General features: G+C 55.3%; 1 protein-coding gene across 3 annotated transcripts; it reads right to left on the bottom strand.

Annotated features, from left to right (window-relative positions):
- Window positions 1-40,367: 40,367 nt before the first annotated feature.
- On the bottom strand, window positions 40,368-132,253 carry MID2 (midline 2). Of its 3 annotated transcripts, XM_075720822.1 has the most exons (12): window positions 131,588-132,253; window positions 127,819-127,825; window positions 105,087-105,101; window positions 79,378-79,439; window positions 77,083-77,178; window positions 67,179-67,286; window positions 60,070-60,218; window positions 59,436-59,563; window positions 58,246-58,389; window positions 52,823-52,984; window positions 43,542-43,749; window positions 40,368-40,770 (listed from the first exon to the last, which is right to left on the bottom strand). In XM_075720822.1, exons 1-12 carry the CDS (start codon window positions 132,251-132,253, stop codon window positions 40,368-40,370), a joined length of 2,148 nt encoding a protein of 715 aa, XP_075576937.1. The 3 variants fall into 3 exon arrangements, with proteins under 3 accessions (XP_075576937.1, XP_075576938.1, XP_075576939.1); XM_075720823.1 differs by lacking the exons at window positions 79,378-79,439; window positions 105,087-105,101; window positions 127,819-127,825; XM_075720824.1 differs by lacking the exons at window positions 79,378-79,439; window positions 105,087-105,101; window positions 127,819-127,825 and having other exon boundaries at window positions 131,702-132,253.
- Window positions 132,254-140,950: the final 8,697 nt, after the last annotated feature.

Raw genomic sequence — 140,950 nt, 5'->3', positions numbered from 1 at the left:
AGCAGGGAGTGTCTCCGTGGGTGATGCTCCAGTCCCAGTCACCAGGTCCAGTGGGTCCTCTGAGGCTTTTCCTCGCCGCTGCCGGGCCAGCAGCACGTGTTGGGGTGTTCAGCAGCAAAGCCGCAGTACAGCGATTCCACGTGATCTTGCACGGCTGCGCTGGCCCTGCCTCGGGCACGGTCTGTCGGTGTCATGGGGTGGAGATGCGCGTGGCTTACAGCCCCCCCGAGACCTCCCTAGCAGACAGCAGCCCCCAGCCCCTCCGGGCGTGACAGTGGATGGGCTGGCTGCTCCTCCGCTGCTTTTAAACAGCGGTTTGGTGAGGGTCTGTGAAGCTGCAGCTAGTAACTGTGAAAACAATATAAACCCAGGAAGGTAAATATTATTTCAGAGGTTGCAGCTGCATGGAGATGTGGCAGCGTCCTTCCTTGATGGAAAGGAGGAAAAAACACCCACAAAAACGAACCCCAAACCCAAAGAGGACCCAGAATTCATTCAGAGCAAGACATGCTGAAGCAGAGTGAAGCGAAGGAGCTGGGGGCATGGCGAGGGATGAAAAGCTGTGCTAAACTGCAGGGTGAACGGAAATCTGAGAGAGCAGGCGCTCCAGGGCAGCTGCTCCGGCAAGAAGCGATGGCCCTGGCCGTGGGGAGCGGAGCATTACGGGGGTGCTGGCAGGAGCCGCGGCACAGCGGCGAGCGTGTCCGATGTCCGTGAGAGCTGCAGAGCCATGGGGTGGGCGGTAATGATGCTCGGCAGAGCTGTGTGGGAATTCAGGGCTGGAATAGCAAAGCTGGAGATCTGGGAGCAGAGATGTAACTGAAGAGATCTTGCTGTGATTTATTGTCCACTAGAAGCGTGATCGTGCTGTCCAAAGAGCCTCTTAAACCAGCAGGAGGGGGGCAGAAGAATAAGAAATATCTAGCAATGGTACTTAAAGGAAAGTCCAGGGCAAAGCAGCGCTGACAGCCTGAAACATCAGGAATTTTGATCCTGCTGGTGAAGGAGAGGAAAGTGCCGCTGGCTGTCTGGCACAGGTGAAGCTATGTTGGTGGAGCCTTGCCCAGCAATGGGGAGATGAAGCTGTAGCAGCACAAGCACCTCCCTGCCAGCCCTGCGGATGAGCCGGCACCTCTGGGGCGGATCTGGTGCTGGAAATGTGTCTGCGTTTGTTCTGCTTGGAGCAATTGCAGCTGGCCCTGAATTTTCCCCATCCTGCCCTGGGCTGGAGAAGGACAACCTGAGCCTCTCCGGTGTATGCATCTGGGACATACCACGCCAGCCCCCTTGTTCTCTGCCCCGGAGACGTGCGCCTGAGCCAGGATGCCCCACAAGCCTGGATTTTCAGGTCAATCTAATGTTGGTGCCTGGGGCATCTTGAACACCGGCGAGGAGCCAGCCCACGCTGGCCAAGTGCGGCTGGGAGTATTTTGAGCTGCCTCCGCTGCAAAAAGCGTGGAGGGATGCTGTATCCCTGAGGCACAGCGGGAAGGGCTGCCAGGCTCGCGGATGCTCTGCTTGCAGGGGCAGTGGGGGCCGTTCCCCGGTGCAGGACCACGGGGCACGGGGGCAGTGGGGGCCGTGCCCCGGTGCAGGACCACGGGGTGCAGGGGCAGTGGGGGCCGTTCCCCGGTGCAGGACCCACGGGGTGCAGGGGCAGTGGGGGCCGTTCCCCGGTGCAGGACCACGGGGTGCAGGGGCAGTGGGGGCCGTTCCCCGGTGCAGGACCACGGGGTGCAGGGGCAGTGGGGGCCGTTCCCCGGTGCAGGACCACGGGGCGCGGGGGCAGTGGGGGCCGTGCCCGGTGCAGGACCACGGGGCGCAGGGGCAGTGGGGGCCGTTCCCCGGTGCAGGACCACGGGATGCTCCTCCCTGTGCCGCTATTGCTGGCTGCTGCTCTGTGCCGAATGAGACCTGGTGGGGAGCAGCTGGGCTGACCTGCACGTCCCACCCCATGGGTGCCTGTGAAGAGAAAATGAAGGTGGGGGGAAGTAGGAGAGACCAACCTGGCTCCACATTGCCTCGCCGGGGACAAGGAGCATACCCCCGAGGAAAGCCATTCCCGGGGAAAAGCTTCCCTGGCTTTTCTGTCTATTGCTGGGAGACCAAGAGTCTGTCTCCAGCCTGCCTGAGCAAGGCAGTTTCCTGGGGAGACCTAAGCATGCTCACCCCATCGAGGGGAGCGTGCAAAGGATGGGCACTTGCTGCCGGGAAATGCTTTTCTCTCGCAGTGCCCTGCCGTGAGGGGCCAAGCGGGCTGGAAAAAAGCAGTGGGCAGGTTTTTATGGAAAGGGTAAAAGTCTCCAGCGCAGGTGGGAACTCTTTATGGAGCAAATAAAGGGACCAGACTCGCTCTTTGTGGTGTGCATAAATATTGTCGAGGCTGGGCGTGAGCTGTGCCTGGCTGCGTGCAGCTTAAATGGCTCAAAGAGCCGTGGCGGCTCTGCCGTGGCACGGAGCCGGGCTGCGGGAGGGCAGGGGGCAGCTGCAACGCTCTTGCGCTGCGTCCCAGCGTAGGCTGCGGTGAGTCAGATCCGCCCCGGGGGGCCGTCGGAGCCCCCTTCGCGGGATGCTGATCTGGGGGATCCGTCCCGACATCTTAAATAAACCCGCTTTGCATTCGCTCATCTGCCTCCCCTGCACGGCGTGTGGCTGGGGCTGCAGCCTTGGGTCAGCAGCGAGAGCGGAGGAAAAGGCTGGTGTCCACAATCCTTATAAACCAGATAATATTTGGAAAAAGGCAGGCAGTTAAAGAGATTTTTTTTTCCATTTCCTCCCCCAGCAGTAAAAATTACATGGTAACAAAAAAAAGAAAAAGAAAGAAATGAAAGGAGAAAAGCTGGTGGGAGGAAAATAGATCTGGAAATCGGGTATCTCGGTGTCAGGGAGAAATCATTTTCAGAGCAAAAATTATTGCAAAATACTGCATGAATAGGATTTTACCCTGTCAGACAGAAAATAAAGCTAAGGGAAAGGCTGGACTGGTTGCAATTGTAATTGATTTTGACTGTAATTTTGTAAAGGCAGGAACTGTTGGAGCAGGGCCTAGCAAAGACTGAATTCTCTTGCTTGTAAGAAGAGCTGGGTGGCATGCTGCTAGAAAATGACTTGAAAAATTCCTTGAAAAATAGTTTGAGTAAAGCGTTTCAAATAGCTGAGGTAAATTGAAAAGTGTAACTGTTTAGGGGAAAGCTGAAATGCTTAATTTTGAGATTTTTAAAGAAAATAATCGTATTTTTCTTTCCAAATTAATGTTCTGAAATGTAGTGTGGGGTTTTATTCAGATTAAAATGAAACAAAACCCCTCCAGATGAAATAAAAAAGGTTTTCAGTTCAATAAGAAAATTGTAACATTTTCATTTTGAGGCAATCCAGAATAGTTTTTATTTTTTTTTGGTTTAATGCCAGATTGAAAAATAAATACTTTGCAATGCTCTGGTGCGTGTACGCTCTCAAAGCACGCGGGGGGAGCGGGTCAGTTGGGGCTTGCTGCAGAGCACGCGAGACCTTTTTGTACTGAAGGGGAGAAAATGTTGAAAACAGATGTGTCAAGAAATTTATGAGGGGTTATTTGTCACCGGGTGTTGCAGGCGCTGGCCTTACTGTCAAGCTTTTCATTGGAAAATCAATAATAATTGTGTCCCCTACGCATTAGCTGCAGCCGGTCGGTCCCTTGCAGACTGGTGGAGATGAGCTGGTCTCCTTAAGTCATCTTGATTTAAACACTTGGAAGGCTTGGGGAAAAGGAAAAACTCATTTAAAAACACCACAAATCATTTTTAGAATGTGGTTATTTCTGCAAAGCTTTTCCCAGAGAGCTGCGTTGCGCCTGCCGTGCTCGGGCTGGGCGGCTGCGGATTAGCCTCTCCCGACTTCCTAGCCCGACGGGCTCGTGAAACGAGGTGTGCGCAGCGAGGTCGGCTGCCGGCCGCTTGCGCTGGCACGTGGCGGGTGGAAAGAGCGTGTGAGTGTCTTGTCCTCGGCCACGCAGCCACGTCCTAGAAAAGCCTGGCTCACCCGGGTGGGCTCCGACTGCTCGATGAGCTGCAAAATCAGCAGGGAGGAAGCGGTGTCCAGGCGAGGTGTTTGCACGGACGGAGCAAGCTGGGAACGCAGGAGATGGGGAAGTTTCCAACCATCAGAGCACGTGGGAGCAGGAAGGCAGAACTTCTGCTACCTCAGAGAAGGCCTGCGGTAACTCCCTGGGTTAGAAGGTGTTTGCAGCGGCAAGGCTCCGGAGTCGGTCTTGCTCAGGGTGCTGCCGATTCGCTTTGCTTTTTGGATGTTTGTTTCTGTTCTTTTTCCACGTTTTGCCTCGAACCTGCATTGACATTGAAATGAGCGGTACTTCTTGACAGCTACTGACTTTTACTGTTGTTGGGTTTGCTATTGTCTCTATCTGCATGGCAACGGGGACAATTTTCCTTGCATTTAATTTCAAATGATTGTGCATCTCCACTTATCCCCCTTTCTTAAAATTAAAAAAAAAAGGCATACAGATGGTTAGCTGGTCTCCAGGGGAGGGTCTTTCAATTTCGTTTTGATCTTTGTGCACCCACTCACAGCTTCACAGACATCTTGGATGTGACATTTCAAAAGCTGTCGCTGGGGCGCAGTGAGAGCGCACCATTCTGTGCAGAAGTGCATTGGTTTTTGCATGCCTACGTGGATGGTATCTTTTTTTAAAGATTAGCAAAACACACAGCTTAAATAACAATGGTGGATTTGGAGAACATGCAAACTTTCACAGAAAACGCCATGTGGCTGGCTGGCTCTCCGTCAGGTTTCAGTGTGTTGGAGTTTGCCTTGACCGTGCAATGATGCCTGCAAATGGGCGTCTTGGAAATGATCCTTCCAGAGCCCATTGCCCTCTGCAGACAGCCAGGGTGAGAGCTGGGGGCCAGAACATACAGATTTGATACTGTTTGATGTGATCTGGAGTGCACAGTGGCTTCCTTAGGCTGACTTTTTATATTACCGTATAAATGTAAAAGCCAATATATGCTGTTACCCAGCTGTGCTCAGCCAGTCGCACCATCTGTCCCTGGCCCTGGTGATTTAACCAAGGCCAACTGGGTTCATCAGATTTCCTGAAGTTTTTTTGAGTGCTGGGAGCTGAGTAGAAAGTCCATCTCTGCCCAGCTGCAAGAAAGTCCACCCTGGGAGCTAGCCGTCTGTCTAGTCTGGTGGCCAGTGGGTCAACATGTGCAAAGCAGAGACCAGCTCGGCATGACCAGCTCGGGCAGAGTGGCTCGGTTAGCGCAGCATCAGCATGTTCTGTATTAATCCTACTCTGGTAGAGAGTGAAGAGCTAATGCAGATCAACACTTCCAGGGTTAATTTATGGAGGCAAAATGTAATTAGCTGGGTTGGAAACACTGAGCCAAGACCTTGGGATGTGGCAAAGGTGCTGCAGGACTGTTACAGTCCATAGGGAGGCCCTTGGAGATGAGTTACGGGGACGGCGCCGTGTAACGCTGGGTCAGCACTGCAGTGCTCTTGCTGCAGCAGCGTGCTCTGCCTTGGGGACGGGCTGTGCAGACGCGGCCCCGAGTTCCTGCTGCTGCCTTTTGTAACAGGGTCACGGCGCAGGAGGGGAGAGGTTTTGGAGGAGACACTTGACTGTCTCCTACTGTACTTGAACACCTTGAAATTCTGCATATTTGAATGCAAAGCATCATAATTATCACACAAACTCTTTGCATAAAATATTTTGATGTTCAGCCCTTGCCAAGTTTCCCCCTGCCGTGAGGCTGTTGCACGGCACAACAGTGACGGTCTTGCTGAGCACCAGCATTGCCGTTCCTTTCAGACTGCGCCATTCCTTTCTCGCTGGTTTTGGGGTCAGATCTGCTGAGTTTGCAGGTGAGAGGATGATCCCTGTAGCTGCTGCTACAGGACCTTTTTCCTGGGACCTGGAAAACACACCAGGCCCTCCTCTGGGTCTGTATTAAGACACTTGTGTGAATTTGGCTGTGGGTGCACATCTAGTTGGGGAAGGTGATGAGGCTGGGTTGATGCCTTTGCCAAAGACCTTTAATCTTTATGTGGTTTACGGATTCCAGCAGGAGCTGGAGGTTTTGCACCCTGAGCTGGACCTACAGTCCTGCTGAAGGCACGCAGGCCAGAAAAGGCTCTGCTCCCTGCCCTACGGGTGGGCATCGATATGGCTGGCAGCGATAAAAAGAAGGCACGGTCTCACTCGGTGAGGACACTCTTGTGCAGTCTCCATCCTTCACAGACCTGTCCCTTAGGGGATGGTGCGAGCCCTGGCTTTCCACTGCCAGTGGTTACATGCTGGAGAAGTAAACATCTAAACTTTTTAATAATGGATGGTAACAGACAGACAAATTTCCCAGGGCTGGGCTGCCTTTGGGTGTCTTCACTGGACCTGAGCTTCTGCCAGGAATGAGGCCATTTCTGTAGCAAAGTGTTACACGATGCAGGTATTTTTAGCATTTCTAATTCTGCTCGTCACCACTGGTTGCCAAGGATGTAGCAGAAGAGAATCAGCTATGCCAAGTGACCCATAATCCCTGGATCTCACTGGAGGAGGGATGGAGGACCAGGAGGAGCAAGGACAGCACTGCATTCTCCTGATGCTGTTGAGCTGCAAAGAGCGCATGCTGGGCACTGGCACTGTCTCTTAGACTTCCTATGCAGTTTTTCCACTTGGCAATCCTGACACAAGTGCTGGCTTAATGATGTCATTTTCATGTCTTGCCCTATTAGTCTATCCATCATGGCATAATTTGCCGAACGTACTGTTCTGGGTGACTTTTAAAAGGTGCTGCCTTGCTTCATATTATGGATGTGGAGTGTCATCGGTTGCACTGTAATTCTTCAAGATCTGATGGTTTGAAAAAGATATTGTATTTATGCTAGAAAATGTGTGATAAGACATTGTTATTGACCTAGAAGATGATGGTAATGCTTCACCCTGCCGGTAAATACAGCACACAGCACGCTCTGAAATGTAAGGCGTTACTGCACTGATGAGATGGCTGTGCACTCACAGAAGGATTTCACAGGTTTCACCAAAGTGATGGTCCTCTCTGCACACCATAATGAACAAGCAGTGTTGCAAGGGCATGGATATGGCCCTAACTGAATCATACAACTAAGCTGATGTGTTGCAAAAAGTAACAAAAAAAAAAAATTGCAGTAATACTGGCCTGTGGAAGGGCATAGAATCGTTGAGGTTGGAAAAGCCCTTTAAGATCATCCAGTCCAACCATTAACCTAACGCTACCACATCCACCACTAAACCAATTAGGGGGAGAGTAGCAATTTCATGTTTCCTGACCTGCAGACCGGAGGCGCCTGCATGAGTGTCAGTGAAACATTCCCAGCAATGCGGCTGAAATGGAGTTATCAGGGAACTGAAGCTTTCCCAGTTGGCAATCACTGTGTTGTTTGTGCCTGACAAACTGGCAACATGTGAGTAATTATCTAATTAACCTCAACCCAGCAGAGGCAGCACAGGGGAAGTGACATGTCCCTCCCACTTTATTAAGATTTGCTTTGTTTCCCAGTGGATTTTGGCAAATGAGAAGAGGAGAAACACCCTCCCACTAAAAGTGGTAGTGACAGCTGGTGCTTCCTGATGCTGGCGACGCTCGCTGATACAGCTCCCAGCCCTCTTCCAGGACCAAGCCCGAGCCCACGCTGAGAGCCATCCGTTTGGATTGCAACACCGTACCCAGGCCCTATGGAAAGAGGCTGGTGCAAAGACTCGGGAGACTTTGTAATCTGAGGGGATAATAATGGCACCGTAAGGATGTGAATGGCACTGCAGCCAGAGTGCTGGCTGGCCGAGCACCGAGAACTCTTACCAGGGATGGCACAGAAGAGCACCTGAAGCAGTGCATGTGCTTGCAGGGGCTGCCTCCCCTTGCTAGCAGAAGCCACCCCGGGGTTTCTTTGAAGACTTTCCAGCTGGTCAGTGCGCGTGGTAGTGATGTGTCACTGGAAGATAAGGGGGTGCCTGGCCCCGGGCATGAAAACAGCTCTGATGGAGGAGATGCTAATGGTGACCTGGAGAGCAATGGTTAGGAAAACCATCTGGCATGGCAAGCAGCAGCCAACCTCAGGCTTGCCAGAGCCAGGGGCACTGTAAGGAGGGAAGTCCCAGGCACGTGGAAGAATAGGACAAACTGTATCTCAGGCACACGAGGCAAAGAGAATCCACCAGATTCAGAGATATGCTGGGTGCGAGGACTACAGGAAGATGACGCTGATGTGAGAGACAGGGGTAACTTGGGAGGGCTCACAGAGACCAGGGTGGGTGTTGATGGTAGAGTCAGGGGAGACTGAGACGCTGCTGCAGTAAAGTGTCACTGGAGGCGAGAGATGGGGGACACATCTGAGAAAAGGCCAAGGCTTCAGCTGAGATGAGGAGGAGACGGTCAGGGCCTGGGGGAGGTTGCAGAGCCATCAGCAGAGATGTATTTTCTACTGGGGCTGCCAGGCACAGGCAGAGATGAGAACAAGAACAGACCTTGCGGGACCTGCTGCAAAGTCAGTGGCTGGACAGGGACACATGGAGGAGAGGACAGAGGTGGGGACACCAGACAAGGTGGTCACAGCAGCCAGCAAAGGATGAGATGAAAGCAGGGCAGCACAGCTGGGGGTTTCAGTGGCGCCAAAGGCAGGAGAAGGGCTGGAAGAGGGACTGTGGGCAGGGAGGTGGATGCGTGCTCAGGAGGCTCAGTGGAATGATGGCAGCTGTGGAAGAGAGCTGGGCCAGAGGCCGGTGAAGCTGGACGTGATCCTGGAACGAGTGCGGAGAAGCAAAGGTGGCAACAAGTGGGGAAGGAGCTGGGAGCTGCAGTCCGGGCGGCCAAGGGTGAACCGTGATGCGGGAGGTGGCTTTGCTTTGCGTTCAGGCCAGGGTGAGAGAACGAAGAGCTGGTTTAGGAACAATATACTGAATGAAATTTTTCATTTTGATGTCTTAAGAAGTCTTTAATTTACACAAACATATGCACACACAAAAGGGTTTACATGAAAGTCTTTGGGATTTTCCTTTGCCTTCCTTTTCTTTTCTCTCTGAAGTGGAAGAGGGGTTTTTTCCCTTCTTTTTTTATCCCTGGAGAGAAACATTAGACATGGAAAGCAGAAGGAAAAAGGAGACCCAGAAGCTTTTTAGGCATAAAGATGAAACCAGACAGTGTTGTTTTAGCAGAATCATGGAAAAAAAATCGGGTTGAAGCAGACCGTGTTTGTAGAAGCATAGGAAGTTCTGGGTGGAAAGAGGTCTCTGGGGGTTTCAAGTCCAATCCCTTGCTCAAAGCAAGGCAAATCTTAGAGCCAGGGCAGGTTGTTCAGGGCTTTGTCCAGATAAGCTTTGAAAATGTGTCTGTAGGTGAATGTGGTGTTGGAGATTGCACAGTGAGGACTTAATAACCTTGTGTTTAGCCTATACATCAAGTTTCCTGGCCAGTGGCTGCAGCTAATCCACTTTTCTCCTAGACCTGAGGTTTTCCATTGCTTTTCAGTTCCCCTGTGACAAGTTAGAATCTGCTGGGGGTACCGTAAGCCTGCAACATGCGGCAGGAACCTCGTTCAGCCCATGCCAGGGTGAAGCAGTTGATGTGCCCAGCTTTGTCCTTGAGCAGCCAGCGACATGATGGACCCGGGGACCTCTCTGTCCAGCACTGTTTCACCACAAAAGCAAGTGATCTGTGACCAGACCTGCCTTTGGTTTGGGCTGGGGAGAGAAAACCAGTTCGGGAGTATCACCCACAAACTTTGCATTCATTTTGCAGATGTGCAAGCGAGGCGGGGTTGGGGAAAAATTGGTTCTGAACCCAGCATTTAGAACTCTGAAGCATGTGGCTAGAGCCTGAGGTTTTGTCTGCTCATAGTCGTGCCACGGGGACGCTGACGCACAGCGATACACGGCTGCAGGCTTCTAGACCCCGCGCAGAGGGGACGCAGTGCATCAGCATGAAGCACCTTCGCACCGCTGTAGCAGCAGAAGGGCTTGTATCGGCAATTCCCAGTGAAAAAGCCCTTTTTGTTGGCCTAGCCTGTCTAAGCATTAAAGACTGTGTGAAAAGCTGGTTCTCAGAAGGGTGATATTCCCTGCCAGGGGCAGAGAGATCCCCAGAGCACCTCCACAGGTCTGTGTGCATCAAAGCCTCACTTCTAGAAATGAGGAGCCCCACATTAACCCCGGGTAGGCAAATCATTGCAGAGCAGCAATTGATTTAAGCAGACCTATCGGTTGTGCCAGGTAGGCATGAACATGCTTGAAGGAGTGCGGTGAGAGACTGACCTTAATGAGATTACAAACACCAGCCAGTGCTTACCAGCTCTGGTGACGCTCATTATTGCACAGCGCAGGGTCTTGCAATAATTAAAGCATGCCTCCCAAGTTGTGATTAATTTATTTTCTAGTTAAGTGAGTTATGTGGTTACAGCTTGTTATTTGTGGGTAATTAGCAACTTTTCCTTCCTTTGGGTATTTAATATGTTCTGTTTATGTTTGTGCTATATTTCAATGGCACCATGGCCCTACAAGTGCTCTTCTCTCCATGAACTACATGCAGGATTTTGGGGGCACATGGGGTCCCTTCCTGCTTCTTGACTCTGGAGGGCTGGAAGAGCTGGAGCGAGGCAGGTTCACAGGATGCTTCACCAGGCAGATAAACCATTGCAGAACTTTCCCCAGCCCTCATCTGATCAGATTTGAGGTCTGCTGTGACTGTGTGAGAGCTGCTCCCTTTTCTTGCATTGCCTGTGCTCCCCAGACAACCCAGCACTGCCTTGGCTCTCTCCTGCCTTCCCCCTGGACATGCGCTGCTGTTCCAGTGATACTGACCCTCAGTCCCTGGGCTCTACCGCCGTGACCCAGAGCAGATGACACTGCTGAAAAACCAGGGTCCTGCTCTGAATAAATGCAGGGTCCATTCACCTTCCTCAAGCCTGTCTGCATCCGGCAAGTGTCCCGAAAGAGAAGTTCATGGGTGATTTGTGGAGACAAGGGAACTCTATTGCTGGGTTCCTCCTGAACTGCCACTGTTTTGGGGTTAGCAACCCATGAGACCATGCTGTGGGCATCTCAAACACAGCAGCAGCAAGAAGAGCTGCAATGTGTTCCTGCTCTCTGACAGTCTTTTTGTTCTTGCAAGTGAAACCCAGCTTCTCCCCTTGCTATGGGACCACATGCAGATGAGTGCATCCAGGCTAGCCCCCGAGAGCCACTTCGCAGCCCCAGCCTCGCTGCTGGCTCCCAGCTCCCTTTCTGGTAGCTGCTGTTTCTCTTTGGAAACCATCCTTGGAATATGTTTGTCTCAGCTGAGTGTACATAGGCCAAGGGATGTCTGTCTGTGCCTAAAGAAGAACTGGTCATGGTCCAGACCCATTGGAAAAGCCCAGTGCTTGGCTACGAAGCCCCTGTTGGGTCTAGTCTTGGTGGTTGCCTCTGTCCTCCCATGTTGGTGGGGCTTGGGCATAAGCTATTCAAGGAAATATGTGTACGGACCTGGGCTTACTCCCACACAAGCTTCCAACCCAGGGGCAGGGAGGGTGCTCTACCAGCTTGCAAATGGGGAGAGTTAGTGCTGTCCTGCCAGCGCAAGACCCTTCGCCAGGTTGTCCTAAATATACTGCCCTAAATACGCAGGCAGTGTTGATACCAGCTCTCCCTTTTCCCAGTTCTGTGTATTTTCTGTTTTCTCTCCTGGATACAGCTTGGAGGAAATGATGCAGCCTCTTTTTCTCAATAGCCAGCTCCAGATCATTATCTGACAGTCTCCACTGGTCTCTTGCCTGTTTATCTCTGAACGTGAGTGTGTGTCTAGGGAGAGCAGCAATGGGCAGCAAGCTTCAGAGCACGTGCCAAGGGGCCAGGGGTGACCATGCCCTGAGATGGGGTCTGTGCGGTGGGAGAGCTGGGGATAAAGCATGTCGGAGGGACCAAGGTTGGCCAGCTGTAAAGGCAGCAAGGGGATGGTGATGGAGCACCAGGAGTACAGCATGGGCAATGCTCCTGCCTGTCTCTTTGAAGGCTCTTTGGAGTTTTCTTGGTCTGCATTTGGTTTCAGAGCTACTGTGACCCACTGATCTTTTTCTGCAGAGTGGCTCCCAACCTGCCTCTGTGCAGCCAGGTTTTCCCTTCCCCCCCTGTAAAACTTTGCGTCCTTCTCCATACAGTCACACCCCGCTCATTTCTGAGCTTTCCTGTGTGGCGGCGTTAGTTTTTTTCCTGCCCTTCATTGTGGTTGCACCTCCTGTCAGCCCACGTGGTCTGCCACGTTAATACGCGTGCCCCTTAGCCTGTTGTCCAAGTTGCTGATGAAATTGTTGACTCCTGCAGAAGAGCAGATCTTGATAAAGGTGTGAGCCCAGGTCAGAGATGTCTCAGTGCTGCCCCATTAGGACATGTTTATCTAGGAGCTTGACCTTCTGCCATGCAAGATCCGAACACAGGATTTAACATGAATTTGCTAAACGTGTCTCCAGATGTAGCTCTGAGAAGCGTCTGGAGGACTCTGCTGTTGACAGAAGGGTGGTGGCCTGGCTGTCCAGGGACATGGGCAGCATTGTTTTTTTTTTTCCCCACTGATCAAAAATCCCTTTCATTACCTCATGATTTATTTAATTACAAACTGGTGCTGGGGGAAAAAAAAAAAACAAACTACATAATAACAAATGCAGCTCATTTAGCCTGAGGGGCTGAACACAAACTATATGTTTCATGAAGGAACAATGCTGTTGTGTTGCTGTTAAACAAACCAACCAACCAACTTTGAAGACTTATCCTTTTGGGTGAATAAACACTACAGCCAAGCGACCTGTCCCAAGAGCAGGACACGCTCCAGGGAGGAGTCCTAAGGGTTGATCCATCTTCCCCAGGCACATGATAGTCATGGAGGGAAGGGGCACAGGGAAGTCTGCTCCATCCCCTTGCTCGGAGCAAGGCCAATTTTGAAGTTGCAGTCAGCTTTGAAGTGGGATCCTGATGCCTGTTTAAAGTCTGGTCCCAGGATCCTTCAGTGCATCAAGACCCACCCACATCAGAGACTCATCTGAGTCTGTGGTTGATCACACAGCCTAGGGCAAAGCTTATGACAGCTGAGACTGAACTGGTTTAGCTGGGAGCATTGCCTGTGGAACGACTGGCCAGGGAAGGCTGAGCAGAACTGGGCTCGGGCAGCAGCTAGAAATCCCTCCTGGTGAGACTGCTCCCTCTCTGCTTCTCCTTAACCTTAGAATCATAGAATCACAGAATCGTTGAGGTTGGAAAAGCCCTTTAAGATCATCCACTCCAACCGTTAACCTAACATTACCGAGTCCACACTAAACCAATCAAGGGTAGACGAGACTGAACCATGTCCCCAAGTGCCACCTCTGCCCGTTTTTTGAACACTTCCAGGGATGGGGACTCCCCCACCTCTCTGGGCAGCCTGTTCCAATGCTTGACCACCCTTTCCGTGAAGAAATTTTTCCCAATATCCAACCTAAACCTCCCCTGGCGCAGCTTGAGGCCATTTCGTCTCATCCTATCGCTAACTACTTGCCTAAACCAGCAAGAAAACCACAGCCCCAACTCGAGCAGGCTTCCCTAGCAGAAGTCCTATTGCACGCTCCATTGCGTGCAGCAGGACTCTTGTGGGTTTCCTGGGCATAGTCACCGCAGCACTGGGTGGCCGTCAGCATAATAAAAAAGTAGGAACCCCTGCCCATTTTGGCCACATGTGACTCAGCCTGGCCTCAAGCACAGCAGCTAAAATCGTGTCCAACGGGCATGTTTCTGCCCATGACCGCAGGCTGGGAACTTGGACGCTGGACACGAGCATCCTCTCCCGCTCGGCACTGCCGCCGCACATTTTTGAGCTGGACGGGAGGTGACTGTGTCTTAGTACTTTGGGATTTCTTGCAGCAAGCAGCTTTTTGTCCTTGTGTCAGAGAATATAAAGTCCTAATCTTTCTTTGCCAGATGATGCATGGGTTCATAGGCTCTTCTCCAGCCCTCTCTCATCTGTCTCCCCTCTGAAGGAAACAATCGGTCCTTTCAGACTCTCTTCGTGGCAGAATGTTTCTGGACGTTTATTGGTTTTTTGCTCAGAGCCACTTTTCACCCAGAGACATCCCCTCTGGGAAGGAGCCACCTGTGCCATGCACAGCATTTTTCCAAGGCTGCCTCCTTGGCTGGGGTTTTTGCTTTCTCGAGGGTTCTGCTGTGCAACATCACAGAAAGGCTCTCACCTGCTTATATCCTCTCAGACTTCACCTGTTAGGGCCTCTGGAGTATTTATATCAGATAATTTTTAGCTACTTTTGCACCCTTCAGCGTCACGGTAACTGCTTTTCCCGTGGTGTATTATTATTCCATTATTTTCAATAATAGATCAGTAATGGAGCCATTACTCAACACAGCTGCCATCTAATTGCTGTGCCGCCAGGCTGGTCCCTCTCCGGCTGAACTCTCCCTCTCCTCGGTGGGTTACTGCGATGCTCCAGCACAGCACCCTTTGTGGTGGGCAGCCTTCTTCATGGGGCTTCACGGGGGTTTGGGAACCCAAGCGATCGTGGGATCAGCCGCGCCGAGCAGAAGCATGAGCAGAGGACGATCCGCCTGAGCTTTCATGCGTGCAACCTGCTGCAAAGGGGTGCGCAGGGGGTTTGAAGTGCCTCTCTTTAAAGAGAGGAAGGACTCTGCTTCCCGGCCAAAATAAGGATGGATGTGGGACCTTATTTAATGCCAACCGATCAGCCGTGGCTGATTGAAACGCAGCTCTGTGTGAGTGCTGGTGGGGATGCTGACTCTTCTGGGGTAGCGCTGGGGCACCGTTGGCTCCCTGCTGAGGGACCCCCGCCCCTCCGATGCATTCCCGTCCACTCCATCCCTGTCCCCGCCTTCGACCAGAGCTCCCAGCTGGGATCCAGCAGACAGATGGAGCTCACGACAGATGTGCCCAAGCCCAAGCACCCTGCCCAGAGTCAAACCCTTGCTCTGGGCTGGGAGCGTCAGAGCACTGTCCCTGTTTCGGACCAGACTGGAGCGCGTGGGCGCAGCCAGCCTCGGGGGGTGGGAAGGAGGGAGTGAGTGCTGCTCAGGTTTGCAAATCCACGGATCTGTCTGTGCAAGGCAGCCGAGGCTGTCACAAGCCTGGGAACAAAAGCAAGAAAATTTTTCTTAAACGCAAACCCTTGCCATAAAAGATGAAAATATTAACTGAATGTTCCCAGAACTCTGTGAATATCTGCATATTTTAATGAGGAAGGTTACAGCTATGGCTCATACAGAAAAAATGTCTCCTAATTATTTCTGGGCAGAAACAGTACTTCCCGATCTGTGCTTTTTTGGTTTAAATATGATGCCCCAATGCAATGTCATCAGAAGAAGCCAGAGTGGTTAAAATAAGTCCAAGTCGTGCTTGCCAGCGCAATGGAATCGCCCAGTAATAGCTCCCTGATTTCCTTTCTCTACCCGTGCCAGTTTTATTCATTGTGTTTGTGGGGAGTTTACAGCAGAGGGGGCAGCCGTGCCCGCGACAGGCCCGCACACAGCATCCGCTCCAGCGCTGCCTCTCTTACAAGTAAATAAACCCCACTATTCTTCTTTTTTATTCCTTTTTTGGTAAGGATGAAATAAACATCCGAGTAATGGCCGCCTATTAAAACAAAAGTTTGCTGAGCTGAAAAGCTTTCTTTTTTCTTCCTTTTTTGGTAAGGATGAAATAAACATCCGCGTAATATCCTTCTATTAAATCAAATGTTTGTCGAGCTGAAAGGCTTGGCTCGGTGGTGAAGGGCAGCCGGGGAACCGGCGCTGGGCTAGCTTGAACGTGTCGCTCACGTTGTTGCAGGCGGGAGGTGCGGGAGAGGTCACTGGTCGCGGGAGCAGGTTTTCAGCAAGTCCCGTGGGCATTCAGCAGGGCATCAACAGGAATTAGGGCGCTCTGCAGGGATCCCAAAGGGATCTGTGCAAGGCTCATCGCTGTGTCCATCAGGGATCCCTGAGGTAATGTAGAATCCCTCTTTGTAAAGCAAGCGGCCGGCACAGCCCCTCTTGGCAATGCGCAAAGGCCAGCTCAGGACAGGCGCAGGGGCCCGTTTGGATTCCTCGCCGCGCACGTTGTTTCGAGGGGCGGCGCAGACCTGTCGCGCAGCCGGGGCTCGCTGGAAAACAGAGGATCTGGAAAGGCTTGAGGCACGCGGCGCAAGCGAGTTGCTGAGGGTGCACGGTGCAGTGCTGCAAAAAGCAGCACCGTGCAGAGGGGCTGGGAAGCCGGGACTGAAGGGGCAATTTCCCTCTATCCAAAGGGATTAAATCAGGACGACGGGACAGGGGTGTCAGAGCCGCAGATCAGACGGGCTGGAGGCTCCAGGGTTGATTCTCGGGGAAGTTAGGGGCCTGGGAAGGACGCAGCAGACGAGGGAGCTGCCCCGTCGGAGCCCACCGCCCCAGCCTGGCCCTTCCCCGGGCGTGAGGCTGCGCCCCGGCAAGCCCCGGATTAAGCTTTGCCCCTTCTTTTACTTTAAAAATACAGATGCCTGAAAATGCCCGTGCAGCTTCAGTGCATCCTCTGTTCGAAAAGCTGCTGAGTGGATAAATGGCTTGAAAGAGTTGATACAAAAACTGGGTCTTGGCATGTTCAGGAGGAGGAGTTCCAATGTCTTTTCATTTTAAAAACTGCTTAAAAATGAATTAAACGATCAGCTGAAACTGAAGGAAAATTGTTTGAAGTTCTCTTTCTGTGTATATATATACACCATATAGGAAAAAAGGGAGAAAGAGAATTCTGATTTAAATTTTCTTATTTTTGCCTTGGGTACATTAATTTTATTTCAGCTTTTCATCTGGTTTTGTAATAAGGCTTTTACTTTTTTTTTTTTTTTTTTTTAAATATGTTTCTGGGATCAGGGTACAGCTTTGTCCACTTTTCAGCAGCCTGGGGAGTGGGGAAGGAGACTGGCACAAAATCTTGAAGTGCCCTAAAGTTGGCAATGATAGAAAGCACTTGTGCTAATATTTATGTGTTATGGAAGAAAACAAAATCTTTGTGCAACATGAGCGTATCCAAAATAAAGGGTTACACAGCACTGGTGTGAATATGTGGCTCACGTGCAATTACGACTGTCAGGGAGGTGTTTTACAGCACAGGGCTGAGGAATTTTAGCTACGATGTTATTTCCTTCCTGGCTAATTCTTCAAGTCATTAATCTTAACAGACTTTTATCATCACCTGATCTGACCTCCTGTGTAAGGCAGGATGATAAATCATTCATGGGCAAACTCTGGTTTAGTTATGTTGTTATTTACTGAACAGCTTCCATTCCTGGGGCTCAGCTCGGGTTTTTCATGCTGTTCACTGCGAGCATCCGCCGGTCCCGATTTGTGCTGTTTGACTGAGCCTTGCAGGGCAGAAAATCATTAACGAAGACTGCATTTGGGGGACTGGAGCGGGGAATTAATTTTTGGCCAGATAGCAGTTTCTGCTTAATTTTCAAGACTTGGGCTCTCTGCAAGCATCTTCTGAAGTACCCAGGCAGCTTCCTTGTAGCCATCGCCAACCCAGAACTGGAGGTGCTAAGCTTGGGATTTTGTGTAAGGAAAGAGGCAGCTACTCACGCCCATCCTCTCCGCGACTCCTCTGCGGCACCGACACAACGATTTCTCTCCCCGTGCTCTGCAGTGCCTGGCTCGTGCGTCCCCACGCTCGGTGATGCCTCTGCTGCCCTGTGACCCATGGCTCCCGAATCGCACCGTCACTTACGTGGGCTGAGCAGCTTTGGCGGGTGGCAGGCATTTAAGTCCCATATTTTATGGTGAGCTGAAAGTGGGAATATGCTTTTTTTTTTTTTTTTTTTTTTTAAATGAACAGCAGTGTGATGGTTCGTATCTATTTAAAAAACATTCCTTCCTAGGAAGCCAGCATGGCATGCTGTTAAAAACCTCATATTGGGTTTTTAAATGGGGAAGGAGATAATAATGTAATATGGACGTTTCCCTGGCTGCCTCCATTTGTACAGTCCTGCTCTATTTACTGTCCTAATGGTGTGCTAAACTATTTTACCGTCATCTGTTTTCTTCTGCATAATTTCATTTAAATTCTCAGCCACCGGGTGCTGTAGGTGTATCAAACGTGCTTCAAACTCTCTCTGCCTTTGAGAGCTCTTTTGTCACTCGCTGCAGCGAGTGCCTCTGGCTGCCTCTGCTCCTGGGTTCAGCCAGGGGCATGGCTGCACGGCGCTGAAGGCAGAGTTACGGTGAGAAGAGGCAAGGTCTGCAAGAGCAGAGCAGCGGTAAGAAGCTGACAAGGTGGAAGGAGCCATCTCTGAGGTGCACAGACCCTGCTGAGCGCTCTCGGCTCGGCGGCATGAGGGTGCCCTGCTCTCCTCCAAAGGCGGGTCTCTGCAGGACCCGTCCGTGCCAGCCCCGGGGGGCTCAGTGGGACGATGTGCAGCCCAGCACTCCTGCTCCCCTGTGCAGTGGCGACGACGGCTGATCGCATATTCCAAATGCCTCGTTCCCCTTCAGCGCTCATTTTCTTGCACAGGAACATAGACTCTTCTGCATCTATGCTGCATACCAAACACGCCGTTCCTGCCTCCAACGTATTCAGTTCAAGGTCTTTTTGCTAATAGCCTCAGTTTTACCCTTTCAGAATAGTTCCAAAGAGATCGCGCTGATGACTTGGGAGGTACGAGGGACGGTGCACGGCAGTGTCATCATGGGTATGAATCTTAATGGCAAACCTGCAAGCCTTCAGTCGGCTCTGAGAAAGGAGGAGATAAAGGTGTCCCGGAATACACCCCTCTGTTACGTTCCCGTTTGCCATTAGCCCTGCGCACACTTGGAGATTAAAAAGAGACCAGTCTAATTAAAGCCAATATAAATTTGGATCTCCTAAAATATGACTGATTAATAATGTATTATGCTCTAGCAACAAAGAGCTGCAAATTACTCAGGCAGTGGCACAGCCGCCAGCTTGCTGTGTGCCACACTAAGAGCTGCCAGTAACGCCCGGATTCTAAATCATGTCTGCTTGGGTTCATCTCCAATAGACTAGAAAGACTTAATTCTCTGAGTTCAATAAATAATGCGTCTGTCTTAAACACAGCAAGTAATTCATTGCCTCCTGTGTAACTAGTAGCTCAAAGATGTCATTTAAGGCTCTTTATGGGGGAATGACTCTCTCATGTGTTAGGGATGGTTATGGAGCTTCTCATTTTCAAATTACTGGGTAAAACCTAGCCCCGTTTAAATCTGGCCATTAATTAGAGGAAGTAATTGCCACTCCATGTCTCTTCAGTCACGCTAATGTGAAGGGCAACAGTCATTTTGGTTGGGTTGGCGGTGGACAGATGCCCACGGCACTTAGCTCTGACTGGGTCCCAGCAGAAACGGAGGCTTTCAGGCTGCTTTGCACGTCCGCCCAGTTGTGATGAATTCAGTGCCTAGCTGACACCAGCGAGCCTCGGCACACCCCGCGGGCTGGGGGGTGATGCCATCCACATTAATGAAAGCCGGGGTTTCGGCTGGCGTAAATTAGCACTGCTGCCGAGCAAGAGGGGTGGGCTGGGTGGCAATGCCCTGCCTCTGCTACCCCAGGAGCCAGCCCTGAAGAGCCCCCGTCCCCACGGCAAATGGGGAAATGTGCGAGCACACGCCAGGGAAGTGTCTGACGTGCATCCGCAAAGGTTTGGAATGGTTTAATGAATCCCTCCGTGCCACCGGCTATGTGCTGGGGGAAACGGCGCGTGGTGTCTGCCTGCAAAGGACCGTAACACACAGGCAAAATTCTTCCTCATCTTCACAGGAGACTGTGTCACTGACCCCTCGGGGTTCGGGCTGCTGGCTGCCCTCCCCACGCTGCGAGGTCCCTGTTACCAACTCCCCATCTGCGCCACGAGCTGCAGGCTCCCAGCCCGGAGAAGCAGCGTGGCCGGAGCTGCCGCCAGCAGGAACCCACTTGCCCAGACAGAAGAGCCGCCTCCTCCGCCTGCTCTTGCGCAGGTTTAGCGGCAGTGCTAAGCCCCTGATTTGGAGGGCTCCCATCCTGCTTTCGCCAAAGCGCCGAGGAGACAGCTGCTCTCTGATCAGCCACAGTCTGGTTGGGGGTCAGGTCTCACTGCCTACAAGGTCTTGCCCAGTCTGCTTTTAATTCCTGCGTCCGTGAAAGCCACCTGGATGCTATTTTGACACCTTGCTGCTGAGGAAGGGTGAAAACATCCCGCTCACCAAGAGGATTTACACCCTTTACTATTAGTGCCTGGAGAGACAAGGATGAATGCTGCTTCCCACAACATGTGCACAGCAAACTTGGCTGGCTGTGGATCTGATGCTCTATTTAAGGAAGATGCACGCTCCAGCTGCAGGCTAACAGCTCTTGGCTTGGTGATATCCAGAGACCAAGTATTATAAATAATAGGAGATCAGCCACACTGTGTTAATGCTTCAGACTCCTCTGATGTGTCTGTTAATGTCTGCAAATGAGCTGTACTCGAGTGTTTAGCAACATCAAGTTGCAAATGGCACCAACAGAGAAATCTAAATCTTTAACCAGTTTTAAAAGCCTTTAAAATTGCAGCGCTCCTGTTCACACGCAATTCAGAGGAGCATAAATAACACACAACTTACTGTTATGCTTCACCCTTCATTTGGAGCATGACAAAGGTCTGCGCAGCTTAGTGCAGAAACTGCAAGGGGAAGGAATATTTAGAGAGAGATTCAGCAGAGGGAGACGTGGCAGCTCCTGGGAAAAGGACGCCTGGGCTGCGTGGAGGAGGGAGAGGTACAAGGAGCGGGGAGCAGAGGGAGGATATGAGGGGTGACGGAGAGCAGCCAGTCCCATAGAGCAAGCGGATCAAGGAGGCACCTAAAGCGCCATTTGCCTTTTCCTGACCTGTATCCTGGCGGTGATTTGTCAGAGCAAGGGCTCCCCGGGCTCTCTGTCGAGTTCGGCAATAAAAGAGGAGCAAAAGGACAGTGTCCAAAGTCTGGTATCCAAGTCCGGTTAAGCTTCTCCCAAAGAAGACATCCAAGATGAGGCGGACAAGCCCCATACCGTATGTTCCCATCTCCCTCCCCCCTTATGTTTCTTTCGGTGATTCTGGTGCCTCTTGTCCCGTGCTGGGAGGCTGTGGTGTGCCAAGGGGGAGCGGCTCCGCCGAAACCCTCTGGGAAGGCTCCTGGCTCCCAGACAGGCTCTGGAGGGACTTGGTAGGAGCCCAGGAGGCTGCTTGGTCACTGGGGGAGCACACACCACCCTCCCAAAGTCTCTGCTCCCCACGGGAGAGTGCTCCTAACAGCCGTCATGTCCTGCTGGCATTGCCCTGCTCCTTGGGGCCGGGCACCTCCAGGAGTGGGGGTCCTCTCCTTGCCTCTCTTATTCCAAACATCCTGAGACCGCGGCTGGAAAAGGCACGTCCAGGCAGGTTTTAGCGTGTGCTCCCTCCCCCTCCGGCAGTAGCCAATTCTGGGCTGTGCCATGGCTAACTACTTTCCTGACCCATGTCCCTCCCCAGGATCTGAGCTGGGGTGCTTTCCTCCCCCTGGGAGGACATGAGAATTCCACACACACAGGGTGTGGAGAGCTCCCGTAAAGAGCTCCCACTAAAATCTGATTTAGGGAACAGTATATTACTCTGCTGAGTTCAACAGATCAAGCTGCCAGGATTCACTTGCTCTTGGGGGGAAAGGGGAAGGAGCTCTAAAAGACAATCGGAAGAGGCAACTTGATGTGTTTTTCTTCAGCAGCCGAGGTTTCAAATTCCTGCAGTAGCAGAGCTGTGGATTTTGGCACCCACATCCTCCCGGCACAGGGGAATGGACAGGAAGGGTGCTGAGTGTGCAAAGCTCTGCCACATCCATCACTTTGGGAAATCAGAACAGTCAAACTTAGCTGGCAGGCTGATGATTCATTAATGGAGAGCATATTCAGCACGCAGGCAGCAGGGAGATGAAGGAGGTCTTTGTTATGGGCAATGACTTTGTCAGTTGAGGTGGGGGAGATACATATTGAATCAATTTTCACCAGTGGTTATAAAAATGTGTTTCATCATGACCAGGCTGCTGTCTTGTCTTCCTCTCCTGCCACTAAGACGTGCTAGTGCTGCCACTCACCCTGCTAATCACCCCGCTGCTTTTTAGCCTGGGAGCGGCTCTCTGCAGCCTTTTCATCTCCTGCGGTCGCATGGTCCCACCAGCCCTCCGAAATGCCGGTGCTGCGCAGGCTCATGAGGGGCTGCCTCTGCTCAGAGGTACGGCCAGGAGCTGCGTTCAGGGTGTGCAACGGCTGCAAATGTTGAAAGGATCGCGGGATCACAGGATAATCCAGGTGGGGAGGGACTTCTGAAAGGCTCTATTTCTGCCTCCCGCTCAGGGCAGGGTCGGCTATGGGGTCGGACCGTGTTGCTGGTGAAAGTCTTGGGAAGCAGACAGATGTAGGACTGTCTTCGTGAAGATAGCTCTGGGTCAGCAGTAGCCTGGAGAAGCGTTTTCTTGGGGGACCCAAATTTCCGTGGGTACCTTTGGTAGAGATGGATGTGGTCTGTTGCACGATGGGCAACTTGCTGGGATTTGGGGCTGCAGCAGCTAAAGGGAATGGTTTGGGCAGAAACCAGCAATCCCCTTCCAGCACTTTCACTCCAGAATATGGCTTAGAGTGAAATGGAGTTTGGCCAAATGGTGCTTTGCCAGTGGAGGGGAGAGGACACTGCTTGGGGATCTGCTGCAGGCTTGCAGGGGGAGAAGCAGGTTTGGCATTCAGCATAACCTCCACATGCTGAAAAAAAAAAAGCCCAAAATCGATGACAGAAAATTCAATAATAACAAGTGCAAAGCTCTGCACTCAGGCAGGGGAAAAAAAAAAAAAAACAAACCCAGCGCAACAAGATGAAAGGAGGAATAATTAGCTCTGCAGTAGAACTGCAGGGCTAGCCAGAGAGGGCCTGACCTGCCTTAGAGGATGCCTGGGAGCAGCAAGCTTCACCCAAGGCTTTCTTATCATGGACTGGGTGGTCCGGTGTGGCAACAGCTCCTTGTTAATGAGACACTGGTGGCTGCGGCATCCAGCTGGGGAAAGGCCATCTGGGCAAGGCTGCTCCCTCGCACTGCTGGTGCCCGGGACCGTGCAGGGCGAGCCCTGGAAAAACGGTGGGAGCCAGAAGGTTTGCAGGAAGGCTGAGAGAGCAAAGCTGGTTCAGTCTGGGAAAGCAGATGGGGAGATCCATGGTAACAAAATTCTACCCTGTCAGTGATTGCTGGGGCAGTGATGAATTAGTTCCTTTAGGTCAATGGGAGCTGGACAAGAGTAAGGGGCATCTTTCTTTCTCATCAGGGGACACTTTGACTAGCCGTGGCAGGGGGAAATCTCTCTTCTGCCACGGGCTGGGTCTGGCTACCTGCGGGCAGAGGGCTGTGGATACCAGCGATGGTCAGAGCTGTCTCCAGGGAGGGCTGCGGCTCGTCCCACCTGGGAACAGCCAGGGACCAAAGGTCTCGTCACTGTGTGCTGGTAGGATGTACGAAAACGAGCCCTATCACTTCATCGAGTGTTGGTCTCTTCTCCCCAGTAGTTAGTGATAGGATGAGAGGAAATGGTTTCAAGCTGTGTCAGGGGAGGTTTAGATTGGATATTAGGAAAAATTTCTTCATGGAAAGAGTGGTCAAGCATTGGAACAGGCTGCCCAGAGAGGTGGGGGAGGCCCCATCCCTGGAAGCGTTCAAAAAACGGGCAGAGGTGGCACTTTGGGACATGGTTTAGTGGGCATGGGGGTGTTGGGTTGATGGTTGGACTGATGATCTTAGAGAGCCTTTCCAACCTTAATGATTCCTAGTTTCTACTTTCATTAAAAAATAATGCAGCCACCAAGCCAGGAAACATGAAATTACTACTCTACCCTTAATTGGTTTAGTGGTGGCCTTGGCAGTGTCAGGTTAATGGTTGGACTGGATGATCTTAAAGGGCTTTTCTGACCTAAATGATTCTATGATTCCATGATCAACGCTTCTGTAGAAGTTGCACCCCTCCGATTCCCTATATACTAATTGACTGACTGTTTTTTATTAAACCAGCTTTGCAGGACCGGGGCAGCAGTGCCAGAGGCAGGTTTGAACACCCGTGGGGAACCCACTGCAGGCTGGGAGGACGCGGAGGGGCTGGGGCATCCCCCGTGTGTCCCCTCCTCCTTGCTGTCAGCCTCCTGCAGTGCATGTCGGGCATCGGGATCTGTTCTCCCTCTGCACCAGGTGAGGCTGCTCAGCAGATCCTGTGGACCCTTCTTTGGGAGCAGGTGCTGGATGGAGCCGGAGGGACCTTTTCTGGGAGCTGTCTTTAAAGCTGGAGGACAGTGTGACCAGTATGACCAAGAAAGGGAGGCTTGACACAGTGAAGGCTTTGCAGATCTCCCTAGCCCATCTGGTCTGGGCTGCCTGTCCTCGGAGGGTGGTATCGAGATATTTTGAGCTGTCGTTCCCGCAACTCACATTTTCATTCATCCTGCCCCTGCTTGGGTCTCTTTCTTGAGAGCTGACTCAGCAGCGTTGGAAGTGAAATTGGAAAACAAAAGGAGTTGATTCTGTCCTTTGAGTGTAGAGAGAGTGGACATTTTTCCTCTTTCCCCAGTAAGGAGAATGAGCCACATCCCGGATCATGTCCCTGTAAGCCAAGAGCTAATGGCACAGGAACAATTTCAGAGACCGAGCATATCATGACAGATGACTACAGGCATCCCCACGCCCTTCATACTCAAGCTTGGATGTCGTGGCTAAAATTATCTCCAGGCTGAGCGCCTGGTGTCAGCCCAAATAAACAACTGGCACAGCAGAGCCCAGACAGGAGCCACAACGCCTCCTCATCCGTCACGCAGTGCAGTGACTGTGCAAGGCTGATAAATCTCAGCTGCAGCAATGCAAGCTCTGACGCCGAGGCATCCTCTGAAGTGGAGGCTGGAGTTAATGAATGGGAAGCAGGTTTCAATGTGCTTTAGTGTCTGTTTGAAGAGTCAGGAAACACTGGGACTATTTAATTGAAAGTAACTGTACAAAACCCAGAATTAATTCTTATTAAGCATCCACAGTGACATTTTCTTAAGTGGAAATTAAACAGGGATTAAGGTGAAGCTTCCTAAGACTTTCCCTGTTGTGACCAAGAATATTTTAAGGCACCAGACTATGTTAAATTTGAAGAAATGAGCTCATCTGGGTGCAACCTTATGTTTTTCCCTCTCTGTCTCGCTGCTTAGGCAAGCAGAGGGAGCTGGAAGTACTGGGGTGCTGAACAGAGATGCTCTTAAATCGTGTGCCTCCTCCAAGCCCTGCTGCCCCACCCATGTTTGCAAGCAGTGCCTGAAATGGGAGGGAAACAGAAATGCTTTGTAAAGGAAAGCCTAGATGAAATGAGAAAGGCCATTTCCCCTGCGGTTCCCCAGCGCTCTTGCCCGTAACTCAGGAGCCCACGCTCCCCAATCACCCTCTGGGAGCCCAGCAAGAGGTGTTCATCACAGATCCAGAGACGGGGGGGGTGGAGACGGCGCTTGTTCAACCCCTCATACCTGCAATGCCAAGGCAGAAAGGCATCCATGCAGACACGGGTGTCCAAAAACAGAAGGTAAATTGGAAGGGAAACCTTAATTTCGGACCTGTAGTACTGCCTTCTGCTTCCCTGGGGCGTGTTTACAGAGCAGAAGCTCTGTCGGTGCGGTTCCATTGGCAGCTGGCTAAAGATGCTAGTGCACCGCACCCGTTAGCGTGGGCAAGGAGCAGGTAGTTTAATCGGGATCGGCTCAAGGAGCCATGTGGCTACAGGACGGGGTGGGAGCTGTCGACAAGTGGAGCCCCTCCACCACGCCTGTAGATATGTGTAACGGTCTGAAGGGTTCCCCACTGCTGGTATATTTTGTGTAGTAAAGGCAGCTGAGTAATGCAGGAAAAAAACATCTCCGTGACAGGCTGGGAGCAACGTTCACGTGTGCAGCACTGCAGCCGAATCCTCCTGACAGCAGGCAGACCTGCTCATCCTCCGCTGCCTCTTCCCCAGGGCAATTCCTGCCGGCAGCGGTGACAGGGCACAACGAGCTCCCGTCTGGGTATTTTTATCACACGCATTTCAGCCACCAGCAAAATGGCAGGCAGCTGAATCTTCTCCAGAAGCCTCCTGCTCTCTGCTTGGAGGCGGTCTGCAGGAAGGACTCTGTCCATATGGGCCAGGCCACTTTGGAGGGTTTCCCACCTCTGCCAGCACGTTCAGAAGGGCCGTTTCCTCCTGAGCCGTGGAGAAAACCTCCCAGGTTTGCAAGAGCCACGCAGTGCCCAGCAGATTCCGCAGGACTGACTGCTCTAGGTGGACTTTTAGAGCTTTGCAGTCAGCCTGGTCTCTAGTGCATTGTGAAGCGGAGCCATTGGGCAGTCTTTTTCAAGCCCTTCTTGTTCCAGGTTCTAGAATGAAAGATGTGGTTCCTCCTTCTACCTCTGCCACCGCCTCTGCCTCCTTGGAAAACAATTTCCTGGCAAACTCCTCTGGAAGCTATCTTTACTATCATAATCCTCCAGCTAGTTGTTTCCACACAGTGCCACACGACACAGCTTGCCCGGATGAGCCAACGCATCCCGGGTGCTCACAGCCCGCTCCCCGCCAGCAAAGCGCTGCTCATCAGCCAGGTGCGGTTCCTCGCAGGCGGACATGCGAGGGCTGCCTGCTCTCGCTGCCTGCACGTGCAAGTGCTCCTGCCTCCACCCTGGAGACTCGGAGCTCCAGCAGCCCTTGCAAGGAGTCAATGGCTTTGCAGCTCGTGTAAACCTGGTTAGCCGGTAACCACAGCCTTTTCCTGCCTCCATGTCCTGGAGGATCTGCGCTCCTTTGCCTGACTGCACGAGCTGTAACCAGCCTCGCCATCTCCCACGTCAGACCCCCCCCAACAGCGTCTAAAGCTCAGCACGGAACCCGTGGTCTGGATTTGTCCACCCCGCGGTTTCCCTTGAAGTCGGGTCAGTTTGGGACTGCAGTGCCGAGCCTCACCCGACGCTAACCATGTGGAAGCACCGCACCGGGAGGCTTTGAAGGGCCAGCAGCCCCCCTGCCCGTCTCAGCTGAGGTCGGACCCCACCTGAGCTGTCAGCATGTTTGAGAAAGAAGAAAAGAGGGTGGAAGGGGGATGCAGTGTCACGGGAAAGAAGCTGAGTAGGGCACCCTGAAGCCTCCAGCCTTCTCCAAGTGCGAGCTGGGGGAGCTCTGGTCACTGTCAACGCGCTGCGGGAGGAGCCAGGATGGAGCAAAGGCTGCCTTGGAAACAGAATTGAGACAGAGAGCACTGTCCTATTGACAAAGAGCATGACCTGCTAGAAGATAAAAATTTGCCTGGAAATTAGAAGTTAGTTCTTGCCCATTAGGGCAGGAGAGCTCCTGTGGGAGTAATATGGACAGAAACCTGATTTTTTTATGACGGTGCTTATTAAGTTTCTGAAAGAGGTTGTATGACGCAGTGCCCAGAGCTGGAAGAAGATGACTGCCACCCACTAGCTCCTTTCAGTGCAAGGCCCCTCTGCTCCTCACTCAGCTTCCAGGTTTGTCCATCTCCTCTTCTCATCCAGTGCGCTATTCAATTAATTAAATATTCTCTCCTACAGATTGTTGGCTGAGGGTGACACACGTTTAATGAACAGCTGCAGGTCCCTAATCACATTGGCAATTAGGAAGGTAATTAGAGCACTTGCAAATGGTTTTCATGCTGATAAAACATGACAGAATAGAGCATTTTCACTCACTGTCAGCTGCCAGACAATCTGTTACCCATCTAACGGCGATTTAATTACAAATTCCTTCACTACCTGTGTTTCTGATGGCTCAAGCCCGTGGCTTGACTGGGCAGCTCTTGGGTTCAAGTGCAATGCTACCTGACATCGTTGATCTAGAGCTGTGGCTGGAGAAGCCCAGGTTAGGAGGAGGGGGTTCAGGAAAGGAGGTCCAAGAAGCCGTTCCTCCTGCCTGGCTGCCTCTGAGCCAGGCAAGAGCCTGTCCAGAGCGGCAGAGACTCGTCACAATAATGCTTCTCAAAGGGCAGAGCTAAAAAATACCCCATGGGAACCACTTTTGCAGGAGGTCCTGGCTGGCATGGCAGCGAGCAAAGCGAGTTCAAGACCCCTTCTCAAAGGGCTGGAGCGCAGGGCAGCCCCCTGCCACCTGAAACGATGCCGATTTACCCCGGGTGAAAAAACGTGATGCTGAGAAACATCACGCTGGAGGCCTTCCAGAGAAGCAGTGAAAGACTTGCTTGTGGGGATGTCACAAACAGGCGCGAGATCGGGGTCTAAAAGCTTTTTCTTTTGGTAAAGGCTCTTTTCATGTCTTCATTTCAAAGAGTTATCTGGTCTCTTTTGTGCAGTACCGAAACCTGACCCTCGAACTCGCCAGTCCCTCACACTGTGCTCAGGTCCCAGGGCTGGTCAAGCCCTCCCTCCTGCCAGCCTCCAGGGATTCACGCCTGCTGATCAAACCTGGCTTTTTTCCTATGACCCCATTTTTAGCTCCTGAACGCCCTTTACTCTCCTGGGCTTTACTCTGAAGCGCAAACCCTGCTTGCTGTGAGCTAGCATAGCCACAGGACAGCCTTTTCCTCCCCAGACAAACCCTGGGCTGAGCTGAGATGGTATTTGGAAGTCACAAGGCTCCCGAGCCAGCACATGGCACCCCCAACCTGTCCGACGGCGGCTCTCGATCCCTTTGTGTGCCATGCAGCGCGATGTGACAGCCCTGTGCGAGGGGCCGCGGGGAGACAAAGCCTCAGCTGCAAAGACCTTCAGCCGGGTCTGCTCTGGGTTGTGCTCAACCCCGGGGCTACAGCTATAAAACTTGAAAAGCTGACCCTGCCCCGGTGGCATCTTGGCTTCATCTTCAGAAGAAAACAAGCATCTTTTGTTCCTTAAAGCCTTTCTTGAAGCAGCAGCTCCCATTTAACTGGCAGTGAGTGGTCATGAAAGAGGAAGCAGGACAGTGTGGAGGGAAGGGGCTCCCGGTTTAAGGGGCTTAAGGTGACCCCCAGGCTAAACGCAGCACTGCAGCCCGTGCTGAGCGAGCTGGGGGCTCTTTCAGGGAGCTGCAGACGTGCTGGGAGGGGTGTGCAGAGGGCATGTGGGGAAGCGGATCCCATCTCCCATGGGACTGCATGCATGGAAGGATTTGCTTACCTTGTCTTCACTGAACCACAGCCCCGGGGAGAGTCCCACCTGGCTGAGGAGCCCTTGCGAATATAGGTATTCCCCGCAATGATATAAAAGGCATCTGCTGTGCCCCTGTCATCAGGGATGCTTGGCAAAAAGGCTCCCATCCCATTAACCAACCCCAAATCGCTCCAATGCTGCCTCTCCTGGGCAGGCACAGGGATGCAGTAAAACAGCAGGCAGCATCCCAACCTTGCCCACCTCCCCAGGCCAAGCGAATGCTTGTGGCCATTTCCACTCCTGCCGCCTTGCACCTTTGCGGCGGTGACTTAACTGGGACGCGCGTGGGGCTGTGAGCAGCGGTGCTGGGGCTCGGCCATGCCACGGGGCCGCCGGGCCAGCCTGGCTGGGCGTGAAGAGCAGGGGCCAGGGCTGCAGAGCGCAGCCGGAGGGGCAGAGCCGATTAGGGTTATAAAATATCACAAATCCTGGAAAGGAACAGGCTTGCAGGAACAGAGACCTTCCTCCGGGGATTTGCTGCTGCGAGGGCAGTTGTGTTTTCATGTGGGTGCGGAGGGGAAGGGGGCTCAGGCTGCATCGCGGCGCGAGGGTGAAGGCGCCTCGACCGTCTCGGGATGCTGCTGTGTGTTTGTGCAGCCGCCATGCGCTGCGGAGCTGAAATAACACTGTAATTTTGTCATCAGCAGCACTTCCTCTCCATTCTCAAGGTGCTGTGTAAATGTTGAGAGTGTGTTTAATTCATTAGCAAGTCGAGCAGGATTAAGAAGCCCATTTTGCAATGAAGACACTACTCGAAAGAAGTAATTCACATCAAGGTCACATATCGAGACGGCTGGGAACAGAACGGAGGGCTTTTCGTGACACGTGAAGGGCAAAGATCTGACAAATGACTGCCACATTTTTGGTACATAAAGTATCAGAGCCCAAGTGTCATCTCAAACATTGATTTGGCCGAAAGGGGTGATGCTTCCTCATAACCGCTGGTAAACACAGCGGCTGAATTCACAGCTCTGACGGGGCCTTGTAGACAGTCTGCAGGTAATCCTTTCACCGTTCCCAAAACTTGCAGCTGATGTTTGATTTGGCTGCGTACACATTAAAAACGTACCAAAGCTGCACAGCACGCTGGCGTCAGCTGCGCAAGCACAGCCGGCGCTCCCAGCCCGCAGCGTGGCCCTGTGCAGCACGGCGCGACCTGATGCTCTGCTCTGTGGTCCCACCAGCCGAGGGCTTTTTCCCTTCAAATCGCCTCTCCAATCTCTTCTGCCCTGACAGCTCAGTGCTGGCCCTGCAGTTGCAGGTAATTAATGAAGGATTGCCACGGCAAAGGCACCTCTATGTTAAAAGCAGGATAACGACGAAGCCTCCGCCACAAGGTTCCCGAGTACACATGCAAAGGTGGGGGCTGCATCGCTTGGCTCCAGGCGTGACACCGCTGCATGCAGCTGATCAAAGGCAGAGAGCTGAGGCGGTACAGTCCCTGGCAACGAGCAAGCCGTAATGAGGATTTGCACATGGACGGCCTCGGTCTCCTTACCTTTGTGAATAAAAAGGGGCCAAGCTCAATCCAGGAGAGACAGGAAAGCAGGGGCCATGCGAAGAGAAAGCACCTGGCTCAGTGTGGGTGGCAAATAGAGGGAAGGATGCGTTTCTGGGCACAGCTGCTGAGAAGGCAAGCAAAGGACCGTGGCCACGGAGGGATGTCTGTGGTCACAGGCTGTGCCGTGGGGACTACGCAGAGCCTCCGCTCAGTGCAGCCGTGGGCGTGCTCTTGCACGCAGAAGCACCCGCAGGAGCTGGCACTGAAGTCTCCCAGCTTCCCCATGACTCCTCTCCCCGCGCCCCGGGGCACTGCCGTCCCCCTGAGCTTGGGCAGGGCTGGGGGACCCCGCTGCGCTGCACGACACTTGGTGGGAGCCGTGATTCGGCTCTGGGGGTCCTAGGTACCCAGGGCTCAGGGTGCCCTTGTTCCCCGCCCCGTCCCCATGGCTCTGTGTCTCTTCTGGCTGGGTATTTACTTTTAAAACTCCTGGGACTGCTTGCTTCCTCGCATCCTGCAGCTGACCCAGTTCTTGCTCGTTGCCATGGAGAACTGGACTCGTTTCCATTTAGGAGTCTTTGTGCTGCTCCCGCTTTGACCACGCGGACCAGCTCTGGAGCAGAGAGGATGTTGCGACGAGCCTTGATGTGGTATTCCCAGGAGACGGGGCCAGGTTAGCTTTGCAAATACCACCGAATGGCTGGAAAACAGATCCTGGCCGCCTTTCTCCAGGTGGGTCAGCCGTGTTTCCGCAGCTAACTGTCACGGCGGTAATTGCTTCCAGCGCTCTCTCATAACGCAGCTGCTGCCACCTGCGCGTCCTGCTGTGCGGTTGCCGCTGACCCGCGCGGCTGATGTCTGCTGGCTTTTGAGCTGGTACTTCTGAGTGAGACGTGACATTTTGTTTGCACTCCCCAAAAGGAAAATAAACATCTAGCGGCTCCTTCCATTGGATCAGCTGCTGCACTGCTTAGTGGCTCAGCTGTGGATTGTGAGCTCCTTCGCAAGCAAGGACCCGTAGCATCGTCTGCGCAGAGGCGTCACCACCAGTCCTGCGCCAGCCTCACCCCAGGCACTGGTGCCCAGCGTGGTGGCTGAGACATGCCAGTCTGTAGAAACAGGAATGCCGTTGCCCAAACGCTCCTCTGCATCCCCTCCCCTTGGCCATTTTTAGCCTGAGACACAAAGTGCTGACGCCGTCCTCACCCCCTGCACCTCGCAGCACGCTGAGCTGGATGGGATGGAGCATCTCTGCTGCTCTCGCGCTGTGCAGCGCTGCCCGGAGAGGATCGTGCACCCCAGGAGCACGGGGCGGAGAGCTTCGTGCCCCACGCCACGCCGGGCACTCTCACAGCCTGGCCACCCCTGCTTCCCTGTCCCCACTTGGGCCCAAATGCCAATAGACTTCAGGTGACAATCTCTGTAAGTCCCTGTTTCAACACGCCCTTTAAAATTCAGTAATACCTCAATAAAGGCTTTCTGGTCTCATTTCAGGTATTGTCCATCATTCCGTAGCCAGACCAAGAGAATATTTCTGCAGCGTGTTAAGTGATGCTTTGACGTGTCTAATGATCAAGAAGAGTCAATTTTAGGGGCTGATACTTCAGATGAGTATTTAAAATCTCAATTAGAGTTCTATTAAGGAGGACTAATTTGGGGCCAGTTCAGACAATGTAGCACAGACACCATAAATCATTTACCCCCATGCAGTCTATGAACAGCTCAGGGGTGTAATTTTCTGTTCTATCCATTTATTAAACTGCTGTGTTTTTTTTTTTTTTTTTTCAACCTGGAGTGAATTCACAGCTAAAGAAATTTTCATTCATGGATGGAGGGACTGCAGCTTTGTATTCCTGGCTAGGATTATCACACCTCAGTGCAAGCCACTGTAGATGGCAGACCATTGTCATTAGTAGACAGGAACAGATGAGGCAGTCTCTTGATGGCACTTGCTAGATAAAAATAGTAATTTGTCCTCTCTCTTTGCTTTGCAGCTTCCCAGAGAAGGGGTGAAGCCCCAGGGCTCCCATGAAGGCAGTGGGATTTTTGAGCTTCAGCAAGGGAGGATTTTTTAATTTCTTGTTTCATGAACTCCAGAGGAAATAAAAAGCCAACATCAACCTTCCCCTCAGCCCACCCCAAAATGTGCCGCTAGCCCTCCTGAACCATTGCAACAGCTCAGAAACCATCCTTCCCCTGCATCCCCCAAGTCTCAGAGCTCGGGGTGTCGAGATGAGAGCCCCCGGCCCAGAGCCCGGAGCATCCGTGCCGTGAGAGCGACCTGCCCCGGGGCTCGCGCCTCCTGCCCTGTGCCCGCAGGAGGAGCAGCTCGCCGGGAGCCGTCCTTGCAGACCCAGGCTCTTGGCACTCGGACCCCTCTGCGCTGTGTGCACGCACTCGGCCGGGCAACGTCCCTCAAAGACACGACTGCAGCTGCCTTCATTACGCTTGCAGTTTGCAGGCTCGTTTCTCCCCTCCTGGCTGACTCGAGGAAGCAATTTCTAGTTTGATTTGTGGCATTTGTGACATCGAAACCTCATGTGTTTAAAAGTGCATTCCTGGAAAGCAGTGGCAAAGCTCATTTCATTTTCTCAGCCAAGTCTTTTTCTTTCTGTGAAGCAACCTGCCATGTCAGTAATGGTTTTCAATTGACTTCCACATGTGCCTATCAACAAGAGACACTGTTTCCTAGAAACTAGAGGTTAATGGAGAAAGGCACCAAATAAAGCAAGAAGGAAGAGGAAAAAGCTCCTTCCTGCTATCTGGCAAGTACCCGCTGCTTCGTAAAAATAAAGACAAGCAGCAATTACAGCCTTTTTATGGGGTAAAGCTTCCTTTGGCTTCCAGGAAATGTGGATAGAGAGCGCTGGACCATACCCAGCTTGCCGAGGAGGCTGGAAGGAGCATCCCCGTGCCGGGGCTGGCTGCACTCATCCAGGGGTTGCCCTGGGACGCTGGCTGAAGGGTAAAGCAGGAGAGAGGAGGGTCCCACGATGACGATTGCCTTCCAGAGGCTCTGGGCACAGCCAGAGGACACGAGAGGAGACACTGCCACGTTTCTGTCCAGGGCAGCCAGCTCAGTATAGGCTGACATCTTACCATCTGCTCTTCCTTTGCCCCGCATCCTCCCCAGCCTTCCCCGTTACCCCGTCTGGCACCAAGCAGGCTGCGTGCGCACAACGCAACTCAGCAAGAACAAACCTCCTGCTCCGCTGTCCCTCTCGCCCCGGTGCTCCTCATCCCACCAGGACCATGCGTTGGTCTTGTGGCTTATTCTGGAGGTGCGGGTTCAGGGTCGGGCTAATGAAGCTCAGCTATGAAAGGGCTCAGAGGATAACAGGTACCTCCCGCCCACCTCTCAGCCGCGTCTCATTTCCCTGATTAACGCAGTCATTACATGGACAATAAAGCAATCTCCGGAGTGATGGTGTGGAGTTTCCCTTCATTCGCTTACAGTGGCAGGATGGGGAGGGTGTGATTCACAGCCCCCCTGAGACCGTCGCCTTCCGAAGGCTTGCATTTCCCACCAGCTCCTAGCCCTGCCAGCTCTTTAGACATCTGGATTAACATTCACCCTCTGCAGTGCTGAGGCTCATTCAGTGAAAGGGCAAGTGCCCTGTTTATTCACAGCAACCCCCAATCTGATCCACCAAAGCTGTGATCCCTATCAGCAGTTAATCTGCTCCGCGGCGTGGAAGGAGCCGCCTGTCTTAGACCACATCCATGCACAAAGCATCCCTGGCTTTCCTCCGCTGCAGGTTCCCTCTGGAAGCTCTTGGCCTCCGTGTTGCCTCATGCACTGAAGTCCACAAATTGGTGACGACTTGAAGAACTCCTCCGTTCCAACATTTTGAAGTTGTTAATGTCCCTGGAAAAGGAGGCAAACCAGGAGGTCTTTGCCTAAACCCTGGAATTACCAGGAGGCAGGTTTTGAAACAAGTACGAAAAATTATTTTTTTCCGATGCTGCTTCATAATTCATGGACCCCACTGCTGCGGGATGAATGCAGGAAGAGGAGTTATTTATGGGTGGAAATTGCCACGCAGAGTTAGCCTAAAGCAATGCGAACATGGCTTCCCGTTCAAAAACGTCTCTGAGCTGCTGGCTGCCAGAGCCTGGGAGGACACAGTACATGGAAAACAAATCCCAAAATGCTGCTGCAGAATCCATCCTGGAGAAGGCTGTTAGGCTTGCGGGAGCTGGGGGCAGATGGCTGCTCCTCTTTCCTGGCAGGCTGTGGCTGGGGATGGCAGACAGTAGCTGCAGGCACCCCAGCGCGGTTCAGCCGCTTGCGGAGCGCAGGCTGTGCTTCGCAGCTTGCTTCTGGGGAGGGGAGAATGGGCTCAAGGCTGCCCACGACCGCTGGGATGGGAGCCACAGGTGGCTGTCACAGGTGACAGTGGATTTCACCGGCTCTTCTGAATGTCTGTGAGGCTGCTACGTCTGCGCGCACTTGGGTGCTCGTTTGATGGCAGAGGAGCTGCGGTGGCTCATTAGCGAGTGGTTCATCAGCCACTGCCTGTGGCTCGCTGTGCTCATCCGTAACGAGGACCCACAGCCAAGGGCTGGCCGGTGCCTCTGGCTCATTCCGTGCATCAAGGGGGTGTCTGGCTTGGGGCTGCTAGGTCTGGGCGAACCTCTGCGTTCCCTGAGACTAGCGATGCTGTCGTGTGAAGAAAACCTGCCGGATGCTCAGAAGAAATGGGAACTGTGCATGTGTTGGTGGTTAATGTTTAATGGGAAAAAGCGTAGAGCAAAGGAATAAAGTAAGAAATATTTAATTCTACAGTGTTGGTTTGCACCGTATGTTTTCCACTTAATAAATATTTTAGGTGCTTATGCTCCACAAAGAAGGGCTCTGTCTTCCGTGGGTTTGTGTGTCTTTGCTTCCCCTTCGCGAGACAGGTCCTGGGCTCCCCAGCCTGCGCCGCTGCCTCTTCTCCAGGCAGTCGGGGCGAGACCCCTGCCCCGCGGCCCCACCTCGGCCTGCAGAGCCCTGCACAAGGTCCAGCTTTGTGTCGGCCAGGAGCGGATGGGGAGCACAGGGGTCCCAGCCCACCCGGGGGGTCCCAGCCCACCCGGGGGCTGGGGCTGTTTGCTGGGGTCCAGGGGAGACCCTGGGTGCTCCTGGCTGGCCAGCCCAGCCCTGCCTTCTCCCAGGGACCTGAGCCAAAGCGGGTTGGGGTGGGGGCTCAGTGCCCTGCGGGGCCGGTGAAGTCGGGAGCCCGGTGCCGGGGGCCGAGCGAAGGGTCCCGCTCATGTTCCTCCTTGCTGGGGCCGGCTGGATTCCTGCCTCTTGAAGCAGCTCCCTGGGGCAGATCCAGCAGGATCAGCCCCTGGGGCACACGGCCACAGCTTGTTTTACCCAAATACAGCCCGACCCGCTTGTTTTACCCAAATGCAGCCCGACGCACCAGCAGAGCCCCACCTCCAGCCACGGCAGCAGACACAGGGGACAGGGAGGATGGGCTTGCAGCCAGGGCCAAGCTCCGGGGCTCGGGCAGGCGGCTTGAGGGGCTGCGCTGGGGCAGGGGGACGCAGGGAGTGCTGGCACGGCCCTCCCGCGACAGAGGCACAGGCAGCAGGAAGGGAAACGGGCGCGCAAGGAGGGAGATGAGCTGGCTGTCAGTCACGCGGTGTGGGGCAGGAGCTCCACCGCGGAGGGGGGAGACGTGACGGCCGGCACCATGAGCTCAGCGAAGGATGGGGCCAGCCTCCACCCCTGCCCTCCCACGGCTCTCGAGGCTCGGGGCGGGTGTGAGCGGGAGCTGGGCTCAAGGGCAGCTCAAAAGGGCTCCAGCAGTGTCTGGCTGGCACTCGGAGATTTCCAGCAGTCCCTGCGGCCGCTGCAGGCTCGGGAAAGGGAAGGCTGGAGCCCTTGGTGTCCCGACGACCTGGACAGCGTGCCTTCGCATGACATCCTCTGGGGGCTGGCAAGCAGGGCGCAGAATATTTATGTGTACAGACTTTTTTGGATGGGCTGTAGCATCCCGTGTGACCTGCCACCCCGCAGCCTCTTAAGTCTGAGTCGCAGTCCGGGACAAGAAACGCTGCCATGGGATGGTACCATGCATCCCCCCGCTCCCGTGGCTGCTCAGCCGCAGGTTTGGCCGGTCCCCCTGAGTGAACGTGACATGTAGCGTCATTCCCGGGGAGAGCAACCCCCCCCATCTCCTGCTGAGCTGCCCCAAGGCGCCTGCTGTGCTCTCAGGGGCTTTGCCAGCCTGGACTCGGCTGGGCTGGCTTCTCAGCCCCATCCTGGGTTACCTTAGGTAAAGGCCTTTTCTCTTTTGTGGTGCTGATTTACTGCTACACCCGCCAGTCAGCAACCCTGAGGTCCACGCTCTGCGTTCTGTCAGAGGTTTGGAGAACGCCAACTGTGATGGCCAAAGAGAGCATCCCAGGACCAGGGATGCCACAGACTGCACAATCTCCGCCACACACAGACATATCCAGTAACGTATATATATTATATTATATTTTTTTATATATATATATATATATACACATTAACAAAGAAGTTGCAAAAAAAACCCCAACAAAAAAGGGAAAAAATGTAACAGGAAGAACAGCCCTCCCCCAAAACAAAACCAAGACAAGTATGTTACATATGGAAGAGGAGAGTCTGACGGGTCGGGGGGGTAACCAGGACTCCACCGCACCCCAAGCCTGTACAGCGAGTCGCCGGGAGCGCAGGGGCTGGCAGCAGCGCCCGGCCCCGCGGCAGCCCCGACCCTCGTCCTGCCGCCCCGCAGGGGCCGCGGGAAACGCGTTCATCCATAACCCAGGGCTGCGGGGCGCGCGGGTCGGCTGAGGCTGCTGCTGCGCCGTCATACGCCGGGCGGCTTGGATCAACGGGCTCGCCGCCTCGTGGGCTGGGGGCAAACGCTGCAAAGCAGCAGGGCAGCGCCATTTGCAGAGCCCGGCCCAGGGACGGGCTGCTCCCACCCTCCTGGTCACGCTCGGGCGGGTTTTGCTTTCCCAAAAGCAGGAGAGGAAAACGTGGGTGGCTGGGAAAGGGCTCCCATCCCCAGAACTGCCCGCTCGGGGTGCGGGGGCTGCCCCGGGCACGCGGCCGCGCGAGCTCCCCGCTGCGTCCTCCCGCCTGGCCCGGGTACGAGATGTGTGCGGCGGGGTAGGGGGATCCCACCGCGATTAGTGCAATTTCATCAGGTGCAAATGTCACATTAATGGCTCGTGTGCTCTGAGTTAATGGATGCGCTGAGTCCTCTAGCGATAAGCTGGTCAAAGCGGTGCCGGTGCCGGCGGAAAGCTCGGCACCTGGATTGCAAACACTCAAATCCATCTCCAGTGCTTGGGTATTTGTTTGAGGTTGACACATTATGAGCAGCCCCAGACGGGACCGGCACACAGGGAAAAAGACTTTAACGGCAGCCCCATGCGGCTTTGAAAAAACATCCTACTGAAAACGGCAACTTATCCTCTTGAAATTAATTGTGTTTGTTAGCTGTGGGGAATGGCAGACGCGACCCTGCTGCATCCCCACCCGGCGCTCTCGCACGCTGGGGCCAGCAGCAGCAAATAAAACTGCTCTGTCTGCTCGGGAGGGATGCGGCGCCTGCCGCAAGCCCCTGCCAAGCACCGCGGGAAAGCAGCCCGGAGCAGAGGCAAAATCACCCTCGGCTTGGCAGCGCAGGCGGCAGATCCCTTCCCCGCAGGTGACACCCACCTCCCTTCCCTCCCAGACACCACCAACGCCAGCCAGCTAAAGCTGTCCCTGGGCAAAGCTATCGCCTGGCAGCTGCCCCCGCCAGACTTAATGACGTGCCCCCCAGGCTGGGCCGCTGGCGGGGGGCACCCGCTTTGGGAAAGGGCCGACTGGCACCAGCCGAGTTCAACCAGCCCCTCCTGCAGCCCTTGCGGGACAAGCCTCGAAGTGCTGTCACCCTGGCTGACCCGGCCCCCTGCCCCTCCGAGGCTGGGCTTTGAGGTAGCTCCCTATCATCAGCAAGGTCCAAATTAAGAAAGGAAAAGGCTGGCAGAGCTAGGAGGTCTCAGCCTGCCGGTCCCCGTGCAATGCCACCGAGGCATCCGACAGCACCACAGCCAGAGGAGAAAAAGGAGTTTTCAAACACCACGGGCCAAAGCTTGAGCACCAGCCCATCCTGGGCTACCGTGCTGCCTGACCTCCTCGCTTCCCCCGGCATTCCTGCCACACCGTGCTGCCTGCCATGGGCACGACATGGACACCTGCGTGCCCACCCGCCCCGAATCGCGCCACGGACCCTGGCTGCGGGTGCCCGTGCTGGGTCTTTGCTCCCTGCGACACAGGGACCGGTGTGCCCGGCCCAGCTCCTCCTGGCTTTCAAGCAAACGTGGAAATTGAAGCTTGACCAGCGGACTTGGCGCTTGTGGTTACTGGGAGCACTGGTGGCAGCCGAAGAGCTCCCAGTAACCAGGGGCTGGAGCCCCTGGGACGGATTCAGTCCTTTGCCACAGAGCAAACAGGACGGCTCCATCATCACTTCTTGATGCATTATAGTTGCCTGAAGAGAGGAGAGGGGATAGGGAAGATGTCCCTGCCCCTGGCAGGGGAGTTGGACTAGATGATCTTTAAAGGTCCCTTCCAACCCAGACCATTCTATGATTCTATGCTCACACCACCACGGTGGAGAAGCAACCAAGAGCCGAGATTTGCAGTCATAAATTGAGATTTTTGGGTCATAAAGCACTGAGATGGTCTTTGGGCAGGACTCGACCATCCGCTCAGCACGGGGAGATGTGTTTTTTCTGCAGGGACACCAGACGTGAAACTAATGGAGGTCTACGCAGAGCCGCACGTGGCGGGGCACAGCCGGCCGGAGCCTGCATTGGGAAGGAGCATCTGCCAGACCTCTGTGCCGGGGGCGAGACGCTCCTCGGCTTGCTCCTTCAGGGTGGGGGCCTCCCTGACTGACTCCTGGTGAGCTCCCGAAGGAGGAGAGACGGTGGGGTGGGGGTCCGCGGCCGGCTGCCCTCCACTGTGGGACCGCAAACCCAGCCACGCACAGGGACCGCGGCCGGGAGAGCCAGCGGGACCGTCCTTCTCCGCGCTGCCTTCGCTCCCGCAGACCACCCGCGCAGCCCCCACCCACCACATCACCAACGCCAGCGCTCACCACGTGCGAGGGCTCCGCGCAATTATCTCCCACAGCAGGGAAGCTGCCGAACTTCAGCCAAACAGAAAGTCCTCCCCAGAAAACGATGCTCGGGTCCCACGCCTGGCTCTCGAGACAAGCCACCCAGGGGCTCCAGAAAGCCAAACCCTCCTGTTCCAACCTGCGCCTTGCGGGGACGCACGAGGCGTCCCCCTGACCACAGCAGTGCCTCAGAAGGTCACCCAAAAACCCACCCCAGCCTTTCCAGCCCCCAAGGGAACACAAAACCATCCAGGTGACAATCCGCTTCGGGAGAGATCGGAGCACACCACCAAGGAGTTGCACAAGCCGCACTCGCACGCAAGCCGAGCTCGCCGACAGGAGTTTATTTTCAGCCGCAGTTAGAGGTTCTTCCTCTTTCCCCTTAAAAAAAACCCCAAAACTCGAGCTGCGTGCGGGAAGGCGCTCGCTTGCTGGAGTGTTACGGCGGCGCGGCGGCTCTCCGGCACGGCTGCCGGCAGGCTCCCGGCAGCTGACTCCGGCCGCCGGCATGGCTGGTGCCAGCGCGGGGCACGGGCAGAGCTGGGGCAGCCTAGTGACAGGCTTTCATCCCTGATACGTACGGGGACTCCTGGGGCCTGCAGTTACACTCCTGCTGCTCTGGGTAATCTATGAAGTCCGGGGCGGGCAGACCCGAGAGGATCATCAAGGATTTGTTCCAGATGGTGAAGGTCGGACACACTGGTAGGATGAAGGAGACTTCGAACGTGTGGAGGTGGAGGGAGTTGGCCGGGTCGTAGAAGGAGAGCGCGTTGTTGTCGTAATCCAGGAGGACGCCGAGGCGCTTCATCTGCGGGTGGACCTCCACCAGCATCTCCTTGTTGTTGTGCCTCACCACGAAGTTGTTGTTGCAGCGGGAGAAGACCCAAGATGAGGAGTTCTTCCCGATCCACTCGTTCTTGGGGGCCGACTTGTAAGCCACGCCGATGGCGTACCTGGAAGAGAGGAGAAGCTTTGCTTAGCGACAAAGCCCAGCCCCGCCGGCTGCCGGCACCCCGCGCCTTAGCAGTCCGCCTGACTGCGGAAGCAGCACGGCAGCAGCTGTAGGTGACTGAAAAGCCGCTTGCGGAGGCTTGGCCGGGGAAAAGCATCACTCCCTCCCCGTCCAGGCTCCTGCTGCCGGGCGGGGCGAGGGGCAGAGGTGACACAGCTGGGCGCTCTCAGCAGGAACCGGCCATTTTAGCCCCGCTGTGCTGCACAAGCAGCTTGGACGACGCAGCGCCTTGACGACGCTGCTGCAATGCCTCCCGGCTCGGCTCGGTAGCAGAGGCTTTCTGGGGATCTGCCTGGTAGGGGCTTTCTCGTGATAACCCCCCATCGTTCCACTCCTGAGCATGCTTTGTGGGAAGGCGTTCTTCATCCCGGCGGTGGATGGGAGGCTGAGCCCGTGGGAGCGAGCACTGGGAGCGGTTTCTGAGTGGGGGCTGCTGCTGCGCTTGCTCCTTGAGCCCCCCGTCCCCAACAGAGAGGGGAGGCAGGCACAGCCAGAACCCAGAGCCAGCGCTCTGGGTCAGGGAGAGGGGTTTGCTCTGCTAATGTCCCCCAGGCATCAGCTCTGGTGGTGTGCCTCAGGCAGCAGCTGCGAGCACAGGGTTCAGGGAAAGGCAAGAAGTAGCAACCCCCTCCTCCAAACCCCCAGGGCAAGAAGCTCCTGATCCACTGCCCCCGCCACTGCAGAGCAGAGCTGCCAGCCCACCGCGAGACCTTCCCTCCCGCCTGCGCCTGAAGCCCTGGGAGAAGAGCATCATTTCCCTGAAGCTTGTGGTGGGGAGTTAGGGGGCATGAAGACAGTGTGTGCCACGTCTCTTTGGGTTTCGACTGCTGCCACTCTCTGTTCTCAAAATCCCTCTGGCCGGCTGGAAGAACCAGCAAGCTTTGGTCAAGAGCGACCGGCTGGGGAGAGCAGGGTCGGGGAGAAGGGCAAAACCAGGTGACGACGCGTTCCCCAAACCAGGCTGGTGTGCTCTGTGTCCCTTGCGGATCTCTCCGAGGCAGAGGAGCCCTGTTTCGCAGCAGCACTCAAATACCAGTTCCTCCTCAGCTCTAGCTCTGAGCTGCAGGTCCCACTCCGCCTTTGATCAAAGCATCCTTGCTATGAGCCTCACCAGGGCACAGGGCTCCGGGCTGGCTCCGAGTCACAGCCGACTCAACTAGCTGCCTTCCAGCAAGCGGCCGTGCCCGTTCTGCACCTGAGCGCACCCCTCCGCAGACCCAAGGAGCTGCTCTATAACTGAAAGCTATTTCCTCCTCTGAAGGTCTTGCAGTATTCGGTCATCAGCAAAACAACACCTGGAACGGATCCATTTCTAGGAAACAGCTCCAGGTATAATCATTGCTTGAGCAACTGACAGGTCAAGCAGCTGAAGTCAGAAACTGCTTTTTAACGAAGGGCGCATCCCTGACTCGCCCCTTCTGCTGCTGCCTGCATGCGTTTTTGCAGGCAGGGGCTTGGGTTTGAGGGCATGTCTGGGCTGGGTGCGCCTGCTGAGACACAGTAAGGAGGTGCTGCGGGGTCAAGGATGCTCCTTGCCACTCCTGGGAGCGAGAAGCTGTACTTGGGGCAGTGCTTCTGTGCAAGGATCTCTGCCAAGGGCGCTGGGGAGAAGGCAGTGGGCTGCTCGGGAGGAGTGGGACTAAAGCAATCCTCATCCTTCTAGCCCCTGGGAACGCTGCCTTCATCTCCCACGGAGCACAGGGAGCCTTGGCTCTCGCCCGCCCACTCTCGCAGCATCCACCTGTGGAGCCTGGACCAGAGAACAGCCAGGAAACCTCAGCTGGGAGCAACCACTGCGGAGGAGGTGCTGCACCCTGGGCTGCCACTGCTCCTCGTGCTCCACCAAGCCTGGTGGCCTTCAGCAGATGCCAGGGTGGCCCGAGGTGGGGACAAAGCTCTGCGTTCCTGCCGATGGGAGGGAGACACGGACTCGTCCTCCCTCAGGAGAAGCAGCTCACGGCAACGAAGGCAGCCTCTCCCGAGGCAGAGCCATGCGGCAGCAGCGCAGGGTGATGGAGAGCAAATGGCGAGCGAAGCATCACCCTCTGCTTTGCCCCTCTGGCCCCCCTGCCATCGCAGGGCAGAGATGTGCACCCCTACGAGCAGGGGGACCCGCTGCTTGGGATGGTTTCTCCTGCCAGCCTGTATGAACATAGGGCGAAACAGAGCGAAGCAGGCGTGGGACAGGCTCCCCCTGAGCTGCCTGCCCTCACAGGGATATTTCAGTGGCTCGCCAGGCCTTTGCAAACCTCCCCTGGGGACATCCCCGTCTCCTCTGCTTAGCCATGGTCCACCTCTGCTTAGCCTTGCACCTCAGACTTCATGACCACGTCTGGCCCAGCTAAGCGGGACCTCACATGAGACAGCCCAGGGGAGGGCACTGCCAGCCGATATAAAGCTCCGTGGCACCTCTGCCCTGCTGTCGGGGTGATTTGAGCCCTGGCAGGCATTAGCAGGTTCAGCAGGTGAGGGAAATGAAGACAGAAGCTTCACCTTGCAGCGTGACTGGATCAGACCCAAAAGCTCCTGCCACAGAGGAGAAACTCATAAACCTCTTGAAAGCCACAGCCACACAGATTTAAGGTCCCAACCACTCCCTGCCCATGAGCAGCTCTGCCAAAAACCTGGCCTTTAACCCTAGCGTGTCCCACAACATCTCTGGGGAAATCTGAGGGTCTCTAGGAGAGGAGGGAAGACAAGGGTGCTGCCTACCAGGTCGAGGATCCCACCACCACCTCCCAGTAGTGGCAGCCGCTGTCAATGAAGACGTTGCCTGCTGCACCATAGCACCCTGTCCCACTGAACCTCTCGGGCGTGTGGCTCTTCTTCAAGGAGCTCTCGTCCTTCTCCATCTGCAGCCCGTCATTGGAGATCTTCAATTTCTTGTGAGCCATCTTGGGGTCCAGCTTAAAAGGCTGACCTGTTGGAAGAAGACACAGGGATTAGGATTTACGTTTGTTACCACCACCGTGCAGGCAGAATACGGCAGGAAGCATCTGCCCCGGGCTCTTTGGACATCCTCTGTGAGCCAAAGGTTCCCCCGCCAGCCAAGGACACTGGATTACAGGACGCCGAGGCACATCCACGTGCCTTGTGCAGCTACTGTCATGGACTCGTCCGTAAGCCATCGGTCCCTGGGCTGCTCCCGTGCCCCCAGTGCCTGCAGCGGCTTCCCCAGCCCTGCTGGAAGGAGGAAGCGCGACTGCTGCCCACGCCTGCACGCAACCACCACCCCAGGCACCGCCAGCGAGACGGAGGGGAGCACGGCCGCGAGCAGCGCCGGCAACTTGGGCTTATTCCCCAGCCTGGGAATCACTCACCTTCCCGGACCAAACAGAGGGAAAGGAGGTGCAACGCCAAAATGCAGAGCTAAATGAGCTTTAGACCGTGAGCTCTCTGCCCCCAGGGAGGGTCCGGGCTTGAGAGCAGGCAGGCTGGGCAGCACGGCGTGTCGGGCAGGGCTGTGTCGTCCCGGCACGGATCCTTAAGTGAGGGGCTGGAGAGCGTCCGGGGTATCCTTATTGCGCATTACCCCTTTCAAATGCCTCATTCCCCGTCACAGCAACTCCCTTTTGCCCTCTGTTTATGCTGTAAAATGGCGTGGCAGAAACAGGGGGGCGTTTCCAGGCAATGGAAATGCCAGACAGATGCACTGCGAACCAAACCTAGGCAGGGCATGTGGGCTGGATTCCTGAGCGGATCCATACTCTGTTAGCAGTAATGGGAGTTATATGAGCGCAGGGAAGGGAGAACAGACCCTTACGTGCCGGTATCACAGTTCCCAATCACAGAGGCAGTACTGCCGCACCAAGCACACCCCCGAATCCCCACCAGCAGCCAACACAGCCTGCTCCCCGTAGCGCACAGGCTGCTGTGACACGTGATAGGAAGCACGCCCGAGGTTTTCCAGCGCTTCTCCGCCGCCAAACAAGGTCTCACCACTCGGAGAAGACAGCCGGGGCCGCGCATGTGGCGGTGGAAGCAAATCAAAGGCGTCGGGTCCAGCCCATGTTTAGCGGAGGCTGGAGGGGAGGTGGGAGCGCAGGGCCAGCCAGCGAGCGCACGCCCCGGGGCTTCCTCCGCAATTAACAGAATTGAGTCTGATGGATTTTGCAGATCTCGAATGCTGGCTTGAAACCCAACTGCGATTCCTTTGTAACATTACCAGCACGCAGAAAGCCAGACTGCTTCCTAACTGCCACGCACGGGCTGTCCTGCGCGCTTTGATAAAACCCTCCTGAAGATCCGCAAGGCCGGGGGCACATCTGCCCTCCCTCGCCTCGATAAACGCCGTCGCTTTCGGGCACCGGCTGTGCAACGCGTTCAACAGCGAGCGCTAAGCATTGCTCTGGAAGGCGCCAATTTTTGGTGCCACGCGGCCTCGCCGCAAAACGAACCCTCGCTGGCTCCCGAGTCCAGGTCTGGTGCATGCGGATGGGGTCAGCAAAATACTTGCAAACACAGACTTCTTCAAGCGTGGAGGGTCGGGGGATTTGGCGCCTCTTCTGCTCAGGCTGCTCGGGAGCAGCCCTGCCAGCGATGCCCAGGCTGATGCCCGGCCCCTGGACCCCCCAGTGCCAGAACGGCTCCTCTGAGCCACGTTTAGCTGCTTCTAGGGGGGTGGAATTCACAGTCCCCTTTGCTTCAATGTGGGTTTTTTTTTTTTCTCCTTTAATCAATTACAGTCAGTTTAAGACCAGATGTGGAAAGGAGAAGCCAGAAGGTTGCATTTTGAGAAGCCCGAAATGAAGCCCTCCATCTCGGGGGGGCAAGGGGAGAGAGCCGGTGTGTTTGGGGAGCCCCTCTGCTCCCTGCTCCAGCATTTTCCCGTCACTCTCTTCGCTCTCAGTTCAGGACAAGCTTCTCTATGCAGCACCGTGGTTTTTTGTACGGCTAAATGAGTTTGCCCAGCTCTGAGGATCTGCTGGTCCATCCCTACACGATCACAGGCTTCAGGCACAGACCGTGCCTCGATTTACCCCTCTGTACAACACGGGAGCATCCCCGGGGGTGCCGAGGGCTGGTGACTGACCCTTGCTGGCTTCTGCTGCAAAGGAAAAGCTACTCTGGGAAACTGCTGCTCCCTCCCCGCACCCTCCTACGGGGAGCACAGCACCCATCCCCAGGGCAGCGGCAGCAGGGAGCCCCGCAAGCCTGCGGGCACCGCGCTGTCGGGAAGGGGCTGAGTGTGGGGCAGTGGGGTCCCACGAGAGCGGTGGGGTTTCCTATGGAGACTACCAGCAGGGGTGGAAATTCTGCACCAAACATTTCTGCAGTCGTCTGGCTTAGTAGCGCGGATGACGAAGTGCGACGGATGAAGGCACTGGATGGCCGTGGCAGGAGCCAGCTCTTCCGAGCCACCGAGCCCGGCCGGGGACCCCGGCGAGCAGACGCTCTGCTGCGCCACAGCCCCTCACCGCTGGCACCGGCGGGGAGCCCGATGGGGCAAGGGGCGTGGGACTGCGCATTGGAGACTGCTGCATAATGCAGGAATAGCAGGCATAAAATTAAATTGCACACGCAACTTAATTCTGGTGCTTTTTCAAATCCTGTGCTCTTGGCTTTGCAAATTTAACGGTGGTTTGGTTGTTTGGTTTTTTTTTTTCCCCAGAAGTTTTTCCATCTGTAATTCCCTATTTTTTTATTTAAAGGGAACTGAGAAGCGGAGTCCTGATACGTTATCAGCTGCACGTGAAACCACATCAGCAGCACAGCTGAGCTAAAGCAGCTGCTGAGCAGCAGCGACAGCGATCTCCTTTCCACGGGACAGAAAAATTTCCTCCACGCTCTGCCCTAGCCCACATCACCCCGGGAGAGATGTGTAAAATGACGGGGCCGCATTCGGCTCTGGCTCACAGGTAACCCCGCGCGGCGCACGCGTTGGCCGCGTGCCTTCTGCAGAGCCCTCGGCACAGCTCTGGTTATAGATCTGCCGCCACGATGGTGCCCTCCTGCAGCGGGGGCTCGCTGGCGGGGCCGGGCACGCGTCCCACGCTCACAGCGTTTCTCACAGCCGCCTGTGCATGCCCTGGCCAGGGCTGGGAGGGCAGCGCTGCCCGTGCTCCTGCTCTGGGCTGGCAGCGGCGTGACAGCACTGGCACAGGGGCTATGCAGAAGCTCAACCAAACCTGCGCGATCTCCCCAGCACTCCCCCATCACCTGCTTCCAAAGCACAGACTTCACCTGACCTCCTTCTTTTTCAACGATTTCCCTCTAAAAGCCCCCGGACTATCCCTGGTTTTGCAAACAAAACACCAAGATGTTGTAAAGAAGCAAACTGAATCCTAGTGGTTTTTTTTGTCGCTGTGAATTTTCATGCAAGACGCAGTAAAGAGCATACAGCTACCGGATAGGATTGCTATAGGGATGCATGTACTTTAGCACAAAGCAAACTGAACAGGGCAGCTGCAGCAAAGCACCTTAAATAACTGCAAACAACTTAAAAGCCACGCTTCGGAGCGGTCCCCGGCCCGCTGCGGTGCACCACGAGCCGTGCCCTCCTGCACGCTCCCGTTCTCGGCTACGGACACCGAGCCTTGGCGAGGAGAAACGCCCGCACCAACACTACGCAGCGAGGGGGTTTCCAAGCCAGGGCTCGGAACCGTTGCAAACAGCCGGCAGCATTAGCTACGGCAAGGCTGGAGAGCTTTCAAGTGCGACTCCGTAATGGAGCTCATCCGCGCTACTCTCTGATACCTGATGGTAGCTCGTGTTGATGTTCCTCTGGAGCCCAATTTGCTAGATAATTGAGTTGAGAGGTCTGAAAGTAAAGCTGCAAATTGGGAGTGACCTGCTCCCTCCTTTTCTCTAGCTATTTTAATATTTCTGTAGCTATCTTTTTCCAGCAGTAATGCAAAGAGACAAGCTTTCAGGAAGCGAGGTATAAAAATACTCGGCCCCATCAGGAGAGAGACAATCACGGCCCTTTTCACGAAGACGACCCCTTTTTAAGGTCAGCATGAAAACTGGAGTCCAACCCTTGTCGCTGCTTTGTGCTGGCACATCCTGGCCCAAGGGCTCGAATAATATCTGCAGAGAGTGTGCTGTGACGGCAAGACGGGAGTTAAAAAGCACACAGGCTGGGTCGCAAAATCTTGCTCGGGACAGAGGACGGACACAGCCGGGTGCCTGCTCCCATCTGACCCCCTTCCCAAAATACCACCCTGGCACTGGGAAACAACACGGGTTTCAGACTCCCAATGGTCCCAACCTCAGCCGCCCCAAAGCCCCGGCGCGCGAGCCCGGCGGGGTCCTCTGCATTTGTGGCTGCCCGCACCACGCACCCCCATCGACGCTGCGCTGGACAAGGCGGGGTTACGGGAAGATGCCGGGGGACTCAGGGCCGGAGGACAGCACGGCTGGGAGAAGCAGGGGTCCCCGCTGCGGGGTAGCGGCAGCGGGGCTCAGCCGCCACGGGAGAGCCCAGCCGGGCGAGGGGGCTGCCCCACAGCTGCGGGACGCTGCCAGCGCCCCAACCGCACCTCCGTCCTGCGGGCAGCACAAACCAGAGGTGACGGGAGAGGAGAGCGTTACGCTTTTCACAGGCAGGGCAAGACAAAGCAAGAGGAAAGAATTGCTTGGTGCTGCTGGGCTAGATGGAGATGCCAGGGTGCCGGCCAGGCTCCCGCCGCGAGACGGACGCTGCTCTGCAACGTCTCCTGGGGGCCCTTCGACTGCACAAGACGGAGCATGGGCAGAGCAGCCTCCACGTCCCCGCTCCCCGCCCAAAGCCTCCATCATCTTCCCCTTTGCTCCCGGGTTACCGCACCTCTCCAGCCCCAGCCCTGCCTGGCAGAGCACTGGGAGTTACGGCGGTTCCTCCCGGCACGTTTTCATTAACGTACACGTTCTGGGTTGGTCACTCAGATAACTTTTATCTCACAAATTCAGCTTGCTGGAATATCCCCTACAGCCTTTCGCTGGCTCATCCATCCACGGCGCCTGCATGGGGCTTGAGAGCTGTGGGAAACCGGCCAGCTCCAACGCTGGACACAGCGAGCTGCACCCTCTGCGGCGTTTTATCAGCTTAACTGTGCTTCCCTTCCCTGCAAAGTCTCGAGCGGTGCAGCGTCTGAGCGGAGAGGAGGAAATCCTGGCTGGCCTTGGGTGTGCGGGAGCAAAGAGGGAGGAGAGGGCAGCCGGCGTCGCTTCTAGGAACATGTTCAAGGTTAATTAACCAGGCCAGTGGTGTGCCGGGAACGGAGATGGGCGGAGGGGAGGCGCTGGCAGGCGGGAGCCTGCACCCCCTGCCCACAGGACTCCCCGCGCCCGCCCAGCGCCCCGGGACCTCGGAGGGCTCCTGCCGCCCATCGACGTGAGCAGATGCACCGGCTCTGGATGCTCCCGTTCGCCCCTTGCTCCCTGGAAGCGGTGCCCAGGGGAGGGCGGCGTGGAGGCGGGAGCACATGAGGCTCACTTATCCTGGGTGCAGATAAGAATATTTAGCTTTCTATCTACCTCAGCAGTAATGTGTCTGCAAGACAAGGGCTGTTAATGGGGCAGCTACGCTACCAGATTTTCTCGATGCTTCATGGAAGGAATCAATTATGGTGAAGCTCAGCAGGCCCTGCTAATCACGCCAGCTCCAGCGTGTCGAAAAAGCCACGCAGAGGGACAGCCAGGGCTGCGTGTTGGTTTACATAACATCTGCAGAAACAACTGGACCGGGATCCCCCAGAAGCAAGAGACAACGTCCAACATGCAGCCGAATGGACGAGGAGCAGCGGGCCCGCTCCGTCAGGTGGGTCGGTGCAGCGGTACCACCGGAGCAGCACCCGCCCAGCCCGTGCCCCCCGGCTCCTCCCGCTGCCAGCGCAAGGGGACGGGGCAGAGCGGAGAGGGCAGGCGCCCGGTGACCGTGCTCGACTGAAAGCACGCTGCGGAGAGAAGGGCAGGGATGGATGCGTACTCCCGCTCTCAAGAAACGATCTCTGCCCTCGTTGCAGACGTCCACCACGCTCTGCCCAGCAGAAGAGCCAGCCCAGGCACAGTAACACACCGCCAGCCCTTCTTGCTCTTCTCCTCTCCCTCTCTGCCCGCAGCAGCGATGTCCCCGCTCCGCCCAGCCGCCTAAGATGCCACCCGCGCCTCGTATTCAGAAGCACCCGCGTACGAAACCTGACGGACCCGCTCCTGCGAAAGCATCTGCGCTAGCACGATCGTGTCGTTCGCAGGGACCTCGGAGACCGTCGCTCGGGCAGCAAACTTGTGCCGCAGCAAACCCACCCCCCCGGATGAGACCAGACGGACGTGCAGATGGGATGTGGAGGTCAGCCACCCTGTACGACAGAGGAAGTCTCACCAGGAGACGCATAAATCAGGAAGAGACAGAAATGTGGGTGAGAATAAGACCAGTCTGCAATGGTCAAGGCAAGGACCATAAACCCCACCTTCCCTGCACTTTATTTACTACCAGAGCTGGGACTGTCCCTGCCTTCTGGCACTTTCATCCACTTTTGGATACTTGCTAATAAATAAAACCTGCTCAGGCCCAGACTCAGCAAAGGAAGGTTTCTCTCTGTCACTAACCCAAAACTATTCTCTCAAGCTCTTCTGTTCGGGAAACCAGATTTAGCGCCAGCACTGACAGCACTAATGCTGCGGAAATCAATACGTGTCCTGACACTGACCTTCTGGCGATGAAGGAATCTCTCCAAAAGAGGGCTGTGAAATATGCTAATTGGCCCGTCTCCTCATCGAGCTGCTACCTTTTCTGCCAAGGTTACAGCAGTGGAAAAGCACGTGCTATCTTCTAGTCGCCCATTTGAAAAGGAAAAAACCCTGTTGCCACTTAATGGCAAATACAGGCAGGAGAAGCGGCCAGCGAGGATGCGCTGGGGGTGCGGCACGAAGCGGCAGCACCTTCAGCCGGCATCACGCCCATGACGAGCAGCTAACACCCCAAAGGAGCCCTTCTATGCGAGGCTGACCACAGAAAGAAAACACATCGATATATATTATTGTCCTGGTTTCGGCTGGGATAGAGTTAATTTTCTTCCTAGCAGCAGGCACAGTGCTGTGGTTTGGATTTAGGATGAGAAGAACGCTGATAACACGCTGATGGTTTAGTTGTTGCTGAGCAGTGCTGACACTGGTCAAGGACTTTCCAGCTTCCCACGCTCTGCCAGGGGCACAAGGAGCTGGGAGGGGGCACAGCCAGGCCAGCTGACCCCAACTGCCCCAAGGGCCATTCCATACCATCCGGCGTCATGGGCAGTATGGAAACTGGGGGGGTTGGCCGGGGAGCAGCGATCGCTGCTCGGGGACGGGCTGGGCATCGGTCGGCGGGTGGGGAGCAATTGCATTGGGCAGCACTTGCTTTGGATATTGTTATTACTATTATTATTATATCGTTATTATTATTATTTTACTTTATTTTATTTCAATTATTAAACTGTTCTTATCTCAGCCCAGGAGTGTTTCTCACTCTCACTCCTCCGATTCTCTCCCCCATCCCACCGGGGCAGGGGCAGTGAGCGACAGCTGCGTGGTGCTGAGCTGGGGCTGGGGCTAAACCACGACACCTGGCGCTGGGATCGGTTCCTTGCTCATCTGGTCGTGCGAAAGGAGCTCCTGCACACACAGAACCGCGGTCGTACGCAGCCGCTTGGATAGCGCTTCGGGTGAGGCTTGCTTGAGATTTTAAATATGCAGGAATACGTGCTGCAGACACATCCCTGCAACAAGGGGAGTTCAAAACCTGATTGGGCTCTTATTTAATCTACTAAATCGAGTTCTTCTCCGAAGAGGAGCCCTCAGCAGCGCGCTGGCATCTGATGACTGACACTCTGTTAAAAAAAACCAAAAGCCCTGTCCCCCGGGAGCTGCTACCGAAGCAAACCACCCTTGCTCCCCTCCGTGCTGCTGTGTCACATCATCGCTCTCGGCTTGTCAAGCCACCCATTTCTTATTTCCAGAGCGAGCATCTTTCAAAGCACGGGGAAGCACTTAAAAACAGCAACCGCAGGAGGGATACATTTTTAATAAACAAGGCAGAATTGGATTGCAGTTTGCTTCTCAGCAGCTTCCCTCCAGCCCCACTGCTACACTGCCTTCACTTAATTTCATTTGGTTTAAAGTCGCGCAAAGAAAATGAGGAGGCAGGGGCGACAAATCACCTGGAAAGCCTAGTCAAGGCAGGAGCGATTACGGTGTCGGGAAAGGAAACACAAGGGAGGGCTGCGCTCGCGGGGGCCGGGCAGGGACAGCCCCGACGAGCACCGGCGAGATGCGGCCGCGGGGCAGGCAGCTGTGGGCAGAAGCCCGCAGAGCCGACTTATTTTCTCCCTCGACATTTCACGCTGTCTCTCCTGTGACGCCCCCCCGGCAGCGGTGCTAATGGCCCGCGGTGGGGAACGGCTTCCCTCCTCCCACTGCAAACCCGGATCCTTGCCGGGACGGGTCCGGATCCGCTGCCCTCCGATTTCTGATCGACCCTCACTCTGATTTCCCGAAACGTATTTAACCCTCCTTGGCTGTCCCCAGAGTGAAGTGCAACCTCTTTTCTGCTTTGCGCGTGGCTGCAAAGCCCCATCCACTACCACGCAGACGCTTTTCAATCTCCTTATGGCTCCCCAAAACTGCAACCCTCTGTGAGCAAAGCCACGCACAAGCACACGATTGCCCTGGCACTCCATACAACAGCCCCCAAAAGCCCAGCGATGTAAAGCGACCAGAAAGATGAGCTTTCATGATCTCCTAAAATCCCAGCTGTCCCAGGGAGCCGTAGGGCCGGGCGCTGGCAGGAGCAGAGAGCTACCGGGAGCCCCGGGCACTGCGCGGGGTAGCAGGAGACCATCCCTCGAGGCAGGGAAGGAGCCGAGACGCCGACTAAGACGGGCACGTTAAATAATTTAAATAACCCGGGGGGTCTCCATCACGCTGCCAGCAACCGTGGGCACGCAGGGAGCTCAGCCATCCCCCTTCGGACTCAGGCGCCGACGAAGCTGCTCTCCCACCACCCATCAACGCGAGGCGAGCGCCCGGGCACGTACTGTTTGTCTTGAGCCTGGCGGGTTCGCTGTTGCGGCTGCCCGCCTGGTTGATGGCCTTGACGAGGAAGATGTAGCGGGTGCCGCTCTGGAGCCCGTGGACGGTGTAGTGGTTCTGCTTGATGTTGGGGACAATCATCCAGCTGTCCATGGAGTTGTAGAGACCTGCGGTGTGGGAGAGGGGGGGAAAGATTTATTCACAGGAAAGGACAGGATACGGAGACCACGTGCTGCTCACGCAGAGCTCACCGACCACGCGTCCCTCGGGCTGATTTACCGCCTGCCTGAGAGTTAAGAGTGCCTGCAGGAAAATTTACATAGGTAATAAACCCCAGCAACTCAAAGAGCCTTTTTTATTATCACATGAAGGCAACGCTTGGGAAGGCAAAGCCAGACGTGGGGCACTGGCACCTCAAGATGCCACCGTGGAAAGCGATGGGGAAAGGGTGCAGAGAAAGAGGAATTCAACCGGTGGCACCTTCCAGCCAGGGCAGACGGCGCAGGCAGCTGCTGGTGCCCAGGAAAAGGTGATGCCCACCATCACCCTCTCATTTCTTCGCTCCTGCTGCTCCGGGGGCTGCAATATGCAATGCCAGCAGCAGGAAGGGACGTGTTTGCACCCTAACCCTCCTCCCACACAGCGCTCGGTGCTCCGGGGTGGGATGCAATAATCCATGTCCAAGGGATGCTGATGCTTTGGCTCCCTGCGTAGACTGGTCTGTGAAGTGGTTCAAAGAAAATTACAGCTCCCAGCGAAGGGAGCGGGATCTGGATGCTTGGAAAACATTCAGGAGCGTAAATTCTTTCTGGAAATGGAACAGGGAATTAAGAGCCCAAAGACTTGGAGGTGCTAAGCCCCAACGCTGCAGCGGTTTGTGCTGCCAGAGCCGCAGGGCCCGGCACGTACTGAAAACGTAGTGTTGCATCTGAGGTGGGATGCCACAGCGCTCCAGGAAAGGAGAAAAGCCCTGCGTGGTGCCACAGGCACTGTCACTGCCACCGACACGGCTGGGGTGAGAATAAGCTGCAGGCTGCACAAGCCCCTCGAGCAGCCAGCGCTGCGGGAAAAGGATGCTGCGGGTTTTGGGAGCGACCTCCAGCGCCGGCACCCACGGCCGGGCAGCGAGCGCCCAGGACCATCCGCTGCAGCACCCAGCAGCCCTGGGCTGGCAGATAACGGCTTTGGGGCAGCTATCGCAACTCAGACTGTTGCTTTAAACAGAAAGAAGAGTAAGGAGGGAGCTCAGAAGCAGTAGCTGCAGGCTCCTCGGGATCCAGCGGGTCCAGAGGAGAAAGCGAGATGATACACGAGGAGCGGGTTGTGAATTAAGGGTGACTGCAGGAGGGTTTTTAGCCTCCTATCCAGCGTACTTTATTTAGCGTATTTAGCCAGCGTACGTGTGCACGGCTGGAAGGCAGGAGCCTGGAAAATGTTCCACACCTCCTCTTTTAAGGCTTACATTGCAGTATTTATTTATCTCCGGTGGCTCGCTCAGCCGGAGGACAAGGGCAGGTCGCAGTCATTGTCAGCCTGGATTTGGTTTAAAATATACGTGGAAATGGCCTAGGGGAGCAAAGCAATGTTATTTGAAGTAGAAAATAAAACAGATGTGATACCAATTGCATCCTACATGCAGAGCTGCTTTCATCAGAGCACACAGCTTTCAGCCAAGCACTAGAAGGTGTTATCTCCCTGCAGACAAGGGCCAGCTTTGGATCCTTCATCGGAAAGGACGAGGTGGCTGAGAGATGACAGTCTGGGAATGCTTTGGCCTCCCAAGCAGGTTTCTTTCCCAAAACAAGCAAGAAGGGGTTGGCCTTGAAGACTGAGGGCTTCTATCCTTGCCAAAGCTTAAAAAAAATCCTTTTTATTGCAGCTTTCGTCATCCATAAAAACGTCCCACTCCCGCCGAGCTTTTGGCTTTAAAGAGAGCATGAAGGGATGGTTTCCACAGGCCAGCCGTGTGCTCTTTGAAAAGGCATTTCCTTTCATGGGAAGCCGCCTCGTGCTCCTGCTAGGTGAGCCCTAGCACGCTGCTCCCAGTGCCTCTTCTTGCACGAGTTCAGCCAGGACTCAAACGCTCTCCTCACCCAGACCTGACTGTGTTACTTCAAGTGACAATATATTATTCATCTTCTCCTCTGAGATGTTAACTGATGTTTTCTTTGCTCCTTCTATGAAGAGCTACCAAGGACGGCCAAGGAAGACACTCCTGACATGTGCCCCTCTGGGCTTTCTTCCCGAGCTGCCCTTGCCGTTCTTCACCCCTGCGGTTGCCATAGCCCCCACCTTCCCAACGCCTGTGCCAAACCCACACGGCCCCCAAAGGTGGGTAGGTGACGAATTCCCAAGCCCCTCGGTGGACTGGAATCCAAGCCATGCGCCCAAAGTGGCACATGGGCAGAGGTGGGAGCCGGACCCTTCCCCGAGGGGCACCGGCACAGCCCCAGGGCAAGGGCACAAGTTGCAGCGGGGGAACTCCGGGTTAGATAAGGAAAAAATTCTTCCAGCTGCGGGTTGGGAAGCACCGGAGCAGGGCCCTGAGAGCTGGGGGCTCTCCATCCCTGGAGATGGTCAATGCTCAAGAAGCAAGCCCTAGGCAGCCTGACCGTGCCGTAAGCCAGCCTGGCATAGGCAGAGTTGGTGCAACAACTTCCAGGCGTCCCTCCCCACCTAAAGAACGCGGCGATCCCAGCACGGTCCGCGTTTCTTCCTCAGCCGGCAGGTGCAGGGGAGATGGAGATGGAGGGGAGATGGAGGCCGGTGGCCATCTCAGAATGGAGAGAAAGAGGTTGCTGAGCTCTCCCAGGCGTTCAGAGAAGAACAAAACGCTGGAGACAACGTGTCGTGGCCGGGGGAGAAAAGAGCTGAGCAGAGGAAATCCAGCTGCTGTAGCACCGGGCACCCGTAACTAACCTCTGACCAAGAGGAAATAAATCATCTTGTTTTCCAAAATGAGGGCAAAGGCTGCTGGCTGAGGCCGGGGATGCAAGTGTTATCTAGCTTTGAAAGTCGCAAGCAGTAACTTTCTCTGGCAGCTTCCTGCATATTTTAAAGTGCACTTAACAGCCTTCCTGTGCCGCGACACCGTGCTTCCAGCACCGACGTCTTCCTGACCAGTGAGATAAACGGACAGTGGCCCAAAAAGTCCACTCTGAAGCATTTTGTCAGCACTTCTTACAACGCTAAGTGCTACTAAGGAAAACCAGGAATAAAACTTTCTTGCAAGAGCCATGCTGTGCTCTTCCAAAACACTACTTCAGCTATATTTTTGTTCTCCCATTACAACATCCATTTTCTTTTTCTCGTATGAAACAAGCAGTTTCCCTGGACTCTCTCCTATAACCCAGCCCACAAATTAGCTTTCCTCCAGAATGCAAACCCCCTCCCTCCAATTTTAGGAAAAAGGCAGTGGTACAAGAAATCTTAACAGGTCCGTATTTCTGACACCCCGAGGACTCACGGGGCACCCAAAGGAATAAAACACTGCTGCTGAGACTGGCAAATCGTCCTTGGCTTTACGGCAGGGACAAACAAGCCAGCTTTTTCTTTTTTTCAAATAAACCTCCCTGACAGCAAACAAGGAGCAAGACTAAATGGCTCCTGCAGATGTGATGCATCTGTCCTTGGGGGTGCGGGTCACAGTTTCCAGCCCCGGCTTTTTCAGCCTGCAGTTTACCAGCTCTCCCTAACGATAAGCCACGGTGCTAAAAAGCTCAGAGCCTCTTCTGATGAGTTTAGGTGTGGGGGGAGGAAATTAAGTAGACATTCAGCACATTCCTTTAGCTTTAATCCTCAGGCAATTTCTGGCTCATTTTACCTTCAAGCCTGCAGCTGATTCAGGATGCCCGACGAACTCTGCCTGGCTAACATTAGAGCAAAGCTCCAGCCCCGATGTCAGGCGGGGAGGTTTGCACGGGCGGGTGCAACCACCCGAAGCCTCAGCGTGGCTGCGAGCAGAGCCTGCCTGCGACAGCTCAGCTCTGCCGTGCCCGGCGCTGCTTTGTACCCTCGCGACAGCTTTGCACCCTCGCGACAGCTCAGCTCTGCCGTGCCCGGCGCTGCTTTGCACCCTCGGACCACGTTCAGCCCCGGCCGGCGCAGCGCTGCACAGGGCTCGTAGGAATCCTCCCGGGCACAGACTCCTTGACTAACGGTGATGCTGATGAGCAGCGGCGTACCGGAGCCCCCGCACATGGCCAGGATGCTCTCGGGGGACAACTCTGGTTTTTAAGGTCCTGATCTTTGGAAGAGAAGCAGGAGATTGCCGGGACAAAACGATGCTTTGCCAGAGGTGCTCTACCTCCCTCCAATTTGCAACAGGTCTCTCCCACCACCTCCTTTTCCCTTCGTTGCTTCTGCTTCTTTCATCGCCTTCACTGCTTCTGCTATCCGCCGCACTCAGGCAGCAGGACCAGGGGCGGAGCGCGTCCCTTCAAAGTCACCGTAACCACAAGCTCGCTTTCTCCTGCTCGCCCTGGTGAAGACGCACCGTGCCTCCGGGGGTGCCTCGCAAACAACCGACCGTCCATCGCGCGGAACTCTCCGCATCCTGTTACCTCCCTCCCCAAACGGTGAGGCCAGCTGTTAAATGCACTATTAAAATATTTGTAATATTAAAACCCCATAACTACCACAGTCCTCATCAAATAACAAATACGCAGGAGGGAGCTTTGCGTCTAAGAGGTTGCTGTTCCGACCTTGTGGCATGCTGGGGGACAGGTTCAGCCCTATAAAACTGTTTTAAAGCTGTCCTGTTGCACTAGAAGATATCATGGCATGGAAAATATGCTGAGCACCACACAGTCCATAAAGGCCAGGCTCTCCCAGAGGAGCTGGATGCTGCGACCTGAGCCGCAGGTTCCTCGCTGTCCCACCACATTGCTTCCTAAGTGACCAGGTACCACCACAGACCCACCAGCGAGAGCCCTCCCCAGTCCTCAAATCCCATTCCTGCCGAGCAAATTTGCAGCGGTGTGGAAAAATTATTAGGTACGGCAGTTATTTTCAGGAAAAATTACCTGGAGACGTGCCTCAGTATCGTTATGGAGGGTATATAAATCACGCTTAATTACCAGCCCACAGAGCCGCCAGCGCTGCCCTGCCCGTACGATCCCAGGGCGCGGTGCGAGATGTGCAGGTCTGGTTGCTGTCAGGGGGCTGAGACCCTCTGATGCACCAAAGGCTTCACCGAGCCGGAGGCTGCAGACACCAAGTGTAGGGCAAAACAATCCAGTTACGGACCCCCAGCATGGGGGGTCTCCATCGTTTTCATTACAGCCCCCAGCGGTGTCCTTGGAGGATCCTTCATTGCACTTTCCTCCCCTAATTCCCAGCCTTTAAACCTGCTGATTCTCCCTGAGAACTTTTTTCTTCCCAAGCTGGACCACGGTCCCCCAAACCGAGCCGGCGCGCAGCGACTTACTGATGAAGTTGGCTTGGCCGGTGAAGATGGTGTACTGCAGCTCGTAGGAGCTGACGCTGAACTCGTCCTCCGAGATCCAGTGGACGGTGATCGTGTCGTGGGAGGCCGTGCAAAGCTCCTCGCGGACGGACGGCGGGTTCGGCGCTGCGGGAGATCACAGGTAACACATCTCGGTTAGTTTGCGCTTTCTGTTCTATATACACCCAGGGCTTTTTTGCTCCCTTAAGCATAGAGATGGGCTCGTGTGGGGAGCAGAGCCTCTCGACACAAACTGCCTCATTTTATCTGTCACTGGTTCCCACTTAACTAAACTTTTTAGTGCAATAACAAAATATCCAGGGGCCGCTGTGCTTTCAGGCATGGCAGAATGAGGGGTTGTCGCTGCTGCCTCCGTCGGATCTGACACCCCAACCCTGAAACAAGCTAAGAAGCCACTTCAAAATCCAGCTATTTCTCGGCACTGATGATGGAATAAGTATTCGTCCCGTAACTGTTCCGGACACACGTTTGTTGTTAATTTTTCATCGCACGCTGATCTGCTTCACGATGAAGAAAACCAGATTTGGGTGAGTAACGACGTCCTCGCTCCTCCCGAGCTCCATCCCGCCGCGGGGCTCTCCAGCACACGGCACGGTCCGGCAGCGGCTGCGGCAGGGCTGGCCCCGGACACCCCGCGTCGCCCGGGACGAGGACGAGAGCAACATTTAGCCCGGGCTACGGGCATCAAGGCAGCACCAAGAGGCAAGGTCTCTACCCACAGGAGTTCATAATTTAGCACCAAGAGACCCACAAAAAGGGCAGCGACGGGGAAATGCTAAAGCATGCAGTACGTTAGAAGTACAATAATTGATTAATTCATTGCTCCCTCTCTGTAATCCGCCCTCTCAGATCCTTAGGGGCATCAGCCTCCTCCCTGGGTCGTGGAGACCATCGTTTTTCACCTGCTTTCTGAACGCCTCCACCTGCCCTCCGGGAGAGGCCGAGCGCAAACAGGAGGATGGGGACACGTCACTGTGCCGGTGACAGCACGGCCTCGGCTCTGCCGCAGCTGACCGGGCACTTTTTACCGGTGAGAATGAGCGGCAACCTCGTTTGCTTTAAAGCAGGGCTGCCAGCCCCCGGCGGGGCGCGGGGAGGGCTGCGGGGCAGACGCGGGGCGCAGGCGGCGCGGAGCGCGCCCGTGCACTCACCGGTTAGATAATCCAGCCCCTCCAGCAGCTTCTTCTCTCTGGAAAAATCTAAAGCAAAGTTTTCAAAGGCGTCATTAAAATTGATATCTGGTATCAGAACTTGAGAGGATGCAGTTGCCATGGCGACCCTGAAAGAAAAGAAGAGGCCATCAATACACATCAGGGTGCGCGCTGCTCCCGACAGCCAGCAGCAGCGAGACGAGGGATTAAAAAGGCGCGAGCGGCGGTGCCGTTACCTGCCGTCAGGAAACCTGCCTGCACCCACCGACCGCTGCTCCTGCCCCGGAGGGTGGCCCAGCACGGGGACAGGTCCCCAGAGAGGCAGGGGGGCTCCATTCTCGGGGGGTCCCAGCCCCGACTGCCCCCTGAGCTCCCTTTAGATTGGCATTTCCACCCCTTCCCCCCCCAGGGATGTTTGCTCGCGTAGCAGATGTTTAGCTTCGTTAGGATCTGCCGTGCATCTCCTGCCCTGCGAGGCACGGGAACCAGCAACACCCCTGCCCGGCGTTTATTTGAGGGCGGCACGCCGGAGGGCTGCGAGGGAAGGACAGGGCGTCCCCGGGCAGGGAGCAGCGACCGGGGGACAACCCCAGCGACATCCCGCCGCCGTCCCGAGCCCAGCGTGCCGGCTCACCGCTCAGCCACGTTCCTGGCTGTCTGCAGGAACCGCGCGTGGTCGTTCTCCTTCAGGATGTGCTCTGCCTGGTTGATGAGGACCGTCGAGCGCTCAAGACACTGCCGGCAGTTAGCGACCTGCTGGGCCAGCTTCCGCAGCTTCATCACCTGCGAGAGGAGCAGAGGGAAGCAAAGCGCTCGGTAAGGCAGCGCACAGCTTGAAAAGCACAGAGGAAACCCCATCCTACGCCAAGGGCTACTCAGGGGAAGCAAGGAGCGGTGAAATGGCACAGAAATATCCCCAAGGGCCCTGGGGAGGGAGAGCAGCAACGCACTTTCCATGTTTAGTTTTGCTTGCAGGTGGGCAAGCCCCAGGGAAAAGCCCACGCGTGATCGAAGCAGGAGAGCGATGCGTCCTCTCTCCACTCCTCCCATGCAAACGCAATGTCATCCCCCCGTGCCGGCTCTCGGTAGACTTGGCCGGGAGAGGAGCGCTCCTGCAAAGCAATTCAGCACAGGGCAAGGAAACTTCACACTGGCTCAGCCCCATCAGAGCTGCTGGAAAACATCGCATTTGCAGCCGCAAATCATTTTGCAATTAAAGGTGAGGTGCTGCAGTAAGACGGGACGGGAGAGTTACCCACAACACAGGGAAGCAGGAGCTGAAAAACCAGCCCAGGCACCAGCTTGCACCCAAAAATCAGGCACGTGGCTTGAACGGGCTCTGCTCCGTCCACACAAGCGTCCCGTGAGTCCTGCACAGCCCGTGCTCGGGGCCGGGGCTCAGGGCTCTGCCGCGTCCAGTGGAAGCTCAGACCTGGCCCAGCCACTGTTCAAAAGGGGACACGAAGTGGCTCCAGGGAAAAGCACCTCTGAGCTTCGGTCCTTTCCCCGCAAAGCTCTGTGGAAGATATTTACCGATGGCTTAAGACAGCACTGAACAAGCCATTAAGGAATAAACAAAGAGAACAGCTTTGATGGCACCTCTTCTCTCTCCTGCAAATTACCGGTGCTCAGCAGCAGTGAGGGGAGCGTAGAAAGCAGAAGAAACGTTATTTCTTAGGCAAAATCTCTGTGTCTCAGGGGAACGCTGTGCTGGAGCACCAGGGAAAGCCCTTTTGAAACTCCCACCTCCTCCGTGCAGCCAGGGCAAAGCTAAAGGAAAGGCAGGCACAAGCCCCAGGTCACCCCTGAAGCTGCTCATGGACTGCGACAGTCATGTTTCTGTAGGGTCTACTGAATTAAGGCCTACGGCTCCGACAACAAACTAATCACGAGATGTAACCCCCTTCTTTCCCTCCTGTCTCTGCGCGAACACACACACACACGCGTGTGCAGCCACCCCTGGCACCGGCTTCGTCTCAGACTGCACCCGGCTAAAATTCGGTGGCCCTGGGGCTCAGACCCTGCGGCTCCCCTTCGCCTTCCGAAGAGTGCGGGTGGCACCAAGCGGGAGGGAACGGGCTGGAAACCCAGCAGCGATGGGGGCTTGCCAGGGACCGGATAGCTTCACGCTGGAAATAGGAAAACTCAAATGTGAGCCGGGAGCAGAGCAGGTTGGAGGGAAAAGGGAGGTTACAGAGGAGCCAACACAGATTTTTGGGCTGGTTCTCCTGTTTAAGCTGGGAGCTCAGGAAAACCTGGAGATGGAGGTGGCTGAGGTCAATACCATGTTTTTAAAACCCGCTGCACCATTGCTCTGGCTGGCTGATGCTTCACTGGTGCCAGAGACACTATTTTGGTTCGGGAGGAGCAGTCCTGGGTCCTACATCGGCACCAGCAAAGACACAGAAGAAAGAAGGCAGATCAGCACACTGGGAATTACCCTGACAGCCAAGCTGGAAGTAATTCTGTATCTGGAAAAGCATCCCGAGACGGGCAACAAGGCACTTGCTAATGAAATATAAATTCCCACTGCCCTGTTCCCGTGTGCATCTGCAGCGAAGGACCCCGCAGACACCCCGGGGAAGGGAGAGCAAATTTCAGCAGATGGTGCTGGGCTGGAGTACCTGAAACAGCAGACTCTGAAATGACAAATCCCACCTCAGACCTCTGTCCTGCGCTCTGCAGCTGCACCCCGCACGAGGCTCTCCTGAACGGCACTGCACAGACGATTCCTAAAACGGAGCAAGTGGTCCTCCAGGAGCGCGCCTGTGGCACCAACCACAGAAACATCATTGCCTCTTGCTTATTTAGCAGACGCTTGCAACCCAGCATCGTGCTGGACTCACCCGGCGAAAATGCAACGGCAGAGATTCAGCCGTGCCCTCTCTGCTCCATACGACCGCTGCAGCTCTCCCAGCCCACCTCCGAAGGGGAGCAGCCGGTACATCGTGCTGCTCGCCTGCACGCCGCCAGATTATTTCCTTGTTTCCTTTTTTTAACGAGGAAGAGGGGCATTTTGCAAGCCTTGTGAAGCCATCGTGACAGCAGCTCCCAGAGCTCCTCGCGTGGCAGCTCCTCACTCGCCGCCCTGCAGCACGTTGTCAATCCAGCCCCCCCGCCTGCGGTTTGAAAACCTGTCGGGAAGCAGGAGCAGGAGCTCCCGGAGGTGACGGGAGGCTGCTCGAGCTGCGCTTCTGAGGTGTCAGCGCTGTCAGTGCATTTACAATTAAGTCGTGTGCTAATCCCCCGGCTGGCAGCGGGGCCCTGCTCCCCTTGCACGCCTGTGGGCATCCTTCCACAGCCCCCGGCACCTCTGCAGGAGCTCAAAATAAACAAGACCAAGGGTGAAAAGCCAACAGGTGAGCTCCGAGCACCACAAGCCAAGAAAAAGCCGTGACTTTGCATCCCCCCCGAACACCTAAGGGTTTCCACTGCACCCTGCGACACGGCTGGGTGCCAGCTGACGGAGCCCCGCGGGACCAGCGCTGCACCCACTGCTGCACCCGCTCCAGCACCGGCCACGGAGCAGCAGCGTGCAGAGCTGCAGCAGGAGGGGACCGTGGGGCGAGTGACCAGCAAGGTGAGGACACTCGGGCATCCTCTAGCCAGCACTGCGAGCTCTGCAAAGGCAGCCAGGGCGAGGCATCCCTCGGGAAGCGCCTGCTGCATTGCAGCACGGGTGAGGCCATCACCCCTCGGAGGCGAGGACGCCCTCGGTACCAGCATCCCCAGGTCCTTCTCCGCAGGGCTGCTCCCAACCCATCCATCCCCCAGCCCGTACTGATACCAGGGGTTGCCCAACCCAGGCGCAGGACCTTGCACTTGGCCTTGTTGAACTTGATGAGGTTCAGGTGGACCCACTCCTCCAGCCTGTCCCAGGTCCTCCCGATGGCATCCCGTCCCTCTAGCACAGCACATCCCCTGCCCCAGCACAGAGCCAGCTCCGAGGGCCTCCTGGCCAGCAGACAACAGAGGGGAATTTGGTTTTGTTTAAGCCTCTCCCGGTACAGTCGTCCTTTACTCAACGGCGGGTGGGCTAAGAGCCCCCGTTCTCCTCCGCGTCCCACTGAGGGTTTGCGGTCGCTGCTGCTAGACTTTTCTGTAATTAGGGCTAGCAGCCTGGTGGGCTAACAGGACAGGCACGCAGGGCACATCAGTTTTTGAGAAAAACCCAAAGCCCACAGTCTTACCGGTGGGACCAAATAGCCAACCTCTCGCTCAGGGCAGCAGAGCTGGCACCTGGCTGTACCCAAGGGCTGCACCCTTCAAACAGCCGAGGAAGCCGGGTGGTGCTTTCCCCTCCCGATACGCAATAAGCAGCAAGCACCCCTCAACCCGAACTCTCCTGGCCTCTTCCCAGCGAGGCAGGGCTGAAAGCATGGCTGCTTTGGGATCCTGCCCCTCACCAAGCCGCCCTGCTGCACTTCCCACCTCCGAGGAGAGCATCCCACGGAGACCCAGCCCATCCCAGCACGGGGGTCTGGGCAAGGCTGGGGGACGTCACGCGAAGAGCGGGGGAGTTGGCTGGCTTATGGGATAAGACACGGATGAACAAAGCCAGCGATACAGCATCGAAACGATGGCATAGGTCACTCCATAGCCACTGCCATTTGCTTCTCACATCCTTCTCGCTTCCCAGTACACTGGCAAGATTATTAGTGAGCAAGATGCTGGCTTGGATGAATGACATCCAAACAAGGGGGTCAGACAAGAGGCACAGACCCACGACAGAAAGCACAGGGACATGTCTGTCCAGAGCCTCGGGGTCTGGGAGATCCTCTCGGGCTGGTTGGGAGCTCTGCAACCCCCAATGCCCCAGCACCAAGACTCGGGGACGGGGAGAGCTGCCACCCCAGGGAGCATCCCGGGGGACGGCACGGGGGGGAGAGGGCAAGGAGCAGCACGCCGCAGCACGCTGTGCCCCGGCAGCACGTAGCGGGGAGGAGCACGGGCTCATCTTCGCTAGCAGCAGGCAGGCACAGCTCAAAATGGCTATTTGCACAAGGAAGCGATTCTCCTGCTGGGGCTTAATGGGCTGATGGATGGTTCATTTTACAACCAGACTTGTCAGAAAAAAATTACTGAAAGGAGAATAAGGAAGAGAAATAAGATGACTTTTGTTCCAAGGGAGGACTCGGCGAGCTCTGGAGTGGCTGTCAGCCTCAGGCAGGGAGAGGCAGCCCCTGCCCTTGCCACGATCGCTCCCAGGAGCTGCTGGTGCGCCCGGAGCCAGCTCTGCTCGGCCGCGTCCCTGCAGCGACCACAGCCTGCAGCGTCAATCCCAGGCAAAGCCTCCGCTGTGGCTACGGCAAGAGGAGGTGCAGATGCCCTGGCCTGAGGCCAGCCAGGCAGGGCTGTGACACCAGCACCTGCAGCGCTCCGAGCAAGCGACACGGGTGCTGGCACCCGCCGGCCGGATCTGCACCGTGGCAGAGTGCTCTTCAGGGCAGCCCAGCTGCCTGCTTCCCTCCTGCTCCTCCTCTCACATCCTCCCCTGATGATTTTTTCTCCGGCTCCTAGGTCCTTCCCACGTATCCCCGGTGCCATGTTCGCCGCGGGGTGCTGCCCAGTCTCGTGGGCGGTGGTATCCGAACCCCGGCAGAGCACGAACCCGAGCCCTGCAAAGGTGCAAGCCCAGCTTGGAGCCGCATGCGGGCTCTGCATATCTAATCTCTGGTGGGTCTCCAAAGACGTGTGTGTAATGCATCTGGGAAGAGCGCTTTTTTAGGATTACTGGAATAAAAGATACCTAAAGGCTGGGCACGGTTTCCTTATGTCAAAGGTGCGTTGTCCCGGAGCACGGCAGGCGTCATCCTCCGGGCATCCTCGCCTGGCATCCCTCGCTCCCGCCCATGACCAAGCACAAGCTTCAGGCTGCTGCTCTGGTCCTTACGTCTCTCTCGCTGCCTTGTAGAGGTGGAGGAGCTCTCACAGCCACCAGAGCTACCACTGCTTTGGGATGGAGCAGCCAGTTCCTCCCAGGACCGCACTCCGGCTGGAGACAAACAGCCGCCTCGGCATTTTTGCCTCCATAGACTTTCCTTCTTGGGCCGGGGCTGCCATCCTTTCCAACGCCGTGCAATCAGGCTGCTCCATGCATCCGTCAGGCCATTTGTCAGGAAAAGCAGCCCAGAACAAATGGAAAACCAAATGGCAATTCAGCAGGAAAGCAGTATTTCTCGCTCCGCAGTCAGAGCACTTCAAACCAGCCACAGTCTCCGGCGCTTCCTCCTTTCTTTTGTGTTTGGAGCTTTTTAAACTCTCCAATGTTTGCATCTGGGGCTCCTCGGAAAGGCTGCTTCCCATTCACACTTGGAAATCATTGCTCAGAGGTGTTGAAAGCAATGGAGGAAACCTGCCCAGCCTCCCCACAGACCAGCGCCGGCTGCGCAGGGGCTACAGAGGGGCCCCGCAGCGCTGCAAACCCACACGTTTCTATCTCCAGCCCAATTTCACCAGCAAAGAGGCCTATTCCAGTTTCCAGGTAACTTTGGTGACCAAACCCAGTCCCCTCCCCGATACTGCCCATACCACCATCCCCACATCCATCTCCCACTGGTGTGGTGCTGGGTTTGCAGCCACGTGGGCACAAGCTTGCTGCTTCTACCCTGGCAATTTCTAAGCAGCTGAGCATGTCTTCTGCTGATGGTTCTGGGCACTAATCGGGGCCTCTCTCCTCTACCCAGCTGCCTGTTCGTAGGAAAATAACATCTTTGAGCCTTCCAGCTCCCTGCCAAGTACGGCTGAAATTGGACAACATGGTCAAAAGATGTTAGGGGGAGAGGGTGGGAAGTGAGAGGCAGACAGACAGATGGACCAGCAGAAGGCACCGTTACATAAAATATGTTCCCAGAAGTGGCTGGGATAAAAGCACGCATTTTAAAGCTTCCACTTCTGCCGAGGGTGTCCGAGAGCTGTGCTGGTTGGCTCTCTCATGTACGCACGCGGCGCAACCCGCTCCCAAACCTTTGCCTGCAAAAGAAAATCCGTGTCTGGGGCGATGCTGCTCCCTGGCTTAGCTATCGGCACTGTGATGGCTGCAAAGATGGAACCCAACGCACGTTCGAGATCAGCAAGAACGGCAAAGGGCTTGTGCACGCACACGGTAAACTCCCGTGGGTGCCACTCAGAGCTGCAGCTGATCCCTCCAGCCTCTCCCCATCGCATGGAAACCACTGGGAAAAGCCAGGACACCTTGAACCGCTGGAGGAAGGGTCCAAATGCTCCCTCAAAGAAAAGGGCGCGAAACCAGCTCACCTGCAGCTACGCTGCAGCGCAGAGCGTGTAGCCTCTGCTTCATCTGCAGTGCAGGGCTCGGATGGCCCTTCCATATTAATTCTACATTATTCTATTAGCACCGCAGTGTTAGAAAAGCCCCGAGGAAGCTGTCTGGACTGATCCAAGCAACTGCACCGATTTGTCATGCTAATCAATGCGCCTTTCCTCCTCCGGGCACGTCAAGCACACGCCTTGTCCTCGGCAGAAGAGCCCTGGGGACAGCAGCAGTGAGGGACGCCCGGACGCGCACACCATTTGGGGCAGCAGGGAGGTGAAGCTGTGCGCGCCGATGGCCGCCCAAAGCAATTCCTTCCCGGGCAAGGCAACGCGCGCCACTAGCAGCCCCTCTGCGCGCGGCTGGGACATCCCAGCATCACGGGCTACCGAACTGCTGGGCTGCTCCCGGAGGGGAAGGGCACAGGAGGGGACCCTCGAACCCCGGACACACAAGCTGGCCCTCCTTACCTTCGTCTCCTTGATCTTGACTGCGATGACCTGCTTGCGCTGGCGGATGATCTCCATGAGCTCATCACACTCCTCCATCAGCTTGGCCTCGTGCATGGCTGTGTTCACCTGGCCAGGAACAGAAAAAGTACCCGGTTAGGAGGGACACGCTCGGCCCCGAGCCCGGCAGCCCCGCAGCTCTCCCAGCTCACACCGGGACAGGTGCAATAGATATTCTCCATGTTGGGTCCAGGCTCGCCCGGCTGCCAGGGGCTGAGCCGGACAGGAGATAACAGCCCTGCAACACAGACAGAAGCGGGCTGGCTCGCCTGCATCCATTGCTACTCCAGCTGGAGGAAGGAAAAAGGCCAGAGAAGGGTGTGAAGCCCTCCCTGCTGCACGTCCAAGGTCGGCACCGGGTGACGGGGCCGTGCTGGGTGGCTTGTGGGGCACACGCTCCCCCACAGGTACTGTCCCCTCCCCAGGACCTGGGGCACGTGCTGCGGGGAGGTGGCTGCCCGGGAGCAGCAAGCCCCTGCTGCTGCTGCTGCACAGCCTGGCTCAGCCCTGCCGGGTGCTGCAGCCCACCGTCACGGCTGCATCGCTTTCCAACAAAGCTTGGGTACCACCGGACAGCGCTGACACCCAGCCCTGGGCTGTGCCAGCCTCGCGCGGGGATGCTCAGGGATCTCTCCACCTCCCTTCCCTGGGCAGGCTGTACGCTTTGGGGTGCTCTGCACAGCCACAGCTGCACCACTTGGCTGCTCTCGGCGCACCCAGGGGACCCCCATCCTGCCCTCAGCTATGGGGCAGCCGGAGGTTATCCTGCCCTAGCTGCCCTGCTTTGAGTTGAGCAGCGCAGGCTTCTTGCAGAAGCAGCAAACTTCGCTGCCCTCTCCTCCCAAGCAAAACTCAGCTCTCTCACGCACCTACACCGAGGCAGTGCCCGTGTGCTAGTTAAAGCAAGAATAAGTTTAAAAGTGGACGAAAGCACCCTGTTTGGAAGAGCAAGGGTGGCTGTGACTTCAAAGCATCTGCAAAAGCGAGACCAAAAGCAACGGCTTGGTGCGGGCAGAGGGAGGGAGCACAGGCAGAGCCCCCTGGGGCCGCACGGCTGCAAAGGGCACATCGGGAAACGCTGCGTGGGCTCTTAATGAAAGGGCTGAACCAGCTCAAGGCAGCAACGACCACGGGCAAGCTGGGCTGGTGTAGCCACCCTGCTCCGCTCCGGCTGCCGGCTGTGCTGGGCTGCAGCCCTGAGCTCTGCAGCATGGTGCAGGGCCCCAGGGGAGGAAAAATATCTTCCCCCTCCTGGTGCTGCAGGATGCTCTCGGCAGGGCTCCAGCACCTCTTCAGAGGCGGCTTTCAGCCCACAGAGCAGGGAAGCCGGGCAGCCGCTGGGCACGCCACGCCGGTGCTGCCAACCCAGCAGGCAGCCCCAGGCTCCACGGACGCCTCCGTTACCCTTGCTTTCAGCCACAGCGCAGCGCGTGCAGTGCCTGCTGGTCACAGAGCACTCCTCCGGAGCCCCTCTTGGAGCAAAGCCTTTCACAAATAGCCATCTTCCCCCTAAAAAAAATAAAAGTACCAGATGCTGCTGGCAGCACCTGCTGCTCTAAAGCGCCCCATTTCTTCATAGTGCAAAGGTTTGGCAGGAATGCATGCCCAGACCACAATAAATCTTTAAGTTTTCTCCAGCTCAAGGCAAATTTCTTACTGCGCTTGCAGTTCACTTCCTAAACTGGGGCACCGTCCCCTAACGTATTTTGCTCTGGGGAGCCTGGTGGTGATCAAACCCATAATCTCCTCCCTGCGCCATCCCCTCCTAACCACAGTTCCCAAGGCGAGACACACAGCTTCGGCTGGTCCGGCCCCCAGCAGAGTAACAGAGCGAGCATCAAACAGCACTTTCATGATCACAGCCATCTTCCAGACTGCTGCTGATACTCCTCCCTCCCTAACCTCATTCATGGTATTTATGGTTCAGTGGCAAAGAAACACAACCCGCTGCCTGGCACAACCAGTTCTTCCTCCCACCCTGCCCTCCAGAACGGCTGCACCGAGCAGAGGGACTCGAGCCAGGAGATGAGGAGACCTCGTGTAGACCTGGACCTGAGTCGGTCTCACTGGGGGACCAAAGACGACGATCAGACCGGCCAGAGCTTCCCAAAAGTCACCTTCAGGTCCGATCAGCTATTGCAAACCACCTTGGCCATGATCTGGCCTCTTCTAGACCAGGTCTGGTCTCCTCGTGGCCTCTGCCATGTGGACGCTTGGCCAAGATGATAATTTTGCTCCTTAGAATCTACTAAAACATGACCATGGGGAGATCACACATGCTCTCCCTCCCTTGTTGACCAGCAAGATACCCACCAGGCAGGCAGGGCACTGCCAGCAGGCTGCGTGGCTCTCAACGTGCTTTTGGGGAAAGCAGCAAGGAGACGTTCTAGCTCCTTGGTCATGAAGGGACAGATGCTGCAAACAGGGGAGACCAGCACGTGCGGCTCCTCCGTTTGATCTGGACTCTTGAGCAACTGATTCTGAAGCTTTGCTCTGGAAGATGCTACTCAAGACGGCCTTCTCACCCTTGGAAAAGGGACCAGTAAACGCTCGTCACCCCAGGCTACAGAGCCGTGTTCCCTGGCTGAGACAAGGGCGGGGGCAGCAAGAGAAGGCAGCAGGACACGATGGAGGACTTGTCCCGTAAGACTTCAAAGAAGAGCAGAGAAGTACAAGTTGGAGACCCATTCATGATTTCCTTCTTCATCGATCTCCCAAGGCCATCGGTCCTCCTGCACAGACATCACTGCCGTGGGTGCAGGAGCCGTCTGTGCCCAGCCAGGCTCTGCCACGCGGGTGTCAGGATACTGGTGACCTTCGAGAGCCGGAGCCCTCCCCGGGGTGGTCAGGAGCCGAGATGCTGGAGAATTTGTCCCAGTTGCAGCTCCTCCGGGTAAACCCGAGCTGGTGCTGCCAGCAGGAAGGTGGAACGTGTGCCCTTCGGAGAGATGGGATGACTAGGATGCAGGTGGCGGTGGGGTCAGCAAGCTGGGGACACGGGGGGCTCCCACCCTGCCCCTCGAATGAGCGGAGATGAGCACAGTGTCAGGCCCAGGAGGCAGAACCAAACAGTGGCTTGTTTCTACAAAAAAAGCTGCATGTGTCCTGCTTAATTTAGGCTAATTAATCCCTGCTGGACCCCCTTTTCAGGCTTCAAATACACAGATTTTTTTTTATTATTATTTTAAAGCTGAAAGGAAGGCATGCAAAGAGTGCAGTGAAAGCACAGGCAGAGGTTTCAGTCCTCTGTCTCCAGGAAAGACCAGCACCCTTGGGGGGATGGACAAGAAAGGGGGAATACACTTTACAGAAGGGGAACTGAGCCCTGTCACTTAAATTAAACAGTGTACTAGAGGACATAAATAGGTTTTCTTCATTTTGCACTCTCAAAGCTATGTGAAACAGTGGAAAAGTCTGAAGGCAACCCAGAGTTAAACACATTTGATACAAGATCTTTTTTTAAACCTGGCCAGCAGATTATGCAATACTGAAGTGGGAGACAGCTGATGGTCTGTGAAGATAACTCCGCTGAGAAAAAACAGCAGATGATCTTCCAAATCTGCTGCAAGGTAGCAGAGGGGGGAAATCAGACCCAGGGTTTGGAGCCTGTGGCAACCTGCGCTGGCAGCAGCAAAGGCAACAGCATTCCTTGCAAGCCAGGCTGCTGCAGAGGATGCTGGCAGCCCACTCGCCCCTCGAGGCACGAGCGCAGACACAGATGGCCATCACTGAATTTCCCAGGAGCACAAAGTCAGGGCTGTTTGCAAGGGTTTGCAGCCCCGGTGCTTGCTATTGCCCGCAGGAGGGAGCCCAGGGTGCCAGGACTGCAAAACAACAGCAGGAGGAGATGGCGGGGGGGGTCCTTCAGCAAGTACCACGCTCCCCCTCCAGCCAAGCAGAAATCCTGGGCTCCCAGTTAAATTAATCCTAAATCTGAAAACCTACCCAGGGCAAGAAATCTGCAGCTCAGCCAGCGTTCACACTTTGGGAGACCGAAGGCAGATGAAGCCACAGAGGCCACCACAGTCCCTCTCCCCAGCTGCCTTCTGTCCAAAAAGGAGCGTTTCCAGGCCAGGGTCCCACCCCCAAAGTGCCAGCAGAGCACAGAGGTGGGATTTCAGAGCAACACAGCTCTGCTGGCAAAAGCCCTGGCTCAGGCCCAGCTAGACACTGGCCAAACCGCTTTTTATGAGGATGAACTAGTTCCCAGGTTAATGCTGCATTTGGGGGTGAAGACTCAGCAGGTGCTACAATTGTAGGAAAGCGGGGTGCGGGGGAGAGCTTTTAGACATAAGAAGGGGGGAAAAAAAAAAAAAAGACAACTTCACCTTTTTCGGGAGTGGGGAGGAAGCGCTAGGGACAACACAACCCTACGATAAAAAGCAAATGGTAAAAGTCAAACCTGGAAAAAGCTCACGCTGCAGCTCGCAGAGGGAAGAGGGGCATCATCTCAGCCTGAGGCGTGATCCATGCGCAGACAAACCTCCTCCTCCACACCCAGGCAGCAGGAACCCAGCTCCGAGATGGAGCAGAGGACCCTATCCCACCCCCCGGCGCCGTCACCCCCAAAACCATCAACAGGTTTTTGACCACGTAGCAAGGCAGCCATGCCCCAGGGGACACGCACCGGCTTGCACCGAGGCCAGCCCTGCGGCTGCCGCGGCACAGAGGGCCACCGTCCCGCCGTGCAAGAGCGGCTACACGGGCAGCACCTCCTGCTGTCCTCCCCAGCGGGGACATCGCTGCGGGTACCATCGCTGCGGGTACCATCACTGCTGCCCACCCTGGTATTTTACACACTCAGCTGCTCTGTAGGGTGGTTACCTGCTCTCTTGGGTCCACATTTCGATCGCCGTTGCAGGATTTGGTCCGTTTGCCCTCCCTCAGCGCGGGCTCAGTGGCTTGGGGACACTTGCGACGCTCTTTGGAGTGCCTCCCCCTGCACCTCAGGGTGCTGGTGGCACAGCTCCCTGGACAGAATGTGGGACTTACATTGAAGATGACTTGATAGGCAGAGTAGGCTGGGATGGTGTGTGCCCGCCTATGTGCGATGTCCGCAAATAGCTCGAAAGCAAAATCCCCTGCATTCAGACTCACAGGGAAGCACAGAGGGGCAGAGATATTTTCTGCTTCACACTTTAATGTGCTCCCTGAAAAGGTGCCTCTGCAGGGCAGAACTGCATATTTAGTAAGGCTGGGAAGTGTATTTCAACTGCTATTTTAAGCAGAAGGACTGACAAAGCTGAAAACTCCTAAACTGTGTAGAAAATGACAGCCTAGAGGTCTGAAACTTCCAGAATCGGAAAGAAATACCAAATAGCTTTCCGTTCTTCACAGGTCAGTCCATTGAGATGCTGGAGCTGGATGCAGAGGAGAAGGAGGTTTGGAAAGACATCCCATCATCCTGGCACATCCAGATGCATCCCTGCTCGGGTCTTGGCGTCAAAGCATGACCTATAAGAGCACCGAGTGCCGATGACCATCACCACAGCTCGGTAAGGACTTTCTGGCTCCTTTTCTGCCTGAAAGACGTCCATTTGCTATCTATTACCACAGTCACTCCAAACCCGCTTAGTCCTGGGGGAAGAGGCTGCCCAGGAGAGGCACCTCCGACAAAAGCCATTCCTCCTGCAGAGCCGAAAATCCCTCTCCCCACCACGACGCACCAGCAGAGAGAAGCAGGACAACGCGAGCAATGCGGGAGCATCCACTCAGCCATGCTCGGGAAGGCCAGCAGTGCTGCAAAACCCAGGTGTGATTTTTCTGCTCCTTATTTCGGCATGGAAACTCGGACCGCATCTCAGATCATCCTTCCTCCTCGCGTACCGAGCTGCGACCAACAGCGGCTCGCAGCTTTTGCGGCGCACACGGCAACGCTGGCACCCTTTTCCTCTCTCCAGATCATCAGGGCAGCAACAAGGACATTATTTAGCGAGCAAAGAACAAAACACTGATGCTGCCTGCGGGAAACGCGGCGGTCAGGAAGCACCTTGCTGGCCCGGGAGCCCCAGTCGCTCTGCGATGCGGATGGTGAAGAACAAGCTGCAGCTCCCTGTGCAAATGCATCCCCATGAGCTTTGCTATGGGCAAATGACTCCAGTCAGCACATGCAGCATCCCCCGCATGCCCAGCGGCTGCTTGGCCCACCAGGCAGCTCGGGGAAGTCGTGTGGGAAGCTGCAGGGCTGGCGTTCCCCCCAGCGAGGGCTAGAGTGGCCACGGGTGAAGCAAACAGCCATCGCGTCTGCTCAGGCACCGGCAACCCCCCCCGAATCCACGTCAGCAATCCCTGCAGCAGCCTGAGTTTTTATTCTCTGGAAAGAGAAGGTGTTGGTTCAAGGAACCGCTGCTTGATTTAGCAATGAAAAAAAAAAAAAAAATCAATAGCCCATTAAGGAGAAACTAATTGTGACAGCCTCTGTCCATGTATCACTTCAGTAAACAAAGCTGCAAATTAATTTGCTATTAATTAGTACATTCATTTTGAAAAAACAGTGCGGTATTGCCCGCCACCTTCCTCTTGAAGGGAGTGCATCGCTTATGAACTCCTGACTCCGGAGCCGCAGCCAAGAGGCAGCGGCGTCAGCCTGCTGGCACAGGCTCTCCCCGCGCACAGCTCGCGCAAACACTTCCCTTGGCGAGGCAAACAAAAGATGCCTGATTGCACGCCGGGAACACAAAGAGTTTTATAGATCAAGTGGTCAAAGCGGCAAGGTCAGCCGAGTCCCTTTCTTCAGCAGGATTAAAGGTGATCTCCTCTCTTCCTCCGATGCTTTCTGTAATCCCCTCTGCAAAGCCTTTCCCACTCGCTGCCGGCTTAAGCCTGAACGTTGCCATTCTGCTACGGAAAGCAGGGCTCAAGAAGGAGAGATTGCAATCGCTGTCTCTGACGGCAGGAAGGACACAGGGAGGTAGAGTGCACGTGTTTGGGAGGAGGAAGGAAAGCGGGGAAGACAACGAGCCACTGCAAACCGGCAGAAAGGCAGGAACCAGCCTTGCTCTGCAAGGGGAAGCTGCTGTCACGGCAAGGATGGAGGCAACGTCCCCGCCTGAACCGAGGGGCTGGGGACGAGTCACTCTGCACTGCCACAGGGTGAGCCTGGCCCTGAACGAAGAATGAATTAGAGAGATGAGGAAAACAGCTTTAATGAGCAGGGTGAGGTTCAGTGAGGACCAGCGCAGGGCACTGCGCCGTCCTGAGGAACGGCGGGCAGCAGCCTGCCGAGAGGGTCTGCGCGGGGATGGCTCAAAAACTGCACGGGAGACATGGGTGTGAAAATTGCAGCCGCTGCCCTGGGATACAGAAATAGGATTATAGCCCAGGGACAGCCAAAATAACTCTTTCCTCTCTCTTCAGAGCAGTGGAGGAAGAGCAGAGCACTGCTCCGGCTGGGGAACTGCACCAGTTCAGGGCACTGCACCTCCAAGAAAGTGTGGACAAAAAGGGGACAGTCTGGATTGTAGAGAAACCGAGAACTGTGCTGTGAAGAAACTTTAAAGAAAAAAAAACCAAACCGAATAATAAAACTTCCTGGCACGGAGGAGCACGAGACGCCAGATGCGACGGGAAGAGGCAGCCTCTCCGTCGCACGTTCAGGACGGGGTGGGACAGCCATCGTCACGATGCGCCTCGGGACAGGCGCCCGCAGGGGATGATCCCTTCCAGCCTCCCAGCCTGGGACCCTCCACTTCCACATTCACGTCACGGAGCATTTGAGCGGCTCAGGGAAGAGCTGGATGAGAGAGGCTCTCCCAGGGTTTCTGCCCCGGCTAGCAGCAAATTACACAGCAAAATGGGAATACAGCAGCTGGAGGCAATGTCTGGAAATCCTCTTTTCACAGCAAAGGTCAGAAAAACACTCTCATGCTAATAGGAAAAGTAAAGCTGTGCCAAAGTGCTTAGGAGGAAAGAGACTCAAGCGAGCCTTGATTTCACCAGCAGGCTCAGCCTCATCAGCGTTGCTCTGGGTGCCTCACCGCGCAGAGGACCTTACCCGCCGAAAGAGCTTCCCTAAACCACACCTGACCCCCCCGTTATTCCCTTGGGAAGAGAAGTCCTCCTTACCAGCCCTGCTTCACCCAAGCCCTGCGGCAGACGTAGGCGCATCCTTCTCCAGCACGGAAGACGTGCCCGCAAACGCAGCGCAGCCCCGGCTCTCCGACGGTGGATGCAGTGCCCTGGGGAGCACCGGTGCCGGGAACGACAGCCCCCGTGCCCCGGGAGGGAGGGCTGCGTCGGAAAGCACCCGCCCCAGCCCTGCAGAGCGGAGGACCGTCTCAGGCGCTGCACACCCAGACCTTCCCGGTATCGCTGCCTGCACCTCTCGCCTCCAGGCCGACTGGAGCTGCTCGGCTTCGCCCCTGGGGTGGGGATCTGCTACAGGTGAGAGCACACCCCACCCACTAAATGCTTAGAGGCAGCTGTGGGGATTTGATTTATATTGCTTCGTTGCCAGCACTGCAGACACCCATTGCTTCCCTCCTCTCCATCAGGCTGTGGAGAGGACTTTTGCTCAACCCACCCCAGCACGGTGGGGTCCCACCCTCTCCTTCCCAGGAAGAAATGGTTAAAATATAATTAACACAGTACAAGCACCCTGCAGCTGAGAAGGACCCCTGGGACAGCTCCCACACCTGCCTGGGCAGATGCAGTTTTGGGACAAGCTGCAGTTACATGACCACAACTCCCTTCTTGGGCCGGCCAGTCCTGCTCCGTGGCTGCCCCGGCCGTGGCTGCTGCGTGCTGCTCCAACACCGCGCTGCAGGCACAACCAGCAATTTGCTTCCGGAGCGCTCGTCACTTTGACATTTAAGTGCTCTGCAAATATTAACTAGTCTACTTTAACAGCACCCCCAGGACAAGAAAGAGGAGGTGTAACTGGCCCAGAGTTTCATAGGGAATTTGAAGCACGGAGGCATCATGGTCAAAAGGATTTGTTGCTTCTGGGAGCGCAGCTGGAGATCATAGAATCACAGAATCGTTTAGGTTGGAAAAGCCCTTTAAGATCATCCAGTCCAACCATTAACCTACACTACCAAGTCCACACTAAACCAATCAAGGGTAGACCAGACTGAACCATGTCCCCAAGTGCCACCTCTGCCCCTTTTTTGAACACTTCCAGGGATGGGGACTCCCCCACCTCTCTGGGCAGCCTGTTCCAATGCTTGACCACCCTTTCCGTAAAGAAATTTTTCCTAATTTCCAACCTAAACCTCCCCTGGCGCAGCTTGAGCCCGTTTCCTCTCATAATGCCCCAGCTTCTGAAGGCAGGGTGCAGGCTATAGCATGCTGAGCATCCAAAGCAAACTCTCCCTAATGTCTTCCAGCTGCAGATGAGGTTTTCCAGTCCTTAGCCCCAGCAGATCCCACCTGTGCACCAAAGGAAATGGGAGCTGCTGGCAAAACTGCACCTGATTGCAGAAGGCAGCTATGAGAGGGGTAACTCCGCTTGCCCGCTCTCTGAGCACTGAGCTGTGTTTGCATGCTCGGTGTCACCCGGGCTTCAACCAAAAGCACCCCCCGGCCCCGTGCACAGAGCAGCCGGCGGGTCCTCCCTTCCTGGCCAGCCCAGCAGCCTGTGTCTCTTCCCAGTGGCTCCCAGTCACGCCACCCTCTCCTTCAGACCCTACAGACCCCTGGGATCCATCATCTGGGACTAAACTCTCCGGAACAATTCAGCCTCAACAAAGCCTCCCGCTAGCCCCTCGGCATCAGTGACGCTTCCCACCACGCACTCATCGCTGCTCCCAGGGCAGCCCCCGGAGACAGGACACAGGAGCAATCCCAGGCATCCCGTCAGTCAAGCCGGGAGCTTCCCGGTGCACCTTCCCCATCGCCCCCCGGTCCCCCGACCGCTCTCACCAACCTCCACTTGCTGGCAGATCTGTATCAGCTTGGCCATCTGGTTTTCCAGTTCACTGTTGCGTTTAACCAGGTTGGTGAGATTCGTCTCCAGGGTTTGCTGCGAGTCCGGAAATGGGAGAGGAGAAAGAGAAAAAACCAAAAAGATCAGCAAAGCCGGAGGACTGTCCCCAGTCCCCCATTAGCCACCAAGACCATTTGCCACCCAACACGCTGCCTGAGGGAGCAACAACTTGAATAACTTTGGGCAAAGGCTCTTGGGTTTCCTGGCAGCTCCTGCCCGCACTGCTGGGTTGTGCGAGTGCTCGGCCCAAGACGGGGGGGCCACCGAGCCCGGCACTGCGGTGGCCCCGAGGAGGTCACCAGCCGGAGGGGCCAGTGTGGGTGTCTGCCCTTTGCGGCTCCTTTCTGGAGATGGTTTGAGATGCTGGGGTGGGTTGTGTTCCCGCAGCAAAGCTGAGTTTCTCCTGTGTTCCCTGGAAAACCTTATGGGCAGCCGGAAAAACATCAGGAGTATCTGAGTTTCTTAAAAATGTTCTCAAAACCAGCCACTGCTGCTGAACCCTCTGACAAGGTGGGAGAGACTGAACGCGCCGCTCCCTGCGTTTCTACCAGGAAAGAAGGCAGCACGGCTATTTTTGTTGCCAGTGTTGTTTTGCACATGGTAAGGAAGCCAAACAAGAGCCTGCTGAACCATCAGAGGGGGATTTCTCTCCTTTGCAAAGCATCTCCGCTGCAGCGACGCCGGCACAGGCGGGGAGAGCAACGTGGCAGCTCCAGACCGAGCCGCGGGGACAGCTCGCTCCGCGCAGGCAGCCTCTGCCAAGGGGGGGCCGGAACGCGCCCCCGCTCCTGCCAGGCTGCCCGCCGCTGCCAAAACCCGGCCGAGCTCGGCCGTTCCCTCCCGCCGCGTCCCACCCTTTTATAAGAGTATAAAGAGCGGCTCTGCTTCGATGGCCAGCCAGGACGCCTGCCCGCTCCGAATGAATCGCCGCTATTTTCCACCCCTGCTCTCCCCTCCTCATTCTCTGTCGGTACCGGAGATAAAAAGCCCCCGGGAGAAGGCTGTGGTCCCCACCACAAGCTGCCTGCGTTCCCCTTCCCAGCTCCCCGGCCACGCTGCCTTTCGCTCGCGGGAACGGATCACCGCCGGCGGATCGCAAGCCACGCGGCGCGGGGATGCCCGGGGAGCGCCGTCTGTTTTGGCACCCGCAGGCTGCAATATTCACGGAGCAGAAGGCGATCCAGCGGAGCGCGGAGAAAGAGCCCGTTTGAAAAGATTTCAGTATCCGTGGACACACAGTGGACTCGTATTTTCTCGGACATCAATAATTTAAGTGACACCGCATTTCCATTAAAATATGCAGCTCCACAAAGAGGAAATGTTTTATAACAAAGTGCTCACTACCTGTTGCAACGTTTGTCGGGAAAATGATATCCTATTAATATTTTAAACTTCAGGGCTGGAAGAGGATCCCTGCAGTGTTTTATTCATCCTCAGCTAGAAACGGCAGTCCGAGGCTTTCATCGAGACTCCAGCATAGCCATAAACACGGCCCTTCTCTGCACGCACAGATAATTTGGGGGCTAGTTAGCCAAGAGAACTTGAATCATAGTCATGAAGCACAGGCAAAGCATTCATTCCTGAAAAACCACTGGCTCCCAAAATACTCCGAGCTCGTTTGCAATCCTGCAAATTGCTAGCCAACAGCGGGTGAAGCAGAACACAGAAACAGGCTTGAAAAATGAAATAAAACCCAGGGTGCCTTCATTAAGTGGAAAGTGCTTTGCACAACAATGCTGTATCGATAATGAAAAAGCCAGCTGCTAACAGTTCCTGCCACCCTCTTTCCTTATAGCTCAATATTATTAAACATAATTTGACTAAAGCATTGAACATTTAACTTGCTAATTATCTTCCTCATCACCACCTCGGCTGCACTGAAGTCACAGCTTTGAAATTGCAGCCGATCTGCTTTAATGTTCCAGGGCTGTTGATGGAGGGCAGGGAGGGGAGGGAAGGGAGACGAGCCCGAGATGCGCTCTTTGAGGCACACGAGTCCGAAACGCATATGCGGCATCCCCGGTTTTCCAGGGGACAGCATCACTCCTCCTCCGTCCATAAACACGCACAAAACCTGCCCCCGAGCACTCATCCCTTCATTAAGCGGACGCGGACGCTGCAGGGGTGCTGAAGCAGTCGGCGGTGCTTTACTCGCATTAAGGACGGCTCAAACAGCAAGCACCCTCTCTCGCTGCTCCCCGTCTTTGCAGGGCTTCCTTGGGAGGCACCTCTGACTGCTGCAAACCCTGCGCAGCACGTGGAAATGCAGATGGAACCATTTCCTTCTGCTTGATTTGCTGAAACAAATAAAATATACTAGAAGCTTTGATTACACCAGCTGGTTATTTGGTAGGTATATATGAATTACAGCAATTATAGGGGTTGTTTTTTAATTGCATTGTAACATGCTCACAATTCCCCCAAACATTAACCTTCTGGCCTGAAATAGCGAAGAGTTCATTTCTCTACAGTTGGGAAGAGAAGTGAGAAAAAGAGATAAAAAGGAGCCACCACCATGTCCTTGAGCAGAAGTCATTGGCGCTCAGTGAGGTGAAGGGGCCGGGTGGCCCAGGGGATGGAAACGCGTTTGCCCGCGGACAGCAAAACTGGAGAGGAAGAGTGCACGGCCACGGTCGCTGTGGGAAAGCAGCCGAGCCTTTCCCAGCCGGAGCTGGTTGCGGCCGCACAGCTCGCAAAACACCCTGCCGGGAGCACACCCTCTCCGGCAGCGCAGCGGCTGCACCCCACTTCCCTGCAGGTGACCAGATGCAAAATAAATATATTTGGCACCCAACCAAAGGCGCTGAAGATCACGGCACTGATGGGCAAGCACTGGTGTTCATATTTTATTTAGTAACGTGCACAATGAGCAACAACAACTCAATTTTCCTTTTTCTCCAAATATCGAACAAGCGATTGAACTAAATGTGGATTTCTCTATTGCTGTTTGAAGACAGCATCAAGGTTGGGGGCTCAAGGCAACCTTAGGAATTACAAATATTAGGCTTCCTCCTGGTCCGCTGTCCTTTGCCAAACACGACCCTGCCTGCAGCCGGCAGGAGCGCATCCTGCACCGGGAAAGGCAGCCGGCCTCGTGGTTTAACCAGCTGGGAGACGGGTGCAGAGCGGCCCGTGAGCCCCAAGCAGGCTGGCCGGGCACAGGGTCCCCGCTGAGCCGCTCCGGAGCATCACACAGACCCGGCTGGAGCCGCCGGCTGAGGGGGGCTCCGATTCCCACGGGCTTCGAGCCACGCGAGCCGCGGGTCTTCTCCACCAGCGGGAACCCCTGGGCGCGGGACAGGAGAACCCGGAGCGCCCTGCAGCTGGGGAAAGCCTCAGACACGGGAGCACGAAGGCTACCGGAGGCATGGGGGCTTTTGCTGCTGCTGGTCCGTGCTGGCGTTAACTCGCGAGCAGCCTGTGCGCTGCTCCGACGGGCGAGGGCTCAGCGAGCCTGGCGAGATGGCGCGGGAGGGTGTCATTTGGCTCTGCCTTATTACAGGACCAGCTTTCCACATTTATCTTCATGCAAAGGCAGCCAAAACCGGAGAGTGTTTACTTTCAGTGAGTTATTCAGGGCTTTTTTCATTGCCCTTGTTCATTTATAATTGCTTTCAATAAAGGACGCGGGTCCCTGCCCTGCTCCCTCCACGTACCACAAACGCAAACCACATGTGCATCCATAAACACACATGCACGCACACACGCACGAAAGTCAAACCAGCTGCGAAATGCTTCCCCACACGCCCGCTGGCCGGCCCCGACCTCCGGGGCTGCAAAGCGGCAGGAAAACGGGTCGCTGGGTGCCTACCACCATTCCCCAGCTTCACCAGAACGATGCAGGGGAAGGGCACCGGCGGCAGCTGGGTGGGATTTCTGCCGGGCTGAGGCCGCACAGCCAAGCCCTCGGCGGCTGAGATGTGCTGTCAGGTCTCCTGGCACGGGGAAGGATGCTGCTGGGTGTCCTCTGCCCAATCTGGAGCAGCGCAGGCAAGCCAGATGCCACCAGTACCTCGCCCAGGGCATCCAGAGTCTGCCACGACCGCTCCTGTGGGAGCTGGTCAGCATTTAAAACCAAAATCAAAGTTCTTGATGGCATCACTGCAGCTGCAAAGCCGCTGGAGCAATAGAAAACCCACACCCGTGTCCCTGTTGCTGGCCAAAAGGCTGCTTTGCGCTGAGCTTCTGCCCCAGGCACCCGCCGGCTTCGTGGGGATGAGGAACGCCGGCGCGGCTCCTCCTCGCAAGCAGCAAGCCGGCCTGGGCTAGCTGCAGCCAGCTCCCACCGGGGTCGGTTCCGACCCTGTTTGCCTGGCCCCAAGGTGCATTTTGGGGAAGGAGGCTGACGGGGCGGTCGTGCAGCATCCTCCCAGCCTCACGAACGACAGCCGCCTCTGCGCTGCCAAACCGAAAACCTGGGTGCCGGCGAGCACAGCACAAAGCAGGCTCTTCTCCGTGGCCATGGCGGGTCCGGAGCCCCGGCCCTGCTCCCGTGCCGGCAGACGCTCCCGCTCCCATCTCCCCTCCCCGCCAGGCAGTGAGGGTGCAGGGCCCACCCGCTACTTACCACCGTCAACCCTGGCAGCGACACGTCCCTTTGAGATGATGCTTATAGCCAATTCCCAGCCCCCAGGGGAAAAAGAAAAAAAATCAGGGGGAAAATATGATAAGCAGGTCAGCTGCCTGCCTTTGCTAAAAGGATTTCCCCAAACAATAGGACAAGTGACAGCAAGACACAACTGAGCCGCCGAGCGGCTCCCGCGCCGCTCCTGCCTTGTGACACTAATGCATTTTAAGTCGCTTTGCGGCAAAACGTACTGAGCAAAAGCTGCAACAAACCGCCAGCTTTCAGTGCCTGGCGTCACCCTAACCAGCAGAGCTGACCTAGAAAATCAAGCGCTTTGCTCCGGCGAGGTTCTGACGGTGTTTCTAATTGAGCTGCAGAGAGTCCGGAGCAGGAGCCCTGAGCCCGAGCGGCTCTGGCAGCTGTGCCACCTGCACAGGGGGGACAGGGACCGAGGGGAAGCACTTGACCGACAGACGAGGATGCACCTGAGGGTGCAATTCAGTGCGCTGCAAAGACGACTTGGACTGGATGATCTTAAAGGTCTTTTCCAACCTAAAGGATTCTATGATTCTATGATCCCCCTCCACGTCCCCTGCCCAGTCAGAGCAATTAGGAGCCACCGAGAATGTGTTTATCAGGTTTAAACCCTGATGAGTTTTCAGGTTTAAACCCTGACCAGCTCCTTCTACGCTCACCTTCGTGATGGCTTGGGACGCGGCTCCGGAGGAAAGCTCCCCCGCGGGGAGCAGGGCCGGTGGCTGGGGTGCAGGGGGCACGGTGGCGGGCGTGCCACGGCACAGGGCTCCCCACCACCTCCACCCGAGCAGCACCACGAGTCCCGCGGTGGGAGCCACCTGCGCCGCCCCGGCATGCGGTGCTCAAGCAACGTCCCTGGTCCCCAGCCGGGAGTCCTGGGGGTCCCCAGCCGGGAGCCCTGGGGGTCCCCAGCCCGGAGTCCTGGGGGTCCCCAGCCCATCCTCCTCACCCCACGCACAGCAAGCACCGAGTTATCTCAGCCCAGCAAGAGCTGGGGCTGGATCCTGCTCTCAGTGGGGCAAATCCACCAGTTCGGTGGCCACGCTCCAATTTGCAGTGAGATAAAAGAGAGGAGGAATCAGCCCGCAGCCCAGAGGAGCTTTGCTGGGCTGAGCGGGGACACGGGTGCAGAGGGAGGGCAGGCAGGATCAGGAATAAGTGCTCCTCCACGCAGCACTTCAACGCGGACTGCGTTAGCACATACTGTATCTAGTGTCTCCTTGGGAATTTAAATTTAGGAGAGAAAAATAGAAGAAGAAAAAACCCAAGTAAACAGGGCTAACTGAATGTAAAATTTGCAGCTGTTTGTTGTGCCACTGCCTCATTAGCACATATTGGATTTGCATCTTATCGGCTCCTCTTGAGCATCTTTTGGACTGAGCTCATCAGCACTGCTTGAACTCGTCCAATTACGGGGAGCAAATCCCTCTTCTGTCTTGCCTCATGGGAGATAACAAAACACCCTGGGTTTGCAACGCCGTCCCTCCCCGCGCCGGCCGGGCTTGCCCATACCCCCACATCCCCCCCGCGGGACACGATTACAGGCGCAGCAGGATCCCAGCAGCTCTGACGCTTAATTACTGGATGGTCCCAAAACCAGCCTAACGAGAGCAGATGAACCTGTGCAGAAATCCGCTTAACCACCAAAGCAGCAACGTCTTATTTACTCCTCCTTCCCACGGCAGCGCTGCCACAGGGCTCGCGCGTGGCTCCATCCCTTCACCCTTCGGCGCATCCGCAGGGCTCCTCATCCCTCCATCGCTGCAAAGGACGAGGAAGCGACACACTGACTGCCACGAGGCTCTGAGCTTGACTTGTTTCCCCACCAGTTTTCCAGAGCTCCTGACCAGGCACCGCCGAGCGCAGCCGGACTCGGCGCAGCTCTCCTCCAGCAGCACGGGCAGGGAGGCAGCGCCCGGCTCTTGCAGGCAGCTGGATCATGCATTGGTTTCTTTTTATTTCTAGCAGTATCTAACAAGCACTGCTTTGGCCGCTGGCTTGCAACATCTAGAGCTTCTTGCCACAGAGGATGCAAGTCCATCGCTGAAGGAGGGACAGGGAATTGCCACTCCGATGCTTGCTGGAGAAAGTGCCCAGTGGGGCAATCAAATGTCCTGATGTCTCCGAAACAGGAGACGCCCAGGTTAGCTGGGAGCTAAATACCAGCAGCTGGAGCATGCAACCAAAGGGGCGACCCCTCCGCCGGCTCACAGAGGTGCTGCCCGGGCCGTGCCATGGGGCATCGCCCGGGGCACGCCGGAGCAGAGCCTGCGCTGGCAGGGACCTCCCTGGGATGCTCCCGCCCCTATCCCAAGCCCTCATTTTGTTAAGAAAGGCTGCCAGGGGCTCCTCTCGCCAGGCTCCCTCTAAATGAGAAGCGCATTTCCTCCAAGGGGAGGCAGCCAGGCTTCTCCAAACCCATCACCTAAGGAGACAGTAAGGTTTTTTCACCCTTCACATAATTGCGGTGGTTTTTACTGCTCTGGATGTCGGTGCTGCAGGTGATTTCTCTCAGCAGCTCCCCCAGGGCCTGGCTACACATCAAGGTAAAAGTCTTCATTAGAGCCCAAATTACCCTACCCCATTGGTAGGGAGGGAAGCGCTCCTTGCCCGACACATGCACGCAGGCACGCGATCGCATGCCTGATGGAGCTTAAGAGCAGCAACATCAAAAGGTCGGCTGATTCGGAGACCCGCAGCCCCCCTGTGACCTGCCCTGAGCCACACGCCAGCAGCCGGAGGGGTGGGAAGGGTCTGCAGCCCGGAGGAAGGCACTGAGCAGAGCAAGCGGGTGCTCCCGGGCAGGGAGGAGAGCTTTCTGCCCGCAGATGTGCTTACCCAAAAAGCAACATGCTTCCGACACATCGTCCATCCCTAATAGAAAGGTGTCCTGGTTTCGGCTGGGACAGAGTTAGTTTTCTTCCTAGTAGCAGGCATAGTGCCGTGGTTTGGATTTAGTAGGAGAATAACGCTGATAACACGCTGATGGTTCAGTTGTTTCTCAGCACTGCTTATGCCAGTCAAGGGCTTTCCAGCTTCCCCTGCTCTGCCAGGGGCACAAGGAGCTGGGAGGGGGCACAGCCAGGCCAGCTGACCCCAACTGCCCCAAGGGCCATTCCATACCATCCGGCGTCATGGGCAGTATGGAAACTGGGGGGGTTGGCCGGGGAGCAGCGATCGCTGCTCGGGGACGGGCTGGGCATCGGTCGGCGGGTGGGGAGCAATTGCATTGGGCAGCACTTGCTTTGGATATCATTATTATTATTATATTATTATTATATTATTATATTATTACTATTATTTTATTATTATATTATTATTATATTGGGGGCCAGGCGTGCAAACACACGAGCAAGCTTCCCTCATCTGGCTCCGCTCACCTCCGCTCTCCCTTCCCCGGCTGGCCCCTCGCGCCGGCAAGACCCCGCCAACCTCCACCCCACGGGTGGGACACCTCCGCTGGCAGGATCACAGCTACCTTTCACAGCTCTTGGAGATGGAAGCTCCTGGAAAAGAGACCTTAACACTGACATGATCCAGGATATTGCACTACAAAGGTTTGCAGGCTCCAAAGCACCTCCCGGAGCTTTCCCCCAAGGCGCAACAGCTTTGCCAGGGCTCCCTCTGCCAGTGACCATCCTTGCCTACCAGGACAGCACCTCCCACCAACGTCCAGCTGCATAATTGCACCGACGCGTCTTTCTGAAGCCCGCCACGCCCCTCCTAGAGCTCAGCCCTCTGAACGTGGCAAGCGCAAGACCTCAGCACGGTCTCACAGCCGCCAGGTCTGGGACCGCTCCTGAGCATCGCTCCGTCCCTGTGGCACACCTTCGCATGTCATGGGGACACGACCGAAGCGCATCCTCAACTACGGCGGAGATTTCAGCTTGTACCAACACACACACGTACGCATGCAGGGCTGCTGTCTTCTTAAGGTACATCTGGTTTCTCAACTAAAGAAACGAGAGGAAAACAAATGGCCTGGGTAAAACTCGCTGCCTGTCAACGGGAGCAAGCCAGGGTCACGCTCGCCTCCTCCCAGACACTCGCCCTTTGGCCTCGCTTCCCCAGGAACACCACCAAAATGTTTCTGCTCCTACAGAAAGGCAACCTGAGGAACGGGGTGGGGAGAGCACGCTAATTCTCCTATAAATCAAAGCTGTCCCGCGCAGTTCCAAGGGGGAAAGAAGAATCGCATGAAATGGTTTAATGTTGTCATTTCTCCAAAGCTGCTGATTAGTTGCAGGCTGGGTCTGAAGCATCGTTTTGGCAAGTTTTGCCGTCTGGCTGCTTAGCGTGCATCTCGAGGACTGACATTTCCCCCGTTTGCTCCTTCCGTCCCTGCGCTACTTAACAGAAAGAGGGGCTTTGCTTCCGAAAATATTCCTTCAGGCAAAGATCCTGTAAGAGGTCTCTGTGGAGATCTATGTGAGGACACCTGCAAGCCCTTGGCACAAGCCATCCTCCTCACCGCAGAGAGGAGAGGAATGGCTCACTGCTGATGGATAACCTCTTGCTGCTGGAGCCTGTCCACACAAGCGCATCTCCGAAGGAATGAGCTGTTCCCTGGCAAGCCGCGTTGATCCGTTTCCCCGGGTAAAGCGAGAAAAAGGACGAGAACAAGCCAGCTGACACCCCTCCCTGTTACGGGGCGACTAGACCTTCTCCTAGGTCATCGCAAGGCGTGAGGGCTCCAGCAGTAAGTCCACGCAACCGCAGCGCACGGAGGGGAAAGCCGGCCGAAGCACAGCACGTTCCTGCGGCGCCATGGGCAGCCTGCAGCACCTGGGCTTGCGTGGGAGCTCGTCCTGGGAGCTGGAGGGGGAAACCAGGAGCTGCCCAAAGGAGAGCTCGGCTGCCATGCTTCCACCAAATAAGCTTCCAGCAGAGGCTGGTTCACTTCATCCCAGTGACAAGTCGGCGCAGGGCACGGCACAGCAGCTTTTTGGGTGGTCTCTCTTCCACACCCTTCCTCACTGATGGAGACATCTTAGAATCATAGAATCGTGTAGGTTGGAAAAGCCCTTTAAGATCATCCAGTCCAACCATTAACCTACACTGACAAGTCTACTCTAAGCCAATCAAGGGTAGACTAGACTAAACCATGTCCCCAAGTGCCACCTCTGCCCGTTTTTTGAACACTTCCAGGGATGGGGACTCCCCCACCTCTCTGGGCAGCCTGTTCCAATTCTTGACCACTCTTTCCGTGAAGAAATTTTTCCTAATTTCCAACCTAAACCTCCCCCGGCGCAGCTTGAGCCCATTTCTTGTGCCAGATCTTGTTATGACGTCTGCTTCCAGGCTGCGGAGGGGCAGGGACAGCTCGCCTCCAAGACCCCAAACCCTCCGGCTGTCAGAGGGCACGCACCGAGGCGCGCGCTGCCCGACGGATGCGGGAGCACCGCAGCATCTCCCCCTGTTATCTGGCCGCCCGAGGCTGACCCCGCGGGTGGGATAAATACCGCCTGCCAGCCAGAGTGACAGCAGGCGTTGCAGGAGATCGGATAGCCTGAGGAGCGCATTTTAATGGTAACCTGCTTCCAGAGTCAGCCCTCCGCTACACGCTCCTTGATGGGTAAGATGGGCAGAGGACGCGCAGCAGCACTCACCTACCCGAAGGCTGCTGTTTGCACCTGCGCTGGTCGCCCGATTCCCGCTACGCTCCCCAGAAGCGACGCTCGCAAGCGGTTCGTCCCTGCGGTTTACTGCTGGAACAGAGCGGTGGAGCCACCCTGGAGCATTTGCTCCTCTCTCTGGATGTCAGGGTGGTCCCGATGGGCTGCTGCCACGCCGGAGGGCTGACCTCAGCCAAGACGGGGCTCCTCTCTGGCCACCCCAACTCGCAGTGCGACAGACCTCCAAAACATTAACAAGTTACAGATAAATCAAGCAGCCGGAAGCGTAAGAGTTACTGGTGGTACCAAAAAGCTTTGATTTCCAAGTCAGCTGTGAAGAGAGAAGCACGTGGGGACCAGGCTGGGCACAAAGGCTGGGGCAGCACAAGCCCCCCTGCACGTGCGTCGCTCGGAGAAGAGCCACGCTGCCGGCACAGCCCAGCAGTAGGTAGGCGTGCTCCTAGGAGCATCCCCGCAGCGCTAACGTGGAGCCGACGCCGGCTGAAAAACCCACCCACACAGCCAGAGCAGCATCGAGACCTTTGGCGCTGGTGCAGCCAGGTGGGACCCAGCACCCACAGCTTCGATCCACTTTTGGGCAGACCCCCACCATGGAGACGAGCCTGGACAAGGCGTCCCCCAGGGCTTTATCCTTGTGCCCAGCAAGGTCCACGAGCGCAGGTTACGGTCAAGGTTGGACATATCCCTTTGACCTTCCAGCCTGAAACCATCCAGCTACAAAAAGGCGCTAACGAGGCACTGCAGAGCTCGCTTAACGAACACTTCTGCAAATATATGGCAGAAATGCACACGGCTTATTTAGGTCCTTCAGTGTTTACGTCTTTTAATCTTTTCAAAGCAATTCTTCTACTACGGGATAATATCACGGGTTTCTGTATCATCGCAGCAGTGTTGAAAATTGTTTAAATATTTTATAAAATTCATCCTGACTGTGACAAGCCGGTTTTTATTCCTGAAGCCATCTAACCATTATCCGCTTGTTTGAGCTGTCCTATTTAAATACTCCGAGTCTTTACTCCCCAGTTCAGGCTGCATCCTTTTCAGCTTAAAAGAATGTGATTTTCAGACATCTTATTAAATTTGCTACATTTGATGTAAAAATTCCCAAGCTACCGTGAGTCCCGAGCTTCTTTGTTTATCTTCCACTATTTTTATTTATTCCTTTAAAAACACAGAGCCAAAGGAAAAGATTTCCACTGCTCCAAGCAATGTCTTTTTTCCAGGAATTTTCCTCTAGTGAGTAATTTCTACTTTCTCCCAGACCGGTACCAGGAGGTCCAGAGAGGTCGTTTTGTGATGCTCCGTTGCTGGTACCAGCAGCAGCTGCATGACCCAAGGGGTGGAAGGGCTGCTGGGGAACAAACCTGCCCGCCTTCCCCATCCCTGGGCCCGCACACGGGGACGGATTACGGCGAGCTAAAGGCGCCGGCCGCAGCCCCGGCAGTCCCTCCCCAGCCACGGTCCACCCACGCCAGCCCCAGAAATCCCCAGGGCTCGTCTCAGGAGAAACTCTGGAAGCAGCTCTGCTGTCCCCGCGGGAACCGAGCATCGCCTGCGTCCCTGCTTCACTGAGAAATCCCATCTCTCGGAAAAATAAACCATTAATAACGATTCTGTTTTATTCTGCCACACTTACGAAACCACAAAAATTGAGGAGAGAGGACAAAAAAAGAAAGACGACACTGCAGACGCCCACCTGCTCCTTCAGCCCTAATTCTTCAGCCTTCAGTCCTGTTGGGTTTCCGTCGCTCCCATACTGCAAAAGCGACTCCGGACCCGAGCACCCCCCCAGCGCGGTCGCCGGGACACGGCGCGGACGCGGCTCCGGGCTGGTTCCCGCAGCCACCGCGTCCCCGTGCGCATCTTCAGAAGCACGGCCCCAGCTCTGTCCACGCTCCCGTTTACAGCTCAGGGAGGTGTCATCAGACCTGGACAAGCGCTAGGGACTTTGAAACCTTTCTGTAGCTGCCTGCAGCTCTTTGTTTTCATCGCGGTTAGCTAAATTTATCATCCTTTCGGGTCATCATGCCAGAAAGCGCAAGCAGCCCCGGCAACGATGCTGAAAGCCCTCCCTGCGACGGTGCACAGGGACAGCATGCTTGAGACGAGCGTCTACCAGAAGGTTTGGCCAAACCAAATGTTTTCCATGGACTGAAATAAAAATTTAATTTCAGTTTTGACCCGCTCTAAAGGGGGAAGGGTAGGAATGAACTAACCGGACTTGGGTGGCTATAACATAACCTCGACAGCTGTACAAAGTGTTTGGGCTTCCCAAATTTTTAGTGGTGAGAAGCAGAAATCATTAATAAAAGACCAGTCTCCTGATGTGAGACATCAAAAAGGAGTTAAGCAAACGGTGCTTCAGAAGCCCCTCTCTCTCCGCTGATGAGAAAGGATATCCGACGGATTGGCTTGGATGCAAGCATCTCCAGCACACGCAACTCCAGGCTGGGAAGAGCAAACCCATCCAAAACCAATCAAAATTAGGAAAATTTAAAGTAATTTCAAAGTTCTTCCTCCTTCTTAAAAAGTCACAGGTAGGAAAATACCCCTGCAAAATGCTTCACTAGGAAAAAGGCGGGAACCTTCAAAACCAAGTGCTTTACCGTGTGCTTCTCCATTCCAGCTCTCCCTGAGCTCCGGGCGCTGAAGCATGCGGCCGCAGCACCCCAGCAAGTGTCTGTCCCCTTCCCTGCCTGTCATGCAGGTGACAGGATGACAAAATCTGACAGCTTGCTAGAAAACCGGCCTCACTTAACCAGAAAAGCAACAGCCTGATGATTTTTCTTGCTCGCTCTCTGGAGGTTGCAAGGGACCAAGCTCCCTTCACCTCTCAGAGATACTGCTGCAGGTCCCCGCATCAGAGACGGAGGGTTTGTGTGCTGGCAGCAATGCACATTCCTTCCTGAGATAGCCAGTGTTTTAAAGACACCTGAGGTGACCAAATCCCTCTTTGCAGGGCGTGCTAGACCTCCTACAGTCTGCGAGACCCCCGTGGGGTGGAAGGCTTACATGGTTCCATGCCCAGAGAGCTACACCAGCAGCATCTCACGAGCCAGACAGGGGAGAAACCCACCCGACACCGGGGTCAAGGTCAGGCTGAAGTTACATGCACAACCCTTGGAAGGCAGAGACTTCAAAGGGCTTGCAACAAATCACAGCCTATAATGTGGATGAACAACTTCAGACGTGGAGAAAGGATTAGAAAGCAGAATACACCAGGCATGCGGAGGACCCCTTCTGAATGCAAAGGAATAACCAGAGGACAAAGCTAACAACAGTGCAGCTCGACAATAGATCAGACCATGAGAAAACAGATCCTGCAAAGCCACTCTGCTTTACAGCTGAGGAAACACTGTCAGACATGAAACAGGAGTGGGACTGTAGCTAGCAGTACCCTGTTACCATTGGCTTTGAAGCCAAAAGTGAACAAAACTCCTTTCAGAGTATAAAAGATAGACAACACAGCTTCATTCCCATAAATATGTATGTCCTTGTGGAAAAAACAACTGGTGGAACAGAAGATGCATCCTTTGAAGGATTTATGTGAATAGATGGTAGGCAAAGACAAAGAACAACATAAAAGTTGCCCTTAGAAGCCGCCCTGAAAAGGAAGGGAAGGGAAGGTGGGTGGAAACCAACTCCAGCGAGCATGAGTCTTCATGGGTTCACTAATGATAGTGCAATTATGTTAACTACTCTTGCTGCAGATAATGGTATGGCTATGAAGAGCCCTTAAGAATATTCCTAAGGGTATGTGAGAATCTCATGCACAGATGGGGTTTCCAGGAAAAAAAGCCTGACAAATACTGATCTGAGGCACACGGGGAGCATCAGAATAGCAGGAGACTAAGTGTCACTGATAATGTTTGGGATCAATTATTAAAGACAGAAGAGGATAACCTAACTAAAGGAGCATCAACAAACATTTTTGCCATTAAGGTTTCCTAAGAAAAAAAAATAAAGACCATAAACATCCTTGATCATGAAACACTAAAATGAATTTGGACTATAAGGAAGAACAACATGCGGAGAAGATTTAAGGAGGAACTGTAGGAAGTCTACAAAGGGACAAACACAGTCAGCGAAGCGGGATTCCAATGGCTTCAGTGGGCTGGAGGTGTGGGCAGGACAATGCCAAAGGCCTGGGCTGAGCGTCCCTCAGGAGTCTGTTCCTACAACGTTCAAACTTGAAACAGACCAGATGGAAAACATAACCGTAACGAAAGGCGCAACCGTCATGGAAGACATGGAAGTTCTAAGGGAAGAAGATGTAGGAAGTCCTAATGTGAATTATGAGCAACAGGAAAAATGTGCCCTTGATGAAAAAAAAAGAAGTTGTATGCGTTGTTAGAGCAGCAATATTGTGATAAATTAAGAACTTTTTAAAATACCTGGAGAACTGAAGCTCCAAATCAGACAGAGACCCAGCTCCACCTCTTGGGCTACTCACTCTTCTGAGGTCTTCCTTCCTCCCCGCCCTCCCTCGCTGTCCTACCCCGGGCTCAGCCCTCCCGCTGGAAGCTCCATCAGGAGTGTTTCGGTGTCAATGAACCGCTTGGGCTCTATCAAAAGGCTCAAATGCTTTGCCGGTCATTTCCTGAGCTGCTCTGACTGAAGACACCCTTCCCTCCTCACCTTCTGAAGCCCTCAATGTGATTCACAACCAAGAAAGCTTCATTAGTCAAAAGCCCGCTTGCATTTACTCTCTCGAAACTGGAGAATACAGGTATATGGGAAGAAGTGTTATTAGTATACCTAGAATCACAGAATCGTTTAGGTCAGAAAAGCCCTTTAAGATCACCCAGTCCAACCATTAACCTACACTACCAAGTCCACTCTAAACCAATCAAGGGCAGACTAGACTGAACCATGTCCCCAAGTGCCACCTCTGCCCATTTTTTGAACCCCTCCAGGGATGGGGACTCCCCCACCTCTCTGGGCAGCCTGTTCCAATGCTTGACCACCCTTTCCATGAAGAAATTTTTCCCAATATCCAACCTAAACCTCCCCTGGCGCAGCTTGAGCCCATTTCCTCTCATCCTATCACTAACGCTACCTAGTTCATTTTATGACTGAATGATAAATAGCACAGTGCCTGCGATTCCTTCCTCAGTAAAAGTTGTAATAAGTAAGTATATAAAATCACAGCGGACTGTATCAGCTCTTGTCAGCATTTTATACACAGTCTGACAGCTGAAGTGGCTGTGATGCATCCTAAGGAACTACGAAATCATCCAGTGGGCCATTTGCAACACAAGGCTCGGTGCGCGGCATGGGTTCTGAAAGGTCTGACGGCCTTTCCAAATTCACGGTAACATCTGCAGAGCTTGAACACCCAATCTGAGGCCGCAAAAGGGAAATTTGGAATTTGGCACATAATTTACGCAAATTCGTATTTGCACTTAATAAACAATCAAGCTTCTGTTGCAGAAACGAAGAGATGAAATTCAATGAGTACTCACTTAACAGAAAGTTTAGGAAAGTGCTAGAGAGAAATTCATGGAAGATTCATACATTTGCGAGGAACATCTGGTTTCCATTCAACAATAAAAAAGACAGTTTGTGATTTTCACCAGATAGATAATGGTTTTATCAAAGATTCACTAATTACTTCGTTCAATTTCTATCACAGCTCCCAAACCAAATTAGCAAAATTCAAGCAAAAAGTAATGAAAAATTGCAAGGAAGGTACCTGTTATACCCACTTCTCCTCGCTGCCTGGTCTGCATATCAATATTTAGATTCAGCTGTTCCAAAACTGAATATGAAATGCATAAAATGAATTAGAAGTAGAATTCACGCCTAAGCACCGGGGAGATATGTTTTGAATTACAAATACAAAATTAGCTTGAAAGTGAAGCTAAAGCTCCTGCATTTCAAATTATTGCAGAAAATGTATTGAATTCTGCAGGGATCAGAAAGATACAGCATCAGAGGTCGATGACAGATGACGGGGGAGAAATCAATTCAAGGGGAGCTTGACTTGTGTTACGACCACGACTGAGAGTTTAGCTTTACTGAGCCAAAACACGGCAGAACATGATTTTAATCTAAAATATTAATCGGCAGTAAAATGCATAAATTATATCTGCAAATGGCTTGTCCTCCGGACTGCCTGTCAGTCCCACCTTGTGCATTCATTTGGCCTCTCATCCTCCTTGCACTGGTGGCTTTTATTGCCTTCATCGCCACTTCTACCCACCACGGCACGGGCATTCAACTCTTTTCCCTATAGTTTACGTCTGCCAGTTCCTCTGGCCAGGAGCCGAAGACGGCGGAGGCTGATACAGGCGGGGCTGTATCCGGCGTCGGGTGGGTCCATGCTCGAAGGGAGCGAATGCTGGAGGAGGACAGCATTGGGAACGGGTTTAGGGATGAGGGTTTAGGAGGACAGCGCTGGGAAGGGTGGCGAGCACTTGGTGCCCATCACCAAGGTCGGGGAGAGCGGCAGAATCACGCCAAGGGGAAGAGCTCAGTGAGAGACCCAGAAGGAAGGAAACCAAGCGAGGAAACCTCCCTGCCTGCACCAGGGGAAGGAGAGGATCCCAAGGCAGCTCCCAGAGTTTGTCCTCTCACACGGCCACAAGCAGAGGCAGCTCCGGCACTGCACGCGCTGCCACCCGCTTCTGCCGCAGCCCCGTCTCCCGGCAGACCGAAGGGGCTCCTGGCTTGGCTGGGGTCCCCCAGCGCATCTCACCCCAGCCCCAACCCAGCGCCGGGAAGGGGCTGAGCGATGAGGAAGGCGCAGCAGGCTCGGAGCCCCGCTTCAGTCCCCAGGCTGCAGTGCCACGCACGCCGCTCCCTCCAGGCAGGAGTCGGGAGGATGGATGCGCCCCACGCCGAGTCCCCGAAAACCTCTGCCCACAACAAAGCCCCATCCCACCGCCGCTAGCGAAGGGCTGTCATGCAGCCACGGCGGGGCAGGAGCTGCCCGCTCTGGGGCTGCAACGCCCATCTCCAGGGCTGCAACGCCCGTCCCACCTCCGGGCCGCATCCCGCCGACGGGGACCGGGGCTCAGCGTCTCCGAGCCAGAAGCACCACAACAACCGGCCCCGGGGAGCACGCTCCCGGCCGCCGCTCGCGACAGGTCAGAGCCTGTCCCACCACAGGGCAGGAGACACACTGCCAAAGCTGTTCAAATATTTACTCCTCCTGCCCCCTTTCTCATACCCTTCCACCCTCACGCCCACTCCCTCTTTCAGGGTTTCACGCTGGAGAGGAGGCACCGAGACTGCTGCAAATGAATGATAATGAAATACAGAGCCTACTATTTGGTGCCTTCCCTCTCCCAGCATGCCCTAAAAAAACTCGGCTCCCAGCTCTGAGGATCAAACAAGATGATCAAACGCTCCAGCAGATGGTTTTTAATTCCCCATTGCTCCAACTCCTGCGCATGCTCAAAAGCCCTTTTTTTTTTTTCCCTCCCCCCGTCTCTGCAGCAGAAGTAATGGGAGTTTGCAGCCACGGGAGCAGAGCAGGCTGAGGCATGAACAGCAGGCATGAGAAAGTCAGAAATCAAATGCATCTCTTGCCCCTATATTAAAGGATTTATCTCAGTCTAAAAACCTTCTCTGGGAGTCGGACGGGTGGGCAGTGTGGATGGCTGGCCCCAGGCAGGGGATGGAGATGCTTGTGGGACCCGGCTCCCAGGTCCTGGTCACTCAGATGAGGATGTCTGCTTGCAGGGGAGAAAAAACCCAAGGTTTCCCCAGGGGCCCTCCTGGCATGTGGCTACCCAAGAGGTGAAGCCACAGGAGACGTGCACGGGGCAAGAAGGATCGGAAAGCTCGTAGGGTCTTGCAATGAGCGCTGTAGGGACCTCAAGAGTCTGTGCCCACTGCAGCCGGGCATTGCTCCCACGGCACGTCAGCGCCGGAGGAGCCACGGGGGCGACAGGCTAGAAACCTACCCTGATATTTAGAGCATTACTTCAGTCCCGAAATAGATGTATAGGCACCTCGGCCCACATTTAGATTTGCAAAACCCTATTTTGAGCAATGGGAGAGGATCTTCAAAAATGGCAGGTGGTGATAAACCCCTCTGACGGAAGGCGCGCTGGGAGCAAGCAGGAACCCTCACCGGCTTCAAACGCCCGCGCTTGCATTGCCTGTCCCCTCAGGAAACGACCAGCGTTGGGAGGATGGTCTCCGCCTTACGCATCCCGGCCATCGAACGCAACCACCAGCTCCTGAGTCAGTGTTTGGTGGGAGAGAAGGAAAACCCCTGCACCGCTGCTAGACAGTGCTGGAGGATAAAAGATGGAAAAGTTTCCTTCAAGTCAGGTTCCCTACACTTCAGCTGTATTTCTCCTCAAATTTGAAATATTTAAGCTCTTGGCAAGGGGAGAAGGGGAGACAAAAGACCAGAGAAGCTCCTACAGACCTCAGAGCAAAGTTCTTACTTTGGGGGGGCAGGATTTTCCAAGGGTTCCCTTCCTTCCGAGGGAGAGCCTGACGGACAGGGGACCCCAAAAATGGGGAAGACCTCACAGGGAAACGTCCCTAGGAAAGTTGCACCACTTGGTGGCATCATTCTCAAAAGCTTGGGCGAGTGGGGACAGTTTGCCTAATGGGTGTCGCAGCGATTAGAAGCATCAAATTATCTTCCGCAGCACACAACAAATAACACTAATGGTAGGGATAATGTCAAGCAGAATTACATTGGATTTTAAACAGCACTGATAGCACATGTTAAGCAGACATATAATTAGCACTGTGGCGCCTTGATAATATTAATAACGTAGCTAATTATACTGATATAAATAGCTAGATTAATTGTCACAAAACATCAGTATCAGGCTTTGAAAGGCATCCCCAAACCTTGCCACCGTTTGTCAGCGCTCGGGCACTGGGGCCGTAGCAGACAGCAGCAAAACGTTCCCAAGGGCTTGATTTATCCCTCGCCGAGGGCTTGACTCATCCCTCGCCGAGGCTGCTTCCCACCCGGAACGGCCACAGCTTGCCCTTGGCACCCCTCCGGCACGGGCGCCAAGGCAGGGGGCCGGGGCTGCCCACGCTGCGCAGCAGAGACGGCATTCGGCGAGCAAGGCGGGGACATGTCCGTGCCCTCGGCAGCCGGACCTGCGCGTGGGCAGGCCACTGGCCGCGCGGCCGTCCCGTCCCGTCCCGTCCCGTCCCATCCCATCCCGTCCCATCCCGTCCCGTCCCGTCCCATGCCCTGTGGCTCTCAGCAAGGTGCGGAGCCCCGGACGGGCGGCTGCCCCCCTGCACCCAGCAGCACCCGTGTCCTGGTTTCGGCTGGGATAGAGTTAATTTTCTTCCTAGGAGCTGGCACAGTGCTGTGGTTTGGATTTAGGATGAGAATAATGCTGATAACACGCTGATGGTTTAGTTGTTGCTGAGCAGTGCTGACACTGGTCAAGGACTTTTCAGCTTCCCACGCTCTGCCAGGGGCACAAGGAGCTGGGAGGGGGCACAGCCAGGCCAGCTGACCCCAACTGCCCCAAGGGCCATTCCATACCATACGGCGTCATGGGCAGTATGGAAACTGGGGGGGTTGGCCGGGGAGCAGCGATCGCTGCTCGGGGACGGGCTGGGCATCGGTCGGCGGGCGGTGAGCAATTGCATTGGGCAGCACTTGCTTTGGATATCATTATTATTATTATCATTATTATACTGTTACTATTAGTATTACTATTTTACTTTATTTCCATTATTAAACTGTTCTTATCTCAGCCCAGGAGTGTTTCTCACTCTCACTCCTCCGATTCTCTCCCCATCCCACCGGGGCAGGGGCAGTGAGCGACGGCTGCGTGGTGCTGAGCCGCTGCCTGGGGCTGAACCCCGACAACCTGGCAGCACCCAGCAGCACCCAGCCCCGGGCTCCGACGGAGGGAGCCGGCGCGGAGCAGGCAACGTGGCAGGAGGGCAAAGCCCAGCACGGAGCGATGCACGGTCCCCTTGCTCAAGAACATGCTTGAACACCCCGAGGACAGCCGGGATGTCCTTGGAGCTTCTGTCCCCGTTCAGCCCCTGCAGTCTTGTTTGCTTTAGATTTACATCGCTCTACTGAACGGCTCTGTCTGGAGGAAACAAACCCAGCTACTTCCCCTTCTGATAACCTGAAGACAAATGAAGAGAAGTGCTGTGAGCCATTGCAGGGAAACGTTTTTGCATCGGGGCGTTTGCTGCATCCCTGTTCATGGGAGCAAAAAGAGACCCCGAGGCTGATTTAGAAACACAGATCCCAGCGCTGTGCAAAGGTAGGACGGTGACAAATGGGAACGATTAAGCACAACGTGCCCTTTGGGAGACTTAGCCTCTCATCTGCAGTTGTCTCCTGCCATGAGGCTGCTTCGTTAAGCAGAAGGGCTGGCGGGGAGCGCAGCACCGCTACCAGCAAAGGGCGGGCTGGAGGGTGGCCATCGCAGCGCAAGGTCTCTCCTCCTCACCTCTCTTTACAGAACAACAAATTTGGAGGGAAAAACTAGGATGAGCTGGGCAGAAGGGGCACAAACGTAAAGCCCATGGAGGAAGTTATTTAGACAGCAGCCTCCCAAATTCCTGCTTCATGTGGGACTTGCCTGCGCTGAACAAACTCTTCCACCTTTCTGGCACCAGCGCATGAAAGCCTCCAGGGGCATGTTCAAGAAGCCAACGTTTAGTCGGGCCATTCCACATTTCACAGGGAACTTGCCCTGAATTTTCTCCCTGTCTCACTCCAAGCCACGCCGTGGGGAGGAGGAGCCGTTCAGCTGTGCCGGCTTTGAGGATGCTCCAGGCTCCCCCATCCCAGCACCTGGCTGCGGGGGCAGAAGCCAGGGCCATGGGAAAGCTGCGCGCCGGCGCTGGGCTTGCTCCCCCGCTCCCATCCGCGTCAGCCAGCCCAGCAAAGCTTTTGCTGGCAGGGCTCACCGCAAGCGTTGCCGAAGTGTGAAGAAGGACGCAAACCCTTGGGTTTCTCTTGGAAGCAGATACAACGCGCCAACCAACAGCCCGGGATGGGGCTTATTTTGGCTGGTTCGTTGCTTGTGTTAAGCCACGGTGAGACTGTTAAAACCGGAGTTGGAGATGTTAAGATAGACGCGCACCAGTACAAACTCAGCCTCAGGGTAAACGCACTGACTTCAGCAGGGTTACGCTGCAAGAAGACTTTAACTCCTTGTACAGATGCAAGCACCAGAACGTCCCATTCCTTCTGCCTGCTTTTATCCTTCACTGCTGTTTTGCTGCTGGAAAAGCAAACCAAATGCCTAAACCTGCCAAAAAGTCACCAAAAACATCACTAAGCAATGGGACAGACAGCACTTTCGGAGTTTCTTCTGTGGCCAGAGCCTTAGGGCTGCCTGGGGACCCCTGCAAGGTGTGGGATGCTGCGGTGGACTTCATCAGAGATGCACAGGGAACGTTGCACTTGCAAAGCTTATGCGCCCGACAGTCCTGCCAGACCAGCCAGCACCATGGCTGCTGCAGAAACCCCGGACAAGCAAGCTCGCCGGCAGCACAGCTGGGGCAAGCAAAGCCTGCGCGCTTCCTCCAGCACAGCCCGGGCACGCAGCGATGACTCCGACGGGTCGAGCCCCGGGTCAGCGCAGCGGGGCCGAGCTGCAGCCTCCTCCGGTGCATCCCTGCACGCTTCCCTGGGCTGCCCCGGCCAAACACACGCGCCAGCCCGGGCCGCAGAGAGCCTGTTTGTTCAGCTTATCCGGCAGATCTCAGGCACCAGCCCTGAGGATTACACAAGCTCCGACATCTTACAGCAACGGGCACGAGAGAAAACGTCTGAACAGGTTTTCCTTCTTGGAGAAAACAGCCCTGCCCGCTGCAAGCTGCCCTCCCCAGCCTGCGCTGCCCGCTGCTCGAGGGCCGGGGACGCGGCGCGGCGCTGGCAGATGCCCCAAAGCGCCTGAAGACAGTGTGTTTGGGCAGTCCAGATAAAGCTACCGTGCACCCAGCCCTGCCTTCCGCCAGCCCCTGGAGCCCTGCTGATCTCTCCGAAATCCAGACCCCGCGCCAGCCGGCACGCCCGGGCAGCACTGAGCGCCCCGGGAGCTCCCCACCCCGCTCCACGCTGCTGGACGGGCTCTGCTAAAGCCTCTCTGAAGGCCACCTTGGGGAGAAAGGCCAAAAACCAACCAGAGACAGACTCTTCAAAAAGTTACAACATCTGGAAAACGCGGAGGGGAGGGACCGCGGGAGCCTTCAAGCCAAGCACAAGGGTAACTGCTCATGCCAAAACCTGTTTCAGCTGCTTTAGACTTGGCTAAAACTTCACCCGGTGAAGTGTAAAGATCCTGCCAGTCCTTGTTCCCTCCTCAGGAAAAAAAATGTCAATTTCTGATAATGAGAAAAGTAAAAATTCTCTTTCCTCCTCCACACCAGGAGGGAAAACACTAAAATTTCACTTATTGCCCCAGAAAACTCAAAGGATCAGCGCTCTCAGTCAAGGCTGAAGTCTGGAGGGCAGGGTTAGCTGTTCTTCTGGAAAAAACCCAAATGTACCAAAGCGATGAGCTGCTGTGAGGCTTTGGTGCATCCCGCGGGGGTTTTTGGCAACCTGTCCCAGAGTCCTCATCTCTCAATTCCAGCAGCCCAGGCTTCACCATCCCAGTGCCGCCACTGTTCTCGCCGCAGTCACTCTCAGCTCTCCCTTTTCCTCCTTTCCAGCTCAGCTCCTGCCTGCCTCTGCTCAAACCAGGCAGCAGACAGCAGGCACCAAATCATTTTGCAAAAACACAGAAACAAAAAAAACCCACCCCCCAGAAATCAAAAAGCCCACACCCAAGTTCAGCCTTTCACGCTGGAAAATTTCACCCTGAAGAGCAGTGATTTGGTGAAGCTACTGAAAATGCCATCTAATAAAAGAAAGAAGCAGGTAAGCGACTCACCCCGCAGCACACGCTGCTGCGGACTGGATGCACGCTGAAAAGGCAATGCCTCCCGTATGATGTAGGGCTGCAACAGAGCTACAGCGCTACAATGCAGAGGCTTCAAATAAAGCTGCTGAGGCTGTGCAACACGGAGCAGTATTAACTGAGTAGCAGGTGAGCATCCAGAATAAACACAAACTGAATCCTCGGGCTTGGACCTGCAGCTGGGCTGACATAACACATTAATGCAACACATAGATGTTAAACTGGGTAATAAAAGCCCTACGGAAAGCATCTCGCTGCTACGTGCAGCACCGGCTTTGGGAAGCACAAAATCTCAGCGAGTTCAGAATGGAAAAACCTGCCGAATTTCGCATGCGGCCGAGGCGGCTCTGAAAGAATAAGCGGCTGATGCAAACCCACCAGCGGCATTCATCCCCAGTACAAAGCCATCCACTGTGCTTCATCTAAGCGAGCGCCAGCCCTTCGCAGCCCCTGCTGCACCACGCAGCAGCACGCTGTACTGAACCGGGATTAAGCGTTGCACTCTTTTTATTCTCCTCCCTCCTACTGCCAGCCCATACACTCGATAACCATCAGCCAAGTGTCCCCCGAACCACAAGGCTTACAGAAACCCGGTGTTCTTCTTATCTGCTTCCTGTCTTTTGAGTCTTTAAAGGTCACAAAACTGTGTATTTAAAAAGCAAGCTGAGCTTCTCCTACAGCCGCGGGATTCCCACGGCTGCAGACTTGCGCGTAATGTAGATGCCGAGATGTGGAGAGCGGAGCACGATCCAGCAGACGTCCTGCCTGGGGTGAGAGCCCCCCATCACCTACCGGGTCATTCCCAGCCGTGCTCTTTTGGGTGTCACAGCCAGGTTTCATGACACCTTGCAACCCCATTTCTGGGCACTACAGGCAACGCGCCCACCAAAAAGCACGGCTGAGCCTGGATAGCCGCTGCAGACCTGCTCTGCTGCATGCTGAAAACCCCTGACTGCCATCGGCAGCAGCGTTTCAGGCACAATTTCCCCCCGCGGCACCCGGAGAGCCCCGAGGGCATGCAACAGGTCGCACCCCAAATCTGCCCAGGTTCAGCTTCCAGCCGGCGGGCAGCAGAACCTGCACGAGGGTTTCTGCCCCAAGCACGGCCACGGCGGGACCCTCGCGCCCCGCTCCCAAGCACCGCAGCACCCTCCTGCCCGCTGCGCGCCGGCTGCTGAGCCAGCTGCAACGCTCCTCGGCTGGAAGGAGCACAACAAAAAAGTAAATCACGTTCATTCTGCAGGACGCGGCAACTCCACAATATACTATTTTTATTGCCCAGCGAGTCGGTGGCTTCAAGAACAGCGTTTTTCCAACACGGGCTGGCTCCTATCATTTAAATGAAAAACAGGCCTCGGTGGAAACTAATACAAAGGGAAAGAAAGCAACAGCACCTTCCTTTGGTTCTGCTGAACCGACACGTAGCTGCGCTTGGCGGCATTCAAATCACAGCTCAGCAAGCACGGAGGGGGTGGAGGGAGAGCGTGCACTTATCTCCCTGCTGTGTTTGCATGCGGGTGTTTATCAGCAGCTCGGCAGTCGCTGCGAGCAGCCCCGCGGAAAGCCGGCACTTCCAAACGGGGGCTTGCGAGGGATGGGGAATAAGGAGCGTTCGGCGTCGGCAGGCAGTGCGCTGGGAAGGGAAGTCCAGCTGGCCCGTGAGCCGAAAAAAGGGTTCATTATTTTTTGCTTTTAGTTTCTGGTGCCAAGGCAAGGGCCCAGCCGCAGACCCTGCCCCGGGGCGCTGCAGATCCAGGCTGCCGGCATCTCCCAGCAGGTTTTCGAGCAGCGGTCGTGGCTTCCAGCTGCCCCCGGTGACGGGGCTCTGTCGAGCTCAGAGGAAGAGTCCCCGCAAGGAGCAGCCTCTGTGCACTGCAATCGATGGGAAAGGCCCCCGGAGAAGGCTTGCACGGCCAACAGCTCTGCTTTTCCTCTCACCTGTATCCCTGATCCAGCAAGGGCATCACCCCTCGCTGCAAACTTCGCCTTGCTTTAGACATCACCCCTCGCTGCAAACGTCACCTTGCTTTATCTCCGAGACGGGCACGCTGCCTTCCAGCACTCACTCCTGAAGGTTCCCCTTCAGTCCAGGCTTACCTTGCCAAAGCAGTTTTTTTTTTTAACTGGTCTTCTGAGCGCTCTAGCAAGCCGCAGGGAGCTGCCATCAGAGGAGCGTTTCCTTGCAAACCCAGCACCCAGCCGCAGAGGGCTGGGGCGGGCGTTACACCAAAGGCCCCTTGCAGGCAGCTGCTTCTGCTCGGCCGCTAGCGCTTCCCGGCAACGCTGGCGTCGGAAAGCTCATCGGTCCCTTTGCGATTTAAACCCCCGAGTCGAGCCGATTATATGTTGAAGGAGAAAGGAAATAGATCTGCTTCTGGCACGGCTGGTAAAGGGGAGCCCAAAGCGCCACGGGCAGGGGTCCCAGGGCCACCCACTTACCCCTGGGGCGGGCTGCCGAGGGGCACAGCGCCAGTGCTGCCCCCTCCTCGCACCCTCAAACCCCCTCCCCACGCGTAAGGTTTTCCAGCGTGGACCGAGCGGTGCTTGGAGCCGTGGGCAGCCAGCTTTTCGCCTGGCGAGAGCTAAAGCTCCAACACGCCGGGGGCCAGGAAGCCGCTACAGCCCCGAGCCGGAGCGAGCATCGCTCGGGTGCGGCAGTGAGACAAAAGCTTTCGGAGGGGCGTGCGGCATCCCTGCGGGCAGCTCCCTGCCCCAGCAGCTCCGGGACGGCAGCGGAAAGTCACAGGCTGCCAAGCCCAGGCATTCAGTCTTGGTGAGTCAGAGCCCGAGTGAGTCACGAGACCAGCCGGAAAATCCCAAGAGTTTCGGAAAATAAATAAATACCTCGTGGGTTCTCTTTATTTGCCTCCTAGTTCTTTTTGCAAGCCTTTGGAGTGGATTTGAGTCAGCTTTGGAGCTTCTCTCCAAAGTCTCAGAATAACACACAAACCAGTCCTGCGATGCTTGCTTTGACATAAAAGCTGAGGCTCTCGCATCCCCTCTCCTCCCCAGGGCTGGGCTTTCCAAAACCCCCCAGATGACGGCGATAAGTGCTTGCACCGGTGGCACCGCCGGCACCGGTGGCACCGCCTGCCCCAGCTGCTGGGGACGGGGAAGGCTGGAGCTTTACCCGGCTCCAGTAGGAAGCGGCGAGGCATTAAGAGCTCAGGGAGTGACGCGGGGAGCTGCCACAGAGCACCCCAGCTCCCCGGCTCTCGGGCTTGCTCCCAAACCACCACCGGCACGGGGAGGGGGCCAGGCAAGCCCGGCAGCTCCCGCAGCAGCTCCCGCAGGAAGGTCAGCAGCAGAGCAATGACTTGGGAGGACTCTGCGCATGGAAGGAATAAAGGGAGCTCCCACATCCAGCCCAATCCCAGCCTTGCCTCCCGCCGCACCCGCTGCCGCGCTAACGGGACCCCTCTGTCGTCGGCCGAGGCAGCCGAGAGATTTTCTGTAGCAGATCCGTGCGTTATTATGATGAAACGCTGGCGCGGCAAGCACGCTCCCTGCCCGCTCCCCCGTCCCCTCCCTCTCCAGCAGCTTCTCCCCTGCACATTCGCCAGCGGGTCAAAAGACTCTTTCAAAATTTAGCAGCGTCAAGGCACAAAAATAAAACCACCACATTGATCTTCCTGGCAGAGTCCTCCACAAAGAGGGTTACTCAGAAAACCTTTATCTAGTTTTCTTTTCTTTCCATTATTTTTTTGCCCCAGTCCCCTCATCTTTCTTTAAAAGCTAATCTTTGCTAACGGGAACTTTTTGTTCCCTCCAACACTGCTAATATATGTGTTGGCAAGCATGTCTGCGAGCATACATCTTCTGCAAGAGGCCTTGTCACGGGCTTTGAAACCAGACCAATTAGCATTTTATTTTTATTTTTCGATTGCAATATTTTACAACAGTTTAAAAAGCAGTTATTGAGCACTAAATAACTCTCACAAACAGATATTATCATAGGTGTACGGGATCTTTTCGCTTACCCAAGAATTATCCAAGGTTAAACAAAGCTCAGCTGTGGATAACTTGAAAGATAAACTCCCTGGTTGGGCATGACTGGGGTTTAAATTATTTCAAAAGCTGTCACTTTTATTACTCTCTATTCTCCTTACTTTCCCCCGCTTTCCTTGTGCCTCAGCCCCGCAGTGACTGAAGCTTGGAGCCGAGGCTGACCTCTCCGGCCGGACCACCAGCAAACTCCCGCCCTCAGGCAAAGACCCCGAAGCGCACGAACCCGCCTGCCGTTGCCGTATCTCCCCCAAAATAATCCATGAGATCTACAGACAGCAATTACAGCGCTCTGAGACATCGTGGCCCCTCCGCACAACCCCAGCGGCGGATGTGCCGCTACCACAGCGATGCTCGGAGGGAACCACCGTGCTTCAACCGTGCCGAGACCAGCAAAGCCCTTCCCAAAGCAGAGCTGTGCGGAGCCCAGTCACTGTTCCTGCAGCCCGTCCTGCCCGCGGGCGCTGCACCCTGCCCCGCCGAGCCCGCGGCCGGCGAGCCGGAGCCAGTGCCGGCGCCAGTGCCTGCCACGGGAGGCTGTTCCCAGCAGGACGGGGAATTTTAAAAGACCTACGGGGGAAGCTGCTGTGACCCAACTGCCCAGCAAGAGGGAAACCTGGGGCTCTCCTTGGTTTATCTGGGTTTTGGCTCCGCGCACAGAGCCCGGGTAGAGCTGTGGAAGAGCTCTTCCTCCCTACAGGCACCCTGGAGCTGCTGCCGGCCTCCCCATCGCCTCTCCTCTGCAATAAACTGTGCTCAGGGGTACGGCAGCACCCATCATCAGTGAACTCCCCACCAGCTCCACAAACCCGAAGGCGACACGCGCCCACAGCCTGGCTGCGTTAACCTCCAGCTCCGCGCGCTGAGCAGCGCCGACGGCACAGCCAGCACGGGCTTCTTACAGCTCCAGTACAACCACGGAGGCACCGGGCTTTAAAAAGATCGCCCCGTTCAAAAAAAAAAAAAAAAAAATTGCACAGGTTCCAGGGTAGGGGTTTTGGCATAATTAGGATTTAACAGAAGCACAGACGGGTCAGGGCTGTGCCTGGCTTTAGCTTCTGCCCTCCCCACTCTGCTCTCTGAGAGCGGCCAGCAGTGCCGGGGACGTTCCCGCAGGCGCCGGTGCAGCGCGAACAGATTCAAGCACCAAATCACGCCCAGATCCTGGTGCAAAGTAATTTTTCATTCTCTTTGCTTCACCTTCCTCACCAGCAAACTCCTGGGGAGTCTGCAAGAATTGCTTGCGGGGGTTGGACGCTGCCGGGCAAAGTCCCTTGCCGGAGCTCGGTGCGACGGGCTGCGCGCGAGCAGACCTCCCGCACGCGGCGGGTTTGTACGGGCACGCGCTGGCCTCGCAAAATGTTGATTCATCCCTCCCCTGTCCCATTTCAGACAGAAAAAATAAAAAGGCCAAGTTTTGCACTGGGAACAGCATCCCCCTCCCTCCAAACACCACGCAGGGTCCATCTGTTACAGGAACACTTGACAGGGGTCGCGGCACGCTGCCGGCGCTCGCCCTGCCCTCTGCTCCAGCCGCGAGCAAGAAGGGAATCAGGGAGAGGCTCCTTGCTCTTCAATAAATAAAGCTTCAAAACAGGTCCAAGCCTTGCATCCCATGGGAAAGCTCCCTCCCCTGGGGAGGGAGAGCTCGGTCTGTCACCGCAGCGAAGGCTCAGGCTACAGCCGCCCGCCCCCCTTTCCAACCCACCCCCAAACCATGCCCGCGCTGCCGCCGAGCAGCGGGTTCGATCTGCTCGCTTCAACACCGACGAAGCTGTGTTTTTCTATGCAGAAAAGAAACAAAGCCACAGAGCCACAGCATCCCTCGGGGAGGGGAAACAGCTATATCCCGATATATCTTCCCTCCTCCTCCTTGGCAATATGCAACTAAAATCATTACAGCTTGCACGGCCACCCCCACCCCCCCCCCCCCCCCCGCCGTAACGCTTCCCCAGCCCCAGACTGCACCCTGCGTCCCCCCGTCCTTGCCGCTCCCAGCAAACACCTTCATCCCCTAATCACACACGAAGGGAAGACTGCAACACCTCGTTATCAAGGCAAACTCAGATAGGGAAAGGACCCCTAAGTTGTTTCTAAAGGGACCACTGCAAATGCAAATGACCTCAGGCTAACAACACCGATTCATTCATAGATGCCCAGAAACTGTTGGGTGTCCAAGCAGCAATTCTCCACGAGGCATGACCTCCACCCAAGAGAGATGCTCAGCTCCTCCCAGCAAGAGCACGTGCTGCTCCAACAAGCTTCCTGGCAAAGCCCGTTGATAAATGCAGGTGGTTCTAGACCTGGATCATAACTGCACTGCTCTGGGTGGGATATTTTGCTATGTTTCAAAAAATAACTGCATACTCATATGAAAACCCCATGTTGTCCATGTTGTCCTGCTGCTCAGGCTGGCCAAGCCCCGGCCACCCCACAGTGAAGCAGCTCTGCTCAAACCTGAGTTTTGATGGAAAGGGGGGAAAAAAAACCCTGCCTGGCCCATGCCATCCGAGCTGGGGTCAGGAGAGGCCGGAGAAAGCTCACTCCTACCTTCGTGCTGCCAAGCCCCTTCCAAAGGGGACGGGGGGAAGATGGGTGGGAAAGGGGGTGGTTCCCACATCAGCTTTACATCTTCCTTTCCCAAGGCTCTGGTCCAATGTAAAAGGGGCTTTGGCCGTGCTGCTGTATTAGAACTGCACAGCTTCCTTTGCTGGGACACCACCGAGCAACGTTAGAGCAGAGGAGCTGGTTTCATTGATAATTTATGAGACAATTTATTTCAATGATGCACTTGAGTGCAACACCTCACTGGTGTTACCAGCAGGCTGAAGAAGCTCCAGGCCTCATTCAAACCCTGCAGCAAAGGCTAAAACATGGAAATAAGGGCTGCAAAGCAGCAGGGAGATGAGAGGAAGGCAGCACGGGCAGGCTTCACCATGCCAAAATGGGCCATTTCAACGGCTCATTGGAAAGACTGGCCCACGTTGACTTTCGGGGGAAGGTTTGGGTTCCCATGTGAGGAGCCCACCGATCCCCAAGCACGTGTGTCCTCCAGCAAACCCCTCCTGGGACGCACAGAGATGCTCTAACCAAAATCCCTCTTAGCAAGTGGTACAAATTCAGCATATCGAAACCCCGCGCTCAGAGTTTTGACCCAAAGGCATCATCCACCTTGTGCTCCATCAGAGCGGTGTCATCAAGCCGATGTTTGCCATCACCCCAGAAGTCGTGACACAAGGGAGAGCTGATCCAGCATCTCCATGAGTAGAAATAACCATTTTCACTTGACACAAGGGAGAGCTGATCCAGCACGTCCATAGGTAGAAATAACCATTTTCACTTGACACAAGGAGCGCTGATCCAGCACCTCCATGAGTAGAAATAACCATTTTCACTTCCATCTGCCAAGGGATACCTTCTGCTTAAGGATGCTCCTCTCTGAAGCCCAAAAAAAGCCCAGAGGCAGAGCTTGGGCGCAGAATAACCCGCAGAGCAATGCACGTGCACCTCCTGACTTTCGGCCATGACTCAACCGGCCACGCACCCAAAGCGGCTCCGGGGCAGTCTGGCATGCGCTGCGGTGGAGGAGAGGCAGAGCCAGGCGCCTGGCAATAACCCAAATGAAAATCCACCCTGCAACCACCGACCCGGCAGCGTAAACACCGAGCTGGCTGGCGGCGAGAGCTGCCCCGCAGACGCGCTGCTTTGCCTTTTCATCCACTCTTCCCTCCACGCGGAAAACGAAGCCACCCTGACTTCCTCGGAGCCCGTTTTGGGGGATGTTCAAAGCACTCCACGCTGGTGAAGACGCTCTCTCCAGCGGCACCTGGCTCGCAACAGCAGCGCGGTGGATTTTCATTTACATCTGGGACAGCACAAGAACAAGGAACAAGGAAGAGAGACGGGGAACAGCGTCATTCCCCCCATCACACCCAGGAGCCACACAAGAGAGCAAAGCACGCGCTCCATATTAAAAGAAGCAAAGAAACGCTCTGCGCTTTCCCTTCTGTGGCCCTGGGAAGGCGACGAGGACCTTTGGTATGGGGTGCGCACGCAGAAATGCACCTGGGCTTCAGTGGAAACGGGGCTGCTCGTCCTTCCGCAAGGCGTTCCAGGGACAGCAGCAGCCGCCGTGCACCAGCCCGAGCTCCGGCAGCCTCCCCCAACACTTGGCCGGTTACCTTCTGGCACCGCACCATGTTCCTGCTCCCGGCCCCACTTCGCCCTCTTTGCAAGCGGCGGCTCCGAAGAGACACTGAACTGCAGCACGCCAGGTCATCGGGGCAAGAGAAGGGCAAGGGAAGGCTTTCGCTTCTCCAGGCACGGGGAGAGGTGATGCCACACACCATCAAATTACCAGGGCTGTCACAGGTTGTCATCGTCCCTCCACGGCCACCTGGTCCAGCCTGCGAGGGAGCTGGCAGCCCTGCAGCAGCCCAGCGTGGTCACAGGGATTTACTGTCCCTGCAGTTAGAATCATAGAATCATCGAATCATAGAATCGTTTAGGTTGGAAAAGACCTTTAAGATCACCCAGTCCAACCATTAACCTACACTACCAAGTCGACACTAAACCAATCAAGGGCAGACTAGACTAAACCATGTCCCAAAGTGCCACCTCTGCCTGTTTTTTGAACACTTCCAGGGATGGGGACTCCCCCACCTCTCTGGGCAGCCTGTTCCAATGCTTGATGTCCTGGTTTCGGCTGGGATAGAGTTCATTTTCTTCCTAGGAGCTGGCACAGTGCTGTGGTTTGGATTTAGGATGAGAAGAACGCTGATAACACGCTGATGGTTTAGTTGTTGCTGAGCAGTGCTGACACTGGTCAAGGGCTTTCCAGCTTCCCCTGCTCTGCCAGGGGCACAAGGAGCTGGGAGGGGGCACAGCCAGGCCAGCTGACCCCAACTGCCCCAAGGGCCATTCCATACCATACGGCGTCATGGGCAGTATGGAAACTGGGGGGGTTGGCCGGGGAGCAGCGATCGCTGCTCGGGGACGGGCTGGGCATCGGTCGGCGGGTGGGGAGCAATTGCATTGGGCATCACTTGCTTTCTATATTATTATTATTATTATTATTATATTGTTACTATTACCATTACTATTTTACTTTATTTCAATTATTAACCTGTTCTTATCTCAGCCCAGGAGTGTTTCTCACTCTCACTCCTCCGATTCTCTCCCCCATCCCATCAGGGCAGGGGCAGTGAGTGACGGCTGCGTGGTGCTGAGCTGGGGCTGAGGCTAAACCACGACACTTGACCACCCTTTCCGTAAAGAAATTTTTCCTAATTTCCAACCTAAACCTCCCCTGGCGCAGCTTGAGCCCCTTTCCTCTCGTCCTGTCGGTAACTCCGTGGGAGCAGAGCCCAGCACCCCCTCCCTGCCCCTCCTGCCAGGATCAGGGCTCCCCTCTGCTGAGTTCGCAGGGCAAAGGCTCCAGGGCTGGCAAGGCTTCCTGACAGCTCAGAGATGCTCGAGAAGTCACCCACGGGCAGACACCTTTTAAGGGAGGGTGGCTGCAGCTGCAGGATACGGGCGCGTCACCGGAGATGCTCGTACGCGGAGGGCGGGTGTGCGAGGAAGACGCTGCGGGGAACCAGCCAGCCCCCCAGCACCGGGGTCCCCCCGGAGCGCCGCTCAGCACCCCCTCACCTGCCTCCGCCCGGCTGAGCGCGGCGGGAGCCAAGCCGGGGATGACGGCCGCCAGCTCTGCAGCAAGAGCCTCTCCCGTCTGCCTCAGCCCGGGGCTCTCCTGCGCCAGCTTTGGCCTCCTCCCTTCCTCCTGGCCCTCCCGTTCCAGCACATTCCCGTGGCCGCAGCGGCACCAACGCGCTCATGTATTGCGTTAATTAAGCCTGAGTGGAATATAAAATAACTGAGCATCTGTCTGATGCACAACCCCCGGCTAGCACGGCCTCAGACCAGAATACAGAAACAAAATGAAAGAGAAACAAAAAAAAAAAAAAACCAAAAAAAAAGAAAAAAAGAGAAAAAAGGGGAAAATTGATTAAACTCCAGAGTTCAGCGAGTGACGCGTTTAATTGCTAATGTGGGTTTGGGATTATTCTTTTTTAAGATGATTTTTTTTTTTTTTTTTTTACCAGCCCAGCTGGTGTCATCCTCTAATACCCAGAGAGCAGCAAACAGATTGCAGGAGACTACTTGTTCTCTCGCTGTGCTTTCTGGTAAAAAATAAATAAATAAAAAAGGCAGATCAAAGAAGTGAAAAAACCTTCTGGTAATTTTTTTTCCCCTCTGTTTCCCAACTGGTCCCAAACATATTTCCTGCTGGGACTGACAAGGAACACTGTCAAAATTAAAAATCACAGCTTTAAGAATCAAGTGGCATTAGATTAAACGGGAAGGCTCGTTTTTAAGGGATGATGCAGAAGGGTTTGAGCAAATCCTGCCCTGGCTGGATGCAGGGGTTTCCCAACGCAGGGGCACTGCAGCCGCACGGGTGCGAAGGGGGTCCCTGCTGAGGATGGAGCTTTCGGCCTCCCTGGGGACCTGCCCCAGGGCCGTGCCACCCTCCTTCACCTTCCTCCCAATCCTGGGGCCATGCCACCCTCCTTCACCTTCCTCCCAATCCTAAACTCTAATATGACTTTTTTCCAAGTGGCCATGCAACCCCTCTGCATCCCCGGCAACTGCTTCTGGCTGGGAGCGTCAATCGGACACGATTGCCCCCGTGCCACGGGGACCACATCCTGCATGAGGTGCGAAGGCAGCGCCGCCGTGCCCACCCGTGGCTGCAGGAAGATGCAACCAAAGGCGCAGCTGACGCCATCCCTGCCGCTGAAGATGATGGCGTCTTGGCTGAGCTTGGAAGCAACGCAAAAATCAAGATCATCGAATCCTAGAATCGTTTAGGTTGGAAAAGCCCTTTAAGATCATCCAGTCCAACCAGTAACCTACACTACCAAGTCTACTCTAAGCCAATCAAGGGTAGACGAGACTGAACCATGTCCTGAAGTGCCACCTCTGCCCGTTTTTTGAACCCGATTCCGATTTACTCCCCTTTGAGCGCATGTGCAGCTAAAGCACTACGGGCTAGCAGCAAGGAAAACGATGCATTTGCCTCACATTTCATTGGGAAGAACGCAGAAACAAACCAGCTCACGAAAATAATTTTTTTCTCTTCTCCTAGGAGGTAACAGCTATGCTACAACTGAGTTAGGTCTTAGGGCTCAGAGCTGGTGATGGAGATGGTGAAAGAGGAACCAGGATGCCCAAACTGCGGGTCCTGGGAGAGCTCGCCACCTGCAAAACAGCCAGCGCAGCCCCGCAGAGCCACGCAGGTGTGTGCTGCCGGGGAAAAGCTGCTCCGCAGGGCTGGGCTCCCCCCGAGGGGAGCAGACCCCCCGCACGCAGCATGGGAGATGCGGCTAAGAAAAGCCAAAACAAGAGGCAAAGACCAAGAAATAAATAACCAGCCCTTCGTCTCCAACGGAAGCATCGGGACAACGGGATTCCTGTCGGAGCGCTGCTCCGGTCCCAAGCAACCAACGCTCGTTTGCATTAGCACAGCTCCCACACGGGGCCCCAGCAACGCCCGCGTGCGTGCGATGGGTAGGATGTGGCTATTATGGGGTCTCAGAGAGAGAGTTCAACACCTTTGCTTTAATTTTCTGTGTTCTTCTTGTATTTCCATTGTAAAAGTTGGCTTTTTCTATGAGAAATCTGAAGAGAAAATACTTTGCCAGGAATTCTTAGGTTTTGCTTGTGGGACATTACTTACCGGGCTGGATCCCAGGCTGCAGGCAGCGTAACAGGGCAGCGCCTTCAACATTTCCCGACACCACTGGCTTGATGTAGGGTTTTACTTCCTCCTGTGCCCTTATGGTGTCACTGCAATAGTGCTCACTCCGTTAGTGAGGTTGCCTATTTGACTCGTTACCCTAGTCTGGACGACGCTCTTAGTCATATGATTTATAGAATCATAGAATCATAGAATCGTTTAGGTTGGAAAAGCCCTTTAAGATCATCCAGCCCAACCATTAACCTACACTACCAAGTCTACTCTAAGCCAATCAAGGGTAGACCAGACTGAACCATGTCCCCAAGTGCCACCTCTGCCCATTTTTTGAACACTTCCAGGGATGGGGACTCCACCGCCTCTCTGGGCAGCCTGTTCCAATTCTTGACCACCCTTTCCATGAAGAAATTTTTCCTAATATCCAATCTAAACCTCCCCTGGCGCAGCTTGAGCCCATTTAGTTTTAGGTAGTCCTGCAAGGAGCAGGGAGTTGGACTCAATGATCCTTATGGGTCCCTCCTGACCCAAGGCATTCTATGATATTTCCTATGGGAAAAGCTCCCACCCCTTTGGTGCACAAGCCAGCACGCTGCAGCTCACGCCTGGGGCTGGGGTTGAGAAAACTTCTGTGCACCCCGCTCCCTCCAGCCTTGCACACATCACCTCTAGCCGGGCTCTGCTCTCAAAATCCTAAAATTCACCCTTTCTTCTTATGACTTTTAAGGTTAAAGCAAAAAACCCACCACCCTTCCAGAGCTCCAGCACTGAAGGAATAGCACCAGCCCCCTGAAAACTAGCAGCATGGCAAAGATAATCGCAACGGATGCGAATCTTCTTTGCTTCTGATCCACTGTAAAGAGCTGACATTTAGACGGTGCGGGAAGCCTGCGAGCATCCGAGGAGTAATTTGTCACTGGGACCACATCAAAGCGGCGACTTGCCAAGCATCACACCAGCGTGAAGCCCGCGCAGGAGCAGCCACTGCGGATAAACACATGCTCCGGCAGCAGGAGCAGGCAGAGCCCAGCCCCGCGTTGTGAGCAGACGCGGGTGTCTCGGGTCGGAGGAAGCGGGCGTGCTGCTCCGTGGCCCCTGGAGAGGTGGCCAAGTCCCCGGGGTTCCTGGCTCACCTGCGCCCCGCAGCTTCCAGAGCCTCCAGATGCGGAGGGGGTGGTTGAGGACGGCAGAAGTTGTGACCCCTTGGCTTGCGTCAGCAGATCAGCGCTTCCCAAGCCACAGCGTGAATGCAGGGGCTGGGGAAAGAGCCCGGCCGTGCAGGAGGGCGAATCCCAGCAGAAGCAAAGTTCAAGCCAATGCTGGCAGCATCCTCACCCATGCAGGAGCAGACACGGTGCTTCTCCTCTCCTCCTCCTGGCAAGGGCATCAGCTCCTCTGGAGACAGCGGAGAAGTCATTGCTGCTTCAGGCGTGCAAAAATCCACAGAAGGACCAAAGAGGCACTTTGCAATACCTGCCAAGCAAGTGCTGGGTTCCTCCGAGTTCCTCCCTGCTTGCTCTCCAGAAGCGATGCTAAGGGCTGGTAGGAGCAGCCCAAGAGCAAAGAGCAGAGACTCTCCCAGATGAGGCTGCCGGGATGCAGCCAGATTCGGCCAGGCTGCTTGAGGTGTGGCTGTGTACCCACCCCATCCGACCCAAACTGCATGGTCGCTGTTTCCAGACAGGTCTGATTCAGCCTCGATTTATAGGGTGGACTTGAGACACAGGAGATGGAGTAACAGATGCATCAAGAGAAGAAGGCAAGACGCTCCCTCTATTTAACGAATGATGAATTAACTGAACCTTTCCCAACGCAGGAAGAGCAGATGAAGTGTTGCCAAGGGTGGGGACACATCCATACACGTGCTTTGGTGCATGCAGAGTACCTCCAGCACAGCTGGTGCTCTCCAGAGATGAGGAGACAGAAAGCAACCCCAGAGGTCTCCACGCTCAAGGAACAAACAAAGCCCCTCTTTTCCTTTCTGTGTAATATTGCTCTTTTTTTCTTTTGAGCTGACAACAAATGACCCAAAGAGGTGGAAAGTATCTTGCTCTCCAGCATGCCTCCTGGGTGCCGACTCCTACACGCTTCACTTCTAGAAAGGTGAACACCAAGACTTTAAAACAAAAGTTGAGACAGCTAATCATTAACGGCACATAACGTTTAGTTGCAAAACTGACAACTCCATTTGAAAACAAGGTGAAGAAAAATCAATAGCTCTTCCCTTCACCAGCTGAGGTCTGAGCTCAGGAGATGGTGTTGCCCTTCAGTAGGAGCTCTCTCAGCCATCTTCTGTCTTCCAAATGCCAGTCTCACACAGCACTGTGATAAAGATGGGAAACTGAGGCAGAGCAATTATGAACTTGCCACAGGCAAGCAAGGAGTAGGAGACAATTATCATAAGCTGTTTCGAGGGGGTTGTAGCCCAAAGTACAGCTGGCAGAGGACAGCCCGTCCAGCGTGAGAAGGACCACCCGGCCACGAGAGCCGGCTCACAGCCAGGGACACGGGACTAGGACAGCATCCGTGCCTACGATCTTAAGAAATTAATTTAATCAATCTTGGCAAAGATTAAGTTCCTCCTCCGAACTCAAAAGGCTCTTCAAGGCAACAGGAGGCTTCAGGGGAATAGAGAGCTTCTCCAGGCTGCAGTCCCAGAAGATGGCCATCTCCGGGAGCCCAGTCCCCCAGCCCGTGCTTGGGCAGGACCCCCAGCACCCGTCCCTGCTCCCAGCAGCAGCTCTGCTCGCTAAGGGGGGAACCAAAGCCCCAGACGGGAAGCAGACCAGGCCAAGCGCACGAGGAGCCGTGCCAGGAGGTGGTGCAGCGCTCCTCTTCACAGCAGGTCTTGGGAGAGCAGGTCCTCGCAGCTTACGCTTCACGCTCCAAACCGCCTGGGTTGCACAAAAGCAAAGACCTTACAGCTAATTTTCTTAGTGAACGCTTGTCAGATCAAAGTGCAGCAAGACTAAAAAGCTGAGCCAGCTGCTGCTTTATGAGAACCAATTTAAGCTACTTGAATGGCTCTTGCTGACATCTTTGCACAGCTGCTTTTCAGGTGGGCTGCAGAGACGGACAGGCACGGGCCCCAAGAGATTCCCCCTCGCCCGGGCAGCACCGACGCACGCCTGCAAACCCAGCGCTGCCTCTTTGCAAGTCCCCTGCCAACGCAAGTCATACCCTTGGCAAATCAGACAAGTGACGTTTATGATTTTGTCCACGATGGAGCTTCAGCTGAGACTTGTGAGCTTCACATGGAAAGGGATGGATGGTGCTGGGATGATCTGCTGGTCTCCAGAGCTGACAGACAGCTGTCCCAGGAAAGATGTAATTTCTTGCAACTTTTGCAGCAGGTCTTGATCTCGCTCACAGACATGCCAGCAGCATCAGCAAAGCATGGGAAGAAGCCATCGCCCAAGGTGCAAGTTCTAGCAGCCAAGCTAGCGGCACTTAAGGAATTGGGAACGATAAATCACTTCTCTGGAAACAGAGCGGGCGCAGGTCTCAGCCCATGGCCCAACAATTACCAGCAACCGCAGCTGTATCTCCTTCACCGGCCCTACTTCTGGAGGACAACACCCACCACGCTCTCCATGCCAGCGCCTGAGAGCGTCTGGGAGGAGAACACAATGAAAGCCATCACGCGTTTCCTACCTCCCATCTCTACCCCCTCAGATGCATAAATAACCTCCTGCTTTTGTCCTCACTTTGCACATTCAAAACAAGGTCAGTACATTCATGTTGCAAACAGCGTTCCTAAAATATGTACCCCTCGGTCCAAGCTCCTTTCTCCATGACACCGTCTCTAAGCATCTTTCAATTTTCCAGCCTGCTTGGCTTCCTGCCGAGGATCCAAGTGTCAGGAGTTTCTGGTGAGAAAGGCATTGCTGTCAGAAGCGAGGTGTGGCTGAAAAGAAATTAGGACTTACACTCTCACGGCTTTAACCTAGCGATTAGTCTCATAAAACGTTAGCGTTCCCCAGACACCGCTACGGGGCTTACGGCTTCCCCGAGACCCTTGCCCAGTTTTATGCCTGCAGATCCCATCAGAGAATATCCAGCTTTAAACTTTTGCACCCAATAAACCCACAAACCTCCATACAGTGTTAATAAAAAATGGTCCCCCACACCAGTTATCTGGGAAGAATACCATTTTAAGCAGTATGGAAGTACTCAGGGTAAGTTATTTTGAGATAAACCTTTACAAATACCCTTCAGAAAGACCTTGCAATTTTGTTAGACGCCACGCTGCAGACCCCATTACCCTTGAACCACCGCTCTTGGAAACATCTCCTTCTTCATAGTACTGGGAGAGCTTCAGGCAGGACATAATTCCTTCCTTGGGAGGCCAAAGAGGGGGCAATTTTTTTTTTTTTTATGTTTTACATTATAGGCTGGATTTTTATGGATCACTCCACCACAAATGTCAGACAATTGCCAGGACGCGGAGCTGCAGTGGGCGTATCCATCAGGCTCTTTCGCCTCGTGACCTTTATTTTCCAATCATCGTCATCATAAAAATAAATAAAGCCCAACAGCACACGCTGAAAGGCAACCAATGCACGTTTTCTCTTGGATGCCGGATGTTTGGTTCCCAAAAGCCCTTTAGAGAAACAAGGAAGGAATCCGGATTTATTGCTTTGGCACATCCCGCATGACACACGCCTTTTCACACGTTATTTTCTGAGCTTATCCCATAAATCAGAGATGCCCAAAAGAGTGGAAAGGGGAACAGCAGGCTCACAAGGATTCGGCTGCATATCATGCTGATTTTGAGAACGAAAATGCCCAAATCCCGGCCCCTCGCAACCAGATGTGCCTTGAAAGTCGTAGCGCCTGGTGCTCAGCCGGGAGACACCGCGAAGCCTCCCTCCTCGTCCTACGACCAGCTGGCTGAGCACGCAAACAAGCTGCGTCAGAAGAAGCGTGCTTCCTCTGAGCTACGCGTTTTCTGTCCCCGAAGGGAGGGGTATTGGCACGTGGAGGAGGAGCGGGAAGCCGGGCCGGTTGCTTTTCGGATCGCAGCACGGGAGAGGCTTCGGAGCCTCCCTCCAAGGAGCGCAGCCTGCCAAGGCGGCTCTGCACGCCGCTCCATCCTCCCGCTCAGCCAGCTGCGCTCGGCCGGGGCTCCGAAACGGCCGTGCTCGGAGGAGACGGCAGGATGCAGCTGCTTAATCCAACAGCTTTCACAGGTGACAAAGCTATTGCATGCTGCGAGCATCCCAGCCCGCTCCCCAGCCGCCGTGGCCACCTCCAGCCACTGGGCAGGAGCACGTCCCGCCCTCGGCCGCTCGCGTCTCTCCCCGTGGGAGCCCGGGGTCGGTCTCCAGGGCACGATCAACGAAGCACCACTTGCACGAGGCTGACGGGATCGGACGCCGCGACCCACCGATCGGAGCTGCGCGGAGCAGCACACGTGACGGTGCTAGATACCCCTCCCGAGAACGCTGTTTGGGCAGGTTCCCATCAAAGCAAAACACACTCCCAAACCGTGCAAATAAAAGGAAGGCAACAGGCAGGAGCAGAGGAGACGCCTGATCTGCGCCTCAGAGAGAGATATGATCAGAAACATCTCTGCTCTTCCTGTCTGAGACTCCTTTTGCTCCAAGAAGCAAAGACAAGGGCGTCGCTCGACGCCCCAAAACCCGGCACATGGGCTCCCCAGCTCCCAAAGTCACACGGACACTTCAGGCAGCTGAAGGCAGCCCTAATCCCACCGCACACGGCCAGAGCACCGGCACGAGAGAAAGGCAGGTCGGGAGGACTGACGGCCTCATTAGTTTAATTAGTAAGCAAGAATTCACTCTCAGTGCCAGCCCCGCACTGCCATCCAGCCCGGCTGCACGGCCCACAGCGGTGCTTCCGTCTTCTGACGTAGGCGCTATACGTTACACATCGGTAGCACAGAAGCTATACGCTTACACCGCGCATCGTATAGCATTATACAGCCATGGCATCCTGCAAGGACAGGGCTCTCCAGCTGTTACAGATGTGGCCTCCTACGGACCAGCCAGCCCGAAACTCTGCAAAAAATATTAGAGGTGCAAGAACTTGTTCACCTGGAAGCCAGCTCAAGAGAGTTTGGGGACACACCTCTGCTTTCCTCCTCACCGACATACCTGTTTACAGATAAAGATCAACACGAGGTGGGCTGATCTACCAGCCGCTCACACAGTCACAGAGTCATTTAGGGTGGAAAAGACCTTCCAGGTCAAGTGAATGGTCACAGCACCCACCGCGAGCGGCAGCCTGCCGGCTCCGTGGGACGTGCTCAGCTCCGCAGTGGGAATCGTGCACCTTCCAGCAACGGGGCGGCCGCCCTGGGCCAGCCAAGAAGGAGAAAGCCCAAAGCAGGAGCCAGGACACTGCAGGTAACCCCACACACCCCTCATCTCAAGGTCCCAAAATCCATTTCCACTCCCAGCGCAGGAGGATTTTTATCAGCAGACGTGCCGCTACTGTACATTAATTTCTATAAAAGGGCACATCGCACTGCACTGATAGCATATTCAAATTAGGTTTTTTAAAAAAGCATGTCAGCCGTCATGGTAAAATCACTTAATAACACCTGTAAGCCTATTTAAGGGTCTAATGTGATAATAATCGCAATATTCAACATCTCAGAGCATGACTTCAAGCCTGCTATGAAATTCATATGACGCTCGCCCCAGTGCACGCAACCGATTCTCCAAATCACTTAAAGATACTGAACGTTGCTGGGAAACATTTTCAAAGCGAGAGTACGCACCGCGAATAGCTGAGCACGGCCCTAACGAGAGCCAGCGCCTTCCCGATTGCACACGGAGCATAATTAACTGAGCTATGCTAATTCAGGTGCTGAATATTCATTACGCAAGTAATGCAATATATCCTGAATATTAAACAACAGCTACTCGGGGCAGGAATATTAATCTTTTGGCAAGGCTGCCGGTTGTTTCGGCGAGCGCAGGGCGCGCGTGATGAGCTGCAGGCTCATGCCGGGCAGGGGAGCGCGCAGCCGCGCAGCAGCAGCGCAGCAGGCAAGGGAGCGGCGCGACCCGCTGCCCTCGGCAAGAGGTAACAGCAGGGCTACGCACTCCAAAACTGCTGGCTGAGCACTTTTTTTAAAAAATTATTATTTAAAGAGAAAATGGACTTTCTCTCCCTCAAACGAGCGTCTTCACAAGGCGCCGCCTTCCAGTGCAAGCAGCCTGAGACCCCTCTCCCCCTCCCACACGAGGTCTGCCCACCGCCGTTTGATTCCGGGCAGGGCTGGTGACCGACGTGGCTGAAGTCACTGCACGGCACTGGGAACAGAAAGAGGGAAAAATCTGAATACAGGAGCAAATGCAGCAGCCACGAGCTCTCCAGAAACGCAGCCGTCGCATGGAGGAGTATCGAGACTCACGCCCTTCTCAGCCCGTGAATGCAAGAGGGTCACCTGCAAGGGAAGGGACTGCCCTGCGCCGCTTGATAGCCTACAGCTAACGGAGGAGAAAGCAAGACAGCTAATCAGACCCTGCTGAAGAAACGTAAGGACGCGCTGCAGAAAACATTGTGGGATACGAGTGTCACAAGGGAAACACACTGTCCTGGTTTCGGCTGGGATAGAGTTAATTTTCTTCCTAGCAGCAGGCACAGTGCTGTGGTTTGGATTTAGGATGAGAAGAACGCTGATAACACGCTGATGGTTTAGTTGTTGCTGAGCAGTGCTGACACTGGTCAAGGACTTTCCAGCTTCCCCTGCTCTGCCAGGGGCACAAGGAGCTGGGAGGGAGCACAGCCAGGCCAGCTGACCCCAACTGCCCCAAGGGCCATTCCATACCATACAGCGTCATGGGCAGTATGGAAACTGGGGGGGTTGGCCGGGGAGCAGCGATCGCTGCTCGGGGACGGGCTGGGCATTGGTCGGCGGGTGGGGAGCAATTGCATTGGGCAGCACTTGCTTTGGATATTATTATTATTATCATTATTATATTGTTATTATCATTACTATTTTACTTTATTTCCATTATTAAACTGTTCTTATCTCAGCCCAGGAGTGTTTCTCACTCTCACTCCCCCGATTCTCTCCCTCATCCCACCGGGGCAGGGGCAGCGAGCGACGGCTGCGTGGTGCTGAGCTGCTGGTGGGGGCTGAACCCCGACACACACCTACAAGCCCAAAAAGAACAACTTTCCCCGTGCCCTGTGACAGACCTGAGGTCATGGGTGCAGCAGGGAACGACTCGGGGAACCTCGGAGAGCTGGCGGTGCAGCAGTCGGGGACGCGGAGCGCGAGGCTGCCAGAAAATGCTGCCGAGAGCTCAGGAGAAGCCATGAGAACACGGCAGACCACAGGACATACCGAGTGCAAGCTCCAAGGGATTGGGTTACCAAAGCCACAAAGCAAAGAGAAAAATTCAGAGTAAAAGCTCAGAAATATAAGGGGGGGGCGGGGAGGCACAGGTAGCATGAGCTTGCTGGAAGCAGGAGCACTGCAGAACAGCTGAGAATAAAGAGTCTTAAATAGCATCCTGCCCTTGGGCAAGGTTCAGATCTGCAAGGAGCAAAACCATCTTACAGGAATCCAAGGAAAGGGAGCAAGAAGCAGAAAATGCACCCGAGCACCCCAAAGCAAAGCTCCCGGGGGACAGGCCACAAGGTAACGCTGTGCAGCTGGTGGAGCATCACCTCCCACGCGGGGAATCCTCCACCGCCGGAGACTTCCCATGGGATCTGGAGTTGCACTGATTTTTTTAATTTAAAATTAAAAATTTTAAAATTTTTAAATTTTAAAAAAAACTATTCATGCAGAACTGAAAGAGCTGAAGTTCAGCTCAGACCCTTAAAAACATCACAAAACAGAAGGCTTGAAAAGATAATGGCTTGCAGTTGTTTCAGGAAACACAAGTACCTGTTCTGGGAAGGAAACCATGCGCAAGAGGGTAAGTTTTCCCTGAAAGAGTTTATATTCCAGGGAAACAGCAGGAGTACATGGAGAAAAAAATCAGAACTAAATGGAAATTTAGAAACCGCAGAAGATAACACAGCTTTGAGGCATCCAGAGAGATGCTATAAAGAAAACTATAAAAGTATCCGTATTGTTAACAAATCTGTTGACTGAGGGGGGAAAAAAAAAAAAATCTCTTAAATCACATGACAAGGGATGGCTAGAACAAAGATCAGGTTTGCTGGGAACATAAATTGGCTTGAAAAACTACAGGGCCATGGCTCAAGGACTGGCATAGATCTGTTTATGCTGGAAAGTAGTATTAAGTATTAGATCTCAGAGATTATTCCCCTTCTCCAGAAATAGCACTGAAAACTCAACTGCTAAACCTGCCATCGCACGCATAAGCCTGTTTGACGGACACCACGCCAGCTGCACAAGAGCCCGGTCAAAGCCACGGTTGGACTTTGCAGACGTTTAAGACCTCATTTCTTTTTGCAGTGTTTGAACACATTATTTCAGGTCCAGCGCAACCACCACCTGATGGAGTTGCGCAGAACAGCATTAGGAGTAAAACCCATGGGCGCAACCAACAGGGCAGCATCTCCCAAACTCAGTGTTGAGTCGAGGGCGCCAGGCCGCTGTCCGATGGCAACCCCTGCACCAGCCTGCCTCCAGCCTCTGCACGAGCCTCCTCCGCAACCCGCTTGTCTTCCCGCGGCAGGTCCAGGCGACCAAGGCACCGGCACCGCCAACGCTCTCGGAGAGGCGGCCACGGCCAGGTCGGAGGCAGCGATGAGGTCCCAGCGCAGACCTGGCCACCGCAAAAAGCCCAGCTCCCGAGCAGGACGCGTGCTGCTGCTAACATTTTCCTGCTCGTTCTCACGTCTCCCTCCTCCCAGAGTCCAGGGATACGTTCCTCTCCAGGGAAGGGAGAGCCAGAGACTTTTTTCCGCTCATCATTAATCTTCTTGGTGGTCTTCAAGCCCCAAGGTCTACAACACAAACAAGAAGACATTCACAAAGGGCCACAAACCCCAGGTTCTGCCAGGTTCTTGCTGCAGGGAGAAAGCTCCTTCCCTTGCAACGCACCCCAGCTCCTCCACAAGCCCTGTTGAGCAGGGCATTGCGCACCTCCGGCACCCGCGTTCCCTCCGTGCCCTGGCCAGTGCCGGCAGGAGGCACGAGCAGCACCTCCACAGTTACTCCCGCCCAACCTATCACCACGCAAGAGTCAGTCATTGGAAGGTATAAAGTTCAGCAAGAATTTAATACCTAATGATCTGGAGCTGCTGCACTTGTACAATTTGACGCGCTCATAAATTTTTCATTTCTAATTTGCCAGTGCAACAACTTCTGCCAAAGAAAATTCCCTGTCCCCCTTCAGTAACTTGGACACATTTGTTTCTGGTTAGCCCCCTGATGAAAGCGCTGCAGGGCCGCTCGGAGTGGAAACGCTGCGTTTCAAGCCCGGTTTATTTACAGAGTAATGAAAAAATTACATCTTCAAAAGAGCATCCTTGAGCTGGGTACCCAGCAGCATGGCACAAATCCACAGACCCCAGCAGTGCAAAACGCGCTCCTCTGACCTTGCCCTCCTGGGCACGGCTGCTCACCTTGTGCCGTGGCCCTTAACCGATGGATTTGTACCGAGCACCGCCAGGCAGCAGGCCAATGGCATGTTCCCTGTTGGCTTCATCTTCCCAAAACAAGTCAACTCTCCAAGCACACCAGCCCCCAGCAGCATCTTCCCCAGCAGCATCCCGTGCCCGCAGCCCCACGCGCTCCTCAGCTTTCACACCCCGCCATCTCCACGCTCATACAGCTGATAAGAACCATGAACTTTGGTTTATCGAGCCCAACAAAGGTGAAATTCATTCATATCCATAGCCATCGCCTACATCACTTCCTACTGCTTGAGGCTGATGCAACAGGTGAACAGATGGACCACCAGCCACTTTCTGAAATTAAGGCATTTTTTGCAGGGACATTAATAAAAGAAGGTGACACCTGTCATTTAAAAATAACTTCATCTGCTTACTACCTTCCTTCTTCCAGAGACTTCAGTTCTGACCTGCTCTCTCACAGGACTCGAAGGCTGGAGATTAATCCTTTAGCCTCATCCCAAACAGTGTCATCGAGTGACTTTCACACAGCTTTGCGCTTTCATTTTCCAGCTCAAGCTACTCTTGAAATAGTAACATTGAAATCAGCTTGGATGTGAATGCAGTTCTGGAAAAAGCAAGAGATTAATCTAACCAACGCAGTTTCTCAGGTCTGCTACCTCAAGACCCGTAATAGATTAGTTTTTAAAAAAAAAAAATCCAAACCCTCCCTAAAAAGCAGATTTCTGAGAAAAAAAAAAAATCAAGGATCCCAGCACTCACTGCTGATTTCTGATCCCCGTCACCTACAGACAATCAGTAATTAAACAGCTACCAGTGCTTGCATCCTCCGTGCTGATGGAAAACTTAAATTGGGAGCTACACCAGACACCGGGGCACTTTTTGATCCCTCTCCTATCGTGGGGCAGAGCATCCAGGAAAATACCGTATTTCCGTAAAGACTCACACTCCGTAGCTAATCCCTACGGCTGAAGCAGCGCCATGCTCGCACCCGCCCCGGCGCGCGTTACCCGCGCGCGCCGCACGTCGAGCGGGTGTTTTCAGCAAATCTGAACAGAAGAGTGAGGGCAACGCAGGACGCAGCGGGGAGGTGACGCCAGCCCCAGACGTGCTCGCGAGCCCCCTCCCGCCTCTTGGGCTTCTGTGACGCCAGGGCAGCGGCTCGACGGCAGACGGACCAACCTACAGACCACCCTGCGTTGTTGATGCTTCCTGCTGGCATGCCAAAAAAAAAAAAAAAAAAAAAGCAGGACCACGGCTCCAGGCTTTACTTTCAATCTTACTTATCGCCAGCCTTACCGCCACGGCTACAACTTCCAGCGCATGGCGCTTCCCTGCACCCGAGCAGCCTGCACCTCTGTGGGGAGCGGACAGCAGCTCCCGGGGACCGTCCCCTCCGCGGGGCCGCGGGCGCACGTGGCTCACGCAGGCGCGATGCACGCCCCAGGACCTTTGGCAATTTCCCGTTAAGGGGTCCTCAACCGGTGGCAATTTTGGCATCCAAGCCGTAGCAATGACCGCCTCCCGCTGCGCGGCATCCAAAGGGCACACTGAACTGCGAGACACAGGAACCTGGCAGAGGACCACAGGCCTTCATCTGCATCAGGGCCAAGGCAAGGTGCTCTTCTGCGTGCGTTCAGCACCAGTTAGGCGCTTGCTGCTTTGTAAAGTCTTTGGTTGTTGCTGCAAAGTGATGGCAATGATAACCCTGTGATGGGGATGCCATTTTGGACTACAGGTCTCCCCTGCTCAGAGAGATCTCTCATAACTGGTCACTAGACTACAGCTCAACCAGAGATAAACCCCACAGCATACCGTTGTTGTATTTTCCCCGCTGTCTACCTGCCTTAGGAGAAAGAAACCAATGCTAAAAAGCCTCAGGAGCTTGCTGGGCAGTAGGGATGCCTGGACTCGTGCACAGAAAGCAAAAGAAACAGCAGATAAGGCTGGGGAGCAGGCTGGCAGGTGAAGCCGGGGCTCTGCTTGCCCTGAAACACCTGCTCGCAGTCCCAGAGCTGCGGCAGGTTGTGGCGCAGGCGCCTGGATCTCCAGCGCGGCTGCAGGGAGGAGGTGGGCAGGAGGAAGGGATGGACTTGCCTGCACCAACACTGCAGCCATCGCAGGTGAGCTTGACTGGTGGCTTAGTGTCCTGGTTTTGGCTGGGATAGAGTTAATTTTCTTCCTAGTAGCAGGCACAGTGCTGCGTTTTGGATTTAGGATGAGAAGAACGCTGATAACACGCTGATGGTTTAGTTGTTGCTGAGCAGTGCTGACACTGGTCAAGGACTTTTCGGCTTCCCCTGCTCTGCCAGGGGCACAAGGAGCTGGGAGGGGGCACAGCCAGGCCAGCTGACCCCAACTGCCCCAAGGGCCATTCCATACCATACGGCGTCATGGGCAGTATGGAAACTGGGGGGGTTGGCCGGGGAGCAGCGATCGCTGCTCGGGGACGGGCTGGGCATCGGTCGGCGGGTGGGGAGCAATTGCATTGGGCATCACTTGCTTTGGATATTACTGTTACTACTACTATTATATTGTTATTATTATAATTACTATTTTACTTTATTTCAATTATTAACCTGTTCTTATCTCAGCCCAGGAGTGTTTCTCACTCTCACTCCTCTGATTCTCTCCCCATCCCACCGGGGCAGGGGCAGTGAGCGACGGCTGCGTGGTGCTGAGCTGGGGCTGAGCCCCGACACTTAGCCAGGGCTGCCACCAAGGGCCGGGGGGGTCAAACCCCCTCTGCCAGCACGGTGGGGCTGCAGCATCCACAGGTGACCCCCCGCCACCCTAGCAGGGCCCCCAAAGCAGCAGGGTGTTTGCAACCCCCACCTCTGCAAACCTGGCCTGAAGCAACCTCAGCTGGGTCTGCACCTCCTTCTCTAAGTGCGCCCCAGGCAGCAGCCGCGTACCCGCTGCCGGCTAGGAGCAAAGGAGCCGGCGGCTACGACACACCAGAGCCCTCTGCAGTTCTGCTGGCAACAGCCCCCCGTGCCCTGTGTAGGAGTCACAGCAGTCGCAATTGTAACCCTCGTCCTCAGCTAACTCTTCTTTGTGTGGGGGAAAAATATATAAAAAAAAAATTCAGTTTAGCCCCATGGCAGTACAGTAAATTATAAATTAAGCAGCAATCTCAGTGACTCACACAGTGCAAGTGAGAACACGTTCACAAGTCCCAAGGCGAAGAAGTCCTATATTGCAGCGTGGAGGAAGATTTTTTTCCCATTTTTCTACCCCCCACCACTCTCTTAAGAGCCTTGGAATAACTATCAGCTTTCTGCATACAATTTGTCTAGCACAGGGACCTTTTTTTTTTTTTTTTTTAATCTTGAGTCCCACTCACATAAGCCCAGGGGAGGCAGCGCACCTCTCAGAAGCATCACAGACAACAGGCTCTCCACCTGGCTTATTGCTCTTCCTTTAGCAAAGAGCAGATATGAAAGTGTTACAAAACACTTTTTTTTTTTTTTTTTAAATATTTCCAGGCTGTCAGTCAACAGAAGCCTCAGCAACGGCGAAGGAAAAGCCTCCTCTGAGCTGGCCCTTATCCGATTCCTGCAAAGGGAACAGAGCAGATAGAGAAGCAAAGGACAGCAGCGAATAATTAAGGCCAAATCCTTTCTCTGAAAACTCCTTCCACCACAAATCACGGATGGGAGGAGCCAGCCAGAGCTCTTCAGTCAAAGACCTTCCTGCTGTAACCTCTGCTTGCAGGGAGTCGGGGCGCAGCGTAACCTCGTGCCCGGCACCGGCGCTGGCAGGGCTCGGAGCAGGGCAGCGCTCCGCAGAGAGGATCGTAATTACGAGTTTCAAGCAACCTGAATTTATAATTGGCTGAGATTTTACTTGGCAGATAATGCACTGCTGTCCTAGGCGCTCGCTTTATCTAGGTCAAGCCATTAGTTTTGCTCTTAATCTACATACATTTTTAATTTCATCTTTAATGTTGATTTTCAGCGAGCAAGCTGAGCTGACGGACTTCTTTGCCACTGATTGCATTCAGCATCTCAACCCTTCCTGAACACGCAGAGAGGGAAAGCACCAAAATCCTGATGCATTTTGACCGCTCACAGCCAAGCTCACGCATGCGGAGCGCCCGCGCTGCCCACCGGGCTGGGGAAGCAGAGGCCAGCGCCGCCAGCGCGCGAGCCCGGTCGGTACTGATGGAGGATGCTCCACCGCTGCAAGAAGGGCTGCGCGGCACGGCAGGACCGGCAGTCCGAGGCTGAGCAAGGACGTGCCAAGCAACGCACACCCCAAAGGGCACACTCGGGCAGCACCCCAGGACCTCCAAGAGCTCGCGCGGGGGGCACTGGGCAGCCAGCGACCCGCGAGGGGAGCTCCAAGAGGACAAGAGGTACGAAGATGCCGTCCAACGAGTAACGTTAACTTAGGTCCACTTTCTGAAGGCACAACCTGATTCTTCTCCCAGCTGAACGGGTGCCGCCTCAGAGCCGAGCGGGTGCTGGAGCCGCGGGGTCGCTACTAACAAATGCCAAAACCGCGAAGCAAGCAGAAAACAGGAGGGGAAGGGGAGCCTGGGAGATGGTTTAGGGTTTAGACACAACAGTATGGTTTTCAGGCATTCAGCTCTTCTAAAGAGGGAAAAAAAAAAAAAAATTCCCCACCAAAGATTTTTGTGGAGAGCACAGCCCTTTTGACAAAATGAAGTTGCTCGGTTCAAATCCCAATTTTCCATCAAATAAACCAACCTGAAAGGTGTTTCCAGCTCACTCTACCTATGGGCTCAAAGCCGGAGATTAAGAGCAGCTGCTCACTGCTCGACGCCCAAGCGTACCGCGGATCTTCAGGAGCAGGCTGGCTGCACCGTACCTCACGGATGCACGACTGAGAGAGAGAAAGGAGGGGGCAGAGCCCTGCCCTGGGGCACGGGGGGCTTTGGGCAGGCCTGGGGGGCGAGGGAGCAGCCAGCTCCGTCAGCCACAGGCTCCCGGGCAGCAGCACCCCGCCAGCGCTCCCGTCCCAGAACGCTTTAATGATTTAAATTATTTCAGATACTTGCAAGGATCTCAAGTACTGCCAGAGAGCGCGTTGTGGTCGGAACTATAGACTGAGGCTGTACGAGGAAGACGACAAAATACTAATGCAAATATTGACCCTGCTGGTAATGGTCGGCATCGATCCCGTGCAATTCTTGCAGCGGAGGTCGAGCGTGAGGAAAAACGCCACCCAAAAGAAGCCCAACTGATGCACAGCCAGAGGCAGGGCACCGCAGCCCCCTCTCCCCTGCTCCCTGACTCAGCTCCTGCACTTGAACAGGGAGCTGGGCAGGATAAATAGCACAGAAAGAATGTTTCTAGCAGAGAAGAGCTTCCCTCCTCATCCAAAATCACTTAAGACTGTTGTTTTGTTTTTTTTTTTTTTTTAAAAAAAAAAAAGGTGTTCTGGCAACCTGCAAAATTTGGCTGCTTGAAGAAACAATTTAGGTTGTCATGGGTTTTTGTCTTCAGATGAATTTGCCTGGCTAGCTGACATGGGCTGGGTTAGGGGGAAAATATTAAAAGGGTTTTAATTTCTATCCCCGGGTTTTATTGCGTGCAAACATACGTGGTCATTTCTTTCTAAGGTTTCCAATTTGCTAATTGAGACATTTCCTCATGGAAAAAGAATGTCCTGGACGAAGGACGGAGCTGCTGGCACTGCTCCGCACACCAGGGGAAGCTTCGGTGAGGTGAGATGCAAAGGCGAGAGGCACATCAAGGTCTGAAGGCAAACATCAGCCACCACGGAGCCCAGACGCTTCACGGGCACGCGCTGGCACCCATACCGCTTGGCAGCACCTTCCGAAAGACAGCCATCGTGGCTGGAAGACGGCGGGAGACAGACGTCAAGCGCGAGCCATCCTACAGCACGTTCTGCCTGCCACCGCAGGTAAGTCACATCACGGGGTAAGCCACACTGTGTTTGGGAGGTTTTGGAGAAGGGCAGGTGAGAAACCAGCCCAGGAAACTGGACATCTAGAAAGCTTTCTTTCTAGGTATCAGTTTGTTTAATAAATAAATAAATAAATAAATAGGAGGAAAAAAATAATCTGGCCTGGCCTGCACATAAAAGAAAAAAAAAAAAGTCTTCTGTATTTTTGCTAGAGTGATAGAAGTATTTCTTCTGCCCTTAAAAAACACGAGAGCGGACAGATCGATTTTGTTCAAAACATTAACAAGACAAAGAGCTAAGAAAAGCACTTTTGGGTCAGAACAAGCCCAGAACATTAAGGGAGAAATGACCAAGAGACGAAGCAGCTGGAAACACATGAGAAGGGTTATAACGGGAACATGACTGCTGCCACAGTCAGAGCCTCACCAGTGTGACCTCTAATGGGACCAGCTATTTTTTTTTTTAATATTTTTTAAAAAAAAAGGAATTAAAAGCATTTTGCAGACTCATGCGGAATGCACGGGGGACGGAGAAGGATTTCTAACTTTATATAGGTCAAACATCGTCCATACAGGTTCACATAATATTCAGCACAACCACAGCCACCGCATAAAAATTAAGCTTCAAAGCACTCCAGAGGGATCCCTGGGAAGTTTGCTCTCTCCTACCTGAAGAGCAGCAGAACAGTAATTCAGTTCGGATCAATACGCGCTACGAGTGAAGGGGCTGGAGAATGATTGCCTGTTTCTGCCGCTTCAGCTCGTGGAAATCGGGACGGAAAACACAGGCTGTCGTAGAGAAGAGGCTCCCCACCGCGGGAATTCTCCGCTGGTGGAAACGCTGGTCCCAGCAGGAAGCAGGCGGAAGGGAGACCCCAGGCAACAGGACCGTGGAGGGGATCTTCGGAAGCCTCCAAATCCCAGTCAGCCTCCAGCCACCTTCTCCGCAAGACCGCAGCCTCCCTTGGCACAGTCCCTCTGGGGGACGCAGAGCGCTGCTCAGCCCAGCCCCGCTGGGGATGGCACCGGCAAAGAGCCCAGGCGCTGAGATCCCGTGGGACGGCGAGGCACAGAGGAGTCTGGGGCACTTGGGAAGCAGAGCAGAGCTCCATCACTGCCTCATAGCATCAAGAAGGGTTTGGGTTGGGAGGGACCTCTGAAGACCATCTAGTCCAACCCTCCTGCTGTGGGCAGGGACATCTCTCACTAGATGAAGTTGCTCAAAGCTCCATCCAACCTGACCTTGGACACTTCCAGGGATGGGGCATCCACCGCTTCTCTGGGCAACCTGCTCCAGTGTCTCACCACCCTCATCAAAAAACATTTCTTCCTTATGTCCAACCTAAACCTACCCTCGTTCAGTTTAAAACCATTGCCTCTTGTCCTGTCACAACTGGCCTTGGTAAAAAAATCTCTCTCCATCTTTCTTCAGAGCCCTCTTTATATATTGAAAGGCCACAATAAGGTCTCCCTGGAGCCTTCTCTTCTCCAGGCTGAACAAGCCCAACTCTCTCAGCCCTTCTTCCTAGGAAAGGGGTTCCAGCCCTCGGACCATTTCCTTGGCCTCCTCTGGACTCGCTCCAGCAGGTCCCCATCCTCCCTGTGCTGGGGACCCCCGAGCTGGATGCCGGGCTCCAGGGGGGTCTCACCAGAGCGGAGCAGAGGGGCAGAACCCCCTCCCTCGACCTGCTGGCCACGCTGGGGGTGATGCACCCAGGATAAGATTGGCTTTCTGCGCTGCGAGCACACGTTGCAGGCTCGTGTCCGGTTTTTCACCCACCAGCACCCCCAGGTCCGTCTCCGCAGGGCTGCTCCCAACCCATTCATCCCCCAGTACTTCCCAGAGCCTGGCCCTCTCCCCTCTCACAGCGGAGAAGCTCTGAGCAAGCCGGCTTGAGGAGGACATGAAAGCACTCCCCGGAGCACTTCCCAGGGCACCGCGGTCCTCGGGCGTGGGTGAAGCCTGCAGGGGAGGTTTTATGGACAGCAGGAGGGCTCCCACGCACTGCAGCCTGCGGGCTGGAAGCCTGCAGAGCAGCTCTTCCAAAAGGAAATGCCCACAGCCCAACCCGTCCCGCTCCCATCCTCCGAGAGGGCTGAACAGGCACGGCCTGAGCGCAACAGCCTGAGGGATGGTGCTCACAGGGCCCTCGGGCCGCTCTTTGCCACCCCAGCTCTCTCACAGGGCAGGGCAAACCCCGGGGCAAAGCCACACTCCTGGGGCAACAGCCACGGGGCACCTCAGTGCCCCACGTTCCGCCGTGTCCTGGTTTCGGCTGGGATAGAGTTAATTTTCTTCCTAGCAGCAGGCACAGTGCTGTGGTTTGGATTTAGGATGAGAAGAACGCTGATAACACGCTGATGGTTTAGTTGTTGCTGAGCAGTGCTGACACTGGTCAAGGGCTTTCCAGCTTCCCCTGCTCTGCCAGGGGCACAAGGAGCTGGGAGGGGGCACAGCCAGGCCAGCTGACCCCAACTGCCCCAAGGGCCATTCCATACCATACGGCGTCATGGGCAGTATGGAAACTGGGGGGGTTGGCCGGGGAGCAGTGATCGCTGCTGGGAACTGGCTGGGCATCGGTCGGCGGGTGGGGAGCAATTGCATTGGGCAGCACTTGCTTTGGATATTATTATTATTATCATTATTATATTGTTGTTATCATTACTATTTTACTTTATTTCAATTATTAAACTGTTCTTATCTCAGCCCAGGAGTGTTTCTCACTCTCACTCCTCCGATTCTCTCCCCCATCCCGCCGGGTCAGGGGCAGCGAGCGATGGCTGCGTGGTGCTGAGCTGCTGCCTGGGGCTGAACCCCGACACGCTGTCTGGCCGTTTGGGGAGAAGGTCCAATGCCTGGGCCTGGCACGCACACACCAGCAGGAAAAAAATAGAATAGCAAAGACCTTGCTCTAATTGTGCCAGCGAGACCCAGCTCAGCCTCCTGGGGTCCTGGAGGAGCCCACAAGCTGCATCCTGCAGCCCACGTCTTTCAGGAGCTGCTTGGCTTAAATAAGGGGTGCCACTTGGGGCACCTGGAACCAGCTTCTGCTCTGACAACCGTCCCTCAGCAAACACCAGCCCCCACAGACGACCTTGCCCGCGGGCCCGCTGCGGCCGTGCCGGGTGCTTACCTTCAGCTTTTCAAAGCGATCACTGAGGGATGCCACTTGGTGGTCCCGGTGGCGGCCCACCAGTTTACATAAGGCACAGATGAGCTGGTCGTCAGCAACACAGTACATGTTCACCTTCTCGTTCTCGTGCTCCAAGCACGTCAGTCCTCGGAAGTGCGCGTCGGGCACGGGCTCCACCAGACGGTGGCTGGTGAAGGGCTTTTTGTTGGGGTGGGTGGCCCGCAGGCAGCGGTCGCAGTAGGACACCTCGCAGGTGATGCACGTCTTCACCGCGTCCCGCGGGGGATCCTGCTCGCAGAACTGGCAGGCGATCCTCTCGCCGGCCACGGACATGGTAGGGCTGTTGCGGTACGTCCTCTCGCGGCGGCTCTCGCTGGGGGAGTTGGGGCCGCTCAGGGATGCCTTCTGGAAGCGGTCGATGATGTTTTGCAGGGTCACATTCCTCTTGAGGCCCTCCAGGCCCCGGTGGTTGAGGGAGATGACATAGCGGCACGTGGGGCACTGGAAGGCGGTGATGGGCTCAATGGACTCGCTGGAGGAGCAGCTGGACACCAGGATGCGGTGGGCGCAGCTGAAGCAGAGGCTGTGGGCACACGGCAGCAAAAGAGGGTCTTCGAATAACTCCAGGCAGATTGGGCAGGTCAATTCTGACTCCAGTGTTTCCATCTTTAGTTAAAACGATCCTGATTCAGCATCAAAAACCAGGGAAGGTGGTCTGGTACCTGGGAGAGAGGAGAGCAGAGGCGTGAGACAGCGGCTCCGCAGGCAGCTTCTCTCCACCAGAAACAGGCGCCCGGGGGAGTCAGGCACATCGCCTCTGCAACGCCCCGGCACTCTCTGCACCCCGACGCTGCTGCCACAGCCCAGCCAGGTCATGCAGGCGCACGATGCTGAAGCACCTCACCATACTGTGCACCCGAGCCGAGCCGCCGGCGCCCGGAGACGCTGTGGACGGGAGAGCTGTTTGGAGGGCAAGGGAGAAGGGGCAACAGCAAGCTCCTCTCCATCACCTTCCAGCCCAGCCAGGGAAGAGGACTTGGGCAGCAAGGCTGAGGACAAAACCAGGAGAAATCACATGATTTCATGTTTCTTTTAGCAAGCGCTGCCCAAGACAGAAGCAGGGGGCCATGCTGGCTTCCCATGCATAAAGACTGTGCTGCACAGCAAAGATAAACCTCTAAATATCCCCTCTAGCAGCTACACAGTCCTGTCTCCTTTTGGTGAAGGGGAAAAGGTGAATCACGTCCTGGAAACTCTGAGCAAAGCGGGTCAGGAGCTCTAACGTACCATCCTCCTGCTCTGTCTTTCTCCCAGCCATCGCCTTTTAGGAGCAAGGCAGGGAAGGAAAAGCAGCAAAATTACAGTCTGCAAATTTCCACCTCTCAGCTGTCCTCCACTGCACCCCAGCAACAACCAGGGATACCCAAACCAACTCCAGCTGGAGACAAACAAGCTCGTATTTTTAGATCGCCTCCCCTGCACGAGGCTGCAAACGGGCTCCCCGCAAGCGACCGAACCTGCTGTTGCACTGTTTCCAAGCTCTGGTTTTGCAGAGCACCAAGTTGCACCACGGGTGCTGGCCTGCCTCGGCCAGCATCCCGGCACGCTCCCAAACGCTGTCCCCTCCACACGCCTGGCAGCCACGGACCTCCCTGTCCGCCCAGCCTGCAGGACAATTCTCTGCCCAGGCTGGAGGAGAAGCAAGCAGCAGGCACCGGGGCAGCACACCGACAGCCCCATCTTAATAAAAACCCGGCCGAACCCACAGCGGCCACAGGCTGCAAACCCACCTCCAGACCCCACGCCAGCTTCTAGCAGGTCTCCGAAACAAAAGGGGAAAATAACAACAGCCTTGCAGGGGCCAAGAAGAGAAACCGCGCGCTTCCCTCCCCAGCTTCACCGCAGCCACGCGCGGGGGCTAATTAGCGAGGAGGGGGACGGGGCGTGCTCTGCGGCAGCCCCGCTGCTTCCAGCTCTGCTCTGCGTTAAGAGGCAAACCAGCAATCAATTAATTGGCCCCGCTGCTTCCCCGCGGGGACCCGGTGGAGGGAAGCGCTTGAAGAGCTGCTCTCTGCTCCGAATTAGCGTGCCGCTGCTCCGGGTTGACACCGGCTGGGAACATCTCCCGCAGGGGAGAGGGAGTGTTTAATTCTCTGGGAAGGGGGAGCAGGGCAGGGTCCGGCTGCGCGGTGCTCAGAGCCGGGAGGTGCCGGCGGCAGCTGAGCGCTCCGGGGGGATGCTCCGCACCGGAGGGTGCGTTGGAGGGGACAGCGTGAGCTGGGCAGCAGGAGCACCCAGCCGAGGCAGCGCAGAGGGGCAGACTGGGGATTTCCTTCCACATTCCTGACGAGATGACCGCTGTCGAGGGGGATGCCTATGAGGAAAACGGCCTGGGGCTTTGGTGCTGGTACCCCCAAGGCGGGAGGGGCGAAGCTGGGTGCTACCGCCTGCCAGCCGCCGTCCCGCAGCAAGGGCGCCCAGCCCCGGGCAGTCACCTTTTTTTCAAGCCCAAAGACCCGGCCCAAAGCGCATTCCTCACGCCAGCCCACATCCCAGCAGCCTTCACCAGGAACGAGGCTTTTTTAATTAAATCAAAGTCAGGAAGAGACAAACAGCAACAGCAATCACCCTGGGGAAACCACACGCTGTCATTCCCCAGATCCAGCTGCCCCGGCTTCTTCGTTTGCTCCATCCCCTTTGCCCGTCACCGCCTCTGTCCCACCACAGACCAGCAGCCATCACCGGTGACAGCTCCTGCATCCCAAATTCAGCCACGAGGCCAGCCATCCCTCGCCACCCTGCAGAGCATCTGTCAGCCTGGTCGCTCGCAAGAAGCGCTGCACTGGGCGTTACTGCACCCCACTCCCCCTAACCCATGACTTCGGGCTTTCGTGATGGAGGTTGGGCCAGGTGTGAGAGCTAAGCATTGCTCTGCTGCCTACAGCCACCAAAGAGCCACCCAAATCAAGGTCTGGGTAGCAGTCGCAGTCCATACCCGTGCCCTTTCGGCGCACCCCATTACGAGCATCAGGAGACATGAGCGGGCGCTGTTTGAGGACGACTGCACCTGCACGGCGGTCCCTCCCAGCAGAGATGCCCCAGAGCCCAGGAGCGGAGCCTCTCCCCGCCGTACCGCAGCCTTCCCAGCCCTACCCCGTGCCACCCCGAAGCAAAGGGAGGCAGCCGACGGCACGCAGCGACACGGCATCGGGTTCAGCCTCTCCTCGCTCAGCCGTGCTCCGGATCATGCCCGACACCCAGCACTCACGCGGTGCCTCCAGGTCTCCTTCAGCCCCGGCAAGGCAGGCTGCAAGTGATGCCCGCTGCGATACCCAGCCCGTATCGGGGTGCGGGGAAAGCCCCGTTCCGTCACAGCCGGCAGGAGCCCCCTCACCTTGGCACTGCCGCAGGAGCGGACCCGATGAAAGGCAGCACAGTGCCCAGCCCTGCCAAGCCTCCACCCCAGAAACACCTTGGCAGGGTGCACGGGCTCACGCTTGGGGAGAAGAGGAAAAATGCTGTCAGAAGCGGCTGTAGTCTAAGCGTGGATGGGGTGAGCCGGCAGAAGCAGGAGAGGTGCCTGCGGCTCAGCAGCCCATGAGCTGGAGGGGCAGGAGCGGTCCCACCTTCCGCAGGCATTTTCCGATCCACCTCCTCCCACCCGGCAGCTTCAGAGCCCGGAGCTCTGCCTGCCTGCCCCGGGCCGCCGGCTGCTCCCAGCGCCTGCCAGCGGCAAAGCCCCCAGGTACCCCGCTGCAGCCTGCCTGCACCGTCCCTGCCTATCATGCCATCTCTTCCTAATTGCCCGAAATGGGATTTGCAAGGGCCTGGAGGAGACCGTGAGCTCAAGGGGCTTATAAAATTAAGCAATTGGATATTTAGATATGTTAATGCTGCAACAACCATATCAAGCCTGCCCAAATGCAGCCTTGCACACACATACATAAATATACACAAACATTGGGGGTTTTAATTTTTTTTTTTTCCAAGAGAGACAGTGGAAGAGCAGCTGCGTCCAAAAAAGCCGAGGAGCGCGAAGGCTCCCAACAGCCTCCTCTCCGCGGCCCCCAGTGCTTTTCTCAAGCCTTGGAGCCCATCTCAGCCATGGGAAAGCAGTGGGGAGGAAACGCTCCTGGCCGCCTGCCCGGCAGCTCTCGCACGCTCTGCAGCAGCCGTCCCCTGCCACAGCCCGATCTGCCGGGCTCCCCTGCGCGACGCAAGCCTGGCAGGACGGGGGGGCTCCCAGTGCACAGCCCTAACGCCTCCCATCACCCCCACCGCAGCCGCAGGCAGCTCCACGACACTCCCTTTCGGGCGCTCATGCTTTGAAACCTTGCAAACCGCCTTTGAATCAGGGCTGGTCCCCTGCTTCGCCGGGACGCTCCAGGTGGAGCGGCTGCCTCGCCGTAAGAGCCCAGCGCTGGCTGCACGTACAACGCCGGCACGGGGAGCAGAGCACCTCTCGCCTCCCCGGTTCATCCACGGATTCTCTCCAGCCAGCAAAACACAAAGGGAAAAAGGCGAAGGACGAGAACGGGATTTGTTGCAGAGTCTGACCAACATCGGGAAAAGAATTTAACAATAAGGATGGGTAGGAGCTCCCCAGCAGCCTCCGCAGGGCAGCGCGAGCGCGCTCGTCGCCCGGCCCATCTCCCACCGGGCAGACGCCGCACGCCGCCGCGAGCTCCCGCATGCCTCTGAAGCGCCCGGCTTCCGCTGCCATCCGAGGCGAGAAGATGCAAAGAGTTTAAACAGCCTTTTGCTTTGTTCCTGAGCGCCGTTCTTACGTTAATCTTGTTTTCCTTGCTGGGACAACATCCTTTAGATCCGAGATAACCGAGAGGAGCCTCAAAAAGCATGCTGGAGCAGAAGCGGGGACGAGGACGCTCGCTCACAGACGCACCTGGGCGAAGCAGTCGGCGCTGCCTTCGAAGCCTTTCATGCCTCCCACTTTGATGTTCGCTTTGATGTCCAGGATTGACGCGGCACAATGAACAGCTGATTAGATTAAAATCTGCTTTGTTTGGAGTCATTAACTCCCTAAATATAAAAGTTATAAAATATTAACACGGTTTGCAAACAGCCACGTGCCACCTGTGCCCAAGGGTCAGCCAGCCCCGGCCACGCTCGCACCGGCCCCTGGGGAGCCCCGGCAGCCAGCAGCTGGGCAGGGCTGTGACTACAAGCAGCAGCGGTTTAACAAAGCAGTAACAAAAGAACAAACATTTTTGCCGTGGAAACGCCTGGGTGGGATTTCTCCCATTGCATAACCCAGGGAGGCATGCAGCGTCCTTCCAGTGCACGTGCAGGGTGCCTTTGCTCGGCACGCCGGCGATGACAAGCGGCTTTAGGGGGGTGCCAGCTGGCCGGCGGGCACCCGCGCTGCTGAACGTCAGCCTGTGCAGCAGGCGAGACGCGGGCAAAGCACCCGCCTGCACCGCTGTGACCTGCCCCCCATGCCAGGGGTGCGTGCAGACCCACGGGTGCCACGCAGCCCCGCGTTCTGCTCCGTGCCTCCCCGCTTTCGCTTCCCAGCTGACAGGCAGGGCGAGAGACACAGCTCACGGAGAGGACGAACGCAGGAGAGACGTGCAGGGCTGCGGCCCCCGCGCCGGGGTCACTGCTCAGGGTGGTGGGAGCCCGCCGGGTGCCACCCGGAGCCCCCGTGCCAGCCCAGCAGCAGGGAACGGCACCAGCACCCCTGCCCTCCTCCTCCTCCCAAAGGGACAAACCTCAGCAGCAGCACTTGGCGTAAACACCCCCAGCCGCTGCAATCCTCCGACACCGTTGGCAGACGCTGCTCTGCCGCGCACGCACGCGTACCGGCACGCCAGCCGAGACCGAGCACCTCCTGCTCGCGGGATAAAAACGACCCCGATGACAAGTTGCTGCTGACACTGAGGAACAGAATCGGCTGCGTTAATTTGAACTCTGTTCAAAACCCAAGGGAAAGACAGAAAACGTTTAAAACCCAAAAATAATAAAAAAATAAATCGATGACTGGCAAAGAGAGAAGGGCAGAGCCAGAAGGGAAGGGGGAAGGCAGCAAGCAGTGGGGCGAGCGAAGCGATGCTGCGGGTGCTGCAGAGCCGGTGGCAGGCAGCCGCCAGCTCCGCTGGGACACAGAGCGACCGGTGCTTTTACTTCAAGCCCAGCTTTTTGACGGGCTCCGAAACCCACGTGCCGACTCGGAGCAGCACGAGCGTGGCAAACCCCAGGGATGCACGGGATGTCCTTAGCAAATTATACCGAGGGTCGTCTGATAGAAAGGTTCCCCTACCTCCTCTCGCGAGTTATTATTTGTACAAGATCAAAGCCAAACATGCTCCACTGCTACCTCAAGCTCGAAGGTTTGTTGTGAGCGGCGCAGAGGTTTGCCACCAAGGAACGAAGGGAGGAGAGAGAGCAAAGGCAGGAGATGCTGCTCACATCCCCTCATCTACGCCTGGGAGGGGACATCCCGGTGTACATCACCTAAGGCCATGGTTGGCCAGCCCAAAGTTCCCCTTGATCCCTCTGACCATCTTTAGGCAGCCCAAAATTCCCCCTGCTCCTTCTGCTTGTGGTTTCCCCTTGGCCCCTGGTGCAAAAAAGCTCTTGCTCGCACACCCACGCCACGCGAGCTCTGTGCCGTGGAGCTCAGGTACCGAAAGTCAGTATGGCGCATTGTATCTGTGCCTAAAACTAAGAGCGGCAATTTCTTTAAATTTCTTGGACTTGGCCACAACTACGTCTTGAAGTTGGTCCTCCTACCCCTGCCCGCAGCCAGACACGGCACGAGGAGTGCCGCAGCTCTTCCCAAGCCCTGCGAGTTACGGGTCTGATTTATTTAGGATGCAATTCCCAGTGCTCTCTAGACACCAGCGTGTAATTATTGTATAACTGCGGAAGGTTTATCAGCCTAAAAGCCCCAGTCCCACCCAGCGTTTGGCTTCGCTGCCATTTGGTGGTCTCAGGCCAATGCACCTTGCGCACGGCGAGCATCAGCCTTCGCCAGGCTGGGCACAGCAGCACCTGCTTTCCGAAACAGTTACAGAGAATTTAAAACCCAACAACGTACCTCTGCAGGTCACGCTTTCCCCTCTAGCACACCCTCCTGACCTCTGCCAGCCCTCAGTTTCACCGCCGTTTGCTAAGTCCACCCGAAATTCCTCCTGGTCTCCCCCAGCACCAAAACTGGGCAGGGCTTTGCCAGCCTTTCAGAGCCCCACATTGCAAACCACCTCTCCTCTCTGGACCTGCTCAGGCAAATGCTAACTCTTCAGGTTGATATTTTCCACACCAAGCGTGATTTTTTTCTTCTTCTCTTTTTTCCCCCCTCCTTTTTTTTTTTTTTTTCCTTTTTTCCCACCCAGAAAAACTTCAGCCCAAATTGCTCAGCCACTTCCAAGAATGAGGCTTAAAAAAAGCTCTGTTGCTCCACCCGTACATTTAAAAAAAAAAAAAAAGTCAACCCTTTCCTTAATTGGCTCCATGACAGCAGGATATAAAATCTGGGCAGCAGTTGTCTGTGTGCTTTTTGTTGTCCTCGGGAAAATTAGCTCGAAATTGGATCACTGTTCAGGGAAAACCAGAAAACGCTATCCAGCAGCCACGTCCCGTCCCCAGAGAGCCCAGGCTGCCCAGCGCAGCCCCAGCTCCGGCTGAGCCAGACCCTCCCGCAGCGGCAGGGACCCGCTCCCCAGTTTGATGGGGGAGAGGGGCTCCCCCTCCGCCCTCCCCAGCCCTGCCGATGACACCGCGCTCCTGCAAACATCCGCCTCTCCAACAAACGGCCCTAAATCCGCCCTTGGGACAGGTCTGTCCTAAGAGAAACGGGAAACGGGGATCCTACGAGGAAAAATAGCCCCGACCATGTAATTAGCAACAGCTTCCTACCCACCGAGGATACTCCAGGGAGGGAGGGATGGGAGGCACTCAAGCTCATCCAGCCAGTTCACACCTAGCGTTACCTAATTTTGCTGTGCTTGACTTGCAGCCTCGATAAGCTGGTGCGTGTGGAGCTGCTCTGCGTATTTGACACTGAATTTCAAGCTCAAAGCCCCAGACACTGAAGAGCATCCGGCAGCCAGGCCGTCGCAGCACGCGCCTCTTCGCTTGCTCTCTCCTCCCAGTAAATCTGAAAACATTGAACAGAATTCGGACGTTCCTCCCACAGCTCCTGCCTTAACAGCTTCCTTAATAACTTAGCAAATTTGCCCAAGGCTTTCTGAAAAGCAAAATAATTCATCTCCCAACTGCTCTCCCCAATCACCTTATCGCAATACTGAAAAAAGATTAAAAAAAAAAAACCCCAAGTAAACTGGATTTCCTATATAAAAGCCATGTGGTGTTGTCCTTAATCTATCACGCTGAAGCGCAGGCATTTCTACACAAGCTTTAATTATTTTCTCAGCCAGTTTGCTTGGTGCTAAAATAAAGCTGGCTGCTCTGTAATTCCCACAGTTCTTCTCGAACCTCTTTAAATATAAGGACAGAGCAGAAGAGGCTGCGCTCCCATGCAGCCATGGCTTTTAATAAGAGATTACTTTTTGCTGGCAGTTCAGCCGCCTCATTGTTAAATTCCTTCAGAAGAGCTGGCTGGAGCCCACCGGGTGCTGGTGATTTGCTGCTCTTTAATTTCTCCGTTTGCACAGTACCTTATTCCCCAGGGGAATTTCATCTTCATCGCTGCCTACGTTGCCTTGACTGATGGGATGAAACGGTTTCACTTCATCACAACATCCTCTTTCTCCTGAACTTCCCCCGTCAGGCTCCGGTGACGGAGCAGAGCTCCCAGGGTTGGGAAGGGCTCCCACGCTCCGCTCCGTGCCCCCGCTGCTTGCACAGCTAGTTTTGGTTGGGTTTCCCCCTCCCGCCACCCTAAAAAGGGGTTTACTCACAACGTGTAAACTCTGCGCAAGCCCCAGCAGCCAACATGCGGGCGCTGCTCAGCGCGGGCACCAGCATCACCGGTGCAGCACGCCCCACCGGCCACCGCCCTGCTTTGGGGCGCTGCACTTTCCACACCCTCCTCCTCCTCTCTCTTCTTCCCCATAACGCCTCTCCGCTTGTCAAGCAGCTCCACGAGCCTCCACCACCTGCCCCCCCCGGGATTTCTGTAGTTCCTATGTAGGCAAGGAGCCTTTGCCCTGGCAGGCTCTCCGCAGCGCTCCCCCAAATACGCTGCCCCCAGCGCAGCGCCCTCCGTGCCCAGCACGCCCTGCCGCCCTTCCCCTCCTGCCAGCGCCACAGCTGAACATCTCCCGTTGCTTTAAATGGCGAATAATACTTTTCCAGCTGTTCAGGAATCAATTGATTACGCCATTTGTTCTGGCGACGCCATGAAACCTTCCCGTCTGCAGCCGCCTCCGATTCGCCCGG

Source organism: Pelecanus crispus, chromosome 13 (genome assembly GCF_030463565.1).
Source record: "Pelecanus crispus isolate bPelCri1 chromosome 13, bPelCri1.pri, whole genome shotgun sequence".
NCBI lineage: Eukaryota > Metazoa > Chordata > Aves > Pelecaniformes > Pelecanidae > Pelecanus > Pelecanus crispus.
The sequence above is the reverse complement of the archived record's forward strand: the minus strand, read 5'-3'. Positions and strand labels throughout refer to the sequence as shown.

Coding starts and splice junctions, on each gene's coding strand:
- MID2 (XM_075720822.1), bottom strand. CDS start 132,253: ATGGAAACACTGGAGTCAGAATTGACCTGCCCAATCTGCCTGGAGTTA. Junction 52,985..58,245: donor CGGCCAAGCCAACTTCATCA/GTAAGTCGCTGC, acceptor CCCACACCGCAG/GTCTCTACAACTCCATGGAC. Junction 40,771..43,541: donor GTGGTGGGATCCTCGACCTG/GTAGGCAGCACC, acceptor CCTCTCTTCCAG/GTACGCCATCGGCGTGGCTT.